Below are 135017 nucleotides of genomic sequence, written 5' to 3' on the forward strand. Positions count from 1 at the left end.
TTTAGGGGGCGTGATCAGATCACGCTTGATTGACAGCTCCCTTTTAGCTGAAGTAGCTACCATTTCATTTGGTAAACAGCTTTTATCCAAAGCACTTTACAATTTTGTTCCTCACATTTGACCCATTCACTCACAGATTCACACACCGACGGCGGAGGCGACCATGCGAGGTGCCAACCTGCTCATCGGGAGCAATCAGGGGTTAAGTGTCTGTTTCACTGCCACAATACAGAAGGTTAACCCTTTCACTGCCACACGACAAAGGGTTAACCCTTTCACTGCCACACTACAGAAGGTTAACCCTTTGCATCATTTTACTATCTATTCTATTATTTACTCTGTCTATTGCTTTTTATTACAGGTTCAAAACTGTCGGGTATTGAACTGTGTGTGTATCGAGCAGAAGAGACTGTCATGAGCAGGAGACTACTGTCTGATACGGCTGGCCTTAAAATGTGCATTTGTGGTGTCAGGCAACAGGAGACTGTCATGAGCAGGGGAGCCTGTCAGCTTTAATACTGTCTGATATGGCTTGCCTTAAAATGTGCATTGTGGTGTCAGGCAGAAGAGAAGACTGTCATGTTTTGAACTATGGATACCGAACAAAGGTTTGGGACGGCTTTGAACTGTTGAAACAGTAATTCAGAACAGTTTTACCATTGTACGACTTTGAACTGTTGAACAGTAATCCAGAACTATTTTATTGCACTGTAAAATATATATATCTTTTAATCTATTCTACAATTTTATTGCACTGCACTATTTTACTCAGTCTATTTCATCTTGAATCAAACCATAAACTAGGTGGCCTGTTGGGATGTTAGATCCTAATGTGAAAAACTGTGATTTTATATGTCTGCACTTTATGCCTGTCTTTTTTCTGTTGTGAAGCACTTTGAGCTGCAGTTTCTGTATGAAAGGTGCCGTACAAATAAAGTTTATTATTATTATTATTATTATTATTATTATTATTATTATTATTATTATTATTATTATTATTATTATTATTATTATTATTATTATTATTATTATTATTATTTATTTTTATTATTATTATTATTATTATTATTATTATTATTATTATTATTATTATTATTATTATTATTATTATTATTATTATTATTATTATTATTATTATTATTATTATTATTATTATTATTATTATTATTATTATTATTACTACTTTTAGTATGATAGTAAAGGGTTAACCTTCTGTAGTGTGGCAGTGAAAGGGTTAAGGTACATGTGTTTTGCTATAAACGACCACATTCAACGTCAAACGTAGTTCAATCTGAATCCGTGTTCTGCACGACGTGCGGGGGGCACTCAGCGGGGTCCCTGAGGTGTATAAGGAAGGACACGACCCCGCCCCCCTCCACGGGCCCGCCTCCATCCACGGCCCCGCCTCCCTCCACGGCCCCGCCTCCCTCCACGGGATCCCCGCCTCCCTCCGCGGGGTCCGCGCCTCGGGCAGAGGGACAGTTCAGCAGCGACGTGTCCGGTGTCGAGCCCCGCAGAAGCCCCGGCACGGGGGGGGAGCCGCCGGGCAGAGCTCTCGTCGGCGTGGCGGAGGACCTGTTGCGCACCGTGCCGATGGAGAAGGGCTCCACCCTGGACTCCCACACGGTCAGTCACTGTCCACAGCACGCCAGCTTCAGCTCCGACCTCCAGGACCGCAGCTTCTTCATCAGCTCGGACCTCACCTGCAACACAGAGGTTCAACATGTGGAAGATTCCTTTCATGGCCTTTTGTTAACACCTACCTCCCCCCACCCTGAACCCTAACACCTACCTACCCCACCCTGAACCCTAACACCTACCTCCCCCACCCTGAACCCTAACACCTACCTACCCCACCCTGAACCCTAACACCTACCTCCCCCACCCTGAACCCTAACACCTACCTCCCCCACCCTGAACCCTAACACCTACCTCCCCCACCCTGAACCCTAACACCTTCCCTCCTGCCTGAACCCTAACACCTTCCCCCCTCCTGTCTGAACCCTAACACCTTCCCCCCTCCTGAACCCTAACACCTTCCCCCCTCCTGAACCCTAACACCCCCCCTCCTGCATGAACCCTAACACCTTCCCTCCTGCCTGAACTCTAACACCTTCCCCCCTCCTGCCTGAACCCTAACACCTCCCCCCTCCTGAACCCTAACACCCCCCCTCCTGCATGAACCCTAACACCCCCCATCCTGCATGAACCCTAACACCTTCCCTCCTGCCTGAACTCTAACACCTTCCCCCCTCCTGCCTGAACCCTAACACATTCCCCCCTCCTGAACCCTAACACATTCCCCCCTCCTGAACCCTAACACCCCCCCTCCTGCATGAACCCTAACACCTCCCCCCTCCTGCCTGAACCCTAACACCTTCCCCCCTCCTGAACCCTAACACCCCCCCTCCTGCCTGAACCCTAACACCTCCCCCCCTCCTGAACCCTAACACCTTCCCCCTCCTGAACCCTAACACCCCCCCTCCTTCCTGAACCCTAACACCTTCCCCCCTCCTGAACCCTAACACCTTCCCCCCTCCTAAACCCTAACACCTTCCCCCCTCCTGAACCCTAACACCTTCCCCCCTCCTGCATGAACCCTAACACCTCCCCCCCTGAACCATAACACCATCCCCCCTCCTAAACCCTAACACCTTCCCCCCTCCTGCCTGTGCCCCTCACCCTCTTGTCTTCACCCACCTACCTGGACATTTTGTTAAACCATCATATTGAACTTTAGACATCATCTCCTGATCATTATACTTTCAGACAGCAATTCAATATTCCTTTTTTAATATCAATGAAGAAATCAGGGATTTTCATCATTCATCATTACACTCACTCACTCACTCACTCACTCACTCACTCACTCACTCACTCACTCACTCACTCACTCACTCACTCACTCACTCACTCACTCACTCACGTTAGCCAATTGACCTACTCACTGTGGTTCCAAGACAAGGCACTCTGTGGAAGTAAGACCAGTTCTGTTAACGAGCCATCAGCTGCATAAGCAAGCTAGCGCTGTCGCAGTGAAGCCTCACCAACGATTCCAGGTGTCAAGTCAACTACTAATGAGTCGGTCGCAGTCAACCAGCACCTGCTAACAGGTCTGACCTTTTAGCTCAGCTGGTTAATGCGACCGTCTGTGGATCCTGCTATGGTCCCAGGTTCAAATCCACTCGGTTACACAAAGCATCAAGGTGGTCAGAGTTACTGTGATGCAGGCCTGATGTAAATGTCAGTATGGCTTTGTATTTATATTATATTCAAGATTGAAGATTCAATCGTTTATTACCATTTCAATGACACATTGATTGTACTTTGTCTTGGTGAGTGCACAGGTAAACAACAATCATACACATAACAGTACAGTATAACACTCTTCAACATAATCAGTCTGGTGCATTTAAGAGTCTGAAATGTATGTTTCATCATGTTGAAGAGGTCCCATGGGGATGTGGTTGATCTGGGCATCATACAGTGCCTGAACAGATGGTGAGGAGTTAAGGGCCTCTGTTAAAGTTATGTGATGTATACGATTGCATGTAACTGTCTAACTGTTTCCACAAGAGGGCGCTATAGGCGGAGCTATTGACGCTGGCGCCAGGTAAGAGGGTATTTAAGGGAATGTTCCCTCCCTCTCTGTCTCTTCCCATCTACCTCTCACAGAGAGAAGGTCTAATGCTCAATGTGATAATAAACCACGCCGATTAAAGGCTGAAGTGAGAGGACCTTGTCGTCATAACCAAGTTATTGTCGCCCCGTAAGTGACTCTGTCAACAGGTTATGGGCCCAGATCACGCAGGGGCGAAATAATAAGGGTAGCAAGTTTAGCTAAAGTATAGGCTAGTTCAGCACTGGGAGCACCGCGTGGCTAAAGCTAAGCTAACGGGAGCTAAAGCTACGCCTACCATCAAAAGAGGATGGCGACCAAAGGGAAGAGCAAATGGCCCTCGTTCAACGGAAGAGCAGAGGACTATGAGCTCTGGGAAGAGCGATTGTTGTGCTGCATGACAGCGATCTTGACGGCCCCCACGGGACCACTAACGGCGGAAGCACGAGCCCTGGACACCAAGCAAAATGCCGACGCATACTGTGAGTTAGCACCACTGCTAGACGACACAAGCTTGGGGCTGATATTCCGCGACACTAAGGACAAAGGCCGAGAGAGCCTGAAAGTGTTGAGAGATATATCGGACGGGGAAGACCCAGAATCGTATCCCTCTACATAACACTAACCGCGCTGAAGAAGGCGCACACCGAGACTGTGACCGAATACGTCATCAGAGCTGAGCAGATCATTACGGCGCTTAAGAGTGCAGGAGAAGCACCAAGTGATGGACTAATGATGGCGATGGTTATGAGAGGACTACCGGAGCTGTACAAAACGTTCACACTACTGGTGACACACGGTTCAGCGGACATGTCGCTGGGAGAGTTCAAGGCCAAGTTGCGGAACTTTGAGGCCTCAGAAGACACACACCCAGTCGCCGCGGAGGCGGGAGAGAGGGTGCTGAAGGCCCGGGCGACACCGAGAGAGAAGACCAGGCCCACGACGGAGCTGGCGTGTTGGCGATGCAGAGAAAAAGGGCATCGGAAAGATAACTGCACAAAGACTGTTTGGTGTAGCTTCTGCAAATCCACGGGGGGCACACAGACAAAGTGTCTAGAAAGAAACGCGACCAGAGCGCACGGTACGCGCATGGACAAGATGGCGGCTGTGGACAAGATGGCGACGACGGTGGACGTGAGACGAGTCGAGACGACGCCCGGAGAGTAGCGGGACGAGAGGACTTCATCTTCGGGGCGCAGACAGCGTACGTCACCCAGCCAACGCAGCAGCAGCAGGCCCAAAGGAAGGGACTGATCATGGACACAGGTGTGTCGTCCCACGTCATCAATGACAGGAATCGATTCAAGAACTTTGACAACACCTTCGAGCCGGAGAGACACAGCATGGAGCTGGCAGACGGGAAGCGCACTTACGGGTTGGCGCAAGGGAGAGGAGACGCACAGGTATGCCTCATAGACAGTGAGGGGCGCCGGTGTACAGTGACGTTAAAGAACGCTCTCTACATACTGTACCCTCGTTCCCACAAGAACTATTCTCTGTAAAATCTGCTACTGCGAACGGTGCCAGTGTTCTTCAATGAAGGTAAAGATGTTCTTGTAGAGCCTGACGGTACACGATTTAACATAGAGGTGTACAAGAGAATGTATTATCTACGGACAGAGTGTAATGACAACGACAAGAGTAATAATAATGATATGTGTAATGTGACTGTCAGTCACGATATTCAGACATGGCATGAGATCATGGGTCATTGTAATTACGAGGATTTACTGAAACTGCAAGCAGTGACAGAAGGCATGCACATTAAAGGTGAAAAGCGTAGACCTGACAAAGAATGTGAAGTGTGCATAAAGGGGAAGTTCACTCAATCGAGAAACAGAAGTCCCACAGAAAAAGTAAAGGTACCACTTGCGCTAGTTAACACAGATCTAGCCGGTCCAGTAAGCAACGAGTCCATAGGTGGCTTTAGGTATGTACAGTCTTTTACAGATGTGTGTACAGGGGCAGTGTTTGTTTACTTTCTCAAAGCAAAGAGTGACACACTCCAGGCCACGGAGAAATTCCTGGCAGACGTAGCCCCTTATGGCAACATAAGATGCTTGAGGTCCGACAACGGAACCGAGTTCACAAATAGAGAGTTCCAATCACTGTTGAGAAGGAACAAGATAAGACACGAGACGTCATGTCCGTACTCCCCACACCAGAACGGGGTGGCAGAGAGGGAAGGACCTACTCTTTTCGAAATGGCTAGGGTAACTTACCTAAGAGTCTATGGCATTATGCGGTACAAGAAGCCGCTTACACCAGAAACAGGTGTTTTAATAAGCACAAGGGCACCACCCCGTATACAGCACTGACAGGAAAGAAATGTAATCTAGCTAGATTGCACGAATTTGGATCAGTGTGTTATGCTTACCAGCAGGACAGAGGAAAGCATGAGTCCAGATGTGAAAAAGGACTCTTTTTGGGCACGACAAAGGAAGCCCCGCTTTCCTAGTCTATTATCCCGGTAAAGGGAAAGTGCAAAAACACAGGCTAGTCAAATTTGTCACAAAGACAACATGTGAGAACGAGACTCAGACAGAGGAGCCAGAGCTGGACTCCAGAGAAAGGTGTGAAGAAACAGAGACACCTCAGCCTAGTGTACTTAGCACAGTCGTGCAGACAGACAGTCAGCAACCCCCAGAGGACGATGACGAGGAGCACCCGAGGGTGACGTCAAGTGCCCCATGCAGTGGGAGGTATCCCTCACGGGAACACAAATCCCCAAACTATCTGAAAGACTATGCCCAGAGAGAAAGTGACGAGGATGACAGTACACTTACCAGCATTGATTACTGCTACAGAGTAGTGAGTGGAGTACCTCAGTCCTTTAAAGAGCCCATAGTGTCCCCTGAATCAAGTAAATGGGAGAGAGCAATGGATGAGGAGATGAGGTCCCTAGAGGACAACCACACCTTTACTCTAACCAAGTTACCAGAGGGCAGACAGACAGTGGGAGGGAAATGGGTGTACGCAATCAAGGAGGGTATTGAAGGCCACGACAAGTACAAAGCCAGGTTTGTAGCTAAAGGTTACAGTCAGAGGGAGGGGATAGACTACGGTGAAACATTCTCCCCCACAGCCAATCTGACCAGTGTAAGGGTAGTGATGCAGAAAGCAGCTGAGGACAGTTTGATTTGACACCAGATGGATGTGAAGACAGCCTACCTGCATGCACCCATAGATAGGGAGATATAAATGGAACAACCTGAAGGTTACGAGAAGAAAGGAGAGAAGCTAGTGTGTAAGCTAGAGAAATCCATTTACAGCCTGAAAGTCTGGGCGAAATTGGAACGAGATGCTTCATACATGTCTCATTGAAGATCACTTCCTACAGAACCCAGTAGACCCCTGTGTTTACTCAAGGGAGTCAAAAGAGTCAGGAAAAGTGATAATTGTCATTTGGGTGGATGATTTGATCATCGCAGCGGACAACACTAGAAACCTAGAGCAGGTGAAAGGTATGCTCTCCACCAGATTCAAAATGAAAGACCTTGGCAGGTTAAAACATTTTCTAGGCATGGACTTCGAACAGTCTGCCAGTTGTGTAAAAATATCCCAGAAGAGATATGTGGAAAAGATCCTGAAACGACTACCAAGAGGATGCTCAGAAATTGACAGATGTAAAAATGTACAGAGAAGCTGTAGGTAGCCTCATTTATTTGACAACATGTACTCGCCCTGACCTATGTTTTGTAGTGAGTAAATTGTCACAGCATTTTGCTGATCGCACAGAGGAGCACTGGATTACAGCAAAACATGTTTTTCGTTATCTCAAAGGTACAGCAGATAAACAGCTTTGTTTCAGAAAGAGCAGCGAGGGCTTAGGGCTTAAAGCCTACAGTGATGCAGATTGTGCGGCAGACACCACAGACAGAAGAAGTACCACAGGGTATTGTGTGAGTTTGAACACAGACAGCTCACTGGTTTTGTGGAAAACAAAGAAGCAGCCCACAGTGGCACCGAATACATGGCTCTAGCTATGACAATACAGGAATGTATTTATCTAGAACAACTGCTCGAAGGAATGGATACCTATGTATATAAGAAAACTGTTGTTTATGAAGACAACCAGGGAACCATTGCCATTGCGAGAAACCCTGTGTGCCGACAGAGGTGTAAACATGTGGATATAAAATATCATTTCATCAGATCTGTCATCAGGGAAGAAAGGATGACACTTGTTTATTGTCCTACAGACGACATGGTTGCAGACGCTATGACGAAGCCTGTTTCCAAACTGAAATTGAGAAGATTTGCAGAGGTCATGTTTGGTGTGTAAATATTGCCTGTTATGTAGTATTGACTGCCATATCCTTACCCATGCACCGCTTGTTGTAAATGTTCTGGAGAGTGGGAAGCCCCCCTCCAATTGTGCGTTCGGCTGAACGGGCCACTCTCCGTACGGTCTTGTGCGGTGCTATTCCCAAACCAGGAGGGGATATTGCCAGTCAGGATGCTCTCTATTGTGCATGAGTAGAAGTTCTTAAGGATCTTCTGACTGACTTGGAACTTCCTTAGGCGCCTGAGGAAGTAGAGGCGTTGCTGTGCCTTCTTCACAACACTGTCAATGTGTGTGGTCCATGTCAAGTCCTCGGATATGTGGACTCCGAGGTACTTGAAACTGTTCACTCTCTCAACCGGTGCCCCGTCGATGCTGAGGGGGCTGTAGTCCCTGATCCCCGACCTCCTGAAGTCCACAATCATCTCTTTTGTTTTGCTGACGTTCAGGGAGAGGCAGTTCTCCTGACACCACTGCGACAGATTCTCTACCTCTTCCAGGTAGGCCCTCTCGTCGTTGGCAGAGATCAGGCCCACCACTACTGTGTCATCAGCAAATTTGATGATTGTGTTGTTGTTCCGCTGTGCCACACAGTCATGTGTGTACAGGGAGTAGAGGAGGGAACTCAGAACACAGCCCTGGGGGGCCTCTATGTTGAGCGTGATGGATGAGGAGGTGCAGTTGCCTGCTCTTACCACCTGGGGTCTACCCGTCAGGAAGTCCAAGACCCACTGGCAGAGGTCATAGTTCAAGCCCAGGTCCCTGAGCTTGGCTATGAGTTTGGAGGGGACTATGGTATTGAATGCTGAGCTGTAGTCGATGAATAGCATTCTCACATAGTTCCCCTGCCTCTTGTCCAGGTGTGATGCTGCTGTGTGCAGCACATGGGCTATGGCGTCCTCCGTGGACCTGTTGGGGCGATATGCAAATTGCAGGGGGTCCAGGTTGATGGGGAGGGAGCAACAAATGTAGCCCTTCACTAGCTTCTCAAAGCACTTCATGGCTATGGAGGTGAGAGCTACAGGGCGGTAGTCGTTGAGGCAAGCGGGCGTAGATTTTTTGGGTACAGGGATAATGGTGGACTTCTTCAGACAGGTGGGGATGACAGCCTGTTCTAATGAGTTAATGGGAGGAGGGGGGGGGGGCCTTGACTTGCAATGGATGAAATAGTGTATAGTGCAGCAATGCAAGTTCACAGTTCACAGTTATTGTTGTAATGTGGAAGTGGGAGTTATGTCACCGGGGGTTGGGGACGGGGGGTGCGGGGACGGGGTGGGATGCGGGGGGGGCAAGTTGGTGTTGATCGTTGAGCAGCCTGACAGCCCGTGGATAGAGGCTGTTGGTCAGTCTGCTAGTTCCGGACTGGATGGATCTATACCTTCGACCAGAGGGCAGCAGTTGAAAAAGATGGTGTGCTGCAGTGCTGGGTGGTACTGGTCTTGTAAGATGTTATTTACACGGCGTAGGCAGCGGGAGGTGAAGACTGTGGAGATATCTGGGAGGCTAGCTCCAGTGATCCTCCTTGCAGCCTTGACCACTCTGTGGAAGGCCTACTTCTCTGCCCTGGTGCAGCTAGAAAACCACACCAGTAGTCCGTACGTGAGTACACTCTCTACTGCGCAGTGGTAGAAGTTGGCCATCAGTCCCTGTGGGAGTTTAGCCCATTTAAGCTTCCTCAGATAGAAAAGGCGCTGCTGTGCTTTCCCCACAGCAGAGGCAATGCTGATCCCCCAGGACAGGTCATCAGACATCGTCACGCCCAGAAACTAAAATTTTGAAACCCTCTCCACCTCCTCATTTCCAATGAGGAGTGGAGAGTGGCTGAGGTCACCAGTCCTGCGGAAATCGATGATCATCTCCTTGGTCTTCGTGGGGTTGAGAGCAAGGTTATGACCATCGCACCACTCCACTAGTTGCTCAACCTCCCTCCTGTATGAGGTCTCATCATTTCCTCTGATGAGGCCAAGCACTGTTGTGTCGTCTGCAAATTTGACTATGAGGTTAGATGGAGAGGAGGAACAACGGTCGTGTGTGAAAAGTGTATAGAGAAGTGGGCTGAGTACACACCCCTGAGGGGGCCGGGGACGCGGCCGGGGATGCCGTCCGGTCCTGCTGCCTTCCTGATATTCACTTTCTTAAAGGTCCTCCTCACCTCATGTTCTGTTATCCTGAACACTGAATCTCCATCAGCAGCGCCCCCCCCTCCATTTCAGTGGTTTGTAGGCTGGTGTTGTTATTCACAGCCTCAAACCTCGCATAGAAGGTATTGAGATCATTTGCCAAGGAGATGTCACTGTTCAGTTTGAGGGAGGTGCCTTTGTAATCGGTCATCGTTCTGAGGCCCTGCCACATACCTCTAGAGTCAGCCTGTTCAAACTGAAGTTCAACTTTATCCCTATAACGCCGTTTTGCCTCTATTACTGCTCTCCTGACGTTGTATCTCGCCACCTTGTGGTCATTCATGTTGCCTGTCACAAGCCTGGCGTTGTAGGCTGAGGTGCGCACTTTCAGAGCCTCACGGACGGATTTATCTACCCAGGGCTTTTGATTTGGGTAAGCTCTAATTGTGGTAGAGGGGATTGTTTCTTCTAATAATAATAATAATAATAATGGATTGGATTTATATAGCGCTCTTCGTGACACCCCAGAGACCCCAGAGCGCTTACAGAGTCCATTATTCGTTCATACACAGTCATACCGGTGGTGGTAAACTACAATTGCAGCCAGAGCTGCCCTGAGGCAGACTCACGGAAGCGTGGCGAATAATCAACGCCTACGGCCCCTCCGACCACCACCAACATTCATTCACATGCATACACATTCATACGAGGCAAGTAGGTTAAGTGTCTTGCCCAAGGACACAACGGCAGTGGGATGGACATGGGCTTGAGCGGGATTCGAACCACCAACCCTTCGATCATTGGACGACCCGCTCTACCCCTGAGCCACGCCGCCCCACTACCAGAGTACAGACAAAGTCAAGCACCGTTTCAGTGTATTCGTTAATATTGGCTGTGTTATCACGGAACTACTAACTACTACTACTAGTACTACTACTACTACTAGTACTACTACTGCTACTACTACTAGTACTGCTACTGCTACTTGTTTCAAAGAAACAAGAGGAATTCATATCAAATTATATAGGATATAATGTGCTTTGTCTCAAGTGCCATGCTTTCTCCAAAAATCCTGCTAAACTGAAAATCTCCTCCACAAAAAAACAACTCAACATACAACTCTCAGACTGCCACAACAAATCCGTATTTACAAATTGAACTTTCTCAACTAAAACCCTCCTTAAGTCGGTGTACAAGGGGCAGAGAAAAACTAAATTAAATTCATCCTACACCACTCCCAGATCACAGAGAACACACAACCGCTCCTCCTCAGGTGTACCTTGGAATCTACCCACTTCCACAGCCAATGGCAAGGTGCCAGACCTCAACTGGGCACACAGAGACCTCCGTCTTCTCTTTAAGTTTAACATTACATAAGGTTCAGTAAAATACAAATTTTTTATTTCAACATAAGTTTAGGTTTTTTCCATATCTCCACCTTCCACTTATCCTGATGGATTGTTGATCATTTTGGTTTAATTATATTAACCTTACACTGCAGATTATTCATAAAGATCATACTTAAATCAGCAGAAGAAAAAATCATGGATATCTCTCTTGACCAGGGATGACCGTGTGTGTGCTCTGATCTTTTTAGTCACCCTATCATCTGGCAGCTGGACCAGACGACCCTGAATACAAAGATTGGCTTGCTTAATTTCTTGCGCAAGGTCATTAACATAAAGGCCGAACAAAGCGGGAGAAAGCACGTAACAGAGGATACGTAACAGAGCCCCATCTGCAGCTGAATGATGTTAGGACCGGCTCAGCAAATGTCGAGTGTTTCTCCTGATTGTGAATCTGGTGAGTGGGTTATCAGTCTACTATGGGATGGAACATGAAACGAAAGAACAAACCTCTTTATTAGAGTAGCAGTAGAGCACAGCCACAAGGAACCCCTGCAGAGAGACACAGACAGAGGAAAAGGACACATTATTATTATTATTATTATTATTGGTTAATAATAATAATAATAATAAACTTTATTTGTATAGCACCTTCCATACAAAAATGTCAGCCCAAAGTGCTTCCCAGCAGTAATGTAGACATAAATAGACATAAAATAGACATAGGCATAAAATGAGCATAAATATAGACAGCAAAATACATAAACTAAGCTTGACATGCTTCCCAGGTAGGAGACTTTTTTTTTTTATTTATTTTTTTTTATTGATCTTTTTTCCCCCTCCATTTTCCTCCGATTTTCTCCCATCCCAATGTTAGTTGTATGCCAATTCCCAGTCCCTTCCTGGTCGCTGCGCACTTACCCCCCACAGTCAGATCATCTGGGAGAGTGGAGGCTACCACGTGCTTCCTCCGACACACGTCCAGCCAATCACCGCTTCTTTTCACCCGGCAGCGCGGATTCTCATCGAGAGGGCGTAGCGTGTGGGAGGACCACACTATCCCCCTCAAGTCCTATCCACGCTTAGCAGGCGCCCCGACCGAACTGTAGGAGTCGCTGTTTACAACGACCCGGACCCACCCCGCCAGCTTCTCCCACCCTCTAATACAGCCAATTGTATTAGTGCAGAAGGCCAGCCAAGCTGGGACATTTTTCTTTCTTAAAGGTGCTGTAAGTGATATGTCTTTGTTTAAATGAGCTCTACATTCTGACAGCCAGTAACATGGGTCTCCAAGTCCCTGCGCTCTGCAGTAAACACAAAATATCTTTCACACGAAATTATTTCCTGGTATCCCTTCCCACTTTATCCAATCAGGAGAGAGAGCCCTAGATATTTTTACTCACAGCACCTTTAATTACCAACATGTGGCTGGTGTTCGTTCACATGATGTCACCACAACTACTGTAGTCAGGCTCACCTGGAACGAGTTGAGGAAGAGTGTGAAGAAGACCTTGACGTAGCGCAGAATGCCGGTGGTTTGCTCGTCGGTGGCAAAGATGAATATGACTTCATGGATCCCAAACAGAGGGATGAGGGTCAGGGTTGCCTTGGCCAGTCTTACCAGGACACAGGGAACAGGGATCTGTCACTCTCCACAACCCATTCTGACACTCTCCACAACCCATTCTGACACTCTACACAACCCATTCTGACACTACAACACATTCTGACACTCTACACAACCCATTCTGACACTCTACACAACCCATTCTGACACTCTACACAACCCATTCTGACACTCTCCACAACCCATTCTGACACTACAACACATTCTGACACTCTACACAACCCATTCTGACACTCTACACAACACATTCTGACACTCTACACAACACATTCTGAAGACATTCTGACACTCTCCACAACCCATTCTGACACTCTACACAACACATTCTGAACACATTCTGACACTCTCCACAACACATTCTGACACTCTACACAACACATTCTGACACTCTACACAACACATTCTGACACTAATAATAATAATAATAATAATAATAATAATAATAATAATAATAATAATAATTCTTCTTCTTCTTCTTCTTCTTCTTCTTCTTCTTCTTCTTCTTCTTCTTCTTCTTCTTCTTCTTCTTCTTCTTCTTCTTCTTCTTCTTCTTCTTCTTCTTCTTCTTCTTCTTCTTCTTCTTCTTCTTCTTCTTCTTCTTCTTCTTCTTCTTCTTCTTCTTCTTCTTCTTCTTCTTCTTCTTCTTATTATTATTATTATTATTATTATTCTGACTCTCCACAGGGTGGGTAATCTAGTGGTGGGAGCAGTGAGTGGGTGGGTGTCTTGGTCTAGTGGTGAGAGCTGTGTTTGTATCAGGGTGGGTGTCTTAATCTAGAGGTGAGAGCTGTGTTTGTATCAGGGTGGGTGTCTTAATCTAGTGGTCAGAGCTGTGTTTGTATCCGGGTGAGTCTCTTAGTCTAGTGGTAAGAGCTGTGTTTGTATCAGTGTGATAGTCTTAGTCTAGTGGTGAGAGCTGTGTTTGTATCAGTGTGAGTGTCTTAGTCTAGTGGTGAGAGCTGTGTTTGTATCAGGGTGGGTGAGTGTCTTAGTCTAGTGGTGAGAGCTGTGTTTGTATCAGCATGGGTGTCTTAGTCTAGTGGTGAGAGCTGTGTTTGTATCAGCATGGGTGTCTTAGTCTAGTGGTGAGAGCTGTGTTTGTATCAGCATGGGTGTCTTAGTCTAGTGGTGAGAGCTGTGTTTGTATCAGTGTGAGTGTCTTAGTCTAGTGGTGAGAGCTGTGTTTGTATCAGGGTGGGTGAGTGTCTTAGTCTAGTGGTGAGAGCTGTGTGTGTATCAGGGTGGGTGTCTTGGTCTAGTAGTGATAGCTGTGTGTGTATCAGGGTGGGTGTCTTAGTCTAGTGGTGAGAGTTGTGTTTGTATCAGGGTGGGTGTCCTAATCTAGTGGTGAGAGCTGTGTTTGTATCAGGGTGAGTGTCTTAGTCTAGTGGTGAGAGCTGTGTTTGTATCAGGGTTGGTGTCCTAATCTAGTGGTGAGAGCTGTGTTTGTATCAGGGTGGATGTCTTAGTATAGTGGTGAGAGCTGTGTTTGTATCAGAGTGGGTGAGTGTCTTAGTCTTATTAAAACATTACAATTTTACTTTTTATTTATTTCTATTTCTATTTAATTTCTATATGTTTTGGGCCCTTGATGTTGTGGGTTTGGTAGTCGCGGTCTCTGGCTGGTGTATCGGGGAGGCCATCATCTCGGTGGCTCGGCTTGGGTAGGGTGGGGGGGTCTCGTATGTTGTGGAATCACTGCACGTGGGGTGGGGCTTTTTGGGCCCTCGGTTGCTGTGGTTTTGATGGTCTTGGCTCTGGGCCGTGGGGGCCCCAGGTTTGGGGTCTCAGTGAGACGTGGCGCTCTGGTTCCCTGGGATGCTGGACTTGGGGTTCTCATGGGCCGGGGGCCGTGGCTGTCGGGCTGGGGCAGGTGGGGACTTGAGGGGCTCCGCTTTATGTGTGGTGGGCCTGTGATCTATGGGGGTCCTGTTTTTTGGGTTGGATAGTGGGGGTAGGTGGACGCTCCTATGGTGTTCTGGTCTGCTGAGCTTCACCTGAGTTTCTTTCCCTTGTTTTTCCTTCTCCTTTATATATTTAATTTATATTGCAACTAATTGATTTAATTTAATTGTCTTGTCATTATCATTATTGTTATTATTATAGTTGTTACTGTCCTGTGATGTCTTGTTTCATGTAAAATAAAGAAATATTTGATCACAAAAAAAATAAAAACATATTGTAAATGTTATAAGATTTATTCTTCTTCCTGCTCCTTTTGTCCATGGAATGTTATTTATGATTGTGTAATGAAGAAACTCTGAGTGTATGATTCCATGTGGCAAATAAAACTCTGAATCTGAATCTGAAATCTGAATGTACCTTTTTTCCTGTGGTTGATTAGTACTTTATTTACATTTTCTGATCTTGCCATATCCATATCCCCCTTTCCTGTCATACAATCCATTATCTTTTCTGAGGAGGAATTAAGCAAATAATCTAATAAATCATCATTGACTTCACTTTTCACTGTCGAAAACCTACCGGAGTTTGTAATCGGGGTAAGCGTTTTGGTTGTTGCTGGCTCGTAATTTGGAAAGAATCATCTTCAAGATCTTTAGGAAAATCATCAAGTTGATCTGTTGGTAAGATAATAAATCAAACAACATTTGCATTTTGTGCGTTAAAGTGTACTTTTTTATCCACAGTATGATGCGTTCAAAGTATGCAAATGTAGATTTGTACACATTGTACAAATGTGTAAAAATCAAACAAAATCAACGCGGCTCTCCTCACCAGCGAGGCGAAGAAGATGGGGAAGCGGATGATCCACCAGTAGAGCATGTTCTCATTGATCGCCCAGCACCTGGGAACATGTATTGATGTTATTGGTCTACCTCTGGTCCACAGCCGGATCAATAGGGCACATACCAGGGATGTGCACAGACATTTGGAGGGGCTATAGGGTCTAGGGAGGTGTAGTGGTTACGTCACACGTCATTGTTGTTTCCCGCGTGGTCCACCCCACTTGAAACTGCAATGTATTCTCACTGCAAATGTACCTCGCGGAAAAAAATCTAATCTACGAATTCCAATCTGGCTTCAGAACATCCCACTCCACTGACACATGCCTTCTCTATTTGAACGACCACATCAAACAAGAGGTGGACGCGGGCAAATACTGCGGCATGGTCATGCTGGACCTACAAAAGGCCTTCGACACTGTCAATCACACCATTCTGATTGACAAGCTAAAAGCAATTGGTTTTGATAGTCTATCAGTGAGCTGGATGCAATCCTACCTGGAAGGGAGAGAACAGATGGTGGAGGTAAACGGTACCCTATCCCCCCCCTCCCAGTGAGCTGTGGTGTTCCACAAGGAAGCATACTAGGACCACTACTGTTCCTAATTTATGCAAATGAAATGTCGTCAGCTTGTGACTGCAACTTGTTCCTGTTTGCGGACGACTCAGCCCTGCTGGTCTCTGACAAGAACAAGTTACAGGTTGAAAAAACCCTCAGCTCGGAACTAGGCAAAATCTGCATATGGCTCGCCGATAACAAACTATCATTACACATGGGCAAAACAGAGTCCATTCTCTTCGGTTCAAATAACAAACTCAGCAAGACCGACGGCTTCTCAGTTACAGTGGGTGACAATATTGTCACAAGGAAAGATGAAATTACCTACCTGGGTTCCATCCTAGAGGCTAATCTTTCCTGTGACAAAATGGCATCCAATGTAATAAAAAAAGTCAACAAACGAACTCGATTCTTGTACCGGATCTCCTCTCTGGTAAAGAAGAATACACTGAAGACTCTGGCAGGAGCACTCATTCAAGGGTACTATGCTTGCACCTCATGGTACCAAAGCACCTCAAAGGCACTAAAAATCAAATTACAAACATCTCAAAACAAACTAGTCAGACTACTGCTTGACCTGACTCCTAGAACCCACCTCACCCCTGCCCACTTTGACAACCTAGGATGGCTTAGAGTAGACGACAGAGTACAGCAACTTGCAATGGGCCTGGTCTACAAGATACACTACACGACCAAGGTACCCATGTACATGTCAAAATACTTCCCAAAGGTCAGTGAATACCACGATCACAACACCAAAGGGAGCTCCACAAATCATGTTAAACCCAGATTTGGCTCAAACAAGGGACTAAACACGTTTCGCAATTATGCCACATCAATGTGGAACGCCCTACCCAAAGCTGTAAAGGAATGTGAATCACTACCCACTTTCAAAAACACTCTCAAAGAACACCTACGGGAGACTGCAATTCGAAACTGGCCCCTACAAATGTCCTAACCCAGTTGTACAGTAAATGACCAAGTATGGCTTTGTCAGTATTCCAATGTACAGTGTACAGTGTCCTCCACCCACCCCCTACCCAACCCCACCCCACCTACCCAACCTCCTCCAATGTACAGTTTCTACGTCAAATGTATATACACTCTTTTCTGGACACTTTTTGTACCACAAACAGTACTGTATTTGCAAATCTGGTATGTCATAAATGTATAGATGTAGCAGTACTGTCTATCTGTATGTCGTGTGTCATATATGTTATGATGAATTGAAAATGGGGGACCCTGATGTAAACAAGACGAAAGTCTTTCTCTGGTCTGCATCCCCTTAACAATTGTATGTATTGAGCTGTACTGTACCCATTCTGCAATCTGTTAATAACGTTTTCAATCAATCAATCAAAAACTCAATGGACACATTTCTAAATCGTCTCGTTTAAAACAAATAAAGCATGAACATTGGCATGGTGTACCTTTCTTTTAATCCACTTTTTCTCCTTATTTTCTATTTTTCTCCCATCCAAATTTAGCTGTTTTCCAATTCTCCCCTCCCCTGTCTTGAACGTTGCTCGCATATGCCCCCCACAGGTCGGTCGTAGGGAGGATAGAAGCCTTGCATCACGTGTCCCCTCCGGTACACGAGGAGGCAGCCTGTCACATCTTTTCACCTGCCAGTGCGGACTCTCATTTGGCGAGGTGTAACGTGTGGGAGGCTCACACTACCCCGCTATTTCCTGTCTCTGCTGTGCAGGCGTCCCCCAACCGACCTGTAGGAGTCGCTGTCCACAACGTCCAGATTACCACCCAACGACTTCCACCCACTGACTCTGCCAATTGAGCCAGTATGACGGCCGGCCCAAGCCGGAGGCAACGCCGACAGCCGGATTTGAACCCGGTGTCTCTTGCGTTGGTGACGAGCGTAATGTCCGCTGCGCCACCCATCCGCCGACACATGGTGTACCTTTCTGTGCGTATTCATCCACAATCTATAGCTCAACATGAAAGAAATCGCAATTCATCGTAAAAGTAGCAAAATAGCAACGTTTATGTTTTCGTTCACTGAGAAATTACACAATGGCCGTGACGTGTATTAGGCGACAGCACTGAACGACAGGCATTCTACTGGTAAGTGTAGTTATTTTTTAACTAATTAAACAACCTTTTAACTAACTTTATCTCAACCAAAAATGCTTAAACAATAATGTTAGTGATAGAAGGGAACAAATTATGTGCAAAAATGGAAAGCTTGCCAATGTTCATGAGGCAGAATTATTACAACAGTGCCCCCAAAAGTCAGAAAATAAAACTACAGACATCACAAAACAAGCTAATCAGGGTAATACTAAGGCCCCGTTTAGACGGAAAACGCTAGCAGGTGAATCCGCAAAAATATTTTTTTGGATGTGCCTTTAGTTTATACGGAAACGGCGTTTTTACGGGGTGAAACCGCAAAAAAGTGAGACTACCTTCCAGGGTGGAATTCCTAGAAACGATAAGCCTTTGCGCTCTCATCTAAACTGTCAAACCGCATAAAACGATGACGAAAGGGTTGTCAAGGCTCTCGTCGCGTGTACTGCTTACATCACAGGTATGCGTCAGTAGCCTAGAAGCGTAAACAAAGCATGTCTGATTCTATCCATGGCGATCACCTGAAGGCTACATTGGCAGTACTTTTAAATACACAAGAATCTGTCCCGCGGCGTGACTGGACCCACTGTCTGTGAGTGACTCTGCTTTGGTCCAATCACATTCCCCACCCACAGTCTGCGAATCAGAGGCAGAGTAGGGCGGGTCTTCACAGCACGTCATGTGACATATGCGCCAATCGTGTGACAGCGGGGCTCAGTCGTCTGGAGTCGTTACAGCCTCGTCTGCACGGAGAATTCCATCCAAAACGATAGTCTAAACGCAAAATTAAAAGTGAAACCGTAAGACGACTTTTGCGGTTTCTGTTCAGACTCTCTCCGTCTAAACGTAGCCTAAGGCTACCTGCCCGAACCCACCTTGACCCAGCTCACTTTGAGATCATGAGATGGCTTAAGGTGGAAGACAGAGTAAACCAGATAGGGATGTGCCTAGTTCACAGAATAGTGCACGGGGTAGTGCCAGTATACTTTAACAACTACTTCAACCGAATCAGAGACACCCATGCATACCAAACTAGGCGCAGCTCAACTGACTTTGTGCCAGTCAGATTCAGGAGCTGTATGGGGAAGGAGTCATTTCTGTATTCAGCAGCTATCTATTGGAACAGTCTGCCCAGTGACCTGAAAATCGTAGACAATGCCGTTAGATTCAAGTCCAGCCTGAAGACATGGCTCAAAAGGGACTATACTTGACCTAGACACTTAGTGTAACGGATCCCCGTATATTGAGTGGCTTATAAACGTACTGATGGTCGAATCACTGTTTTATTTATCCTTTTACACAGTGGCGGCCGGTGGGTTTCGCCACTAGGGGGCGCTATACCAAACATATACCAAACATGTACAGTACAGTACCACGCAACACTCATTGCCAGACGTGAGCGATTCGACTCACGCTCACGGCAATGAATCGGCTCTTATGAACGAGTCGCTCAGCTGTTACTACAACAACACACAACCAGTCAAATAAAGTATAGTCTAGACTCTAATTCACAACTTGAAACACAATATATAAATAGAAAAGTTAGAAACAAAACTCGCCCGTCTACAAACACAGGCAGATCTCTCCCTCTCTCCTTCTCTCTCTCACACACAGCGCGACGTGGAATCGATTCGTTACACAATCAGACCTATTATATACCAAGAATAACTTCAGTATGAGTACAGGGCTGTACACATATTTTGCATATTGTTAAACGAGCCAAGGCTAGCTATTAAACTATCGATATGAATCGAAAATCTGGGACCCTGATGTAAACAAGACAAACGTCTTTCTCTGGTCTGCATCCCCTTAACAATTGTGTGTATTGAGCCGTACTGTATTGTACCCATTCTGCAATCTGTTAATAAAGTTCTCATTCATTCATTCATTCATTCAAACATAGACGATATTGAACAAGCCATAATCCACGTATTTTCAATCCGAGAGAGCTGCAGTAGTTAAATCAATGAGCCATCGAGATAGTCAGTGTGGTAAGTAACGTTATTATTGCATCCAAGATTGATACAGATACAGAGAGAGAGAGAGAGAGAGAGAGAGAGAGAGAGAGACTCACTGTTTAGTTGAACGTCCAGGGCCAAGTTAGCAGTTAGCCAAGTGTTAGCTCAGCTGAGCTCGTTGCCACAACACTCAACAAGTACACCTTTGTCCATTTCCGCTCGAACAGACTGCAAAACTACCTGGCGTTCTATCGCCATGCTCTAAGACAAACTCTAACCTTAACCAACTTTGAAAGAGTGCCTAAGCTTAAGAACTTGCAGTCACGGCACGGCAAACAGCTGCATGCATCTCACAACAACACAACTATCTCAACCAAGCTAGAAGCTAGAAATTGGATTCGGCCAATCAGATATCGTCTCTGTGAAATTCTGCCATGGAAAGAAATACTGGCGTCGGCCAATCAGAGAGCGTCTCCGCGAAATGCGGCTATGGAAAATCCTTCACGGAAGTTCACGCTGCTGGCTAGACCGCTTCAAATCGCGCTCGGATTCCAACATAATAGTCATATTTCAACGCACAACGCCGTATGCACTGATTGGCTGTGACGGAGACAGCGATCAAACTGTGACGCGCACGCAGAGCGCTATCGCGTATTGCCCCCGAGAAATACGAAAAAATAAAAAAAATAAAAAAAACGTGATGTCACTTCCTGCTCTGGAAAACGGTGTTTTCTTAATTTAGATAATAACGTTATATTGTGCATTGGAAATACAAACATACTTAAAATGAGTAAATATTATTAATTTTAAACATGTTTATATTATTTATAGGGCTATAAAACACAAAAACGAAAAAGTTTTATTCTCTTCTTCTCTGATTTAACAGCAGCTGGCCAGCAGGTGGGTCGGCGCCCTAGCGCCCCTAGTGGTAGAGCCGCCACTGCTTTTACATCATATTACATTTCCTTTTAAAACAATAACATTCTCACCGTAAGAGATATGGCCTCATACGGGTCCATTAAAACTTGTTGCCTATTCCTTCTCTCGCAATGCACTGTCAAACTGTCAACAAAAGCCAGTGACAGCGACCAGAAAACACTGCCTCGCGACATGGATTTACATAAATTAAAGTCACACACACAGGCTTCTATCAATTCTAATAACAAAAAAGTCCTGGATATTCATATTATATATAAATGTAAATATTCCTTTTTTTTATCCACTTTTTCTCCATTTTCTATATTTTCTCCCATCCCAATTTTGTATCATCCAATTCAACCCTCCCCTGTCACGAATGCTGTTTCTTGCCTCCCACAAGCCGGCTGCAATGTGGACTAAGTCATACATAGCACAAGTCCCCTCCGGTACTTGAGGTAACAGCAGTCGCATCTTTTCACCTGCGCAGCTCGATCTCTCAGTGGCGAGGAGTAACGCGTGGGAGGCTCACGCTGCCCCCGACACTTCCTGATTCTACTGCGCAGGCGCACCAACCGACCTGTAGGAGTCGCTGTCCACAACGCCCGATCCCCACCCATCAGTTTCCCACCCCCTAATACGGCCAATGTGTATTAGTACGGACGACCAGCTAAACTGAAAGCAATGTGGAGCACTGGGCTCGAACAGGCGAGCCCAGCGTCTCCAGTATTCGTGGCGAGCGCCTTGCCCACTACGCCACGTAGCCGCCCAAATGTAAATATTCCTAAACACAAATATTACACAGGTAATTACTCAAAAAATAATAAACCATTCTTGGGGTTATTTACACTCCCACCAAATTAAAATGTTTTTCTTTTTCTTTTCTTTTTACTAAAAGTAAACCTTCAAAACATATAATTCAATTCAAAACAATATCACATGTCATCAATGCATAGTGCTTAAACAGCTTCTAGCAATAAAACCAATTTCTGGACAGGCCGCTCCACTATGGAGGGCCTGCCGTTGCGCTCTCCTTTGTGGTTCAGTCCCTTATCTCCAAGCAAGATCTTGACCCGTCTCACAAGTCCATCCTTGCCCTGAATGACTTCTGAGATGCTCCCAAGCCTCCATTGGCTTCTTGGCAAGATGTCATCTTTGTCCATGACTACATCACCGACTTGCAGGTTCCTTTTAGTGTTATGCCAGCACTGTCTTGTCATGATGCTGTGGAGGTACTCCGTTTTCCATCTACTCCAAAATTGTTCTGTCAAGTATTGAACCTGACGCCATCTCTTTCGTCCATACAGATCCTCTCTTTCGAATTTGCCAGGTGGAGGCAAGGCTGCAGTGGATTTCATTGTGATCAGGTGGTTGGGAGTAAGTGGCTCTAAACTATTTGGGCTGTTTAGAGTATCGACCGTGAGTGGATGGCTGTTCACAATAGCCATGGTCTCATAAAAGAAGGTGCGCAATGACGCATCACTGAGCCTGCCAGGGGCGAGCAGCAGAGTGGCACTGAGGATGCTTCTCACAGTTCGTATTTGCCGTTCCCACACGCCTCCTGCATGGCTGGCATGAGGTGCATTTGTTACAAAGTCACACTGCTTTTCTGTGAGAAATGTGTTCAGTCTGTCTGTGTCCAACTCTTTCAAAGCAGCATTCAGTTCGTTTTTTTCACCCATGAAATTTGTACCTTGGTCGCATTTAATTTAACAGCACCTCTTAATGCAATGAAGCATCTCAGTCCATTAATGAAAGTGTCTGTGGACAAGTCTTCCAGCATCTCAATGTGAATGGCTCTAGAGCAGAAGCAGGTGAAGAGCAACCCATACCTTTTCTCTTGTTTTCTTCCTTGCTTTGTCAAAAAGGGGCCAAAACAGTCCATCCCACAGTATGTGAACGGTGCCGTGGGTTCTGTTCGTTCAACAGGCAAGTCACTCATCCGTTGGCCTTCAACTGGCCTTCTCAGCCTTCGACACATCACACAGTGACGGATGTAGGTTGCGACAGCTCTGCTCAGTCCACAGATCCAATAGCCACTGGACCTAATTTCATTGATGGTGAAGCCTTTACCCTGATGTTTCACTCTTTCATGATGATGGGCGATGATCAGATTCGTCATGTGATATCTCTGAGGAATGACAGTTGGGTGTTTGAATGTGCTCTGGAAAGATGAACGGCTGAGCCTGCCTCCGACCTTAAGCACACCCTCTGTGTCCAGGAAAGGGTCTACGTGGTGCAGCTTGCTGTGTCTTGGTAGCCGATGTCCTTTGCTTAGTAGCTTTATCTCATCTCCGTATGCTTGGCTTTGTATGTCCTTGATGATGAGTCTCTCTGAACTTTGTCTTTCATCAACTGTTGAGAGATCACATGATTTGACTTTTCTTGCACGCCGCAGGAGACGCGCTACTGCCTTGATGGCCTGAGACCAGGATGAAAACTTGTTCAGTCGGTCTACAAGGCTGACATGTTCTGAGCTCTTTGTCTGAAAGGTCTGAGCCTTTTTGACTTCTGGGTCACCGACGGGTAGTTCTGACGGCACCTCGGTTGGCATTTCTATCTCCTTTTTCCATAGAAAGCTAAGGCCAGTGAACCAATCAGAAGAGAGCAGCTCCTCTACTGTTTTCCCCCTGGATGCATAGTCTGCTGGGTTTTCATCAGTAGGTACGTGAAACCACTGCTTGGGGTCTGAGTCATGACGGATTTTCTGCACCCTGTTTGCCACAAAGGTGTGAAAGCGGCGAGCTTCATTATTAATGTAGCCTAACACAACCTTTGAATCCATCCAAAAGAACTCTTCTACATTACAGTATCTTAATTATTCTTTGAGCATATTGCTCACGGTGACTGAGACAACTGCTGCGGTAAGTTCTAACCTGGGTATTGTTGTGACCTTCAGCGGCGAGACGCGCGCTTTCCCCATAAGAAGAGCACAGTGAATGTTTCCTCTTTCATTCTTCAGTCTCATGTAAGTGCATTGGCCATAGCCTGTGGTGCTGGCATCTGAGAAATGATGTAGTTGTGTTTTGATCACCTTTCCAAAGCCAGCTGGCTGGTAGCAGCGAGCTACGTGTATCCTTTCCATCTTAGCAAGGTCATCTTTCCATTTCTCCCACCGTGGCTTCAGTTGCTCTGGAATCGGGTCATCCCATCCTGTTCCTTGATGGCACATTTCCTGGAGAATCTTCTTTCCATTGAGGATGTAGGGAGCTATGAAGCCCAGCGGGTCGTATATGGAGGCGACAGATGACAGGATGCCACGCCGTGTCGCTGGCTGGTTCTTTGATGTGACTTTAAAGGTGAAACAGTCACTCTCGACATTCCAGTTTATTCCAAATGCTCTTTCTAGGGCTGTGTCATTGAATGTGAGATTCTTTACCTTAATGTCTGTGGCGAGTTCTGTTGAGGGAATGCTCTGGAGAACAGCACAGTTGTTCGACACAAATTTGTGGAGGCGTAAACCTCTCTCTGCACACAGCTCACGTGCCTCTTTTGCCATTTGAATGGCCTTTTCAACAGACTCAACACTGGCAACACCGTCGTCTACATAAAAGTCTCTGGTAATGAACTGAGACCCTAATGGGTGTGTGTGACTGTGTTCTTTGGCGAGCTGCTTCAATCCGTAGTTTGCACACCCTGGTGAAGATACAGCTCCAAAAAGATGGACCTTCATCCTGTATTCTTGAGGTGGGGTGCTTAGGTTGCCGTTCTCCCACCAAAGGAAGCGTAGGTAGTCACGGTCCCTCTCTGAGACGTGAAACTGATGAAACATCTTTTCTATGTCATACATCAGTGCAATGCCATGCTGACGGAAACGAATCAGTACACCTGTGAGATTGTTGATCATGTCTGGGCCTGGGAGAAGGTGTTCATTTAGGCTACTTCCCTTGTACTTTGCCGAGCAGTCGAACACTACTCTCAGCTGCTCAGGCTTTTTGGGGTGATATACACCATGGTGAGGTATGTACCATTTTTCTCCATTGGTGCCTTCAGTACGTACCTCCTCTACGTCACCTCTGTCGATGATGTCCTTCATGTAGTTGGTGTAGTCCTTCTTGTAACTTTCATTTCCATCGAACTTCCTTTTCAGGTGACTGAGCCTCACAGCAGCAAGTTGCTTGTTATCTGGTAAGCATGGCCTCTCTCTGAAGGGGAGTGGCATCTCGTAATGTCCATGTTCGTTTATCTTTATGTTTTCCTTCAATTTGTCTAGAAAGATCAAATCCTCCTGAGAGACCATTTTGTCGTTTCCCTGAGTGTCTCTGAAATCCGTTTCAAGGATTCTGATTGCATCCATTGGAGTCACTGCAGGCATCTCCTTCACGGTTACTCTGTGACAGTGACCGGTTGACAGTTGTGGAGAGTGTGGTGTTGAACAGCCAACGATACTCCACCCTAAGTCTGTGAGAATGGCAAAGGGTTCATCATCTGTTCCTGTTATGACCCGCCTGGGTACAAGACTTCTTGGACAATTGTAGCCTATCAGTAGCCCCACTTCACAACTGAGGAGAGGCAGTATTTGGTCTGCGATCGCTGTGAGGTGGTGCCATCTTTTGGCCGTTCCGTGTGTTGGTATGTGTTCTCTATTTACAGGTATGCAGTCTTTGGTGTAAGCAGGAGGCAGATTGATGTGCTCAATGGAGTTGAATCCTCTCACACGCAGGCCAGATGTCTGCTCACTTTTAAAGACCATATTTTCACCCATCATGGTAGTGAGTTTCAGTTTGACTGGGCAAGTAGTCAGCTGTAGTTATTTACATAGATCTTGCTCGATGAATGTTGTGTCGCTTTGTGTATCTAACAGAGCGTACACAAGTTTTTCTGTGGATGGATTCTCATCTTTAGACACCCACACCGGCACGATCATGGAGCTGTTTTCTGACTGACCTTGGCTGGTAACTTTGAGGGACAGAGCAGGTGTTGGTTCCATTTCACTGCGTCGTGATGAATTCTCCCTTTTTGCTCTTTCATTGTAGCTGTCATTGTGAAGACAGGTGGGATGTCGTCCTTTGCATGAGTCACATGTGTGGCGATGCCGGCACTCCTTAGCGCTGTGACCAGGCTTAAGACATCCATAACACAGTCTTTTCTCTTTGATGTACGTCCTTCTGTGTTCCAGTTGCATTTTCATGAAGTCTGGACATTTGCAAAGCTGGTGACTGATATCCTGACATAGTATGCAAGGGGCCCTGATCCTTTCTTTTGTTGTTGTCTGTTGATTATTTTCCACCACTGTTTGTGTGTTGAAAGCGCTAGCTTTGTTTCCTTTGCTTACCCTTGTGTTCAGTCTGTCTTGATTGGATTCAGCTGAATGGAGAGCAAAGAAGGAGGTGATTGGTTTGCAGGCAGTTTCAGCCTCCATAGACATGAACTTGGCGAAGTCTTTAAAGCTGGGAAAATCCTTTCCCTCCCTGAGATGTGCTGTCACCTGCCGGTTCCAACTTGAGGCCATCCACTCTGGCAGCTTCCGTATTAACTTTTGATTTTCCTCACAGTCGTTTAGGATATTTAAACCCTTTACATGGGGCATGGCCTGCACACAGGCGTTTAAGTAATCTGAGAAGGTCCTCAGCCCTTCCGCATCCTTATGCTGTATTTTTGGCCAGGTGGATAGCTTTTCTCTAAAGGCCCTTTGAATGATGAAAGGTTGGCCGTACCTCTGGTTGAGCTTGCTCCAAGCGTCACTGTACGCTTCGCTGTTGCTGCGGAAAAGTTTCCCTTCTAGGCATTTGTTAGCTGCGCCACCTACATATCTCTTGAGGTAGTGCAGCTTGTCGGCAGGGGAAATGTTTTTACCATCTATGAGAGACATAAATGAAGACTTCCATTCAACAAAGTCAATTGGATTGCCATTAAACACGGTAGGCTCCGGCATTGGAAGTCTGTTAATAGCAATGCTGTCCTGGATAGCCCGTGCTAGGCAAATTACATCAACAGGAGGAGATGGAGGGGCAGCTATGCGAGGGTGCATTGTTGCAGGGGGGTTGGAGCTGAATGGCAGAGAGACATGGGCAGACCGAACATCAGACTCCTCTTTCACTTCTCTGTCGTAAACTTCAAATCTTGCTTGGGCAGCCTTTAAGTCTTTTTCAACTTGTAATCTTTCCAATTCGGCCTTGTGTTCATCCAATTCCTTCTTGTGTTCTTCCTCTAAAGCTCTGATTTTTTCCTTTTGTCTCTTTTCCTCCAATAGCATCTTATATTCAGCCTCCTTTGCAGCTAACTCTGCCGCTGCTTCTGCTCGCTTGACTGTAACATTTGAGTGCATGGAATAATGACTGCCAGACAGTTCTGAAGCAGAGGAACTAAAAATGGACCGGGCATAGTGAGGCTTACTTAGCTCACGCAAGCGCTGTCCTTCATGTTCTGCATCGTATTCTCCATTTACACCAGTCAGTCTCTGTAAAGTGTCACAGCCAACTAAGTGACACTGGGTATGACATCCTGATCTTATATATGATTATGGGGAATGTCTGTAGATTCTTCCTGGACAATGGAATAGAAACACGTTATGTGTAAACACATTTTAAGTGCCACAAGTCAACGAGTGACACTTTGTATAAAATTCTTATGTTTATTATATATGATTGGAGCTATGTATATGACCTGTATACTCTTTATACACTTATAAAACTATGTTACAGTTAATGTGCAGTCGGAGTGAAGAGCAGGCCTGAGCTGAGAGCAAGTCGGCACAGTTTAACCCTGTCCTGTCTGCATAAAATAAAACCAGTATGTGCATATATATGTGTACACTGTATACTATATATATGTGCTGTATTATACATGTATGTGTATACACATACATGTACTATGTACATGTACTATCTACTATGTACTGTGTACTATGTACTCATGCTGGAGATGTGAGTTGCTTTCACTTCAATACTGTTTGGTCTGTACAGATGCATCTGTCTCCCTCCCTCCTCTCCGGCCGGCAGACGCATTAAACTGGTTAACCCTTTGTGGGGTCTGAGTGAGATGGGGAGAGAGGGGACTTTCCACAGCAGAGAACAAAGGGAGTCTGTTCCAGCGAAAACGTTACAATTACTTTCGAGTTACGGCCTAGTGGAGTAAAATGGGAGGAGAGCCAGTCCCCACGAGCCGTGCATTGACTGGCTGGTGAAATGACATCACGGTGACAGCGCTGTATTTGGACCAATAAGCAGAAGAGATCGGGGGCCCTTTATAAGGGCCAACTGGCGAGATCACAAGGAGATTTTTACACTGAGCTGGAGAGAGAGGAAGATGTTGCTTAGAGACTTTTTTGAGAGATGAGAAGAATGGTGCTTGACACTGGGCACAAGCCGTGCATGATGAGATGTTCTGTTTTCTGCTTATTTTAAACTGAATTGGGTGCTTTCCACTTCAGTCTCTTCTTGTAACTAGCTTTTTCTAATTAAAATTACCTCTTTATAAATATGATTTGTATCCTTTCTTCTGACCAGACGACCGGGTAAGCATGAAATGTGTTTTGCCTTGTAACTTCACCCTATTGCGTTTTGATTAATGATAAAAACTTTAGAAGTGGGGCTTTATCCATATGGAGGCCTAAAGAGAAAAATGTCAACCACGCGGTCCCGTGTTGCATTTTTGATTAATGATAAAAACTTTAGAAATGTGGCTTTATCCCTACGGAGTAAAAGGAGACATATGATTATGCATTAAGGCAAAATAGGATAAGTGGCTTTATCCCTAGCTCAGGCCTAAAGAGAGAACTATATATCAAGTAATGCCATATAGTGATAATACGTGTACTGTATCATGGGATTATCAAGTAAAGCCATACAGTGATAATATGTGTAAGTGGCTTTATCCCTAGCTATAATGGTATTTTCAAGTAAAGCCATACAGTGATAATACGTGTACTGTATAATGGGATTATCAAGTAAAGCCATATAGTGATAATACGTGTACTGTATAATGGGATTATCAAGTAAAGCCATATAGTGATAATACGTGTACTGTATCATGGGATTATCAAGTAAAGCCATACAGTGATAATATGTGTAAGTGGCTTTATCCCTAGCTATAATGGTATTTTCAAGTAAAGCCATACAGTGATAATACGTGTACTGTATAATGGGATTATCAAGTAAAGCCATATAGTGATAATACGTGTACTGTATCATGGGATTATCAAGTAAAGCCATACAGTGATAATACGTGTAACGGATAAAGGAAATGGACCTCATCTGAATAAAGAGAGTCCTTCCCAGTGCAAATAAAATAAAAGATTCCGCAACTTCAGTCACTCGACCTAAGGTCGATGACTGACGGGGGTCGGAGCGGTGCATTCGCTATCTCTTGTCGGTCAGTGGTAACAACAACATTTTGTAGACTCGTTTGGTTCTGCATGTCAACCACCTCGCAGGACGCTGTTTGATGTCAAGATGAGCAGACCAATGAGTTATGAAGTTATCGATCTGACCTAAGACCTAGCGTGGGCATTCAACAGTCTCTCATTCAGTATTTTGACAATGTCACTCGTTACTGCTGCACAAGCATCAACTTTGCGCCTTAGCTCAGTGTCAGGCGTGCCGTGGACTCTCAGTTCATCATATAATTTCATGATGTCAAATTTCCTTTTTTCCAAATTGTCTGCAAGGTGTGCTAATTGATTATCTGTTTTGTCAGATTTTAGGTCTTGCCGTGTTTCACGTGCTTGGGCTTTCCACTGTTCATAAAGACTCAAAAGTCTCTTTTTCCGTTTGTTCTGTTCATCTTCACGGTAAACTAGCATTTTTTCCGTTGGGATTCGCACTCTTTCTGACAGCCTAACTAAATCTGCATAATTATCTTCCTCATCATCAGCAAGATTTGTTTTGTTTTGCAATGTCCCTTTTTTTTCTTGTCTGACAGCTTGTTCTGTTTCTGTTTCCTTGTCGCGCAAAATAGCACCAGATCCATCCATTGTTTTGTTTTGCAATGTCCCTTTTTTTTCTTGTCTGACAGCTTGTTCTGTTTCTGTTTCCTTGTCGCGCAAAAAAGCACCAGATCCATCCATTCCTTGACTTTTTCCGTTGCTCCCTTTATCACAACCGCTTCAACTCAACGCTGCTCAGATCCCTTTTGTCCGTAAAAGTAGTCCTGTCCATCCATAAAAGTGTTCCTTTAGATCCGTAATGTACTTTTATTCATGGAAGTCGTCCTTTTCGTTGTAATCTCCGTTAAAGAGTAGACGGTTAGTTGTAATCTCCGTTAGAGAGCAGACAGTTGATTGCCGGTTGGAGAGGTGAATCTCTTACTGTAACGGATCCCCGTATATTGAGTGGCTTATAAACGTACTGATGGTCGAATCACTGTTTTATTTATCCTTTTACATCGTATTACATTTCCTTTTAAAACAATAACATTCTCACCGTAAGAGATATGGCCTCATACGGGTCCATTAAAACTTGTTGCCTATTCCTTCTCTCGCAATGCACTGTCAAACTGTCAACAAAAGCCAGTGACAGCGACCGGAAAACACTGCCTCGCGACATGGATTTACATAAATTAAAGTCACACACACAGGCTTCTATCAATTCTAATAACAAAAAAGTCCTGGATATTCATATTATATATAAATGTAAATATTCCTAAACACAAATATTACACAGGTAATTACTCAAAAAATAATAAACCATTCTTGGGGTTATTTACACTTAGCTTAAGGCACCCTTGCATGTTGTATGAGTCTGTTATGTATATAAATGTTAAATGGTATATGTGATGTGTTGTGATGTCACGTTTTGTATGATGCATGTATTAAAGGGGAACTCCACTTTTTTTGGAAATTAGCTTATTTAACATCTTCCCTGGAGTTAGACAAGAAGATGCATACCTTTTTTGTCTCTGTGCGTGCATTTTAGCTTTGGGAATAGACGCTCCATTAGCATAGCTTAGCTTCATCACTGGAAGTGAGGCAGGACAGTAGCCTTACAGTGCCTTACAGTGTATTGCAAGGTCTGACATTGACCAAACTTGATATGCATGACCTTGGTGGGCTCTAGGTCAACTCCTGAAAAGGGGGTCAATGTCAGACCTTGCAATCAAAAGTTAGGGGGCGCACTGAAATTATGGCAAGGGTTATTAGCCCCCTAACTTTTGATTGCAAAGTCTGACATTGACCCCCTTTTCAGGAGTTGACCTAGAGCCCACCAAGGTCATGCATATCAAGTTTGGTCAATGTCAGACCTTGCAATACACTGTAAGGCACTGTAAGGCTACTGTCCTGCCTCACTTCCAGTGATGAAGCTAAGCTATGCTAACGGAGCGTCTATTCCCAAAGCTAAAATGCACGCACAGAGACAAAAAAGGTATGCATCTTCTTGTCTAACTCCAGGGAAGATGTTAAATAAGCTAATTTCCAAAAAAAGTGGAGTTCCCCTTTAAGCATCACACTCCCCCACCCCCCTACAAGGACCACAATGGAAATAAGCTCTGAGATTTTTTGTGTTTCATCCTTGGCAGTATATCCTGACTGTGCTCTTCTGTCACATGTTTATTTTTTATATTGTCAAATAAAGTCATTCATTCATTCATACAATAGCCGATAATACATTATCCCAATGATAAATCCCTATACGGGTGGACCGTGCAGGAAACTAAAGTGATGTCAGACTACACCTCCCTATTGCTCTAACCTGGAAAAAGGGCACCCCCCCTTATATATAAAAGTATATACGAATAAAATATTTTCGCCACTCAAAAGGGCACTTTAACGTGACATTTTTCAACTGTGGGGGGGGGGGGGGGGGGGGGGGCACATGGTCAAGTTTAGACCGTTGGAACGGCACCAATGGGGCACGTGCTCTCGTTTCGCCACTCAAAATGGCACTTTAGCGTGACATTTTTCAACCGTGGGGGCCACCAGGGGGCACGGCAGTCTCACTGCGCCTTCTTGCCCCTCCCTGTATTTGCAGCAGAGCTGCTTGTTAATCTTGTATGTAAAAAAAAAAGTTGAGAAGGGCAACTCAGCCAATCAGAGTAAACAGGCTGTTGCTTGGGCAACAATAGACCGTACCTGTGCACATCCCTGATCCATACAGTAATTGAGGTGGCATATTGTGGCCACACACACTCACTCACTCTCTGTTTTCTTTCAAGAGCTTCGCCACTATCCACGGAATGACAAACAGAAGTGGGGTTCCTGAAGAGAAGAAATGTTGGAAAAATTAACAACATAAACCAAGGAAACTATAAAAGAAGGAAGGGTTATCACGTCACTGTGTAGCGTGTGGACGCACATTGGTGCCAAGTGTGGGAACTTTCACAGTTCGGTCGACGTTGAGTTGGACGGGATCAACCGTCTCCTCGTTTATGACCCGTCATTTAAACAGATGTCAGAATCATAAGCAATTTGTTGAATTGTTAACTAGCTAACGTTTGATATATCGGTTGATGTATATTTCCTCAGATAGCTGGTATATTTAGAATTTCAATACAGGCTTCAATAGAACTGACACCTACGTCTGACACCAAGCGGAGCATAGAACGCTGGTATTCTTCCTTCTTTTATAGTTTCCTTGACGTAAACAAAAACATTGAAAAGAAAAGAAAAAAGACAAAGGAAAAAATCAAAAGAAAAGACACAAACATGCAGCCTTTCTGCAGGACATCCAGCCTGTCCTTCAAGTCCTCCCCAAATGGTTAAAGTAACATTTAAATGAGGGGAAAATACATATTTGTTCCCCTCTTTGAGAAACTTTAGTTCAAGACGGTTGGTAAAGCGCTTTTGAAGTTGCTGAAGTGACAAAGGGTGAGAGACGCTCTCAATATTATCATTTGATTATTTTATCTTACCCTTGGTATTATTTTACAGAATGCACCCCAGCCAAGGTGGTATCATGACAGACAGAACTTACCCCAGCCAAGGAGGTATCATGACAGACAGAACTTACCCCAGACAAGGAGGTATCATGACAGACAGAACTTACCCCAGACAAGGAGGTATCATGACAGACAGAACGTACCCCAGCCAAGGAGGTATCATGACAGACAGAACTTACCCCAGCCAAGGAGGTATCATGACAGACAGAACTTACCCCAGACAAGGAGGTATCATGACAGACAGAACGTACCCCAGACAAGGTGGTATCATGACAGACAGAACTTACCCCAGCCAAGGCAAATGTAAGGCAGGTATTTTCTGTCCTCAATGAAGACAGAGGCAATGAGCACTAAGTAGAGGTATATGGCCTCTCCAAAGAACCAGTAGTGATTGGCCAGAACACAGTACTGCATCACCACCTGCGCTATCCTGCAGCCAATAGCAGCCTTGGAGGGAGGGATATGAAGAGCCACTTATTACAAAAAGCTGGTCCATCAAATACATAATATTCTACAAAAAGAACACCTTGGGCCCCTTATACTAGTTTGGTTCTGAGGAAAATCTGTAATTCCCATATATTCCCCCATGCCCCCACGATCTAACCACGGAGCATTTCTTTTTTTTTTATCTACTTTTTTCTCCCATTTTCAATTTTTTTTCTCCCATCCCAATTTCGTATCGTCCAATTCTACCCTCCCCTGTCTCGAACGCTGTTAGGCCACGCCTCCCACAAGCCGGCTGCAATGTGGACGAAGCCTTACATCACGTGTCCCCTCCGGTACTCGAGGAAGCAGCCGTCGCATCTTTTCACCTGCACAGCGCGATCTCTCAGCGTCGGGGGTCTGCGTGGGAGGGACACGCCGCCCCCGTCGCTTCCTGATTCTGCTGCGCAGGCGCACCAACCGACCTGTAGGAGTCGCTGTCCACAACGTCCGATCCACACCCACCAGCTTTCCCACCCCGTATGAACAACCAGCCAAACTGATAGCAATGCGGAGAGCTGGGCTCGAACCACGGAGCATTTCAAGGTGTTACAAGGTTTTCCGGTTGTAAAAAAAAAAAGTTAAATTGGCTAAATGTCGAAATGTCCAATGGGATTACACCAGGAGTTGACCTCTGAACCCGGGGGCCCACCTGGTGACTGAGCAGCTCGTTCAGGTCAGCCTGCCTGACGATCTCCCGGCCCCAGTGTTGCTCCAGCAGGGTGTCCTTGGCGATGACGGACACCGCGCGCAGGATGAAGGACACGAAGAGGTTAGCGTGGATGTAGTTCCTGGTGCAATGCAGTTTCCTGTGGAGAAAATTTTAAAAGGATTAACCCTTTCACTACCACACGACAGAAGGGTTAACCCTTTCACTGCGACAATACAGAGGGTTAACCCGTTCACTGCCACACTACTAAAGGGGTTAACCCTTTCCCTGCGACAATACAGAAGGTTAACCCGTTCACTACCACACTATAGAAGGTTAACCCTTTCACTACCTCACTACAGTCTTAAGTTTAAGTTTATTTATAAATTTTTTACCCAGGGACAGTGCACATTAATCAACATCTTCAGTTTCCACATCAATGTAAATGTGCCAGAATTAGCTAAAGAGCTAGTTTTCATCTGTAGTCCCTGCCTACCATGCATGTCTTTATATGGTGTGGGAGGAAACCGGAGTACCCGGAGGAAACCCACGTGAACACAGGGAGAACATGCAAACTCCACACAGAAAGGCCCCCTGCTGGGGTTCAAACCCAGGACCTTCTTGCTGTGAGGCAGCAGTGCTAACGTAAGGTTATCCTATAACCCTAGTTATATGAATACTGGCTGAGCGTCTCGCTCTGCCTACTGAGATATCATAATCTCCAGCACCTACTGTGCCCGTGGAAACTAAACACATGCACCCACCTGCACGTGACCACGCCACTCCCGTGCGTGCCTCTACAATAGGCAGGAAGTGGTCACGCTTACACCCTTCCAAGTTCGAATTCCATTATACGCGGAAAACATCCAAGGGACCTCAGGGCGCTGAAGAGCGAGACGCTCAGCCAGTATTCATATAACTAGGGTTATTGGATAACCTTACGTTATATCTCATACTGGCAATCAGGTCTCGCTCTGCCTACTGAGATAAAGGGCAGAGCGGACGCGTGGCCACGTCAAATGCACCCCCTGAGGGCCCGTAAGCCTGATGGCGGGATGCAGGAGAGGTCCCGGACCTCAGGACTGCCTGGGAGACAGAACCCCCAGTCATGTCCATGAGGTAAAACCTAACGAAAGGACTCTGGGAGGACCAGGATGCCGTAGCGCAGATGTCCTCTACCGAGGCCCCCCCCCAACAGGGCAGCAGAGGCCGCCACACCACGAGTGGAGTGCGCCCTGACGCCCCCGGGGGGAACCCGTCCAGCCAACGTGTAGCAAAGGGCAATGCCCTCGCACAACCAATACGAGGGCCACCATAACAAACAAACAGTTGATCGGAAGCCCTGAGATCCCGCGTGCGACTAAGGTAAAACCTTCAGTGCACGGACAGGACACGACAGGCGAAGGCTCGCCTCCAACTCACTAGCGTGAGGAGGAGGGCGAAATGCCTGAAGCATAACATCCCTGGAGCGATAAGAGCTCCGGATATTCTTTGGCACGAAGGCCGGATCAGAACACAGAGTCGCTTGCTATCGGCCCGAATAGACAGGTACTCTGACCGCACCGAGAGAGCACACGGCTCACCCACGCATTTAGCGTAGGTGATGACCAAAAGGAACGCGGTCGTAAGACAGACGATCCAATGGCGCCTGCTCAAGACGCTCAAACGGGGCCCCCAACAGCCTTTCCAGAACAGTTGGAGGTCCCGACTCGGAGACAGAGAACGTTCCACAGGCTTGAGACGCCGTGCGCCAAGCAGGAAACGTCCCACGAGAGGGTGGCAGAACAGTGTTCTGCCCTCAAAGCCCACATGACAAGAAGATATAGCTGCGGCATATACCTTCACTGTTGAGGCCGACCGCCCATCCAGGATAGACTGGAGAAGGACAGAACCGAGTCCAGGGGGCATGACACCGGGTCCAGGCCCCCAACCTCACACCACTCTCGAACCATACGCCACTTCCCTGCGTAAGCCGCGGTAGTGGACGGAGCGCGCGCGTTCCGGATGGCGTTAACCACAGAAGAGTTAAGACGCATCCCCACCAGATTCACCCTTTCAGCAGCCAAGCCATTAGGGGCTGCCCCAGAACAGGAGGCAGAACAGAGTTCTGCGTGCCTGAGAGAGGGCCCGCGGTGACCACGGAACAGGCCACGGCGGGGCCACCAAGAGCTGAATCAGGGCCGGGAACCACACAGCCGTGCCCCGGTCCGGCGCGACCAGGATCAAAGTCCGTGAGGGAGGCGTCAGTGAAGACTGTGACGTGTGACAGCCTGCTGCCCATGGGGACCCCGCTGGTGAGGGCCCCAGGCCCCCCCCAGAGGGCGAGGTCCCCCAGTACTGACATGGGAACCTTCAGCTGCTTCCACTTGACTCTCACAGGGTCTATTTTCACACTGAAAAACCCACCTCTGTATCCTCCTCATGAAGAGGAGGCCAAGAGGGACCACAGCTTGAGCAGATGCCATAATACCGTGCAGGTGTATCACGGTCAGCGCCAGGACGGAACCTCCCGAGCGCGCCGAGAATATCCTCTCGCCGCCGCTCTGAGAGGGATGCCCACATAGACCTTGAGCTTAGAAATAAGCCCAAGTACTCCACCCGTTGACTGGGAAGAGGAGTACTCTTCTTCCAGTCTACAGCAAAACCAAGGCTGGTGAGGAATTCCACCACCTGCCTGGTATGAGACCTGGCGATCTTCTCTGACCGGCTGAGGACCAGAACGTCGTCCAAGGTAGAATCAAATTCGTATCCCCTGACGACGCAGAGGCCCCAGCGCGGTCTCCACAGACTTGGTGAAGATGCGAGGAGCCAGAGAGTAGCCGAACGGCAGCCTCTGGTACTTGTACGCTAAGCCTGGTACTTGATGATGGCGCCGCCCCGTTCGGCTGCCTCTCTGTTAGCTCCGTCGAGACTGTGTTTACTTTTGTTAATATTTATAGTTTTTAGAGTTTTGTGCGTACCAACTGTTGGTGCATTTAATGTATATGACCGTCAGTCACTCATAGACATTGGATTACGGGAAACTTACCAACTGGATTACTCGCTGGATCAACTTTCCGAACCACATCAATGGCCGGAAGAAATCCTCCGGAGACTAGGACCAGATCCTTTGTTCCCAGAGCCCAGGAAAAGACGTCGAGGAAAAAGGGCTGGGATCCGAAACAGGCTGAGATCCAGACGACACCGTACACCACTTCCCAGTATATTGCTAGCCAATGTACAATCAATAGACAATAAACTGGATGACATCCGAGCAAGGATTCAATATCAAAGAGACGTTAGGGACTGCAATGTCCTTTGCTTCACCGAAACATGGCTAACACCGGAGGTTCCAGATCACGCGATTCAACCAGCGGATCACTTCTTTATCCATAGGAAGGATCGGACACAATCAGAGTCCGGTAAACAACGTGGTGGAGGTATTGCCTTCATGTTTAACAAAAATTGGAGTGATCCAACGAATGTGAAGGAATTATCCAACCACTGCTCCCCAGAACTGGAATATATAACCATCAAGTGTCGTCCTTTCTTCCTCCCGAGGGAGTTAACGGCGATCGTCCTGGTCGGAGTGTATATTCCACCGCAAGCCAACAACAACGCCGCGCTCTCCAGACTCCACGATGAGGTAAATAGTATACAAGCGACGAACGTTAACGCCGCCATTTTAGTACTGGGAGATTTCAATAGCGCCAATCTGAGAAAGGTATTGCCTGATTTCTACCAGCATGTGACTTGCAACACCAGAGGCGGTAACATCCTAGATCACTGTTACACGCAATTTAAAGGTGGCTACAAGGCTCATTCTGATAGTGGCTTTGGCAAGTCAGATCACGCATCCATTTTCCTTACACCAAAGTACAGACAAAGAATTAAAAGTACTCCCGTAGTCTCGCGAGAGGTGCAGAAATGGGATGTGACGTCAGAGGATACGATCCGGTCAGTGTTTCACAACACAGACTGGATTGTATTCCGCGACACAGATAACATTAATGCCTACACGGAGACAGTGCTGGACTATGTCTGTACTAGGGTGAAAGAAACAATCCCCACTACCAAAATGAAAGTTTACCCAAATCAAAAACCCTGGGTAGACAAATCCGTCCGTGAAGCTCTGAGAGAGCGCACCAAAGCATACAATGACGGCCTAGTGGCAGGCAACATGAATGACCACAAGGTGGCGCAACACAACGTAAGGAGGACAGTGTCAGAGGCCAAACGGCGCTACAGGGATAAAATTGAACTCCAGTTTGAACAAGCTGACTCTAGAGCTATGTGGCAGGGGCTCAAAACGATGACAGACTACAAAGGCGCCTCCCTCAAACTGAACAGTGACATCTCCTTAGCAAACGACCTCAATACCTTCTATGCGAGGTTTGATGCTGGTAATAACAACACCAGCTCACAAGCCTCGGCAATGGGGGGGGGGGGGTCGGCTGCTGATGGAGGCGCAGTGTTCAGGGTAACAGAGCATGAGGTGAGGCGGACCTTTAAAAAAGTGAATATCAGGAAGGCAGCAGGTCCGGACGGCATCCCCGGCCGCGTCCTAAAAGTCTGTGCCGACCAACTGGCCCCAGTATTCACTGACATATTTAACCTGTCCTTAGAACAGGCTGTCATCCCCACCTGCCTGAAGAAGTCCACTATTATCCCTGTACCCAAAAAATCCAAGCCTGCTTGCCTCAACGACTACCGCCCTGTAGCTCTCACCTCCATAGCCATGAAGTGCTTTGAGAAGCTAGTAAAGGGCTACATCTGCTCCTCCCTCCCCATCAACATGGACCCCCTGCAATTTGCATACCGCCCCAACAGGTCCACGGAGGACGCCATATCCCATGTGCTGCACACAGCAGCATCACACCTGGACAAGAGGCAGGGGAACTATGTGAGAATGCTATTCATCGACTACAGCTCGGCATTCAATACCATAGTCCCCTCCATACTCATAGCCAAGCTCAGGGACCTGGGCTTGGGCTATGACCTCTGCCAGTGGGTCTTGGACTTCCTGACTGGCAGACCCCAGGTGGTGAGAGCAGGCAACTGCACCTCCTCATCCATCACCCTCAACATAGGGGCCCCCCAGGGCTGTGTTCTGAGTCCCCTCCTCTACTCCCTGTACACACACGACTGTGTGGCTCAGCGGAGTAGCAATACAATCGTCAAATTTGCTGACGACACAGTGGTGGTGGGCCTGATCTCTGCCAACGACGAGAGGGCCTACCTGGAAGAGGTCAAGGTCCTGGCGGGATGGTGCCAGGAAAACAGCCTCTCCCTGAACGTCAGCAAAACAAAGGAGATGATTGTGGACTTCAGGAGGTCGGGGGTCAAGGACTACAGCCCCCTCAGCATCGACGGGGCACCGGTTGAGAGAGTCAACAGCTTCAAGTACCTCGGAGCCCACATATCCGAGGACTTGACATGGACCATACACATTAACAGTGTGGTGAAGAAGGCACGACAACGCCTCTACTTCCTCAGGCGCCTAAGGAAGTTCCAAGTCAGCCAGAAGATCCTTAAGAACTTCTACTCATGTACAATAGAGAGCATCTTGACCGGCAACATCACCTCCTGGTTTGGGAATAGCACTGCAAAAGACCAAAGCAGACTACAAAGAGTGACACGTTCAGCCGAACGCACAATTGGAGGGGGGCTCCCCACCCTCCAGAACATTTACTACAAGCGTTGCAAGGGGAAGGCTAAGAGAATTATTAAGGACTCGAGCCACCCGAACAACTGCCTCTTTGAACTGCTGCCGTCAGGCAAGCGATACAGGAGTCTCAAGGCGAGCACAGAAAGACTCAGAAGTAGCTTCTATCCCCAGGCCATCAGGCTGCTAAACGAACAATGAATGAACACTACACAACAACAACCACCAAACACACATAGCACACACATCCACACGCACACACTCACTTTAAACAAACACACTGTAGCACCCACTACACACACTTTATAGCACACACCCACTTTAAACAAACACACTGTAGCACCCACTCCCCACACTTTATATTTATGGATGAAGGATTGCACTACAACTCGTACACCTTACTGTAAATTGTACCTAAAATTGTACCTCATCCCATTTCTGCTTTGCACTAGATAGTACTGTACATTAGTACACTGCATAGTATTGTGTATTGTATATTATATGGTAACTCAGAACATTGTACATATGTCTATACCGAACAACTGTGACCTCATTTTCTTCTTCTAAATTCATGCTATATTATGTTATTATGTTATTTGATACTATCTTGTCTAGCACAGTCTCTGGAGCGTAACAGTAAGAAGCATTTTGTATGAAAGTATTCTGTACTTCTGTATGACAACTATTAAAGAACTTGAACTTGAACTTGAGCCCTGAAACAGGAAGCGTAGGTATGTCCTAGGAGGGAAGATCGGGATGTGAATACGCATCCTTCAGGTCTATGGAGGTGAACCAGTCTCCCACCTGACAGCGCTTAACAGGTGGGTGATGGTCAACATTCTGAACCTTCCATGGGACAGGTCCAGTATGGGTCTGACACCCCCCCCCCCCCCGCCCCCCCGATTTCTCGAGCACCAGAGAATATCGGGAGTGAACGCCGCTCATCGCGTCCTCCCATGGGACCACGACGATGGCCTGCTTCGCCGCCAGAGAACGAATCTCCTCGGCCAGGGCTGTCACTGCTGCAGACTCTGACAATAGAGTCTGTACCAAACCCAAAAACGGAGGGCGGGGTGTGCAAACTGTAACACAAGCGCCGCCCTCAGCGCTCTCTCCATCCACACCGACATATGGCACTACCGTAGCCATATGTGGTAAAAATTCCAAAGCGTCCCCGCCGCCAACTGCCGCTGGTCCGCTAGGAATCGTAGATAGGTAGCCCGGTCCCTCCCCCTGTGTGTTGTCAACCCTGGTTTTGCCAACCGCGCGAGCAGGGTGTCTCGTGGAGCCGGGATATTGCACCCTGACTCTAACAACAAGGCAATCGCACCCAAGGGGGGACCCCGACAGAAGGGGTGGTCTGATACGGGGGGAGCGGCCATCACCCCTGGTGACATAGGCTCCCCCGCTGAGCATCTTCCCGGCTTAGCTTGCTCTGCAGCTGGCCATGCATGGTGTCTGGTCCCCACGCTGCCCGATTGGGTGAGTCCCTACACACCGTAGCCCTGTAGTGATATTACTACCACCCAAATTACACGTGCCTGACTGACCACCGCGGGATCGGAAGTCCAGACGGGGGAGGCACTAACGTAATACCCGGCCTGGCGAGGGCGGGGTTGGGAGAACCCACGCTGCGACCTCCTGGGCCTAGGATTCCCCCTCTGACAACATTATTTAGACACAGGGAACCCTGCTCCGTCGACAGATACAACACCAGGCTCACCAAACACAGACGCAGGACGTGTGGCATGGGAGCCTCCTGACAGCACAGCATTCTCATTGACAGACCCAGGCCTAGCTAGCAACTGGGTGTCAGCCCCTGTCTCCATGAGAAGCGATATGTGGGGCCGCTTGCGCTTCACTGGAAGAACGCGGCCCGCAGCCAAAGGGGACAAATCAGAGCCTTGAGTCCCGTAGTGTAGCGGGGGGGATTAACCGGAGAGCGTGCTAGACACAGCTAGATGGCAACGGTTTTTCAGGGCGTGCCCATCTAATATAGCCGATCCCTCGGCCGCAGAGGCTGTCGGCCTTGTGACCACTTGTTCTCTTTGTGTCCAGGTCATCTCAGGCGGGGGACACATGGCCGCTGGCAGGGGGCCTCGCCGCAGCCGCTGGCGAGGCCGTGCTCTCACCTCTGGCTGCGTGGTGTGGGGCGGCGTGGAGCCCAGATCAAATACCGCCCGCGCCTCCGTGGACAGACCAAGGTCCACCCGCAGAGAGGGGAGCCCTGAGGAGGAGACCCCTCCCCTCCTCAAGGGGAGATTGCTCCAACCAAAGATGCCTGTGAACAACCGTTGACAGCATCCTAGCCCTCCCTGCGGTTATAGCTTGCGGCTGGGTCAAAAGCTGAATAACCTCAAAACCTTGCGCGATGGTTGACGTCGGCTGGCCCTAAGGCCCCACCACCCGACACCATTTTTGACAGAAAAGCAGCCAATTGAGCAATGTTGTTAGTTGCTGCTAAACTCTGTACTGCGGCGGTATAAGCTTCATCAGCCCACTCAGCCACCTGCCGGGCCGACTCGCCTCTTGGCGTCGGCCGGGCGGGATACCGTTCCACCATGTCAGGGCAAAGGACCGATGCCACCTGCTTCACTAAGCATGGAACACCAGTGGCGGCTGCTGACCAAAGTTTATTACTAGTGAAGCACTGCTCCACTAGTAGTCATGCAATAACCTCCACTGCGGCAAACCTGTGCACCCGTGTAAGGGATAAATGAATGAATGAACGAAAACTTTATTAACATATTGCAGAATGGGCTAGCCCATTACACACAATTGTTAAGGGGATGCAGACCAGAGAAAACATTTGTCCTGTCTACATCAGGGTCCCCCATTTTCAATTCATAGATGCACAAATGCACACCTGTCCTGAGCCCTGTCGTCAGCCCATCCACCCATGAAAAGGGTAAATAAGCCTCAGCTAAACCCCCAACATTAGACACCGATTGACCGTCAGCAATGAAATGGTTAAGAGGAGGGAAGAGTGAAGACAGCCCCGGCGGGGTACATGGGAACGGCGCCCCAAACATTGTAGCATTAGCATCAGCTGCGCGCTAGGATACTTGGAAAAACATTCAACAATGAGTCATGATGACCACGTTTATCCAAACACCCAGCCCCCCGCGCCAACACATCCCCCGGTCGTCTCACGAGACAACGAGCAGTATCTAATATGCCAGTACCAACGCCTGTCGGCGTAGGTCCTACCTGAGCACGGCGTGGCTCGACTGCCAAGCGCCGCGCGTAGCCCATCGGTCCACTGTCAAGCGACGAGGAAAACACAGGATAGGACCGCCGTTCTGTTTGGACGTGCCGAGAAGGTTCCGGGGGCTGGCGCACTTCTGGCGAAAGCCCAACATTGCGTAACTTACGCTTCATAACAAAGTTCCACCTGGTTGAAGTGCATATGAGCTGCTTCCCCGGATGGAAAATAATGAGGAAGGGTGTAAGCGTGACCACTTCCTGCCTATTGTAGAGGCACACACAGGAGTGGCGTGGTCACGTGCAGGTGGGTGCATGTGTTTAGTTTCCACGGGCACAGTAGGTGCTGGAGATTATGATATCTCAGTAGGCAGAGCGAGACGCGATTGCCAGTATGAGATATAACCACTCTGCCACCGTGCCAGAAAGACGGTTAAAGGAAAACTCCAACATTTTGGGAAATTAGCTTATTTAACATCTTCCCTGGAGTTAGACAAGAAGATACATACCTTTTTTGTCTCTGTGCGTGCATTTAGCTTTGGGAACAGTCGCTCCGTTAGCGTAGCTTAGCTTAGGTTAGTTGTAACGTTAGTTTAGGTTCGTGTTAACGTTAGATAATGTACAAAATAAACGTTTTCCGCTGCTATAAACGTTGCACTTTTATTTTGAAAACCCCAGAAAGGAAGTCATTATATATGCTTTACCATCCTGATCTGTGTTAGCTCCGGTTAGCTCAGAGCGTCCGGTATAACAATACCAGCCATTGGATTACTGTTTTCTAAATTGGGGAGGCTTTTAATCGTCAAGGTAAGAGGATTTTAAGTCATGGTATCCATAAACCTCAATCGGTTCGGATCCTTTGAATGAATGAGAATGTCAACAATCACGACGACACGTTGAAATCACTCGCTGCGCTCAGAGAGGAGTGGTTAAGCAAAAAATAGTTCCGAGTATATTTGCTTATAAAACGTAATTGTCTAATTCAATTATTTTTTATTTCTCCATGTGGTGAATACACAGGTCACAACATGTTTACATGAACGTTTTGGAGTTGTATTTGGAGTGTATTTCGTGACTGTATACAGTGTAAGGGAACGTCAGGCTCCGGATCTCCCCCACTTCCAGTGATGACGCTCCGGATCTCCCCCACTTCCAGTGATGAAGCTAAGCTACGCTAACGGAGCGACTGTTCCCAAAGCTAAATGCACGCACAGAGACAAAAAAGGTATGTATCTTCTTGTCTAACTCCAGGGAAGATGTTAAATAAGCTAATTTCCCAAAATGTTGGAGTTTTCCTTTAACCTTTCACTACCACACTACAGAAGGTTAACCTTTCACTACCACACACTACAGAAGATCAACCCTTTCACTACCACACTACAGAAGGTTAACCCTTTCACTACCACACTACAGAAGGTTAACCTTTCACTACTACACACTACAGAATGTTAACCCTTTCACTACCACACTTTAACCTTTCACTACCACACTACAGAAGGTTAACCCTTTCACTACCACACTACAGAAGGTTAACCTTTCACTACCACACACTACAGAAGGTTAACCTTTCACTACCACACTACATACGGTTAACCCTTTCACTACCACACTACAGAAGGTTAACGCGTTCATTACCACACTACATAAGGTTAACCCTTTCACTACAGAAGGTTAACCCTTTCACTACCACACTACAGAATGTTAACCTTTCACTACCACACTACAAAAGGTTAACCCTTTCACTACCACACTACAGACGGTTAACCCTTTCACTACCATACTACAGAAGGTTAACCTTTGCACTACCACACTACAAAGGGTTAATGACGGTCTTGTGGTTTACCTGATGCTCAGCAGGATGATGAGGGCCATGATGAGCGAGAGGAGGGACAGGGAGTAGCCCACGGTGTAGAGCATCCTGAAGCTCACCATCACCTGTTTGTGCCACAGCTGCAAACACAGGTCCACACACAAGTCAACAAAGACATGTCCCCCTCAATATTGAGAAGAGGTACATTTGTCCCGCTCAAAAATATAGCTAATATTTTTTTGATCTACTTTTTTCTCCCCATTTTTCTATTTTTCTCCCATCCCAATTTCGTATTATCCAATTCTTCCCTCCCCTGTCTCGAACGTTGCTAGACCATGCCTCCCACTGGTCGGCTGCAATGTGGACGAAGCCTTGCATAACGTGTCCCCTCCGGTACACGAGGAGGCAGCCTGTCGCATCTTTTCACCGCAGCAGCTCGAACTCTCAGTGGCGAGGAGTAACGCGTGGGAGGCTCACGCTGCCCCCGCTACTTCCTGCTTCCGCCGTACCGGCGTCACCAAACCGACCTGTAGGAGTCGCTGTCCACAACGTCCAATCCCCACCCACCAGCTTTCCCACCCTCTAACACTTGCCAATTGTGTTAGTATGAATGACCGGCCAGCCGGTAGCAACGCTGAGAGCTGGGCTCGAACCCAGCGTCTCCTGCGTTAGAGGCGAGCGCCTTGCCCACTGCGCCAATCAGCCGCCCTGTCCCCCTCAATATTGAGAAGAGGTACATTTGTCCCGCTCAAAAAATATAGCTAATATGAAAGACAACCCCCTCCACAAAATAGGTAAAATATAAGTAATTTTTTTTTATATACCCTTCTTACCTGTAGCTATATATTAACCCTCAACCTTGCAGACGTGCCTCTCATAAAAGTACACCAGAATGCAGGAAATGAAGTGTTTGACACTCAAGATTTCCTGGGGGAGGACCTCCAGACCCCACACTCCTCCTCCTCCTCCACCACCACCACCACCTACACCTCCTCCTCACACACCTCCTGAGACACCACCTCCTCCTCCTCCTCACACACCTCCTGAGACACCACCTCCTCCTTCTCCACCTGCTCCACCTCACACACCTCCTTCTCCTCCTCACACACCTCCTCAGACACCACCTCCTCCTCCTCCTCCTCCTCCTCCTCACATACCTCCTCAGACACCACCTCACACACCTCCTCCTCCTCACACACCTCCTCAGACACCACCTCCTTCTCATCCTCACACTGGGACATGTCCCTCCACACCAGTCCGTCCTTCACCCGCACCCAGTGCCCGTCAACGCCACACTTCCTACGGACAACACCCTGAGACACTGGACAAGGAACACACACACACACACACACACACACACACACACACACACACACACACACACACACACACACACACACACACTGAATTGATCAGATTGAAAATTTGGCAAATAACACGTCTGTCGTCAAGTCGGGAATAATCTTAACTACACACTAATCTTAACTACCCACCTCCATATAGTCTACCAATATATTATAGAATAGAATAGAATAGAAGTACTTTATTGATCCCGAGGGAAATTCAGCACTACAGATCGCTCACAATAAACATTTAGGTAGTAAAAAATCACACCTCACAATTAAGAATAAAAATACAGTCAGGGATATACATTCTAAAATATACAGCCAGAAATATACAGTAATATACAGTATAATGTACAGAATATACAGATATAGTGCTAATCACATGTATGTACAAAGTTGAAATATAATATGTACAGTGATATAGGTATAAAATAAATACATTATGGTAGTAAGTCATACTGGCCAGCAGCATAACTGCTACAGTATCTACAGATATGTAAAAGGATTCTGTGCAGGTAAGTACAGTCAGGTGTGGATATATATATATAAATATACGGTGAGAATAAATACATATATATGGTATATACAGCATTATTGTACATGCTATCATACATAGTTATGGGTTATATGCAGGTGTATAAGTAAGTATATAGAATGATTATATGCAGGTATATTCAGTATATATATAAATATATGTGGTAAATATAAAAATATAAATATGCACTATTGTACATGCTAGCATACAGAGTACATGGGTAGTACGAGGTGGGTAGTTACGATTATTTTGATTACTATGATTACAGTGTAGGGCAGATGTAGACAGTGAAAGCAGTAGGTAGCTATAATTGAGTATAGGCAACTTTTTAATGTGGTGTATGTGTGTATGAGTTCAGAGTTGTACAGTATGGGTAACAGAGCCTAGGGTGTAGGCAATGGAGTCAAGAGTTCATAGTTTATGTGGTATGGCCGGTGTGCAGGGTGAGGGTGGAGGAGGTGAGATTTTCTATCCTAACAAACTGGGGTCTGTTTGTTAGGAAGTTTATGTTTATTAAAGGATCCCCATTAGAGACACATGAAAGAGCCTCTAGTCTTCCTTGGGTCCGTATCCAGTCTAGTATCCAGTTGCAGACAGAGGGGTTGATGCCAAGGTCCTTGGTTTCCACAAGGTCCCCAAGTTTGGAGATGAGTTTGGAGGTGATGATGATGATGTTGAATGCTGAGCTGAAGTCGATGAACAGTATTCTCACACGGGTGTTGCTCCCATCCAGGTGGGAGAGGGCGGAGTGTAGCGTAGAGGAGATGGCGTCCTCCTGGCGCTCCTGTTCTCACCGTAGGCAAATTGGAGACTGTCCAGTAGGGCTGTCCCCGACTAAGGATTTGGATGGTCGACTATGATTGGCCAAAATGTGCCCTTAGTCGACTATTGGCAGACAAAAATAAAAAAAATTTAAAAAAAAAGTATATATATTTTTTTTTTATTATTATTATTATTATTATTTTTTTTGTATCATTCCATTTGGGCTGTGGGGGGTGCTTAATGTCTGAAGGAGTCGACTGAAGGCTTCTTCAAAAGCCTCTGCAAAAGCATGCAATTGGTCCACTGATGGATACATCTTGATATTTGTCTAGTCTAGTGTGTTCATTAGATGGGTGAAATCCTCTTTCAGTGCCTCTGTGCCTGTTTTCGTAGGCAGTTAGCCTCTGTTATGCATGCCATTAGCGTTAGCCACGCTTCTAGGCCTCTTTTCTTTGGAAAGAATGATAAAAAAAAAAAAAATTATAAATATTTTGTTTTTTGTTTTTTAATATTCGACTAAGAGGTTGGCCAGTCGACTACGGCTCCTTTCGACCGATTAGTCGACGCAACTAATCGACTAATAGGGGTCAGCCCTACTGTCCAGTGAGGGTGAGAGGCCAGATTTGAGGTGAGCCAGGACCAGCCTCTCGAAGCCCTTCATGATAATGGGGGGGGGGGGGGTGAGTGCAACGGGGCATAAGTCATTACGGCTCGTGGCAGAGGAGCGTTTTGGCACTGGCACGATGGAGGTGGTTTTTTAAAGCACTCTGGGATAACTGCCTGCGCTTGGGTTGAAGATGTCAGTTAAGACATGTACCGTAACTCAAGATGTTGAGGTGTAACTCTGTGTGATAACAATAATGATGTATACTGTATACCGTATATATATATATATATATATATATATATATATATATATATATATATATATATATATATATATATATATATATATTTATATTTTAATATTTACCGCGTGTATATATTTATGTCCATATTTGTCTGAATATACCTGCATATAATCCTTCTATATACTTACTTATACACCTGCATATAACCCATAACTCTGTATTATAGCATGTACAAAAATTCTGTATATACCATATATATACATGTATTCTCACTGTAACTGAGGGGTACAATTCCCTGACTGTATTGTTAGATATGATATTTAATACCACTACCTCATGTACTTTAACTTCTGGCCACCCAGTACAAGATATAAGTATGATGAACACTTTCCCACCTGATGAAACGAATCCACACAAATGTACCAAATCGAAGATTTAATACAGCAAAAGGTGTATACAACGATCACTTAATTACATTTATGATTTGAAATATGAAATATGCACTTTTATGGCAAATGAGTATTCGTAGGTAAATCAACATTGAATGTCCAATCTCTGGTTACGCAGGGAGTAAGTATACAACCTGGAATAGTTAGGAAAACGATAGCGATGGTACTTAAATGATTATAGCTGGATACACTAAGGGGGGGGGGGGGGTCCCGCTGGTTGTAAGACAGTAGGAGGGGGGGGGTAGAGAAGCCGCTGGCGGTATCCCATCTGGCCGACGGTGTCTTGGGAGAATCCAAAGTCTTGGACACGGTGCCCACAGAACCTCGGACCGCAGACGAATACAGCTGGACCCTCTGTGGACGGTAGCTGCCGGTCCACAACGGAGAGACGTGAGGCGACCTCACTGGTGTCGAGCGCCGTCTCACCTGGAGTCCTCTCCGGGGGGTAGTTCCAACACTCCGCAGTGTTGGCCTTTATCCATGGAATAATCAAAGCACACAAAGCATAATCCAAGCCGTGGAAGGCTCGCCGTCGTCCGAGTAGAGTAATCCAATATACAGGTCCAGTCGCTCTTGGCCCGGAGCTCCTCGGATGCAATCACCACTAGGGGTCTGACCAGCCTGGTTAAGCGTCCAGATAACGTCAGGAACGATGGGGGTACTGATAACTTTAGAACTCTAACCGAACGATGCACCATACATAAATAGACTATTATTAGCTTAATAGAATACGTCCAACTCGACGGTATAGTGCCAAACTATGACTATTCAACTATTAATCTACACGATATCTCAATGCCTATTCTGGGCCAAGTAGGCCTTACTACACCACACGTGCGTCGTGGGGAGGCTTCGCGTCTGTCACTCTGTTGGAGGGTAAAGAACTGGACTAAAAAGAAAGTTCTACTTTACTTGCGCCATATATATATGCGCTATGAACAAATAGTACCATTCGTATTTCGCCCGACATATTCCTGCGCGGACCCGGGGCTTGCCACAACATGTTAGGCGGCACGATTGAACTTGGACCTAGGGGTATGGCAACCTGGCGCCAGGTTCTCGTCCAATGGTAGAATGAAACTATTATGGGCTGTTTAGTAGACTAAAGGGATATTCAATGCATATTGTACAAGGAATATACAGGGGATATCAAACGATATACAAATACAATTAAATATATATATATAAATAAATATACATATTCGGTTTAATCTGATCCTTCACAACACTCACCATATATAATAATAATAATACTAATAACTTTGTTTTATATAGCGCCTTTCAGAAGACCCAAGGCCGCTTTACATAGGGGGGGGGGGGGAATAATAATAAAAGTAACAAACATAGTGGACAGACACAACATACAAAGTGAGAAATTAGGGGTTAAAGGCCAAGTTGAAGAGGTGGGGTTTGAGGAGTTTTTTGTATATATCTATCCCACATATGTCTGTACTTACCTGCACATAATCCTTTTACATATCTGTAGATACTATATCTATATCTGTACATATCCCTTACCTATGCTCTTACTAGTTGCGCTGCTGGCCAGTACGACTTACTACCATAGTTTCTTTATGTAGCCGGTGTGATCTTACTCTGCCTTGTGTTTTTCGATTCAACCCCTGTTAAGGGATCGCCCTGACTCTGAGTGGGAGTTGAGCCCCGGTCTCCTGCACTGCGGGCGACGTCGCAGACCACTGTACCATGAGGTGAATTCACTTCTTGCTACTGGGTCTGGATGCCTCTGGGGAGTGAGTTTACTTGCAGTACCGCTTAACGTCCACAGCCACTTCACATACTGTCCCTCGTGACTGTGGATAGACTGCGGTACCTCCGTTACATTTATACCTGTATCACTGTACATATAAATACTACAACTCTGTACATACATCTGATTAGCACTATTACTCAGTAGTACTAATGTATATATGTTATACCCAGTTTAATCACCTGCACATTGTATATTACTATTGCACTTTACTGTTACACTCTAGTTGGTATGCCAGACTTATTTTTGTTGTACTGTACTTGTGCTGTTGAATCTAAAGTGTTGACAACGTGATTTGGAATTTCAGAGCGTCGATCTGACAAAAACTAAAATAACAAAGCTATAGGTTGAGAACGAAGAGTCACCTTTGCTGAACCAGGGCAGGTAGCTGGGGCAGGAGATGTTGACCGTGGTCCCAGGCAAGGCATCGGGCCAGCAAGCATATCTGTCAAACGTCCTGTTGCAGAACAAGGCTTCAAGAGAAGGACACGTAGAGATATGTAGAGACATGTAGAGCAGGGGTTCCCAACCTTTTTTGCCTCAGGAGCCCAATTTTACATTTACATTTAAAAAAATTGCATATATATATATTTGTTTTGTAAGGTTTTAAATTAGTACACTTATAGAGTAGTGGAAAAGGGGTAGGATTAAATAAGTGTATACTTCTTCCTACTCATTTTCGTAACATGTAAATTGAGTTATGTTTTGCTTTGGTATATTTTTTGTTTTCATTTAATTTCTTGAGATCAATGATTTGTTTTAATTTTATATTGTTTGTATTTATTTACATGTTCGAAATAAAGATTCCAATCAATCAATTATGATTTTTTTTTAATTTACATTTCTTTGCTAATGGAAACTTAAAAAAAGGGTTTGAAGAGTTTATTCATAGACCCATAGACTCATCCCTCCCTGGACACACCACACATCGTCAGTCCTTCATGCCAGTAGTCATCAGGCGCCACAACCGTGGGCAAGGACTGACCTGGCCAACAGCAACTAACGGCTGGAGAACTAACGGCTGGAGAACTAACGTCTGGAGAACTCGAGAACTGTTTGACTAATAAACCTGCACGGACTCTGGCGCAGTGTGATATTATTATCGATAGAGTATATATATACTGTATGTCTCACCTGTCCCTCGATTTATAAAAAGAAATGATAAAAATAATTTATCTTGTTATTTACTCTGATTGATTTTTACTTTGTTTTCTCTATATTTTTATCGTAATTCCTATCACCCTGCCTGTACCTCCCCTCCCGCTTCACTGTGCGGCTATGACACTTGCATTTAATCAAGGGGATTAATACATTTTGTCATTTAGCTGAACGCTTTTATCCAAAGCGACTTACAAGTTGTGAACAACAAGTCAGCAGGAAGGGTAACTCTGGCAGCTAAGGGTCAGTAACATTGTTCATCAAACAGTGTTGAACTTGAATGCTACAGACTTGAGTGCATAGTAGTTTAGACATACTAGTAGGTAGTAATATAGGCCCGCCGCACAGTAGATTACTTAGTAGCCAACTGCATAATAGTAAAAGACTATGGTTAGTATTTTTTCTTTTCATTTTGTGTGCTTTTAGACGATGGCGGGAAATCGGGCGGGTTTCAGCTGTCCTGACTGGTGGGAAGTTCGTTCAACCATTGGTTTAAAAAAAAGAAAAAAAAAGGCACATTCGACTTATGACAATTTCAAGATGTGTCATTTTGATGATGGAACATTTTGATAACACTAGTTGGGTCAAGAACCTCAATTCCGTGACCATTCTCTGGCTAAGATGTTTTGATGATTGATTTGACTTCTATGGACCTTTTATAAAAGATTTAGCCCCTGTGTCGGAATTGATCCAATTACACCAATGACTGGACATTTTCTTGACTATTGTGAGTTCTGGTAAAGGCTCATATTCTGTTGTGAGTTCTTACCTAGAGATAAAGGCTCATATTCAGTCATTTTGAAACACTCCTCTTTGTACTGCAGCCATTTCGAGTAGGTCTCTTCTAGGATTTTGCCATTGGCCATCTCAAGCTGTCAGGGTATGTTTGAAATAAAACTTTAGAATGATGATACTTTAACCGCTATAGTCAAATATTTTAAATCAACATATTAAAACAAATACATAGGTTTATTTGACAAGAAAAAAAAAGAAAAGGACTTGAGTTACACCACTTAGCAAGTTAATTCAGTAAAATTGTTATTTTTAAGATTTAAACACATCTTGATTCTATTTCAGAAAATGCATAAAAAGCTGAAAATATTTAGATCACAACTCTATTTTCCCACTTTACTAAAATGTAGTCCATCGGATGAGATCAATTTCAGGTTAATATTGGAAATACAATGTTAATAAAGATCGTCTCCATGCTGTTATGCCCTAAATATTGTAGATTTTGTGTAAACAAGGCCAAAAGTGGAAGACGAATGTGAAGACTAATTCGTCCACATAGACAAAAATTAACACATTTTCCTATACAATTTGAAATACAGTGAAATATGTTTTGTTAAGGTTCAAACAAAGTACTATTACAGTACATCTTCTCTGTTGGCACAACATTCAAACCTAAACTACTAATCATCATCATGATCATCATCACCAAAGAGATCATCAAAGTCTATCTCTCCAATCTCCATCTCTTCCTCCTCCTCATCACACTTGTACTCTCCATCCTCCTCATCCACGTTACGTTTTGCATAATCTGCCTCCTTATTAAGAGCTTCTTGCTCTTCTGACTCCGCTTTCTGGGCCAGTACCTCAACAAGAGAAGGCGGGAGGAAGGGTCCAACCGTCCAGACAGGCTCTAACACCCCCTCATCCATCATCTTCTCCCAGCCCATATCCTGATCATAGGGTTTGGGCCTCTCAAATATTGGCTGGTCTGCTCTTTTGTAGCAGGCAACTCTGAAGTTGACTCGCTGTACATGAGACAGACCTTGGGAGGAGGCAGGCGTTCAAGGTCTACTTTGGATTTTGCATCCAGGGACTTTATCAAGACCCACAATTTTCCCACACAACATCAACTGACTTCATCCGACCATGGCCATACATAATGCAAGTGAAGGACTCCATCTCCTGTTGGAGCTCATCTGTCACCAGCCACAATGCACCAAGCTGACTGAAAGCCTTCTGGAACCTAGGGTTCTTCTGCAACGTCTTCAAGGGATTCACCTTTCCCTTGCCTTTGAAGGCGCTGGTACAGTCTTCCCCAGAAAAGACATAGTATCCCAGCAGAGTGCTGCAGTGCTCAGTCAGGGCCCAGAGACTCAGCCAGTTCAGACACATTTATGAGCTTGCGATGCATGCCAGTGCCGTGGTCAAACAGCAGACCAGCTCCACGATGCAGCCCTCACCCTCCATGCTCTGATTAAAAAGGCATTCAAAGAGTCAAAGGAGCTGTCATGGCCCCCGACTGCACAGGAGTTGAACACTGTGAAGATGGAGGAGCTGCTCCCAGATGATCTTGTAAGGTTTCCGAACTTGGTGCTGACAGGGACACAAAACATTATTTGGTGTCTGTCTGACAGTTCATCAAGTTTATCTTGGAATAATGATGGATAAGATAGAGTAATGTTATTTGAAGAAGCTCTTGGTACACAAACTCCTGTATCCAATAATAATAATAATAATAATAAATGTAAAAATATCTGATAGACGTCTCATAACTTCCTTGTGGGTGGTGACAACTTTTCTGAGCCAATGGGCGCTTTGCGCAGACGAGAGCAAGTCATTTCCCATCATGCATGGCGTCGAGCAGTCAGGTGAGAGGTACTGCGCCCTAGCCCTGAAGACTGCGCGTGCCTTGCTCCTGTGAGATTTCGCGGCTCGCCTAGTCAGATTTCCAGAGCAAGTCGGGCGACATTCTAACCGCCATGCAACGCGCTTGGCAAGGCGGTAGATAAAACTGCGCAGGCCTAGCCAATCTAAAACAAGCCTAATGCTGATGGCAACGCAGTTACCACCGCATTTCACCCCCCGCAAGCTTTGTGAATAGCAAACTGTGTTTCAGAGCTATTTGCACAGGCATAGCGTCAGAAAAAGCTGCGCAATCCCTTTGTGAATTTGTCCCTTATTTATACCTCAATAAATACACCAGACATTGGGTTTTTCTCTACACTCCGCGTTCTACTGTTTTCTGGGTCTCTGGTCTGGCACCATAACACCATTACTCAGTAGTACTCATTTATATATCTTATACCCAGTTTAATCACCTGTACATTGCACCTCTTGGAACCAAGTATGGTTTCATCAATATTCCAATGTACAGTTTTGCTTGTACAGTTGTACAGTTCTTTTGGTTGTACAGTATACATTTTAATTGAATCTTTCAGAAGCTTTGTAGGTGCTGCTGTCTACCCTGGTGGTACCTGCTTCACCCCTCTCTCACGTGGCCCTCTCTACCCTGGTGGTACCTGGTGTTTCACCCCTCTCTCACTGTGGCCCTCTCTACCCTGGTGGTACCTGGTGTTTCACCCCTCTCTCACGTGGCCCTCTCTACCTAGTGTTTCACCTCTCTCTCTCACCGTGGCCCTCTCTACCCTGGTGGTACTTGTGTTTCACCCCTCTCTCACGTGGCCCTCTCTACCCTGGTGGTACTTGTGTTTCACCCCTCTCTCACTGTGGCCCTCTCTACCCTGGTGGTACCTGGTGTTTCACCCCTCTCTCACCGTGGCCCTCTCTACCCTGGTGGTACCTGGTGTTTCACCCCTCTCTCACTGTGGCCCTCTCTACCCTGGTGGTACTTGTGTTTCACCCCTCTCTCACTGTGGCCCTCTCTACCCTGGTGGTACCTGGTGTTTCACCCCTCTCTCACCGTGGCCCTCTCTACCCTGGTGGTACCTGGTGTTTCACCCCTCTCTCACCGTGGCCCTCTCTACCCTGGTGGTACCTGGTGTTTCACCCCTCTCTCACCGTGGCCCTCTCTACCCTGGTGGTACCTGGTGTTTCACCCCTCTCTCACGTGGCCCTCTCTACCCTGATGGTACCTGGTGTTTCACCCCTCTCTCACCGTGGCCCTCTCTACCTGATGGTACCTGGTGTTTCACCCCTCTCTCACGTGGCCCTCTCTACCCTGATGGTACCTGGTGTTTCACCCCTCTCTCACGTGGCCCTCTCTACCCTGGTGGTACCCGGCTCACCGTGGTCAGCATGTGAAGCAGCAGGCAGAGCAGCGTCACAGTGGCGTCTCCTGACCTGCTCATCGCCGCTCAGACGCACTTCTGCAGCTCTGCTGGAAGGAGACAAACAAGAGACTCAGAGAGCAGGGAGATAGAGACAAACAAGAGACTCTGAGAGCAGGGAGATAGAGACAAACAAGAGACTCTGAGAGCAGGGAGATAGAGACAAACAAGAGACTCTGAGAGCAGGGAGATAGAGACAAACAAGAGACTCTGAGAGCAAAGATATAGAGACAAACAAGAGACTCTGAGAGCAGGGAGATAGAGACAAACAAGAGACTCAGAGAGCAGGGAGATAGAGACAAACAAGATACTCTGAGAGCAGGGAGATAGCATGAAACTCTGCACACCGTTACGTTCTCCCAGTGAAACTCCTCGCTGTCGGGGGGAAAAAAGCGGCTGGCGACTCCACATGTATCGCATGACCGACAGTAGGGCAGCATGTGATAGTCTACATCAGTGGTCAGCAATAGGTGGCCCGCAGGTCGAAATAGGCCCCCCAGCAATAATATCTGGCACGTCAGATTATTTTGAGATGAAGATTTATTTTATATATATATCAGACCGACTATAGGCTAGGCTATATAATGTCCAAACAGAGAAACTACCACCACCTAAAGAATGCTTATTATACTTTGTTTTATCCTTGTTGAGAGTAAATAACAGGTATAGGCAGTAAGGTGCAAAGTAGCGCTTGCTCAACATGAAATAAATTAAGTCGGTGGACAGCGCCTGGTGCTGAAATAGCAAACAAGCAGTGTGGTATGAAATAAAAACAACAGTTCAGTAAGTCATTCAAACGTTATCTTTACTTATATATGACTGTGATGGCACCACACATGTGAACAGTAACAATGCAATTAAACTGACGCCAAATCGGAGCAAAAAAAGCTGAATCCGCTTCAAGAAGATGCACTACATTAGGTATACACAGTATAAGAATTACAACGTGACATTCATTAACTAAATAAAAAATACAATTTGGCTTAACACGCAACGGCCCATATATGGGCCCTCTTGAGGACAATTTGCCCGGACTGGCGGCTCGGGTGTGCATATTTTTTAATACATATAGAATTAAAGCCCTATTTGTTGCCTGTCGATTGCCGTTTCAGGTGACAGAATCCATTCAGCGGGTTATCCATTTCTCGAGTTACATGCCGATATGTGAGGCGTGCGCCAAAGTCTTTAGCAGAGTTTTTATTTTTTCGAATACCACTCCCGACTCCTGACGCTCTAGCTCCGTCAATCATTTGGCGATCTCGAGGATTATTGGACAGGGTTGTAACCAATGAGTGTGGCTTTCCAATGATACCACACATGGGGATGAGCGAATCAGGGATCTAGGTGAAAAGTCACAAGCGAAAAAACAGGCAGTAAAACATTTGCAGAATGCATTGGAGTCTATGAGAAAATGGAAACCTTTATATACCACCACCACTACCACTACTACTAACACTACCACTACCGCTATTACTACTACCACCACCACCACCACCACCACTACCACTACTACTACCACCACCGCTATTACTACCATCACCATCACCACTACCACTATCACCACTACTACTACTACCACCACTACCACCACCACCACCACCACTACTACTACTACCACCAATTACATGTGATGACTATTGACTACATTTCATTGCCTAAAAAGTGCTTTACTCTAAAGACACTCACACACACTGTCATGTACAATGGTCTGATGACCATATAGAATATAGCTGGAGCGGGCTGTACATGAAAACCAGCCCGTCCAGTAGGTGCTTTAAGCACAGGTCCCGGCAGGCAAGAAACAATACAAAGCGTTTTTCAAAAGGTAAATGATATTTATTATAATAATGGGGATTGAAACCCACAGCAACACAAGTAGGGGAAAAGGTATGGGGAGAACAAACAAGGTAAGTATCAAATGGACAAACAGACAACACTAGGAATCAAATGATGAGGCCAATAATATAGATGTGCTCCCCCATGAATGTGTCAATTTACACAGAGGCCAAACTATATATATATCTCTATATGCTACCTGGTAGCAACGCTAGCACAGACACCTACCAGGTAGCAGTGTGAACAGAATGAACACACAGTCCCATATAATTATGGAGACAAGGCCAATATAATATAACAGGGAAAAATAAAGCACAGTTCCACCACAGTGGCAACCACAGGCAACCTCCAACACCGTGATCACCGGCTAGTGACACAATGAGGCGCCCAGATGTGTGTCATCTTCCAGGTTAATAACCACTCGTCTCAGACTGACTGCCCGCAGGTGAAATCAGCCCAATCAGTGACACGAGTGGCATCTGGGAAGGGGAGAAAGAAAAAAGGTTTTTTAGAAGATGGCACACATCACATAACAAAAATAACACATTACATATACTAACCTGATGTTTACATGGTGTTAAAAATATGGCAATAATGATAATGAACAACCCACGTACGTGACACACATGTAACCGGTTCCTATCTGAACATGCCATGAGTGGGAGTCGAACCCCGGTCTCCCGCACCGCGGGCGACATCACAGACCCTCTGTACCAAGAGGTGAATTCACTTCTAAGCACTCAGTCTGGATGCCTCTGGGGAGTGAGTTTTACTTCCTGGTACCGCTACCGCGCCACAGTCACTTCACAACGACCGAAGTTCTTCGTGACTGGGCTTCGCGGTACCATCCGTTACACACACACACACACACACACACACACACACACACACACACACACACACACACACACACACACACACACACACACACACACACACACACACACACACACACACACACACACACACACAATGTAGGGAACAAATGCACACAGGAATGCAGGCATACACACACAAGTGCACAAATGCACATCAAGAACTCTAACAATTACATGAGAGTACATTGACATTTCATTGACTAAAACCATTCCCTAGTGCTTTACCCTAAAGACACACACACACACACACACACACACACACACACACACACACACACACACACACACACACACACACACACACACACACACACACACACACACACACACACACACACACACACACACACACACACACACACACACACACACAACCAATTACAAAAATGTACAGAAACATAATTACATTCAACATGACATGTAGCAGCATGAACCAATTGTGCTGATTAGCTATTTAATTGCAAGCAAGTTACATGTGTTATAAAACGCCACTTAGCCGTCGTGAAAAAATGATGGATAAAAATGAATGCCGCATCCTATGTAATGATTCAAACATCTTCAATAAGAGCACTTAGCCCGTGGATTCTCTGAGGTCGATACTATACTAGATATACTAGGTCTCCTTACCCGTTAGAGATGTAAATTAACTGGTCTTTAGGAATAGTCTTCTATAATTGCAACAATCATAAACAGCTCCTGAAGTGGAGACACAGTGAGATACTGTAGGATTTTACACTTACTGTAGGATTTTACACTTACTGTATGATTTTACACTTACTTACTGTAGGATTTTACACTTACTGTATGATTTTACACTTACACTTACTGTAGGCTGTTTCTGTATTGACCACCCAGGACAGTATGACAGTAGTCAGGATACAATAAAACAAACAATAACTTCATTGCACCATTTAAATTGAACCATCCATCTTATATCAAATCTTTAGGAGCAAACTGCATTCATTATTAACTAACACTGGTAATTATTATGCTTCAACAAGGGAATGTGTACTCTAAAATAATAATAATAATAATAATAATAATAATAATAATAATAATAATAATAATAATAATAATAATAATAATAATAATAATAATAATAATAATAATAATTATAATAATAATAATAATAATAATAATAATAATAATAATAATAATAATAATAATAAATTACTGGTTGTAGTTACTTTTCAGAATCAATGCTAGGTTTTGTATCAGGTTTTTATTATCAATTACTAACGTCCTCGTATGAAACCCTCCAACTAGACTCTGTCTGGAGGAGGGATATTCCAGACCTGGAAAGTGACTTTGATTGGCAAGAAGCATGGGCAAATGTCCGTCTTACATCAAGGAACCCGGACCATCAACAAATCAATCTTAACTATATTCACAGGACATACTTGACTCCTATAAGACTGAACAGAATGGGTCTTAAACAAGACTCAAAATGCTCCCAATGTACAAATGGAGACGAAGGGACATTTATGCACATGTATTGGGACTGCCCACCAGTTAAGGCATTCTGGAAAGATGTGACCCATCAATTATCAAAACTCGTATCTTGGAATATACCAGTACACCCCTCTGTATTACTATTGAATGATGTTTTTGAGTTTGCAGTAAATCCACAGCTAAAGAGATTGGTTTTATCGGGTATCACAGTAGCTAAAAAACTGATCGCATCACGCTGGTTTCAACCAGAAAAAATGTGCCGGAAGGTTTGGTTTCTTACATATCTCGATGTGATTTATCAAGAAATATCTACAGCAAGAATTCTGGGTCTCAACGAATCCAAAATGTCAATGTGGTTAGAAGTGGTGGAGAGAATAAAAGCTAGCATATAATGGTAGTGTCTGGTTAGGAGTGAGGGATAATGGAGGTACTATCCAAGGAGGGGTCCGGGAGGGGGGGTTCGAGCTGGAGCATATGTGTGTAGGGTTTTAGAAAATAGGTATTAGGGGTATATCCTGTATAAGGCATTGGTATAATTGGTAATTTCGTTGGATATATACTGTATACGGTAAAATATTATTATAGACTTTTTTGTTTGTTTTCTGTTTCTGTACTTGCATGTCATTTTAGCCACCTTGATTGTTAGTTTCATTATGCATTGTGTGTTGAGTACTGACTTTTAATAATTTTTGTTTTGCAATAATAATAATAAAAAAAAAAAAATCAATGCTACTGTATGTTTATTTGGATAGAGGAAGTATTCTATTGACCAAACACAACAAACAAACAGACAAACAAACAAACAAAAAGCGATACCATTGTCTTCTCAAGCGAGAATTACATATTATGTTTGATTGATTGATTGATTGATTGATTGAAAATTGTATTAACAGATTGCAGAATGGGTACACTATAGTACGGCTCAATACACACAATTGTTAAGGGGATGCAGACCTGAGAAAGACTTTCGTCTCCTTTACATCAGGGTCCCCCATTTTCAATTCATCATCATGTTCTATATTGATTAACACAGTTGGATCCCATATGACAATAATAGCCTGAGTAATAATGTCGCTGAGTGTCGTTAAGTTTTCAAATGACCTAATTTCACATTTGAATGCCAGGAGGACCTATATGTACAAATAGCAAAAGACCTTCACTATAGTTTGCTGCCACACCAAAGCCTTTTTTGTGTGAAGTACATCGATATATAAGAAAAGTCCAAACTTACTTGTAATAAATTCCACCTGTAGCAGCGAGCAGCGGAACAGTACAGCTGTGAGCACATGTGTAGTGGATCAGCTGCTACTGTATTCCGTATCCTCTCCTCTTGTGACAGCGGCGCGCAGTACAGTAGTGGCTTTCAGTCGGTGTGCCGTGAAGCAAGATCAAATGCTCTGCCGTGGAATTTTAGAACAACTTTTATTATTTGGATTCACGCAAGTCAATTAAATTCTAAATGACATACATTTCAAATCAGCTATATTAATATATATGTTTGCCAGCACTCGAAATTCAAATTGGTTAATTGGACTGACTGGAGATCAGCCCTCAGCCCCAGTGCGTCTGCAGCCTGCAGCCTGCAGGGAAAAGTTATGTTCGCTAACTTCACTGATGATGAGAAACAACTGATGCCAACAAGTTGAAGATGCTTTTGAATCCCTTCCACAGATGACGTTAGCAGTGCAGCAGATTCGGGTAATCGCCCCTCTCATTCACGCAATCACTCACTGACGTCAATGAGACAGGTACAGTTGACCGCTGCGGTCAAGCCAGTCGTCTTTCTCTTTTGCGTGGTCAAACCCAGAGTGCGCGATTAGTTCCAGGTTTACGGTCATGCAATAAAACAACCCTGGGAAGCTGTTAACCGAAGTGACTTTTCGAATACAGTCTCACAAGTTGATCTTACAGAAATACTTTAATTATTCCCGGTAATACATCGAATCAATAGGACGTTTCGTATGTGCAGTATTATTGAACATCGAAATCAATAGGACGTTTCGTAATCGTATGTGCAGTATTATATATTCGACCACTAAAGCTAAAAAAAAAATCCCACGAGGAACACTTCCGGTGAGGATTTCAAAATAAAGGATGGCATGTGGTTCATTTCTATTATTTGTGATTGAGGAACAGGGTAATTAATTTATGAGAATATTGTTAGGACTTATTGCTTCATAAACTTGTTGCACAAATACTATGAACTACTTTTACTGTGTACTTTTTGAGAATGGCCAAATTCCCTCCAGAGAAGAAGAAGGAGCATTTGATGTTGGATAAAAACCATTTCTTCCATGGTGTAATGTAATAAAAAAAGTCAACCAACAAACTCGATTCTTGTACCGGATCTCCTCTCTGGTAAACAAGAATACCCTGAAGACTCTAGCAGGAGCACTCATGTATGTTGTGCATGTCATAAATGTCTATATGAATTGAAAATGGGGGACCCTGATGGAAACAAGACAAACGTCTTTCTCAGGTCTGCATCCCCTTAACAATTGTATGTATTGAGCCGTACTGTATTGTACCCATTCTGCAATCTGTTAAATAAAGTTTTCATTCATTCATTCATTCATTCATTCAAGGGTACTACGACTATGCTTGCACTTCATGGTACCAAAGCACCTCAAAAAACAAATTACAAACAAAACAAGCTAGTCAGACTACTGCTTGACCTGACTCCTAGAACCCACCTCACCCCTGCCCACTTTGACAACCTAGGATGGCTTAGAGTAGACAACAGAGTACAGCAACTTGCAATGGGCCTGGTCTACAAGATACACTACGCGACCAAGGTACCCATGTACATGTCAAAATACTTCCCAAAGGTCAGTGAATACCACGATCACAACACCAGAGGGAGCTCCACAAATCATGTTAAACCCAGATTCGGCTCAAACAAGGGACTAAACACGTTTCGCAATTATGCCACATCAATGTGGAACGCCCTACCCAAAGCTGTAAAGGAATGTGAATCACTACCCACTTTCAAAAACACTCTCAAAAAACACCTACGGGAGACTGCAATTCGAAACTGGCCCCTACAAATGTCCTAACCCAGTTGTACAGTAAATTACCAATATGGCTTTGTCAGTATTCCAATGCAATGTACAGTGTACAGTGTCCCCCCCCCCCTACCCAACCCCCCCCCCCCCCCCCCACACCTCCAATGTACAGCCCCCACCCATCCACCCAACCTCCTCCAATGTACAGTTTCTACATCAAATGTATATACACTCTTTTTCCGGACACTTTTGTATCACAAACAGTACTGTATTTGCAAATATGATATGTCATAAATGTATAGATGTAGCAGTACTGTCTATCTGTATGTCATGTATGTCATATATGTTATGATGAATTGAAAATGGGGGACCTTGATGTAAACAAGACGAAAGTCTTTCTCTGGTCTGCATCCCCTTAACAATTGTATGCATTGAGCTGTACTGTACTGTACCCATTGTGCAATCTGTTAATAAACTTTTCAATCAATCAATCAATTCAATCAATTCAATCAATCAATCAACTTGTGTGACTGTATTCGAAAGTCACTTCGGTTAATTACAACAGCTTCCCAGGGTTGTTTTATTGCATTACCGTAAACCTGTAACTAATCGCGCACTCGAAAAACAGGAGCGGCTGGTTTGACCACGCAAAAGTGAAAGACGGCTGGCTTGACCGCAGTAGGTGACCTGATATTATAGACAATTGATTGATTGATTGATTGATTGATTGATTGATTGATTGAACATTATTTTTTAACAGATTGCAGAATGGGTACAATACAGTACAGCTCAATACACTGTGGGGTGGGGGCGGGGAAACTGTACATTGGAATATCGACGAAACCTTACTTGGTCCCAAGAAGAGGGTCTCGTGTATTATTTGGTTAGGACATTTACTGTACATTGGAGGGGATTGGGTTAGGACATTTACAGGGGCCAGTTTCGAATTGCAGTCTCCCGTAGGTGCTCTTTGAGAGTGATTTTGAAAGTGGGTAGTGATTCAGCTAGTAAAACTGAGAGTTCAATTCTACCCTAAAGCCCTGGAAGATTAGGGCCCCCTGCATCTGATTGCCCAGTATATTCTGTAACGACAGAGCTTTACATGTCATGCATGCTATACATTCTCTCTCTCCCCCCTCTCTCTCCCCCCCCCCCCAAATGACATCAGAGTGGTGATATAAATACTGTACAATATCTGCACTTCTTAATCAGTCTATTAAGTCTATTCCACAAAGGAGTGCATGCTTGTGCTGTTCTTGACATGGCACTGTTCTGTTCTCTCTATTAAATCTCTGATTGCATCAACAAGGCATAGTTTTCTTACTTACTGTACCTTGATATCATCCACAGATCATACACGGCTTATTATTATTATTATTATTATTATTATTATTATTATTATTATTATTATTATTATTATTATTATTATTATTATTATTATTATTATTATTATTATTATTATTATTATTATTATTATTATTATTATTGTATTGTGATATAATTATCCTTGCTGATCTTAGTGATGTCATTGTTGCCTGTCAGATTTATTTATTTGTCAGTGTGCCACATAGGGGAAATATGTCTACATTTACATTTACATTTTGTCATTTAGCTGAACGCTTTTATTCAAAGCAACTTGTTTTGGATAAGTTGTGTACAACAAGTCAGCAGGAAGGGTACAACTTTGGCTGCTAAGGGTCAGTAAGATTGTTCATCAAACAGTGTCGAACTTGAGTGCTACAGAATTGCGTGTATATTAGCATAGTAGGTAGTAGTATATTAGCATAATAGGTAGTACTAGTAATATTAGCATAGTAGGTAGTAGTATAGACATATTGGCATAGTAGGCAGTAATATAGACATATTTGCATAGTAGGTAGTAGTATTGTGAGGTTTTGTCCGCTCCCCACCCACTCGCTCCGTTCCTTTAAGGTATTTTGTTAATTAATTGCATTCCGTGCCTCACGCTTCTTCCCTGTAAGATGCCGTGTTGATTGGTGCTCTCCCCACCACACGCTTCTGGAGCAATGATCAATTTTATCCCGCAGCTGTCACAGCTTATCATTTAGCGCCCCGTGGCTTTAAATACCCTGATCTCCCTAATATCGATGTTGGATCGTTTTGAATATTCCCTGCATCTGCCTTTCTTTCCCGTCGCTGTCTGTTGCTCCCCAGGACTCTCGTGAAGTATCCCTGTTGGAGAACCTGATTCCCCGTACGAAGCTACGCCTCGTTTATCTGCCCGCTTTACGCGTTGCGCTCTGGTGAGTTTTTGGAAACAGTCTTTTTTGGATCAATCGTTTTTGTGTGTTTGTGAAACACCGAAGAGATCCCGTTTTTGTTATACTGTTCTCACCTATTTTTTGTTGTTGGATTTACACGTTGGATTACCGTATTGTTTTTTCTCTGGACACTGCTAACTGTGTGTATCACACCGAAGATCAAGTCACTTGGATATATTGTTTGGATCAGTCACCTCTCTGTTTCTATTGTGCGCTGAGCTAACTGGGATTTCTCTCTCTCTCTCCGCTTCCACCCTGAGTGTATGCTGGGGGGATCTGCAGAGCGGCTCAGACGTCACAGGCAAATTCCTCACCATCACCTTCTGGGAGAATCTGCAGAGCCGCAAACATTCTTCACATGCCAGATTCCCCGTTTGTTCTGTTCTCCACCTAATTCAATCTTGTGACTCTGTGAATAAACACGCCCTTGTTTTTGGCTAACTCTGAAACAACTCTCTCTGTGCCGTTGCGCTTGGGGTCGGTTACAAACCCTAACAAGTATAGACATATTGGCATAGTAGGCAGTAATATAGACATATTTGCATAGTAGGTAGTAGTATAGACATATTAGCATAGTAGGTAGTAGTATAGACATAGTATAGACATATTAGCATAGTAGGTAGTAGTAGACATATTAGCATATAACATTTACATTTAGTAATTTAGCTGACACTTTTATCCAAAGCGACTTAAAAGTTCTGTACGACAAGTCATCTGGAAGGGCACAACTCTATCAGCTGAGTAACAATGTTCATCAAAGTGTTGAGTGCTACAGGTTAGTATATTAGGACAAGTGCATGACAGTAAGGTTAGTTAGGGTTAGATTATTATTATAATATATATATTTTTTTTTCAGATAATGGTTGAAGAAGTGCGTCTTTAGTCGACGGCGAAAGATTGGACGGGTTTCGGCTGTCCTAACTGTGGTGGGAAGTTCGTTCCACCATTGTGGGGCAGGGACTGAGAATAGGCGGCTTCTCCTTGATGACCCTCCCGGAGCTCGGATAGGAGTGGGTCTGAGACGGCCAGAAGATGCAGAGCGTAGGGGTCTTGAGGTTGTGTAGTTAGAGACCATTGACCGGAGGTAGGCGGGAGCGGTTCCCTTTGCCGCACGGTATGCCAGGTTGAGGGCGTTGAAGTGGATTCATGTGGCAATGGGGAGCCAGTGCAGGTCCCTAAGAAGTGGGGTGACATCCATGGGCTGACTTCGGTAGGTTTGAGATCAGGCGGGCCGCTGCATTCTGAATGAGTTGAAGAGGCTTGGTTGCAGTGGTCGGAAGGCCAGCAAGCAGTGTGTTGCAGTAGTCGAGGCGGGAGATGACTGTTGATTGGACGAGGAGTTGGGTGGCTTCTTCTGTCAGGAAGGGGCGGATCCTTCTGACGTTGCTCAGGAGGAATCTGCAGGTTCTGGTTGTCGCTGCGATGTGAGCGGAGAAGTTCAACTCGTCGTCGAGGACAACACCAAGGTTCTTGGCGGTCGGGGACGCGGTCACAGCTTCATTCTCGACTGTGATGGAAAGGTCGGTCAGGGGGGAGGATTTGGCTGGCAGGTGGAGCAATTCTGTTTTGCTTAGGTTCAGTTTGAGGTGGTTGGTCGTCATCCAGGCGGAGATGACAGTATGATGTCATAATCAAACATTCTAGAACATTTGTGTATCTATTCAACAATTCTCTCAGAAGATCTCATTGTGCATCTTGAAACAGTACTGAACAGTACTGAACAGATAGACTAAACAACATAAATTGAAGCCTGCATTTCTCAACCAAGGTGCCTTGCCTACCGTTTTGCTGTGTAAAGGTGAGTGTCCACAACGGCTAGCTAGCTGTTCTACTTGAATACTGAATGTTAATATTGAATCAGACAATATTGAATACTGAATGTTAATTCAGGTTGACAGTTGACATAATTTGACAGTTGACAGGGGGCTGGAAAGTTGATTTAATAAAAGAAAAAATACTCATTTAATCAGATTAATCACTTTATTCAAATCGAGGATTTGGTTTGAGGATATATATATATATATATATAAAAATAAAAAAAAAGAATTTATAAAATTATTATTTAATTAAAAACGAAGGTTCGAACGTCCGTTCGAAGAACCCTGACGAAGTTTGAATCCCAAAAACAGGCTTTGGGGACAGCCTTCCCAGGTAGCCAGCATAATCGGGCCGATTCCGGCTACTGGTCGGCACACTCGGCTCAGTCCCGGCACGGTACGCCAAAGATGAGCCGGATCTGGCCCGGTAATGGTTGCCGGGCCAGAACCGACTCCGGCTCGCCAAAGATAAACCAGCTCTGGCCCGGTAATGGTTGCCGGGCCAGAGCCGACTCCGGCTTGCCAAAGATAAACCAGCTCTGGCCCGGCAATGGTTGCCGGGCCAGAGCCGACTCCGGCTCGCCAAAGATTAGCCGGCTCTGGCCCGGTAATGGTTGATTATTATGATCATTATTATTATTGTATACGCATGGAAAAAAGAAATTTCCAGACTCTGACACGGCCAAAATGTTTAGTAGCCTTATATTTGGTTCATGGTGCCTCAAAATGTTTTTGGTTTGATTTATGTATATATAATGAATGTCATGTATAATGGTACAAATCCAAAACTGCATAGTGCACTTTAAAAATAATTAGATTAGTATCTTTGTGAGGTTACCGATTTATTATTTACATTGAAAAGATACAGAGATGGCGGCTAGGTGGTGCAGTGGGCAAGGCACTCACCACCAATGCTGGAGACGCTGGGTTCGAGCCCAGCTCTCCACATTGTTTTCAGTTTGGCTGGTCGTCCGTACTAATACCGTCCGTACTAATACAATTGGCAGGGTGGGAAAACTGATGGGTGGGGATCGGACGTTGTGGACAGCGACTCCTACAGGTCGGTTGGTGCGCCTGCGCAGTAGAATCAGGAAGCGATGGGGGCGGCGTCCCTCCAAAGCGCAGACCCCTGACGCTGAAAGATTGCGCTGCGCAGGTGAAAAGATGCGACTGCTGCTACCTCGAGTACCGGAGGGGACTCGTGCAATGTATGGCTTAGTCCACATTACAGCCGGCTTGTGGGAGGCATGAAACAGCGTTCGAGATAGGGGAGGGTAGAATTGGATGATATGAAATTGGGATGGGAGAAAAATAGAAAATGGGAGAAAAAGTGGATAAAAAAAAAAAAAAAAAGATACAGAGATCATTTGTTAAAGCTGGATTTTCTACAGAAGAGGTATTATTTAGAACATTATTTCATATCTTTTTGTTATTTATTGTTGTCCAGTAAGACTTGAACGCTATTTTGTCACAGGTACATTTTTAAGTTATTCTTGTGCCATTGAGATTTGTCAGAGAGATTGTAGGCATAAAATAATAATAATAATAAATCAAATTTCTATAGCGCCTTTCAAATAGTTATAGAAATTAGACTGATATATTTCTTCGTTCATGCGTGTGCTCACCAGTCACCACACGCGATACATGTGTCACACCTGTTGATGTATCCTCATGAAGCTAACGTTAGCTGCACTCATAGCAGCGTGTTGATGTAGCCTCATAAAGCTAATGTTAGCTGCACTCATAGCAGCGTGTTGATGTAGCCTCATAAAGCTAACGTTAGCTGCACTCATAGCAGCCTGTTGATGTAGCCTCATAAAGCTAACGTTAGCTGCACTCATAGCAGCCCGTTGATGTAGCCTCATAAAGCTAACGTTAGCTGCACTCATAGCAGCGTGTTGATGTAGCCTCATAAAGCTAACGTTAGCTGCACTCATAGCAGCCTGTTGATGTAGCCTCATAAAGCTAACGTTAGCTGCACTCATAGCAGCCTGTTGATGTAGCCTCAATCAAAACCGTGGTCTGTGCGGAGAAGCAAGGAAGAGCAGGGTTGCCAGATCGGATTAACAATATCCGAACCGCCCAGTGTTATCAAAGGTACGCCACATGGGGGCAGACTCTCAAATCTGGCAACACTGATTAACAGCTGCGTTGCATTGTGGGAGATTTTTTTGAATTTAATTAACCTGTACGTGCAATTTCCTGCAATATAGAGCCTTCAATCTTGACCAATAAAGCTGCTCTTTTCACTATAAAACTCAGTTAACCATAACGTAGTTATGGTTAGATTTATATATTGGGGGGGGATATATCATATTTTTCATATGATCAAAAAGTGGTGGAGCAAGAGCATACCTTTGCTCCCCCAAGTTCAATAGTGGGAGAGCAGAGATGCTCCAAATGCTCTTATGGCCAGGCGTCTATGATTCACTGATACAAAGTAAAATAGTGCAGTGCAATAAAATAGTTAGTAAAATAGAATAAAATAATGCAATAGTGCATTGCAATAAAATAGTTATCATCGTATTTTTTCAGGAGGCCGGTAAGGAGTGCATTACAGTAGTCGAGTTGGATTGAAATAAAGGCATGGATCTGGTTTTCAGCGTCCTTTTGATTTATAAATGGCCGTACTTTAGCTATGTTTCTAAGGTGGAAGAATTAAGTTTTTGTCAACTTGTTTATTGTGATTAAAAGCTTAGGTCTGAGTCTACCATGACACCAAGACTTAACTCACTCAAATACAGTTAACAGCTGGATAGACCACAGATGAAAATTTGCTTCTGCTAAATCTGGTGCAAACATATTTTCATGTAACAATGATGAATTGTCAAAAAAAAAATAATAAAAAAGAAAAAAAAATTTTTTATTTTTTTTTTATTTTATTTTATTTAAAAAAAAATAGATTCAGGGCTTTTCAGAAAACATTCGGGGCTTTAGCCCAAGTAGCCACCCCCTAGCCCCGCCCCTGGTGCCCAACCTTTTTTGAACCAAGATCTACTTTTTAATTTGCCACCTAGCCGAGAGCTAAATTTGACCTATACTCTCGGCTGGTATTAGTAGTAATAGTATTAGTAATACCCATTCAATAAGCACATGACAGAAAATATTAATATTTTCTGCCATGTGCATATTGAATGGGTATATAATATAATATTTTTTTTTGAACAAATGTTTTTTATTTTCCCTTTTTTTACATGAAACAAGACAAACAATACAGTAACAGTAATAATCAACGATAAATCACAGGACAATAACAGAAATAATAATAACAATAATGACAGTCCAGTAATTAAATCAGAATGAAAGTAGACTAAAAGACATACAAATTATAAATACAATACATGGGCTCTTGCTCGCTCTCCCCCCCCCCCCCCCCCCCACACAGGACCCCCACTTGGGCTATACATCCACTACTTCATTCAACATCAGAAAATTCCAAATGTATATGCGTTCCTTTATCTTATCCACCACAGCTACCCAGACTGCTATGCTGGCTTCATTAACACCTAAAATTCGTGCAGTAGATATCTCTAGATAAATCACATCGAGATAGGTGAGAATCCATACCTTCCGGCACATTTTATCCGGTTGAATCCAGCGTATATATTATAATATGATATTTTATATATCATTGTAACGGTGTAGTGTAGGAATTACAAGAATGACAAGACTAACTTCTCACGTTGGGCATGCAGGCAGCGTGACCCATTTATTTCACACTCTGCATACACACTGACAACACACACACTCAATTCAATGGGCATGAGAAAACATATGTTTACATTGCCAAAGCAAAAGTGGAACAATACAATCAAAACAAAAAGGATATATGTACAATTAAAGGGGAATAGGAATGACGTGTAAACAGAGCTGTCACATTGCAACTGACAACACACAGTCAATTAAATTCAAAGAAAACATGTTTACATTGCCAAAGCAAAAGTGGAATACAATAAAAAAAAACAATTCCACAAAAAGGTCTGTCAACAGTCACTGATAGTTCTCCTTTATCTATTTTAGAATTAAATGTCAGTCATATATGTCATCCTCACTGTCTTGCTCTGAATTGTCAGCTGTATTTACAATGCAGTGCACTTTTCCATCAGTGGGTTTTCTTTAGCTTTTTTGACACACTTTTGCAAAGTGATTCTGTGATCCACATGATTTGCACTGTTTCCCAAATGCTGGGTAATGCTCAACCTGCATCCAGGTCACTCAGGTCTGGAGCCAAAACCTCCTTGCTAGAAGAAAGAAATTTCACCACCGTTGATTGATAGTAATTTATTCATTTCTTAGGATTTCTTCTGGACTGGTCTAATAAATGTTTTAAGGTTCTTAGATGGGGTGCCACGGGGAGCGGCGTACGGGCTCATATTAGGCAGGTCATGTATTATGCAGCATCTTAGGCCACTGCGCTGGATCTCCATGTCCTCGGCTACAGTCCACTTGTCGCTGCTCTGGTCGTAGCACTCCACGTTGGAGATCAACGTGGAGCCATTGAGGCCTCCGACCACGAAGAGCAGGCCGTCCAACACCCCGATGCCAAAGTAGCTGCGGGGGGTGAGCATGGCGGGCAGGGCGCGCCAGGAGTCAGTCAAGGGGCTGTAGGCCTCCGCGCTATGCAGGGCGTTTTCACCATCAAACCCTCCAACCTGAGGACAGGACACATGAGAGGAATGTTTTAGTATGTGGTTAAGGCAGGCAGGCAGGCAGACACTGTATTAATCCACTTAGGGAAATGAGGACATCACAGCAGCATTGCAAGTCAAATGATACATATCTATACAAATAGCTAGTATAAAGCATTTGTCTCCATGTGCACCTACCACATAGACTTGTCCTCCATATGCAGCGACTCCCACTCCTCTACGCCTGCTGCTCATGGGGGCGATCAGAGTCCACTGGTCAGTGTCTGGGCTGTAGCACTCAGCTGTGAGCAGACACTCCTCCCCGTTGAAGCCACCACAGATGTAAACCTGTAAATATAAGAAATAATATTCAAATTTAGTTGATATATTCCATTTAATTTCATTCTACTTTAATTGTCTGTTAATGTTGGACCCAGACACATTCCTACTCCCTTGTATGTGCAAGCTTACTTAAGTTGGCAATAAAGACATTTCTGATTTCTGATTCTGAATGATACCAATCGCTTAGTTTTTAATGTAAACATTCCTTCGGTTCATCTACCACATGTGTGTTCTTCAGTTCCACCCACCTTGCCGTGGAGGGCTGCAGCGCCGGCGCCTCTCCTGTGCTCCAGCATGGGTGAAATCACTGTCCACTGGTTGGTTTCAGGCTTGTAGCGCTCGGCGGTGTTCAGTTGCACGTGTCCGTCGAACCCTCCCATGGCGTAGATACAGCCGTCCAACACAACCACGCTGACGTTACAGCGGCGCGAGTGCATGGGAGCCGACTGCAGCCAGCTGCGGGTGACGGGGTTGAACCTGCGCACACTGCTCAAACACTCTACGCCGTCGAAGCCGCCGACACAGTAGACCAGACTGTGGAGATAGGCGGTGTCGTGGTGGCCCCGGGGACTCTCCGCCTCAACGCTCACGTCCATCCATCTACCGGCTTGGATATCGTAAGCCTCCATGGCATTGGTCGGGCTGTCACTCCAGCCTCCGATGGCCAATAGGACCTCCTGGGGCAGGCGTGGGCACGAGCCAGGGGGTTTCAGGGCACTGATGATGATGGGCCAGCAGTCGTAGCTGTCCCTAACCACAGGGTTCTTCAGGACGTTGTTCAGGAAGTAGTCAGGCCTCATCAAGCCCATGCGAACCTGGGAAGAGACAAGCAGACAGCGGGTACAACTTAGATAACGGTTGTAGACGGTTTCTGTTGCTAGGGAACAGTTTGGACCCAAATGTTTGGGAACCAAGTCAAGTCAAGTCAAGTCAGTTTTATTTGTATAGCACATTTCCAGGCAGCGGCAGCTGACACCAAAGTGCTTCACAAGCAAGTTGATAAAAACAAATTAGTGTGAGGCAAGGTATAAGATTAAAAGAAAGAAAAAAAAACATAGCAAAGCAATGAAAGCAACATAGGCGAGCTATAAGGATGTGGTGGTCTACCGTGTCAAAGGCGGCTGAGAGGTCAAGGAGTAATAGTAGGGATGAGTTTCCTGCATCAGCAGCTGTAATCAGGTCGTTTAAGACACGGAGGAGAGCCGTTTCAGTGCTGTGTCGTGGTTTAAAGCCAGATTGGAATTTGTCATGGATGTTGTTGTGTTCAAGGAATGATTGTAGCTGTATGTAGACTATGCGCTCCAGGATTTTTGATAAAAATGGTAGTTGTGAGATGGGTCTAAAATTGGCGAAGACAGAGGGATCGAGGTTGGGCTTCTTTATCCGGGGCTGGACCACAGCGTGCTTGAAGGCAGCCGGGACACATCCAGTGCTGAGGCAAGCGTTTAGTAGTGGTAGTAATGTGAGGAGGACAGGGTCAGGTACTTCCTTTAGAATGCGTGAGGGGAGTGCATCTGAGGGGCAATTTGTTGGTTGCAGGTGTTTAATGGCATCGGAAAGGGAGGAGAGGGAGACCGGGGCAAACTGGTCAAAAACAGCAGGCAGTGGGTGGGGGGGGGGGAGGAGGGGGGGTAGGGGGGACAAGGGGGGCAAGGGGGGCAAGGGGGAGAGAGATCTAAGGGCAGAGACTTTGCTGATGAACCTAGTGTTGTTTTAATGAAATGCACAGTAATACAATTAGTTACCTTGGCCAGCAGCAAAGGGATGTGTGTTTTACGCTCCTCACGGGAGTGGTAAATCCAACGGAGGACAGCCTCGAACACCATCTCCTCGTTCTTCACATTCAGATCATCCCTCTCGATGATGTCCACCAGTTGCTGCAGGGACAGCTCCACAAACTCCTGTGAGACTCGCAGCATCTCCTCAAAGTGGCACGCGATGAAGAGATAGGCCTTGCGCCTCAGGTCAGGGCAGCAGTAGATGTCCACGAACCTCCAGATGCCGACACAGTTTTCCAGAGACAGCTGGCCCTCTAGGAAGTCACAGCACGCTCCTACTATGCCAGTGACAAGAAGCTGGTCTGCAGCCACCAGAAGCTCTTCCAAGTTCTCTGCTGTCACTGGCACAAAGCGTGTGTAGGCATACTCTATGATGAGCTGCATCATACCCGGGGACACCCCAGGGATACTATAGACTGGTTTCTCTGAGTCGCTCCAGAGAGTGAAGAGGGTTCTGTGGGATGCAGAGTATAGAGATAACCAATGAGTAAACAGTAAGCAACATTATGTCCTGTGTACTAATATATTTTCACTGTAGAAGTATAGGGTCTTAGCACAGTAGAAGTATAGTAGACGTACAGTATAGTATCTTTTTACAGTAGAAGTAGAGTATAGTATATTTCTACAGTAGACATACAGTATAGTATCTTTTTACTAACCAGGCTAACCTAAACCAAGCTAAACTTACCTGAAATAAGCGCTGCAGCCACACAGTAAGTAAGTAAGTAAAGTTTATTTAAATAGCACTTTTCACAGGCGTTAAACTCAGTGCTGTTGACTTTAATAACCACATCACAGAACCTTCCCTCCAGACGCAGTTCATTAAGGATTGTACAGGACATGGCGCTTGTTTCCTTTTCCATGTGCTGATTTTTACATTGTATCTACAGTATATATTCAAGCTTATAGAATATAGAAGTAGCCAGACAGAAACTTCACTTGTCTTCTGAGATCTGAGATCTTCTGAGAGAATTGTTGAATAGATACACAAATGTTCTAGAATGTTTGATTATGACATTATACTGTGACATCACAAATGTTCTAGAATGTTTGATTATGACATCATACTGTGCCATCACAACGGAACATGTTTGAGTACCATTTGAATACTATAAATAATAATAATAATAATAATAATAATAATAATAATAATAATAATAATAATAATAATAATAATAATAACAACAACAACAACAACAACAACAACAACAACTAGACAATTCCGTGCTGGGGAATTATGAAAGTGTGGGTGATGCCTGTGCACCGCCGGCCAACGGGAGAGGGTCTATGAATTGTTGAATAGATACACAAATGTTCTAGAATGTTCTATTATGACATCATATTGTGACATCACAAATGTTCTAGAATGTTCTATTATGACATCATACTGTGACATCACAAATGTTCTAGAATGTTCTATTATGACATCATACTGTGACATCACAAATGTACTAGTATGTTCTATTATGACATCATACTGTGACATCACAAATGTTCTAGAATGTTCTATTATGACATCATACTGTGACATCAAAACTGTTCTAGAATGTTCTATTATGACATCATATTGTGACATCACAAATGTTCTAGAATGTTTTATTATGACATCATACTGTAACATCACAAATGTTCTAGAATGTTTTATTATGACATCATACTGTGACATCACAAATGTTCTAGAATCTAGAATGTCTATTATGACATCATACTGTGACATCACAAATGTTCTGCCATTCATTCCTTATGGACCAAAATGTCCAGTTTGAAGCCGATTAGTAGCCAAACGGTGCGGTGAAACTTTCCAAAAAGTGACAGCAACTTGCGTTGGAGCAAGCTGGTCGTTTTGATACCTTACACTTGTGTGTGGTGTGAAAGCTCTGGCAGGAGTTACTGGACATAAATCGGCAGAATAAATTATAAATAAATAGTATAGATTACAATAGTGTGGGTCACCCACACTAATAATAATACAACGTTTTTATTAAAGGATAAAAACTAAGGATTTGTATAGTCGACTTTGTTGACCAAAAACAAAAAAAGCATTCCATTGCAAAAAAATTACATGCAAAAATAAAACATTTTTAAAATATTTTTTTATCATTACAGTAGATAAGATAAACCTACCTGAAATAGTCGCTGCAGCCACACAGGACGTTCTTGTGGGCGTTAAACTCAGTGCTGTTGACTTTAATAACCACATCACAGAACCTTCCCTCCAGACGCAGTTCATTAAGGATTGACATTGTTTCCTTTTCCATCTGGTGATTTTAAAATTGTATCTACAGTATATATTCAAGCTTAAAGACAAGTAGCCGGAAACAACAAGTGATATCTTCACTTGACTTCTGAGATCTGAGAACTTCTTCTTCTTCTTCTTCTTTTTCTTTAGAATTTCCGGCAGTGTAGACGCATCGTGGTGTATTACTGCCCTGAGAGATTTGTTGAATATATACTGTACACAAATGTTCTAGAATGTTCTATTATGACATCATATGTGACATCACAAATGTTCTAGAATGTTCTATTATGACATCATACTGTGACATCACAAATGTTCTAGAATGTTCTATTATGACATCATACTGTGACATCACAAATGTTCTAGAATGTTCTATTATGACATCATATTGTGACATCACAAATGTTCTAGAATGTCTATTATGACATCATACTGTGACATCACAACGGAACATGTTTGAGGGCCATTTGAATAATATAAATAATATGTATGATAATATAATATAATGTAATGTTATATATTATAATATAATGTAATATAATAATAAAGTATAATATATTTAGCTCCCATTTGAAAAATATAGACATTATGTCTAAAAACATGACATTCTTTAGTAAGTCTTAAAATAAAATATGTTAATTCAAATGAAAATAAATGTAAAATAATAACGTTATTTATATAGCACCATTCATACAGATTGATTGCAGCTCAAAGTGCTTTACACAAAAAACTAAACAAAAGGATAAAAAAATTTAAGAAAATAAGTACAATCACATTAAAATGATAAAAACGGTAATAAAACAACTAGATAAGATAGTAAAAATAGCTAAATAAGACAAACTGAAACGGAGGGCTAGGGCCTCCACAGGGTGCGTTTGATAGAGCTGGCGGACACTATGGGGTTGTGACTCCAATTAAAGAATCACACAGAGGCGTGCTGCAGTTAATGTGGTTGTATTTGGGAATTTGCATGTGTGTGTGGTTGTCTACAAAGGAATACAATACAGTATACATTAGTAAACACAAAGGAATACAATACAGTATACATTAGTAAACACAGTAGTGACGTACATAAACATAATGTCATAAACATGTGGTCTATAGCTACAATAATATTCATTAGTAATATAGTGCAACTAGTAACTAAGACATTCACTTAACCAGAGTTATTATATATAACCTACATAGCCTATGCAGGGAATTACTCATGCAATGCATGTAAACAATATAGGTAGGCGGAGTGTAAACCAGGTGTAAAGATACATTCAATTCACTAGGGGTAATGAGTGAGTTATAGTTATATAGCCTAGGCTAGCTAACGTGCGGCTAAGCTAACCACGCAGCATATCACTAGCAGGCAGCCTAGGTTGGCTAACCTGTGGCTAAGCTAACGGCGCAGCATATCGAGAACAGAGAGAAACAACGTCAACAGGAATAGATCAATGTGAATATACTGTAAGTGTAGAGTAAGCTGAGTGAATGAATAGGCAGGAACTAAACATAAGTACTGTACTCACGTGTCATTTACGCACACGTTCCTCAAAGGAACAGATGTTACTACCACCATCAGGCAGCAACACGGAGACCAACTCGCCCACGTTAGAGGGAGAAACTCTTAAAGGGCCAGTAACCTTATCAGAAGACTAGAGTGCGACACTAGCTGGAGCACATCACGCTGAACGATTACACTGGCATAAATCAGTTACCCTTTCCTGTCAACAACAACATATTAAAGGGCTATTACAGAACAAAGTAGTCTTATTAACAGGGATTTCCTAGACAGCCGCACCCAAAAGTCTACTTAGACCTTTTGAACTAAACAGGAAAGTCTCAGGGGTCCTCTGTATCCGGGAGACTCGGGAGCTGCACCGACCGGGACACAGGGCGCAGGTATGTTCTGTCCTTCACCTGGACAGCTGCGGTGCGGGTGCGCCCGTCAGTTCCAGGGTACGTCTGAGTGACCTTCCCAACAGGCCAGAGTGCCCGAGGAAGCTGTGGGTCAACGATGAGGGCCACCTGGCCGAGTGACAGTTTCTTGCCATCCTTCCTCCACTTCTGCCTCTCCGGCGCGCTATCTTGGTGTGAAATGGCCCAAAACAGTCTACTCTGGTGGAATAGAATGGGGGCTTGTAGAGACGCAGGCGACAGGGCGGAAGGGCGGCCATTTTAGGCATGTCGGGCTTTGCTCGCCGCAGATGACGTTCTCGGCAGGTGTGCTGATGCTTGCGGATTGCTTCTCTTCCACGTAGAACCCAGAATCGAATCGAATACCCTCTCAGGCCCGGGGTGGAGAAGAGTTTGATCATAATCTTGGATGATCAGCTCTGTCAGGGGGTGATGTGGATCCAAGACGATTGGGTGAATGTCATCCATCTCCAAGTTCTCGGCCCTGTGCAGCCTACCGCCTACTCTGAGGAGACATGTAGCCTTGTCATACTCCGGAGATAGAGAGCCAAAACGACTGTCTGGGGGAAGAGGTCGGTCAGATTTGAGGGCCTTGATCTCCTCTGGGAATGAGTCCAGCTGGGCTCGTTTAAGGAGAACCTTCTCAGCGTTGAGGAAGTCGGCTGCTTCATAAGGCTGATCAGTGGTCTGGGCATCAGCCGCACCGCAAAGGGACCTGACTGTTGCTTGGACGAGATCTTTCCATGAAGAAAGGTCTTCAACGGCAGGGAGCGGAGGACTGGGAGAGGTCCTAGGTTGAGTTAGTCGAGTACTGGGTTGAGTACTAGGTTGAGTACTGGGTTGAGTACTAGGTTGAGTACTAGGTTGAGTACTGGGTTGAGTACTAGGTTGAGTACTAGGTTGAGTACTAGGCTGAGTACTAGGTTGGGTACTAGGTTGAGTACTAGGCTGAGTACTAGGTTGAGTACTAGGTTGAGTACTAGGTTGAGTACTAGGCTGAGTACTAGGTTGAGTACTAGGTTGAGTACTAGGTTGAGTACTAGTTTGAGTACTGGGTTGAGTACTAGGTTGAGTACTAGGTTGAGTACTAGGCTGAGTACTAGGTTGAGTACTAGGTTGGGTGCTAGGTTGAGTACTGGGTTGAGTACTAGGTTGAGTACTGGGTTGAGTACTAGGTTGGGTGCTAGGTTGAGTACTAGGCTGAGTACTAGGTTGAGTACTAGGTTGAGTACTAGGTTGAGTACTAGGCTGGGTGCTAGGTTGAGTACTAGGCTGAGTACTAGGTTGAGTACTGAGTTGAGTACTGGGTTGAGTACTGGGTTGAGTACTAGGTTGAGTACTAGGTTGAGTACTAGGTTGGGTACTGGGTTGAGTACTAGGTTGAGTACTAGGTTGAGTACTAGGCTGAGTACTAGGTTGAGTACTAGGTTGAGTACTAGGCTGAGTACTAGGTTGAGTACTAGGTTGAGTACTAGGCTGAGTACTAGGTTGAGTACTAGGTTGGGTACTGAGTTTAGTACTAGGTTGGGTACTGAGTTGAGTACTAGGTTGGGTACTGAGTTGAGTACTAGGTTGAGTACTGAGTTGAGTACTGAGTTGAGTACTGAGTTGAGTACTAGGTTGGGTACTGAGTTGAGTACTAGGTTGGGTACTGAGTTGAGTACTAGGTTGGGTACTGAGTTGAGTACTAGGTTGGGTACTGAGTTGAGTACTAGGTTGGGTACTGAGTTGAGTACTAGGTTGGGTACTGAGTTGAGTACTGGGTTGAGTACTGGGTTGAGTACTAGGCTGAGTACTAGGTTGAGTACTAGGTTGGGTACTGAGTTGAGTACTAGGTTGGGTACTGAGTTGAGTACTGGGTTGAGTACTGGGTTGAGTACTGAGTTGAGTACTGGGTTGAGTACTAGGTTGGGTACTGAGTTGAGTACTAGGTTGGGTACTGAGTTGAGTACTAGGTTGGGTACTGAGTTGAGTACTAGGTTAGGTACTGAGTTGAGTACTGGGTTGAGTACTAGGTTGGGTACTGAGTTGAGTACTAGGTTGGGTACTGAGTTGAGTACTGGGTTGAGTACTGGGTTGAGTACTGAGTTGAGTACTGGGTTGAGTACTAGGTTGGGTACTGAGTTGAGTACTGGGTTGAGTACTGGGTTGAGTACTAGGGATGGTCGCACCATAGGTAGGACTCTGGGTACTGTGTGTAGCTACAGAAGCTTCGTGTGAGATTGTAGGTTGCTCAATTGAACCAGGCATGTTGGGAGCTGGGTACCATGACACAGGGGGAGCAGCAGAGCGAGGCGTCGCCTGTGCTGGATGGTGTATCACTGGAGTGATGGCGGCTGGATTAGCCGGCGGGGGATGCACGTTCTGTGGTACGGTAGGAAGGGCTAGAGGCACAGGTGCCACTACGTGGTGCTGTTGTCCGGGTGGTGGATAGGTCGGCTCAGATGCTGCTGCACGCACAAGAGCCCTCATCTCTGACTCTTGAAGAAGTGAGGTGACCAGTTTGGCTACTTGAAGTTCCTTCTCCTTCTTCTTAAGCCGCCTCTGCCTGTCCAGGCGTTTAGCGATAGCTTCCCGTGCACCTTGTGCTTCCTGCTGTAGGCGTAGTAAGCGTTGGCGCTCCAGGTCGGCGTTGCGGTCTTCTTGTACCTGGCGCTGTAGCTCCTCAAGCTCCAGGTGGCGGATGTGCTCCTGAAGGATAGCTTCCTGGACTGGTGAGAGCATGTGGTCGGTGTACACTCCCAGATGAACGATGGGAGCCAACACCTGACCTTATGGTGGGTCTAGGAATTGACTGATCTGAGTACTGACTGATCCGAGTACTGACTGATCCGAGTACTGACTGATCCGAGTACTGACTGATCCGAGTACTGACTGATCCGAGTACTGACTGATCTGAGTACTGAGTTGAGGTTCATATCCCACTTAGAAGTGACGTAGGTGGCTTGGTAGGTGGCGCTCTCTCTGCGGGTGAGCGGTGGTCTCTGTGGTGTCCTGGTCTGCCATAGCGTCTTGAAGGAGCTCTCTCCGGCTCGAAGGACCATGAAACGGAGGGCTAGGGCCTCCACAGGGTGCGTTTGATAGAGCTGGTGGACACTATGGGGTTGTGACTCCGATTAAAGAATCACACAGAGGCGTGCTGCAGTTAATGTGGTTGTATTTGGGAATTTGCATGTGTGTGTGGTTGTCTACAAAGGAATACAATACAGTATACATTAGTAAACACAAAGGAATACAATACAGTATACATTAGAAAACACAGTAGTGACGTACATAAACATAATGTCATAAACATGTGGTCTATAGCTACAATAATATTCATTAGTAATATAGTGCAACTAGTAACTAAGACATTCACTTAACCAGAGTTATTATATATAACTTACATAGCCTATGCAGGGAATTACTCATGCAATGCATGTAAACAATATAGGTAGGCGGACTGTAAACCAGGTGTAAAGTTCAATTCACTAGGGGTAATGAGTGAGTTATAGTTATATAGCCTAGGCTAGCTAACGTGCGGCTAAGCTAACCACGCAGCATATCACTAGCAGGCAGCCTAGGCTGGCTAACCTGCGGCTAAGCTAACGGCGCAGCATATCGAGAACAGAGAGAAACAACGTCAACAGGAATAGATCAATGTGAATATACTGTAAGTGTAGAGTAAGCTGAGTGAATGAATAGGCAGGAACTAAACATAAGTACTGTACTCACGTGTCATTTACGCACACGTTCCTCAAAGGGACAGATGTTTCTACAGCCGCACCATCAGGCAGCAACACGGAGACCAACTCGCCCACGTTAGAGGGAGAAACTCTTAAAGGGCCAGTAACCTTATCAGAAGACTAGAGTGCGACACTAGCTGGAGCACATCACGCTGAACGATTACACTGGCATAAATCAGTTACCCTTTCCTGTCAACAACAACATATTAAAGGGCTATTACAGAACAAAGTAGTCTTATTAACAGGGCTTTCCTACACAAACAGTAAGACAATAACATGAGACAATAAAATAATTACAAATAAAATAATAATAAAGGGTGAAAAGAAAAATATTAAAATAATAAAATAGCTAAATTAGATAGTAAACAATACGAAAAACGAACAAATACAATTATAAAGAAACTACATAAAACAATGATAAAAATGATAATAAAATAGTTAAGTAAAAATAATAGAAATAAAGAAAAATAAGACAATAAAATAAAGATAATAATTATTTTATTCCTATTTATTATTATTATTATTATTAGGCTATTATTATTGTTGTTGTTTTTGTTGAGACCTTCTTGCTGTGAGGCAGCAGTGCTAACCACTGTACCACATGCCACCCAAAATACTTGGATGGTGTAGTGCAAGTGGTATGTTTGTGGCTACGGGAGATAATATGTTAATACTTGTGTGTAGACTTCATTTATGGCAAAACATCTTGGGTGGTAACCCAGGATAGGTTCGCTGAACATGAATACTATTTTTCAGTAACGCCCTGCTTCACACTCATATACAGTAGATACATTCACACCTGCATGGGCACTGCTCAGTCCAACCACAGTCTGAAATTGTTGGCCATTAGACAGTATCCTAATTTGGTCATGCCACACAACCACACACATGCAGGGCAGGCTATGTTGCAGACCATTCTCAGTATTTTTCATAGATCTTGAAAATAGGATCTAGGTGGTTTGACAGTTTTTGAAACATCTGTTGAAACATCAGATTCTGACATTAGTGAAAGATAAGAAATGCAGGAATAACTTGTTCTTGTTAACAGAAGGATCACTATTTAGAGCTTTTGCATGAACTCCACTGCAAGTAATTTCCACTTCAGCCATCCAGTAAGGTTATTATCACACACACACACACACACACACACACACACACACACACACACACACACACACACACACACACACACACACACACACACACACACACACACACACACACACACACACACACACACACACACACACACACACACACACACACACACACACACACACACAGGTTGGGTATGGACTCTGTGGGAGAAGACTGTTACAGGGGATTGATTGATTGATTGATTGATTGAAAACTTTATTAACAGATTGCAGAATGGGTACAGTACAGTACAGCTCAATACATACAATTGTTAAGGGGATGCAGACCAGAGAAAGACTTTCATCTTGTTTACATCAGGGTCCCCCATTTTCAATTCATCGTAACATATATGACATACATGACATACAGATAGACAGTACTGCTACATCTATATATTTATGACATACCATATTTGTAAATACAGTACTGTTTGTGATACAAAGAGAGCCCAGAAAAAAAAAGTATATACATTTGCCGTAGAAACTGTACATTGGATTGGGTAGGTGGGGGGGGGGGGGGGGGGACTGTACATTGGAGGTGGTTGGGTGGGGGGGGGGGGGGGGTTGGGTAGGAGTGGGGGGGGGGGGGGGGTTGGGTAGGAGGGGTGGGTGGGGGACACTGTACACTGTACAACTGTACAAACAAAACTGTACATTGGAATATTGACAAGACCATACTTGGTAATTTACTGTACATTGGAGGGGGTTGTGTTAGGACATTTACAGGGGCCAGTTTCGAATTGCAGTCTCCCGTAGGTGTTTTTTGAGAGTGTTTTTGAAAGTGGGTAGTGATTCACATTCCTTTACAGCTTTGGGTAGGGCGTTCCACATTGATGTGGCATAATTGCGAAACGTGTTTAGTCCCTTGTTTGAGCCGAATCTGGGTTTAACATGATTTGTGGAGCTCCCTCTGGTGTTGTGATCGTGGTATTCACTGACCTTTGGGTACATGGGTACCTTGGTCGTGTAGTGTATCTTGTAGACCAGGCCCATTGCAAGTTGCTGTACTCTGTCGTCTACTCTAAGCCATCCTAAGTTGTCAAAGTGGGCAGGGGTGAGGTGGGTTCTAGGAGTAAGGTCAAGCAGTAGTCTGACCAGTTTGTTTTGAGATGTTTGTAATTTTGTTTTTAGCGCCTTTGAGGTGCTTTGGTACCATGAGGTGCAAGCATAGTCGTAGTACCCTTGAATGAGTGCTCCTGCCAGAGTCTTCAGGGTATTCTTGTTTACCAGTGAGGAGATCCGGTACAAGAATCGAGTTTGTTGGTTGACTTTTTTTATTACCAGTGGTGCAGTGGCAAATTGACAGTAGGTCAAACGCTCCACGCGCGTGCGCGCGCATGCACAGTTTTTTTTGGCTGCTCTCGTCCTGCAGCTGGATACTATTGCCTCACAGCGCGGCTGTCAGCGCGCGGCCCAGAGAGCGCCGCTGGCTCTGCGGCTCTGCAGCTGCATGCTTCTCCGGGAGTCCGGTTGGATAATGCCATGTAAAAAGCGATTGCGCGTACTTCAGCCTCAGTGACCGAGGTATAACGCCGTTATACCGAGTTATACCAGCACTGCACCACTGTTTATTACATTGGATGCCATTTTGTCACAGGAAAGATTTGCCTCTAGGATGGAACCCAGGTAGGTAATATCTTCTTTCCTCGTGACAATATTGTCACCCACTGTAACTGAGAAGCCGTCGGTCTTGCTGAGTTTGTTATTTGAACCGAAGAGAATGGACTCTGTTTTGCCCATGTGTAATGATAGTTTGTTATCAGCGAGCCATATGCAGATTTTGCCTAGTTCTGAGCTGAGGGTTTTTTCAACCTGTAACTTGTTCTTGTCAGAGACCAGCAGGGCTGAGTCGTCCGCAAACAGGAACAAGTTGCAGTCACAAGCTGACGACATGTCATTTGCATAAATTAGGAACAGTAGCGGACCTAGTATGCTTCCTTGTGGAACACCACAGCTTACTGTGAGGGGGGGGATAGGGTACCGTTTACCTCCACCATCTGCTCTCTCCCCTCCAGGTAGGATTGCATCCAGCTCACTGATAGACTATCAAAACCAATTGCTTTTAGCTTGTCAATCAGAATGGTGTGATTGACAGTGTCGAAGGCCTTTTGTAGGTCCAGCATGACCATGCCGCAGTATTTGCCCGCGTCCACCTCTTGTTTGATGTGGTCGTTTAAATAGAGAAGGCATGTGTCAGTGGAGTGGGATGTTCTGAAGCCAGATTGGAATTCGTAGATTAGATTTTTTTCCGCAAGGTATTTTTCGACCTGTTCGTATACAATTTTTTCCATGACTTTCGAGATGGAGGTAAGGATAGAAACAGGGCGGTAGTTGCCTGGGTCTAATTTACTGCCTTTTTTGTGCAGAGGGGTCACTCTCGCGATTTTGAAGTCCTTGGGGACGTGTCCCTGTTTTATGGAGAGGTTTATTATGTGTGTGATGACTGGGGTGATGGCGGCTGCTGAGTCTCTGAGGAATTTGGAGGGGATGTTGTCATGGCCAGTGGCCTTGTTAGGTTGGAGGGCGCTCAGTTTTTTGAGTACCTCATCTGTTGTTACCATTTCCAGTTTGAAGTCGTCTTTGTGGACCCCTAGGTTCTTGTAGTATGCTACTATGTGTTCTACCCCATAATGCCCTGAGTGGGAGGGTAGTTTGTTTACCAGTGTTGTGGCTATGTTTGTGAAGAAACTATTTAAGTAATTGGCTACAATGGGAACAATGGGTTAACAATGGGTTTCTTATAACTTACCTGCATTTCATTGGCTGGTTGGGTTCAGAGAGGATATGTTAATGCTTTATACCAGAACAGTTGCTGAGAAGACATGCTGTTGCACTCCAGAACTCCAATAGAAAACAGCAAGTAAACAAATTTGAATTGTAACAATGATATTTTTTTTGTTAATAAATGTTTAAATATAATCTATTCATGGTGTCATTTTTAACTGGAAAAAGTAGCACGCATGTATGGGGGTAAGCTTTTACTTTACTTGATATTTGAGCTTCACTGCAGAATGATGTATATTGTGTACAATGTGCAGAGTTTGACACTCCAGGTAGGAGACAGCATGTAAACTTCTGGATTTTTCAATGAGGGACATGCCAATACTGCATTGGTAAAGGGAAGGGTCCTTAAATATATGTGGTTTTGTATTACTAATCAACCATTTCCTACTGTATTTCCGGTAATGTACGGTCATAGGCAGATAGTGGGGTAGCTCTGGCAGAATACTGGGTACACAGTAAATTCCGCAGAGTAAATTTTACTCAAACTTAGTTTGAGTAAAATTTACTCTGCGGAATTTACTGTGTAGTACCAGTATTGCATTGGCAAGTTCTGGTAGTTTATCTGGGCTGATTCCGGCCCAATGCTGGCAGTATCGGCTAGGCTTCGGGCAGCCGGAACTGGCCCAGTGTACTTGGGCCGATTCCGAGCAGTCAGTCATTCCGCATTCTGGGCAGATTCCGGCAACCGGACCTGGCCCAGTGTGTTTGTGCCGCATCTGGGCTGCTTCCGGCAACCGGACCTGGCCCAGTGTGTTTGGGCCGCATCTGGGCTGCTTCCGGCAACCGGACCTGGACCGCTTCCGGCAACCGGACCTGGCCCAGTGTACTTGGGCCGATTCCGGGCAGTCAGTCATTCCGCATTCTGGGCCGATTCCGGCAACCCCGGACCTGGATCGCTTCCGGCAACCGGACCTGGCCCAGTGTACTTGGGCCGGTTTCGGGCAGCCAGTCATTCCGCATTATGGGCCGATTCCGGCAACCGGACTTGGGCTGATTAAAATCTTCCAGCCTGCCGGATACGGGCCATTAATGGGCCAGAACTTTTTGGCCACCTGTGTTACCATACATATTATTTATATTATTCAAATGGTACTCAAACATGTTCCGTTGTGATGTCACAGTATGATGTCATAATAGCACATTCTAGAACATTTGTGATGTCACAGTATGATGTCATAATAGACGTTCTAGAATTGTTGAATATATAGACCACACATTTTTTATTTTTGTATTTTGTATTATATTCAACAATTCTCTCAAGATCTCATTCTGCATCTTGAGACAGGATAGATAGACTGTCTATCCTACAACACATAGACTGAAACCTGCATTTCTCAACCAAGGTGCCTTGCCTACCGTTTTGCTGTGGAAAGGTGAGTGTCCACAACGGCTAGCTAGCTACTTGAATACTGAATGTTAATATTGAATCAGACAATATTGAATACTGAATGTTAACACTATCAGTGCCGACCTTGTTTACCTTTTTACCCGGTTGAATGCCATCATCCACTTCAATGTTAGTGTTAAAAACGCATAACCTATGTTTTAAATTATGGCTATGTGTCTAATCTGCCCGTCGCTTATCAATGACTTGTTTGCAATCAACATTGTCGAAACGGATTGTTTTTTTAATCGGTTCATATCCTTTTTATAGCATTTCGAAAAGCTATCGTTCTCTCGAACATTTCCGGGAAGATAGAAAGATTCCGTCATAAACGGCATTTATTGGAATATTCTCGAATACACTAGACACGTTGTCATTTGTCGGCCTATTTATGAATCGTTTTCAAATAAACGCTAGATTATCGATAGTATATGTGTACTTATGCACGCTATAGAGGCGGGCTGAAAAATCTATTTTCTCGTTTCCTCAAGATCACACACACACACACACACACACACATACACACATAGGGACACGCTGTTATCTCAGTGAATACAGCTCCGATTACCCCAAGACTGGTAACATAGACTCCTTACCTTAGATCAGATGTTCTCCAAAAACATTATTCCAATTCCTGATCGCCATTCCAAATATCGATCGCGTTTATTGATTGATTATTGGCTGCTGTAAATATATATTCCAGGCTGCTTTCCGTCTCGCGATCAGATCCCTCATCATCAGATCCATCGCCAGCATAATGGAGCCAGTTGGCTCCACCTCTACAGATCCCACAGGGATCTCGCAGTCTAATCGACTGAACTGCAGTTACACAGGGATAGACGATAGGGGGCGGGTTTTTCCCATCTGAGCTCCTACAGGGGCTGCTGTACCAACGGGAGACTCGGTTGATGAAATATGAATTCAGATCGCTATTAAAAAATAAAAATGACATTTCTCATCATCGGCACCCAACGATATAACGAGATTAGTCGTCGGCGGCGCTCAAAGTGTTAATATCAGACCATATTGAATACTGAATGTTAATATCAGACCATATTGAATACTGAATGTTAATTCAGGTTGACAGTTGACATCATTTGACAGTTGACAGGGGGCTGGAAAGGGGACATGCATTATAAATGCCTTTTTTCTGTGTTTAGCATGGTTTTATAGTAATACAGGTTAGTATCAATGGGTCTGTGTCTCTAATTACCATATTGACTCATCAGTCTAGTCTCGAGTTCACAAGATCTTCCCTCACTCAACTAAACTGTTCTGATTTGACGGTTTCTGTGACGTCGACATAGCATTGATCTGCAGTAACGCCCCCTGTATGGTTTTTTTTTTTATCCACTTTTTCTCCCATTTTCTATATTTTCTCCCATCCCAATTTCGTATCATCCAATTCAACCCTCCCCTGTCAGGGACGCTGTTTCTTGCCTCCCACAAGCCGGCTGCAATGTGGACTAAGTCATACATAGCACAAGTCCCCTCCGGTACTTGAGGTAACAGCAGTTGCATCTTTTCACCTGCGCAGCTCGATCTCTCAGTGGCGAGGAGTAATGCGTGGGAGACTCACGCTGCCCCCGACACTTCCTGATTCTACTGCGCAGGCGCACCAACCGACCTGTAGGAGTCACTGTCCACAACAACGCCCGATCCCCCACCTTCAGTTTCCCTCCCCGTAATACGGCCAATGTGTATTACTGTGGACGACCAGCTAAACTGAAAACAAATGTGGAGCGCTGGGCTCGAACTGACGAGCCCAGCGTCTCCAGCATTTCGTGGCAAGTGCCTTGCCCACTACGCCATGTAGCCGCCACACGCCCCCTGTATGGTTGTAGTGCAGTGTAACCCGACACTTCCTCAAACGGGTTTTCACAAGCAGAGAACGAGCGAGAGGGAGAGAGAGAGAGATAGAGAGAGAGAGAGAGAGAGAGAGAGAGAGAGAGAGAGAGAGAGAGAGAGAGAGAGAGAGAGAGAGAGAGAGAGAGAGAGAGAGAGAGAGAGAGAGAGAGAGAGAGGGACGGCGGGAGGGACTGCAGAAGTGTGTGTAATGTGTGTGCGCCATCTCTCTCCCTCGTCGGGGACACACACAAATTTGACTGCGTGTGTGTCGGGGACATAGGCATAGTTAGCCCCTTTCGTGACTGCGATGCAAGCCAGGGGCTCTGCGTTGCTAATAAACATTTTAAATCATTTTTATAAACTGGTCAATACTGCTCAAAACGGCTGTATTTCCGGCGTTGGGTGCATGATGTGATGGCGCACCAGGCAGCCAAATACGTAAATACAGCCGTTTTGAACAGTGTTGACCAGTTTATAATTGTTTATTAGCAACGCCGAGCTTTCAAACCCTGCTGCGTGTGTGTGTGAAACCCTAATGGAACGCTGGGTACCTTTGAAATTTATATCTGATATATTTTTTACCCACTGCTAGCTTTTAAGCAGTGCTTGGTGGTGCAAATTAACCTGGCTACTACGGAGCCATAAGTGACGTATTCGAGCCCTTGGCTTGCATCGCAGTCACGAAAGGGGCTAAGGCATAGTGTAACCCGACACTTCCTCAAACCGGTTTGACAGGCAGAGAACTAGCGAGGAGAGGGAGGGAGAGAGAGGGAGAGAGATAGATAGAGACTAGAGAGAGATGGACGGCGGGAGGGACTGCAGAAGTGTGTGTAATGTGCAGGGGCAGACTGGGACACAAATTCAGCCCGGGACATTCAGACGCACCAGCCCATGCACCGGCCCCGAAACTGGCCCACACAACGGCCGTTATGAAACACTCGTCCAGTATTAAACAACCCAAGGCTGTGGCTAAGGAGTCAACATCAGGGAGACCAATCTACACCCCGCCCCTGGATGTGCACTCGTGCACAGTGCACACACACACACACACACAGTGCACACACACACACACACACACACACACACACACACACACACACCGTTACTTCCTGTCATTGGCATACGTTTTCTTTTTTTTAGCCTAGGGATTAACACATTCGGGACGGGCCACGTATTTATCCGTGTTTCGAATCCATGCGTCGTGGACAGAAGCACGGATAAATCCGTGGGAAGTTGTTATTGCTTTTATTCCATTTTAATAACCTATTCAAGGTCGGCGAGCGGCACTGCAGATTTTCCCTACTCTATGAATTCGACAAGGTGCAATACCGGCCAGATCCTCTTAGGGGCGCCATCGCGCCACTGCAGTGTGCCCTGTGGCTGAAGGGATCAGTTTCTTTTTTTTTCTTTCAACGGAGATTCCAGTAGCAGGATTCTGGATGTGCATCATGTAGCTTGGATTACGTTTCGAATCGCAGATTTCACCATGCAATAAGGGGATTTATCATCAGCCAATGGACATATCGATCTACCAGATGGCGATAGATAACGGGGAAATGCTCCGGGGGATCAGCCCGACCACGGTAAGATCCCCTTCACGTAAATTACAGCCCGATCGGACACCGTTCTGATAGCCATCCAGGCGATCGGCCTATTTGGCTAGTTAGACGAACACGGTTATTGGTAATCAATAATAATAAACGACATCCCCCGCCCCCCCCCCTCCCCTTTCATGCATACATGCTTTGGGACAGTCCCGAGTGTTATTTCTGTAGCATCTGTAAAACGGAAATGCCATTGGATATAACGTTAGCAGCTATTAGCCCTGTATCTCGGCTTCCAGGAAATATACTAGACCAAATCCGCTATAAAGCTTATATTCACGGCGCTATAAAATGAGAACCTATTGATGCATTTTTTTTTCTTTAAGCCATTTTGAAGGGACGGTTTATGGACTCAATTGACAATGAGAATGGACAGATAGCAACTATAAACTATAAAAAAGCTATATATATAAACTATATATAAAGCAGGGGTCAGCAACCTTTTTGACATGGAGTGCCTGTTTGAAATATAGTTGTAACTAGTGTGCCTCAACAATATTCCATGCATCGTAATTTTTTCCCCTCATAATCAGGTCTTTTTAATGATAATTTTTACATTATTACATCATTATTGTTATTGTTATTATTAACAATATTATTATGATGGTTGTATCAACCCTAAATCTGAGTTGGGGGGGGGGGGGGGGGGGATGCAATGCAGACAAACAGCTGCATACAGTGCGACCATTTCACTCACATTTGCCCATTCATTTTTGGACACATCACACACCAGCTGTCATAGCTCCACCTACAGGCCTAATGGAGAACACCAGGAGAACACCAGGATGTGAATGGAGGGTGAATGTGAGGTATATCGTGTAAATAAGTTTTGATTGATCGCAAGACTACACTGTAAAAAAATGTATAATAATAAGTTACCAGAACTTTAAAATATTGAGTTCAGTTACTGTGTATTAATGTTTTCAGTTTTCAATCAATAATAAGTTAACAGAAAAATAAGTACACAACCACATTATTTCAACCTAATAAAACTATGTTTATTGTCATTGTTTTAAGAACACAAGTTGACTTGGTAATACTCACATTTTGAGTAAAAAAATGGCTTTTAACATGTGCAATGTTCAATGAAATAGAAAAATAAATAATACATTTTTTTGATTAATCCCACTGGTCACAATGGTGACCGTAATAATGTTTTTGTTATAAGGCTCTGCAAATGTTACTGAATGATGTAGCAATGTATTTCCAGCTAAATTGAAATAATAAACAAATAAAGGGTCTCAATTAAATATGTGGTAGTAAAAATAACCTGTGGGAGGATTTCAACAAGATAAATGCGACAACAGTGCAAAATATTTCACTATAATATTTCAAAGCACATTTTTTTCTTTTTTTTTTTAATGCTGCCCCCTGTGCCTATGAAAATGCCCCTGCGTGCCTAGGGTTGCCTACCCCTGCTATAAAGTATAGATTTAGCTGTACAAAAAGCCACACGTTTGTTTACATTCCCCGGTCCTCTTGCCATTAATTAGACTAAGCCCAATGGCCCCGAATGTGTTAAGGATACATGAAGTATCCAAGTCTTGAACGTTGCTAGACTATGCCTCCCACTGGTCGGCTGTAGTGAGGATAGAAGCCTTGCATCACGTGTCCCCTCCGCGTCTATACTTTCTACAACGGAGCTCGGTTTCCGGGTTCCTCCGATTGGCCACGATGCCCACGTGACCTCCGCTAGCACGCCCCCTTCCTGCCGCGCGCCGCGCTCGCCAGCTTCGGCACGGGCACACTGCTGACAAATGAACACGGACGGACGGACGGGCGGTTGCCTCTTCACTTCCGCTCCCATGTTAACGGACGATAGTAGGCACACTGGCCGCGAGTGGGAGCGCGCCTCGCGAGCGGCTCCCGAGCAGAAAGCTATCTTTTCGCTTCAATCCTATTCGAGGCGGCGCGCCACGCGCAAACTCTAGTCTGTAGTCTGTAGAATGCTCTGTTGAATGTGCATTCCTCCCTGCGCGCCGCGCGCTTATATAGTCCCGGGGGAGGTGTGTGCCTGGCCAGGCGCGCGATCTCACGAGGGAGCCGCGCGTGAAATTCATTCGTCAGCAGTGTGCCCGTGCCGTCAAGCGCCAAGCTCCTGCCGCGCCGAGCTCTGTCATTGAAGTGGGTGGTGGCAGCATAACTCATAATTCATTGAGGAAGCTGGGAGCGCGGCGCGGCAGGAGCTTGGCGAGCGCGGCAGGAGCTTAGCGAGCGCAGGGCGGCGCGCGGCAGGAAGGGGGCGTGCTAGCGGAGGTCACGTGTGCGTCGTGGCCAATCGGAGGAACCCGGAAACCGAGCTCCGTTGTAGAAAGTATAGACGCGTCCCCTCCGGTACAAGAGGACTCGAGGAGGCAGCCTGTCGCATCTTTTCACCGCAGCAGCTCGAACTCGCAGTGGCGAGGAGTAACGCGTGGGAGGCTCACGCTGCCCCTGCTACTTCCTGTTTCCGTCGCACCGGCGTCACCCAACCGACCTGTAGGAGTCGCTGTCCACAACGTCCAATCCCCACCCACCGGCTTTCCCACCCTCTAACACTTGCCAATTGTGTTAGTATGAACGACCGGCCAAATCGGTAGCAACGGCGAGAGCTGGGCTCGAACCCAGCGTCTCCTGCGTTAGTGGCGAGCGCCTTTCCCACTGCGCCAATCAGCCGCCCCGACTGAAGGCTTCTTGTCCTCTGCAAAAGCATGCAATTGGTCCTGTTGTGAAGGATCAGATTAAACCGAATATATATATTTATTTATGGATATATGTTTAATAGTATTTGTATATCGTTTGATATCCCCTGTATATTCCTTGTACAATATGCACTGAATATCCCTTTAGTCTACTAAACAGCCCATAATAGTTTCATTCTACCATTGGACGAGAACCTGGCGCCAGCAGCCATGCCCCTTGGTTCAAGTTCAATCGTGCCGACCCACATGTCGTGGCAAGCCCGGTTCCGCGTAGGAATACGTCTGGCGAAATACGAATGGTACTATTTGTTCACAGCGCATATATATATGGCGCAAGTAAAGTAGAACTTTCTTTTAGTCCATTAGTTCTTTACCCTCCAACCTAGTAACAGACGCAAAGCCTCACCCACGACGCACGTGTGGTGCAGTAAGGCCTACTTGGCCTCAGAAGAGGCATTGAGACATCGTGTGGATTAATAGTTGAATTGTCATAGTTTGGCACTATACCGTCGAGTTGGACGTATTTCTATTAAGCTAATAATAGTCTATTATGTATGGTGCATCGTTCGGTTAGAGTTATAAAGTGAGCAGCCCCCCCATCGTTCCTGACGTTATCTGGATGCTTAACCAGGCTGGGCAGACCACGTGTGGTGCTTGCATCCGAGGAGCTCCGGGCCAGGACGAGTGGACCTGTACATTGGATTACTTTACCCGGACGACGGCGAGCCTTCCACGGCTTGGATTATCTACATGCTTTGGGTGCTTTGATTATTCCATGGATAACGGCCAACACTGCTGAGTGTTGGAACTACCCCCCGGAGAGGAGTCCAGGTGAGACGGCGCTCTACTCCAGTGAGGTCGCCTCACGTCTCTTCATCTGTGGACCGGCAGCTACCGTCCACCAGAGGGTCCAGCTGTATTCATCTGCGGACCGAGGTTCTGTGGGCATCGTGTTCAGGACTCTGAATTCTCCCAAGAAATCGTCGGCCAGATGGGATACCGCCAGCGGCTCTTCTAACCCCCCCCCTACTGTCTTACAACCAGCGGGACCCCCCCCCCCTTAGTGTATCCAGCTATAATCATTTAAGTACCATCGCTATAGTTCCCTAAAGAACCGGGTTGTATACTTACTCCCTGCGTAACCAGAGATTGGACATTCAATATTGATTTACCTACGAATACTCATTTGCCATACAAGTGCATTTCAAATCATAAATGTCATTAAGTGAACGTTGTATATACCCTTTGCTATATAAAATATTCGATTTATACATTTGTGTGGACTTCGTTTCATCAGGTGGGAAAGTGTTCATCATATCTATATCATGTACTGGATGGCCAGAAGTTAAAGTACAAGAGGTAGTGGTTTAATAATACCATACTTATCAATACAGTCAGGGAATTGTACCCCTCAGTTACAGGTCCACTGATGGATACATCTTGATATTTGTGTGTTCATTAGATGGGTGAAATCCTCTTTCAGTGCCTCTGTGCCTGTTTTCTTAGGCAGTTAGCCTCTGTGCGTGCCATTAGTGTTAGCCACGCTTCTATGCCTCTTTTCTTTTGGAAATAATGATAAAAAAATTGTAATAAATCAAATAAACAATTTTAATTAAAAAAAATGTGCATTCGACTAAGAGGTTGGCAGTCGACTACGGCTCCTTTCGATCGATTAGTCGACTATTCGACTAATAGGGTCAGCCTTAGACGACACAGAAGCAAATCTTCATTCAAACAGCAATGGCAGGCAGCTCGCACAGTAGAAGCAATCGTCCGTGTTATCTGATTTGGAGAGTATTCCTTCATTAAAAGGACAACAAAAAACGTTTCTGAAGGCTTATGTTGTCAGAGAATAGGCTACGGTGTGAGAGAATTAGGAGAATTAGGCTACGCTACGGTATGCTCCAAATGGCATTGAGTTTCTCTCGTTCAATGTCACGGATAGGCTAGGGGACACAAATTCAGCCTGAGACGTTCAGAGTCACTCCGGCCCGCGCGCCAGGGATGCAGTGGTGGGTGGACGGGGTACCACGCCGTCCTAGTAGTTCGCTGAGCAGAAGTATGCGCAATCGCACACGGATGTGCACGCGCGCGCACACAAAAATGCGTTCACAATCGTTTGTCACTGGACTCGTCGCGCCGTGCGCCAAGTACCCGGCGGCCGGCACAGTCTATCACCTAGACTTTGCATAATAATAGGATACCAATAGCATAACAACGAGAAGAGCCAAACCAAAATACAAGCCTGTACCAATTGGTGGGGGTTTGCTTGAGGCAGCTGTGTTCAAGGCAATATTTACAAAAACTAAACTAAAACTAGTAATTTCCTATACAAACATGTTTCCTACTATTTATTCTGCATAATAATAATCTGTTCTGTGCGCATGCGCGCGCACGTGCACGTGGTGTCCGGGCAGTTCCCATATTACGACTGCACCACTGCCGCGCGCACACACACTATTGTCACCTACAGTATGTGTGTCGTTGCGCTCTGGGTAGTGTATCTGTAGTAGAGCGCTACATCATCTGGACAGACTTTCTGTGCAAGCAAGCATGCGTACTATGGAATTTAATCCTGCCGGCGCCACTGCCGGCCCACACACTGGCCCACATACCGGCCCACAGACTGGCCGACACACCGGCCCACATTAGTGGCCCACACACGACTCACACACTGGCCCACACACCAGCCCACACACCGGCCCACACACCGACTCACACACTGGCCCACACACCGGCCCACAGACTGGCCGACACACCGGCCCACAGACTGGCCGACACACCGGCCAACATTAGTGGCCCACACACGACTCACACACTGGCCCACACACCAGCCCACACACTGGCCCACACACCGGCCCACATTAGTGGCCCACACACTGGCCCACACACTGTCCCACATTAGTGGCCCACACACCGACTCACACACTGGCCCACACACCGCCCCACACACCGGCCCACATTAGTGGCCCACACACCGACTCACACTGGCCCGCCGTACAGACCATGTAGCCTGGCTGGGAGAGATGACTGAAATCACTGCAAGAGCTAGTACGCTATCTTTCTGTGGCCATTTTCATTTTTACATCTAACTTTTTCAGCCCTACCCTACCAAAGTGGTCAGATCGGAGTGGACTAAATGGGCCAGTCGAACCCCCCCCCCATCAAAAATATATATATTTTTTTTTTGTTTGGACCAGCCCACTTTACTTCCGACCCATCGGGATTCGTCCCGAACGTCCCGATGGCCAGTCCGGGTCTGGCTATCATCAAACCATATCATTTCCTAAACCCTGGTCAGAGTTTACACAGGACCAATCGTTGCTACTCGCCAATTAACCACCACCGGCAAACACGTTTCTAGTATGTTTGTCTCCAGTAAGCCACCGTAGCACTGGATGCCATAGAGACGGGTGAAACAAATCAGAAAGAAGAAGCTGACAACAACAAGTAACGCTACGGCTAGGATCATGTTAGATTGAGTAAGGTAACGCACTATTTCAAAACAGCCGTTTCAACTTCGTAACATCATGCAACTCGGTGTTTGCGTTTTCATCGCTTTGCGAAGGCTCTCTCATCTTTAGCTAATGTTAGCTAAGGTACCGTTAGCGACCGTTCATTATAGCCACTGAGCTAGCGTTAGCTTGGTAATGTTAAACTTGCTAACCTCTAGCTTGCTATGTTGGCTACACATAATAACCCATCTTTTGAGTCTTGTTGTGACATGGTAGACAGTTTTGCTAATGTTAATTTATATCGCTTGCCTGTCAGCTTGTCACTAAATACCTGTATGTCCCTATGCCATAAATGTCATGTATGTTGTGTATGTCATAAATGTCACTATGAATTGAAAATGGGGGACCCTGATGTAAACAAGACGAAAGTCTTTCTCTGGTCTGCATCCCCTTAACAATTTTGTGTATTGAGCTGTACTGTATTGTACCCATTCTGCAATCTGTTAAATAAAGTTGTCATTCATTCATTCAGTATAGCCTACTACTTTAAGGAGCAACACACACGCACACGCACACACACACACACACACACACACACACACACACACACACACACACACACACACACACACACACACACACACACACACACACACACACACACACACAACACATCATATCACACAGGCTATGAGAAAATGTGATGCTCTTTCTATTCAGACCTCTAGAATCCAGTGCATGTCCAGAAGCGACATTGACTGACAGACCCCCACCCAAGACCCACCATGTCCTTCAGAGACTAGACCCCCACCCAAGACCCACCATGTCCTTCAGAGACTAGACCCCCACCCAAGACCCACCATGTCCTTCAGAGACTTGCGAAGTAAGTCGTTTTCACTGTCAGCCTTCAATGACTAATTCATTGTCTATTGACTCATTTATTACTGTACTGAAAATTAACCTTTGTTTCCTGAAAAACAAAGTGCTCTGTGTGTAATGTTAGCTAATAGCTATTGAAGAGATCAAGTCTGTGGTCGTAGTAAATAGTGCGACCGTGGCTCAGGAGGTAGAACGGTCGTCTGGTAATCTGAAGGTTCCCGGGTTCGATTCCCGCTCCTCCTGGGCAGTGTGGGCTCAGTTGCCCTTGAGCAAGACACTTAACCACTAACTGCTCCCGATGAGCAAGTCGGCACCTTGCATGGTTGCCCCCGCCATCGGTGTGTAAATGGGTGGTGAATGGATAATGGATAAAAGCACTATATAAAATGCACCATTTTACCATTTTAGTGCTCAATTCTGATTTATTACTCCGACACTGATGTCACAGTTTATGTTTAACTTTATACGTTGATGTGCAGTTGGAGGCCAGCTAATTTGTGAGCAGATGATAGTGGTGACGAGGAGGAGGTGAATGAGAGCCGTTTATTCTTTCAATATGCTTTCAATATGCTTTCAAACACAATACTTATAAGGTAAACAGTAACACCTCCCTGTCCCTCCATCATGTATCCACACAGTGACTCCTGCACCGAATTGTGATGAATGCCAATCAAGAGTGACGTAAAAGTCACATGAATTCTGATATGACTGTTCAGACCTGTATCTGATTTAGGACCACATTATGAAAGTGGCCCAAATCAGAATTGAAAAGATCCGATTTGATGAGATTTGTGCCGTTCACACACTGTCATGATCCGAGTCACATATGAGCGGATTGGGGCCACTTTTGCCTGAAGTGTGAACTTCTGTTCTTGTTCTGCCCCGGGCAGACTTCACAGAAATGATGCGGGCCTTGGGATACCCCCGTCTGATATCCATGGAGAACTTCAGGAACCCCAACTTCAGCCTCGTGGCAGAGATCCTGATATGGCTGGTGAAGCGGTAAGCTGTTTGGAACTGTGTGACAAGTCCAGTACATCTGGAGGTAATGCTGTTCATTCTGTGTGATAAGTCCAGTACATCTGGAGGTAATGCTGTTCATACTGTGTGATAAGTCCAGTACATCTGGAGGTAATGCTGTTCATTCTGTGTGATAATTTCAGTACATCTGGAGGTAATGCTGTTCATACTGTGTGATAAGTCCAGTACATCTGGAGGTAATGCTGTTCATTCTGTGTGATAAGTCCAGTACATCTGGAGGTAATGCTGTTCATACTGTGTGACAAGTGTCTAGTACATCTGGAGGTAATGCTGTTCATACTGTGTGATAAGTGTCCAGTACATCTGGAGGTAATGCTGTTCATACTGTGTGATAAGTCCAGTACATCTGGAGGTAATGCTGTTCATTCTGTGTGACAAGTCCAGTACATCTGGAGGTAATGCTGTTCATACTGTGTGACAAGTCCAGTACATCTGGAGGTAATGCTGTTCATTCTGTGTGACAAGTCCAGTACATCTGGAGGTAATGCTGTTCATACTGTGTGACAAGTCCAGTACATCTGGAGGTAATGCTGTTCATACTGTGTGATAAGTGTCCAGTACATCTGGAGGTAATGCTGTTCATACTGTGTGATAAGTCCAGTACATCTGGAGGTAATGCTGTTTGTAACTGAGGGGTACAATTCCCTGACTGTATTACTAGATATGATACTTACTACCACTACCTTTGTACTTAATATTCGGCCACCCAGTACTCGGCATAAATATATTATGATGAACACTGTCACGTAGATGAAACGGATCCAACACAAATGTACGAATTAGAAATAGGTCTTTATTTCTACACAGCGATGGTGTGTAGAGCAAGCACTTAATCAAATCAATCACATTTATGAATGGGAATTAGTATGCACTTTTATGGCAAGAGTATTCGTCGGTATATCAATAGAGAATGTCCAATCTCTGAAGGCGCAGGTGGTACATATACGACCTGGAATAGTTAAGGAATAACAGCAATGATACTTTAATGATTATAGACTGGATACACTAGGGGGGGGTTAATCCGGTCGCTTGTAAGCCGACAGGAGTAGGAAGGGGGGGGGGGGGGGGTAGAGTCCGGCTGCCTCATCCGGCCAAGGGTATCCCAGGTGAACCCACTGTAGTGCCGTTCAATGCGCCGGCGATCCTTGGACCACAGATGAAAGCAGGTGGACTCTTTGTGGGCCGGCGTCCTCCGGTCCACGGAGGAGAGACGTGAAGCGACCTCGTCTTGCAGAGCGTCTCCTCACCTTGCGTCCTCTCCAGGGGGGGGGGGGTTCCAACACACGGCAGTGTCGGGGGTCTTTATCCATGGAATAATCAACGTATACAAAGCATAATCCGTGCCTGGGAAGGCGGGCTGTCGTCGGTAGAATAATCCGGTATACAGGTCCACTCGCTCGTCGGCTCTGGGGCTCCTCGGGTGCAATCTCACATGGGGTCGATCATCCTGGATAAACAGCCAGTTCTCTGCCCGAAACGATGGGGTACTGACTACGGTAGTATTCTCACCGCACGAAGCACTATATATTAACAGACTATTATTAGCTTAATAGACTACGTCCAACTCGACGATATAGTGCCAAATATGACTATTCAAATATTAATATACACGATGTCTCAATACCGATGGTAGGCCGAACTTGGCCTTACTCCCACACGTGGCGTCGCGGGGAGGCTTTACGTCTGTCACTCTATTGGAGGGTAAGAAACTGGACTGAAAAAGAAGTCCTACTTTAGTAGCGCAGTATATATACGCACTATGAACAAATAGTCCCATTAGTGGTGCGGTAGCCAGATTCCTACGCGGAACTAGGACTTGTTCGTACATGTTGAGCGGTACGTTTGAACTGGGTCTGGGGGGTATGGCAGCCTGGCACCAAGGTCTCGACCAATAGTAGAATGGAGACTATTATGGGATGTTCAGTAGGCTAGAATGGATATTCAATGCATATTGTACAAGGAATATACAAGGGATATCAAGGAATATTAGAGAATATACAAATACAATTAAATATATATATATAATAAATATATATATTCGGTTTAATCTGGCCCTTCACAACACTGTTCATACTGTGTGATAAGTGTCCAGTACATCTGGAGGTAATGCTGTTCATGATCTGTCTCTCTCTCTCTCTCTCTCTCTCGCTCTCGCTCTCGCTCTCGCTCTCGCTCTCGCTCTCTCTCACATCTCTGTGTGTGTGTGTCTCTCTCTCTCTCTCTCTCTCTCTCTCTCTCTCTCTCTTTCTCTCTCTCCCTCTCTCCTCTCTGTATATGCAGATATGAGCCCCACATGGACATTCCAAGTGACGTGGACACAGAATCCGACAGAATATTCTTCGTCAAGGCCGTGGCCCAATTCATGGTCAGTCAAGTCAAACATACAGCCTATTGTACATTTTCAGTGTTTATCCAGAGGCTCAGGCCTGCTGTTAAGCAGTCCCTCTTACATTAGATTAGATTCAAATGTATTGTCATCATGCAGCACAAGTACAACGAAAATAATTTTGGCATCCAACCAGATTGCAAATGTAACAGTAAAGGGCAATAGTGTAATATACAATGTACAGGTGATTAAACTGGATATAAAATATATGAATTAGTACTACTGAGTATAGTGCAGAATCAGATGTATGTACAGAGTTGTAGTATTAATATGTACAGTGATACAGGTATAAAGACACTATGGTAGTAGTCATACCGGCCAGCAGCGTAACTAGTAAGGGATATGTAGAGATATAGATATACAGATATGTAAAAAGGATTATATGCAGGTTAGGGCTGGGCGATATGGCCAAAGATTATATCACGATATTATTTTTTCTTTTCTTTTTGAAACAACAGATGTATGTTTATTTTGCAGCAATTCTTTGTCGTTGCCGCCATCTTTAGTGTTACAGCCCCTCACACTCCAGTTCTCAGGCTGCAGCTGGTTTGAAAGCGAAAGTAAACAGGCTTCTCTGCTGGCTGTGGCTCTGGCTCCGGCTCCAGTGTAGTTGAATAGTTCTGGCTCTGCTAGTTTCTTTTCTATCTTTTGGCGCTTTTTTGCTGGACAAACCACCGCACATGTGCACCGTGACTCGCGACTGGAGACTAGCTCTGCTAGCACACATAGCCTACTGTGTACAGACGGTTTCAAACTGTATTTTAAATTAGAAAGCAAACAAAATAAATGGACAAGAGAAAAAGAAATCTCAATTTGGTCAGTATTGTCATTTGGACAGGCAAAGCCATTACTTTAAGTTGCAGGCAAGAAAGACAAGTCTGTCCACTGTCTCTGGTTTTAAAACTGGCCTGTTGCAGGTCACAAAGAAAAATATATATATATTTTTTTAATTGATATTTTTTTTAATTATCAATCGATATCGATTATTAAAATATATCGCGATCATTATCGTTTTATCACCCAGCCCTATTTGCAGGTATGTACAGACAAATGTATATATATATGTATATAAAATCAAATCAAATTTTTTTGTAAGGCCCGACAACACACGTTAATGTCCCCATGGGTTTGACACGTCTTCTTTAAACAAGTCAAGAAGAAACATCACAATAAATCAAGAACAAAACAAAAACACCATGAAGTCCAAAAAATGTAAAATAAATACAATAAATGAATGCAACACTCCCAGACATATACCCCACACGAAGGTACGGAAAAACTCACTAAAACCTAGCAATAGGAAAAAATGCACCACAGGCAATGTGGAGGAGAGAAACCTTAGAAGGGCCGTTCAAAGGGGCGGTCAGGTGGCGTAACGGAGATTGCGTTCGTCACCAACCCCGGAGATGCTGGATTCGCCTGTTCGAATCCAGCTCACAGCTCCGGGGTTGTCACCAGCTTGGCTGGCCGTTCACACTAATACAATTGGCAGTATTAGAGGGTGGGAGAAGCTGGCGGGGTGGGTCCGGGTCGTTGTAAACAGCGACTCCTACAGTTCGGTCGGGGCGCCTGCTAAGCGTGGATAGGATCTAAGGGCGGTAGTGTGATCCTTCCACACGTTACACGCTCTCAGTGAGAGTCCGCGCTGCCAGGTGAAAAGAAGCGGTTGATTGGCTAGACGTGTGTTGGAGGAAGCACGTGATAGCCTCCACTCTCCCAGACCGACTGTGGGGGGTAAGTGCGCAGCGACCAGGAAGGGGATTGGGAATTGGCATAACGACTAACATTGGGATGGGAGAAAATCGGAGGAAAAAGGAGGGGGAAAAAAGATCAAAAAAAGAAGAAAAAAAAGAAGGGCCGTTCAAGGGGGGATGTCTTAGATGTCTGTGTTAATAGTGTTGCAATAAAACAAGCGAGACAGTTGGTAAGCATGCACACATATGTAATGAAACACTGTGTATATAGAGGATTATATGCAGGTATATTCAGACAGATAAATAATATATATGTGGTAAATATAGATATATAAATGTTTTTATATGGTATACAGCACTATTGTACATGCTATCATGTTAGTGGGTAGTTATATGGGTAGACTATAGTATGAGGTAGGTAGTTATGATCACTATGATTATAGTGTAGGACAGTTGTAGACAGTGAAAGCAGTAGGTAGGTATACATCGAGTATAAGACAGTTGTAGACAGTGAAAGCAGTAGGTAGGTTTACATCGAGTATAACAATAATAATAATAATACACTTTATTTGTATAGCACCTTTCATACAGAAACTGCAGCTCAAAGTGCTTCACAACAGAAAAAAGACAGGCATAAAATGAGCACAAAGTGCAGACATATAAAATCACAGTTTTTACATTAGGATCTAACATCCCAACAGGCCACCTTGTTTATGGTTTGATTCAGTTTTAAATAGACAATAATAAAAAGAGTAAGATAAAATAGACAGTAAAATAGTGCAATAGTGCAGTGCAATACAATTGTAGAATATAGAATAGATTAAAAAATATATATATATTTTACAGTGCAATAAAATTGTTCTGGATTACTGTTCAACAGTTCAAAGTCGTCTTTACCTTCTCTGTTTGGTATCCACAGTTTAAAACTTGACAGTCTTCCCTCCTGTTTTATACCCACTTTGACCCTTGGAACCTCCCACCGAGGGCAAACCTCCCTCTCAGGGTGCAGTTCCCTCTCTCAGGGTGCAGTTCTAGGCCTGGGTCCTACACAGTTTTAAAGCCCGACAGTCTCTTGTTTGATACCCACACAGTTTAATACCTGACAGTTTTGAACCTGTAATAAAAAGCAATAGACAGTAAAATAATACAGTGCAATAGTAGAATAGAATAGATAGTAAAATTATGCAATAGAATGGACAGAGTAAAATAGTGCTACAGTACAAGAGGTAAGTTTTTAGCTTATTTCTGAAAATATTAAGAGATCTAGCTTCCCTAATGTTCATAGGTAGTGTGTTCCATAACTTTGGTGAATAGTTTGCAAAGGCTGCATCCCCGATTTTCTTTAGACTGTGGCTTGGAACCTTCAATAGACCAGTTGTAGATGATCGCAATGTTCTAGGAGGCACACAGTTGACTAGAGAATTTTCAACGTAGATTAGATTAGATTAGATTATTTAATGACCACCCAGCCAGGCTGGTGGAATTTGTTTTCAGTGCAGTTACAGCATTGTTCCAACCTAGAACATATACTTGCCTCCTTTTTTTTTATTTATTTTTATCTCTTATCTTATTTGTTTTTTCTTGTTGTTACTATACACAGATCTTTTATGTATTTTATTATATATATTTTTTCAATTTTATTACTTACTTTTATTTTTTTCCATCCTTTCCTTGTACAGTGTCCTTGAGTCTGAGAAAGGCGCTTCTCTCTTAAAATTCAATCTATTATTATTATTATTATTATATAACATCACTTACAATTAGGGATGCTCGATATTGGCTTTTTTACCGATACCGATATACCGGTATTGTCCAACTCTTAATTTCCGATACCGATATCAACCGATACCGATATATGCAGGGTTCCCCCCCCCCCCCCCCCCCCCCCCCCCCCCCCAAAAATGTAAAAAAAATAAAACGGTACAGATATTTTCCGATATCACATTTTAATGCCAATATCGGCCGATAATATCGGTAGGCCGATAATATCGGTAGGCCGATAATATCGGACATCCCTACTTACAATACATACTACATGCAGTTAAATACAAATTACAAAGACCACAATATCACAGTTTATGTCCATGTCCATAGCAACAGAGGTAGGGGGGGTTGCTACAGGGAGTTCAGTGTCCGTATGGCAGTGGGGAAGAAGCTGTTTTTAAAGCGGGATGTTTTGGTGGTCAGGGGTCTGTAGCATCTCCCGGAGGGCAGCAGCTGGAAGATGTGGTGTGCTGCTGGGTGAGTGGGGTCCTGTTCCATTTAGTGTTTTGTATATAAGGAGGAGGACCTTGAAATCATATAATAATGGACCAAGGCTGCGCTTAGATCTAATAGGACGAGAATTGAGACTTTGTTTTGCATCAGAGTTTATTCTGAGGTCACTAATTATTTTTGTAAGAGCAGTTTCAGTGCTATGGTGCGTTCTGAAGCCCGATTGAAATTCCTCCATGATGTTGTTTTCTTTGAGAAAGGAGTTTATTTGTATTGAGACCATTTTTGCATTTTTGCATTTTTTGCATATCTTGCTGTTGAATGGGAGGTTGGTTATTGGCCTATAGTTGGTTAAGACAGTTGTAGACGGTGAAAGCAGTAGGTAGGTTTACATCGAGTATAAGACAGTTGTAGACGGTGAAAGCAGTAGGTAGGTTTACATCGAGTATAAGACAGTTGTAGACGGTGAAAGCAGTAGGTAGGTTTACATCCAGTATAAGACAGTTGTAGACGGTGAAGGCAGAAGGTAGGTTTACATCCAGTATAAGACAGTTGTAGACGGTGAAAGCAGAAGGTAGGTTTAATAATAATAAATCAAATTTCTATAGCGCCTTTCAGGAAACCCAAGGTCGCTTCACAATCAAGAGGGCTAGGGAAAGGGGGCAATAGGGGGAAAAGGGGGGGGGGGGGTGAGGGCAGGTAAGGGATAATGAACCTAATCTAATCTAAACTAACTAATGGGGAAAAGCCTTGGTGAAAAGGTGTGTTTTGAGAGCAGTTTTGAAGGTGTCCAGGGTTGGGGCGTTGCGGATTTCAGGGGGGAGAGAGTTCCAGAGGGTAGGGGACGCCACGCTTAAGGCTCCGTCATCGAGTATAAGACAGTTGTAGACGGTGAAAGCAGAAGGTAGGTTAACATCGAGTATAGCTACACCGTTGAACTGTCCCCCTCCTGTCATTTCCTCCGGGCTGCAGGCCACCAAGGCTCACATAAAGCTGAACACCAAGCGGCTGTACCAGGCCGACGGCTACGCGGTCAAGGAGCTGCTGAAGATCACCTCGGTGCTGTACGGAGCCATGAAGACCAAGGAGCTGGCCTCCGGAGACAGAGCGGAGGAGGACAACAACAAGTTCAAATTCGACCTGGGCTCACGGGTGAGCGGGAACAGTGAACACCAACTCTGATGTAATTTAGAGTAGGGATGCACCGATATAAAATATATATATCGAATTTTTTTTTATATATAATAATAAATAAAATAAGAAATAACTTCAGTACATTTATATCTATGTGGTCATTTGTTACATTTAGTTTTTACTAAGTTAGGAAAGTAATGTTTTAAGTTGAGCCTGATGTTGCCTTGCCCTCGTGGCGCACCTATGCGGCTGTCCCGGGTTCGCCTCCCGCTCCCGGTGACATTTGTTGCATGTCTTCCCCGCCTCCTCTCCCGTTCATCCTCTCCTCATCTGTCGGTCATGTCTGACCATGAAAAGCAATAAATGCACAAAAAAAACGTATCTTTAAAAAAAAGAATGATCCCAGTCTCTTCCACACAGTGAGGCATACAGTTTATTAATTGAACGATCTGCACTCGGTATCGGCCGATACCCAAAGCCAGGTATTGGCTTCAGTATCGGAACTGAAAAAGTCTGATCGGTGCATCCCTAATTTAGAGAGAGGGGGGGGGGGGGGGGGGGGGACAGTGAATACCACTCTGATGTCATTTAGAGAGGGGGGGGGGGGGCAGTGAACACACTCTGATGTCATTTAGAGGGGGGGGGGGGGGGGTCATTTAGCTTTATTTTTATGGCTCCTTTCATACAAGAATTGCAGCTCAAAGTGCTTCACAGCAGCATAAAGACAGGCATACAAAATGAGGCTATAAAATTAGCATAAAATGTACAAAAAAGTGCAGACATAAAATAAGTATAAAATGGACAGCAGCAAAACGGATAAAGTCAAGGCACAGAACATCAAATCATACAGTTGTCTATATTTGTCTTCCACTGTGGCTTGTTTTTACGGACCTGTAATACGATCCATATCCCTCCTAGTTACACACAGTCCTCATATCCCTCATAGTTACACATACACACAGTCCTCCTGATATCCCTCATAGTTACACATACACACAGTCCTCATATCTCTCCTAGTTACACACACACAGTCCTCATACCCCTCCTAGTTACACATACACACAGTCCTCATACCCCTCCTAGTTACATACATACAGTCCTCATATCCCTCCTAGTTACACAAACACACAGTCCTCATATCCCTCCTAGTTACACACTGTCCTCATATCCCTCCTAGTTACACAAACACACAGTCCTCAGATCCCTCCTAGTTACACACACACAGTCCTCATATCCCTCCTAGTTACACAAACACACAGTCCTCATATCCCTCCTAGTTACACACAGTCCTCATATCCCTCCTAGTTACACACAGTCCTCATATCCCTCCTAGTTACACACAGTCCTCATATCCCTCCTAGTTACACACAGTCCTCATATCCCTCCTAGTTACACACAGTCCTCATATCCCTCCTAGTTACACACACACACACATTCCTCATATCCCTCCTAGTTACACATACACACAGTCCTCATATCCCTCCTAGTTACACAAACACACAGTCCTCATATCCCTCCTAGTTACACAAACACACAGTCCTCATATCCCTCCTAGTTACACACAGTCCTCATATCCCTCCTAGTTACACACAGTCCTCATATCCCTCCTAGTTACACACAGTCCTCATATCCCTCCTAGTTACACACAGTCCTCATATCCCTCCTAGTTACACACAGTCCTCATATCCCTCCTAGTTACACACAGTCCTCATATCCCTCCTAGTTACAGAAACACACAGTCCTCATATCCCTCCTAGTTACACAAACACACAGTCCTCATATCCCTCCTAGTTACACACAGTCCTCATATCCCTCCTAGTTACACACAGTCCTCATATCCCTCCTAGTTACACACAGTCCTCATATCCCTCCTAGTTACACACAGTCCTCATATCCCTCCTAGTTACACACAGTCCTCATATCCCTCCTAGTTACACACAGTCCTCATATCCCTCCTAGTTACACACAGTCCTCATATCCCTCCTAGTTACACACAGTCCTCATATCCCTCCTAGTTACACACAGTCCTCATATCCCTCCTAGTTACACAAACACACACAGTCCTCAAGTGTTACCGGAAGTGTTGCGGTGGTCTATTACAGTTTTTGGGTTTGGCCTAGTTGGTTGGTTCAGTGACCAATTGGGTTAGGTTTTAGGTTTTCACTAACCTCCTTGAGATACCAACCAGCCAATCTAAATTAAAGTCACCCATTATGAGCATTTGAGTATCGGGATACTTGGCGGCTCCATGTTTACCTCCTGTGTGTTCCAGGTCGCCGACCTAAAAGCTGCCCGTCAGCTGGCGTCAGAGATCACTTCTAAAGGAGCCTCCTTATACGATCTGCTGGGGAAGGAAGTGGACCTGAGGGTGAGGCCACGCACCCACACACACACTCATACACACACATACACACACATACACATACACACACGTACACACTCATACACACACTTACACACTCGTACACACACATACACACACGTACACACTCATACACACACATACACACACGTACACACTCATACACACACACACTCATACACACTCATACACACACACACTCATACACACACATACACACACATACACACATACACACTCGTACACACTTACACACTCGTACACACGTACACACACACACTGACACACGTACACACTAAATCCGGAGTATCAATTATTGCCTTCCGGCCAACATTTGGAGACCCCTGCAGCTAAAAACAATAGATACAAATTCTCATTTATACCTACATACCTATTCGTGCCATCAATGGAGGAGGCAGGAGAGGGCGGCTTTCAGGTGGGTGGGTGGGTGGGGGGATGGTTGTGGTTGCTTGTTTGACTGTTGTCATGATCTGATCCTGTGACCATGTACTGTACATGTCTGTCTGTGTTCTTCTTGTTATGTATGTTTGCTGTGTTTTTTTGGAGCTCCTGTTTATCTGCTGTAACATGAATTGCCCAGTTTGGGACATACTAATAAACTTGACCTTGACCTACACATGTGTACACACACATACACACTCTACACACACGTACACACTTACACACTCGTACACACACGTACACACTTACACACTCGTACACACACGTACACACTTACACACTCGTACACACACGTACACACTTACACACTCGTACACACTTACACACACGCACACACACGTACACACATACTCGCACGTACACACACACACACACACGTACGTACACGTTATATGTTCACAACTATTATAAACCACATGATCATAACTATTATAAACCACATGATCATAACTATTATAAACCACATGATCATAACTATTATAAACCACATGATCATAACTATTATAAACCACATGATCATTACTATTATAAACCACATGATCATTACTACTATCATTACCTCCACCCGTCGCTCTGATCACATCACCCCTGTCCTCCACGACCTCCACTGGCTTCCAATCAAATACAGGATACATTTTAAAATACTACTCATCACATTTAAAGCCCTCAACAACCTTGCCCCTCCCTACCTGTCCGGCCTCCTCCACCGTCACACGCCCACCCGTCGCCTTAGGTCTGCAGATGCCAACCTCCTAACACCTCCCACGACCAAGCTCCGGACCTGGGGCGACAGGGCCTTTGCTGCTGCTGCCCCCTCCCTCTGGAATGCCCTCCCCAGCCATATCCGTGATGCAAACACCCTGACATCTTTTAAATCAGCCCTCAAAACTCACCTTTTCAATCTTGCTTTTGACCTCTAATTCTGTCGGTTTTATTTTATTTTGTCATGTATTATCTTTGTTCTGTTTTGTTCTGTTTTTTTGTTTTGCCATAGTTTGTCTCTCCTGCCCATGTGAAGCGTCTTTGAGCACCTGGAAAAGCGCTATATAAAATAGATGTATTATTATTATTATTATTATTATTATTATTATTATTATTATTATTATTATTATTATTATTATTATTATTATTATTATTATTATTATTATTATTATTATTATTATTATTATTATTATTATTATTATTATTATTATTATTATTATTATTATTATTATTATTATTATTATAAACTACATGATCATAACTATATAAACCACATTCATAACAAGTTTCAAGTTCAAGTTTGTTTTTATTTGTCACATATCATGTACATTACAGTGAAATGCTTGGTTCTGTATGAGCCCCTGAGAATGTGCTTCATACAGTAAAAGAGGAATAACACTATACAATATACAAACTAAAGTACAATCTAAGTACAATGAAGTAAAAATGCAGACAATGAGGTACAAAAGCTTTTTTAAGGCTTTTATAACTATATAAACCACATAATCATGACTATTATAAATCACATGTTCATAACTATTTAAACCACATGATCATTACTATTATAAACCAAAAGCAATGACCACGATCGATGAACGTAGAATGACGTGTTGCTGTCTCTTTCTTTTCCATGCCCCCCCCCAAACAGGAAATGAGAACTGCGGCCATTGCACGACCTCTGGAGATCAATGAGACGGAGAAGGCCCTGAGGGCGGGCATCAAGGAGGTGCTGGTGTGTAATCTGGGGTACCAAGGAGGTGCTGTTGTGTATACTGGGGTATCAAGGAGGTGCTGGTGTGTATTCTGGGGTATCAAGGAGGTGCTGGTGTGTAATCTGGGGTACCAAGGAGGTGCTGTTGTGTATACTGGGGTATCAAGGAGGTGCTGGTGTGTATTCTGGGGTATCAAGGAGGTGCTGGTGTGTATTCTGGGGTATCAAGGAGGTGCTGGTGTGTATTCTGTATTCTGGGGTATCAAGGAGGTGCTGGTGTGTATTCTGGGGTATCAAGGAGGTGCTGGTGTGTAATCTGGGGTACCAAGGAGGTGCTGGTGTGTATTCTGGGGTACCAAGGAGGTGCTGGTGTGTATTCTGGGTAGGGCTGGACGATATGGCCAAAAATCATATCACAATATCGATAACGATATCATATCACTCGATATCTATAATTATCGATATTGTTATAAGTATTAAATATTTTTTTAATATATATATATTTTTTTTTAAACAACAGATGTATGTTTCTTTTGCAGCAATTATTTGTTGTTGCCGCCATCTTTAGTGTTACAGCCCCTCACACTTCTCAGGCTGCAGCTGGTTTGAAAGCGAAAGTAAACAGGCTTCTCTGCTGGCTGTGGCTCCAGGGGAGTTGAATAGTTCTGGCTCTGCTAGTTTCTTTTCTATCTTTTGGTGCTTTTTTGGTGGACAAACGTGCACCAAACGTGCACCGTGACTCGCGACTGGAGACTAGCTCTGCTAGCACACATAGCCTACTGTGTACATACGGTTTCAAACTGTATTTTACATTAGAAAGCAAACAAAATAAATGGACAAGAGAAAAAGAAATCTCAATTTGGTCAGTATTGTCATTTGGACAAGCAAAGCCATTACTTAATTAGCCATAATTAATTAACTTTAAGTTGCAGGCAAGAAAGACAAGTCTGTCCACTGTCTCTGGTTTTAAAACTGCCCTGTTGCAGGTCAAAAAAAAAAATATATATATATATATATATATATATATATTTTTTTTTAATTATCAATCAATATCGATTATTAAAATATATCGCGATAATTATTGTTATCGTTTTATCACCCAGCCCTAATTCTGGGGTACCGAGGAGGTGTTGGTGTGTATTCTGGGGTACCAAGGAGGCCTTGGCTGTTCTAATAAAGTGGAAAATGAAAAAGAGGGAGGGCTGCAGGCTCTGCACAATACTACTGGCTGTTATATATATTGACCTATTGACCTATCTAAGCCTTTTGATACTGTGGACCATGTCACATTGAAGACATAACAGTGTGTGCAGGCTGAAGGTATCACTTCTAGCTCCCTTATTGTATCCAAGGGTGTGCCCCAGGGATCGGTCCTGGGACCCCTCCTGTTTACTCTGCGGAAATGTTTCCAGCATAAACGTCCACTTGTACGCCGATGATACTGTGATATACTGCCCTGCGTCTCTCCACCCAACCGGACTCTCTCTTGTCAGCTACAACTTAATACTGTGTACAGCTTAAAACCTGTTTTGAATGCTGACGAAACGAAACTCGTGTTGTTTTACAAATGCGAAAAACAAAGCCACTGAGCTTTCCATCTATCACCACTTCTCAGGGCCGCTTAACCCTTTCACTGCCGCACTACCAAACGGTTAACCCTTTCACTGCGACAATACACAGAAGGTCACTGCCACACGACAGCAGGTTAATAACCATTTCACTGCCACACTAACAGAAGGTTAACCCTTTACTATCACACTATCGACGGTAACCGTCGGTAGTGTGATAGTAAAGGGTTAACCTTCTGTAGTGTGGCAGTGAAAGGGGATAAAGGTTAGATAAATTAAATTAAATTAAATAGGAGTTTGTGAGTTGTCACTCTCACCCCCTGTGTGTCTTGTGTCGTGGTTCAGGTGAGCGAGCAGAAGACTAAGGACATCTTGAACAACGTGGCGTCAGACGAGACCAGTCTGGAGGCCAAGATCCAGAAGAGGAGGCAGGAGCTGGAGAGGAACCAGAAGAGACTGCAGACGCTGCAGAGCGTCAGGTCAGAGGTCACACTCCCTGATGTTCTTTTTAAATGTATTTATTTTTTACTTTTCTATCTTTTTCTCCCATCCCAATTTAGTCGTTATGACAATTCCCTTCCTGGTCATTGCGCGCATTGCCCCACTGTCGGTCTGGGGAGGGTGTAGCCCAGTGGTTCTCAACTGGTCTAGCCTCGGGACCCAACATTTTCCTTAGTCATTAACACTTTCAGAGCCCTTGCTTAACCTTGATTTACCCGTTGAATGCCACCATCCACTTCAATGTTAGCGTTAAAAACGCCTAATCTATGTTTTAAATTATGGCTATGTGTCTAATCTGCCCGTCGCTTTATCAATGACTCGTTTGCAGTCAATATTGTTGAAGCGGATTGTTTTTTTATCGGTTCATTTTCATTTGATAGCATTTTGAAAAGCCCTCGTTTTCAAGGAAAATATAAAGATTCCATGATAAAAGACATCTACTGGAATACACAAAAACCTTGTCATTTTTCGGCCTATTTATGAATCGTTTTCAAATAAACGCTAGATTATCGATAGTATATGTGTACGTATGCACGCTAGAGATGCGAGCTGAAAAATCGATTCTCTTATTTCCTCATCAGCGATCGCGCACACACAGCCACATCACACATAGGGCAAACGCTGCGATCTCAGCGAATACAACTCTGATTATCCCAAGACTGGTAAAATAGATTCCTTACCTCAGATCAGATGTTCTCCAAAAAGATTTTTCCAATTCCTGATCGTTATTCCAAATATCGATCACGCTTATTGATTGATTATTGGCTGCTGTGATAGAATATATATTCCAGGCTGATTCCCGTCCCGTGATGACTTCCATGTTGATCAGACTTCTTGCCAGCACAAGGAGCCAGCTGGCTCCGCCTCTACATATCTACAGATCCCAGGTCAGTCTAAGCGACTGACCTGCAGTTACACAGGGATAGACGATAGGGGGCGCTTTTTTCCATTCAGAGCTCCTGTAGGGGCTGGTGTACCAACGGGAGACTCGGTTGATGAAATATGATTTCAGATCGCTAATAAAACAATAAAACAATATTTGTCGCCGTGGGCACTCTGTGGGGGGGCTAATAAAACGAGATATGTCGTCCGTGGCACTGAAAGGGTTAAGTCGCGACCCAAATATTTGAACCACTCTGATTTATTAAAAAATACATTTTGCAGTAATACACAATCTTTCATGCACTGTTTTTTTTTATCTACTTTTTTCTCCCCATTTTCTATTTTTCTCCCATCCCAATTTCGTATTATCTAATTCTTCCCTCCCCTGTCTCGAACGTTGCTAGACCATGCCTCCCACTGGTCGGCTGCAATGTGGACGAAGCCTTGCATCACGTGTCCCCTCCGTGTGTATATTTTCCCTAACGGAGTTGCACTTCCGCGTTCGGTTTGCGCGATCTGATTGGCCACTGACGTTTTTCTCAGCGCCAATCCCGTTACTCCAAACAAACTGGTTAAGCTTGGCGACTCTTTCGAAGTTGGTTAGGGTTAGTTGGTTAAGGTTAGGGTAACAGCCTGCTGGCGCGATTGTTAGGAGTAACGCGATTGGCGCTGAAAAAAACGTCAGTGGCCAATCAGATTGCGCAAACCGAACGCGGAAGTGCAACTCCGTTAGGGAAAATATACACGCGTCCCCTCCGGTACACGAGGAGGCAGCCGTCGCATCTTTTCACCTGTACAGCACGATCTCAGTGGCGAGGAGTAACGTGTGGGAGGCTCACGCTGCCCCCGATATTTCCTGATTCTGCTGTACAGGCGCACCAACCGACCTGTAGGAGTCGCTGTCCACAACGTCCGATCCCCACCCACCGGCTTTTCCACCCCCTAATACTGCCAATTGTATTAGTATGAACGACCAGCCAAGTCGGAAGCAACGCAGAGAGCTGGGCTCGAACCCAGCATCTCCTGCGTTAGTGGCGAGCGCCTTGCCCACTGCGCCACTTAGCCGCCCTCTTTCATGCACTGTTAAAAACATGAGATAAACACAAAAAAGGGCTAAAAACACAATGAAATAAAATAATAATAATAAATAATGCTTCTTAGCAGACTTCTTAACATAACAGACCTAAGTTTGGGGAACTAATGGGTTAACTGGGGATGCAACAAAAGTGCAACTAGGGCTAAAAACCCAATGAAATAAAATTCTAATAATAATAAATTATGCTTCTTAGCAGACTTCTAGCTTAACATCCCAGGGAACTAATGGGATAACTGGGGATATTGTTTGCTCCTGACAAGAGTCTCAAAGTCTGGGGTAGATAAAGCAACTCTGAGGTCATGCTCAATGTCCAATCTGTTCCTCTGCTTTGTCTTCAGCTGGACCAGAGCTGAGAAGCCACTTTCACAAAGATAGGTAGTGCAAAAAAAAATTTATAAAGAAAAATATATATATTTTTTTTTTAACTTTTTTTTCTTCTTCTTTTTTTTTTACACACACATCCGCGACCCACTCAAAATGGCCCCGCGACCCACTTTTGGGTCGCAACCCACCAGTTGAGAAACACTGGTGTAGACTACCACATGCTGCCCTACTGTCGGTCTTGAGGAGGGTGTAGACTACCACATGCTGCCCTACTGTCGGTCTGGGGAGGGTGTAGACTACCACATGCTGCCCTACTGTCGGTCTGGGGAGGGTGTAGACTACCACATGCTGCCCTACTGTCGGTCTGGGGAGGGTGTAGACTACCACATGCTGCCCTACTGTTGGTCAGAATCAGAATGGTCTTTATTGCCAAGTAGTTTTCACATACAAGGAATTTGCTTTGGACGTTATCGGTGCGACATTAGCGGACAGATAATACAATAAAGAGGTGGAGTAAAATAAAATTAAATATGAGCTAAGTTAAGCACAATAGAATAATATAATTATGAAATAAATGATAGGCCAGGGCTGTATAACTTTAAATAAGAGGTTGAATAGATTTATACGGGATATAAACTAAATAAAATATAGCACAATAGAATATAGTACAATTATAAGTACAAATAAAATAGGAATAGGGGAGGGTGTAGACTATCACACGCCTCCTCCGATATATGCAGAGTCGCCCGCCTCTCCTTTTCACCTGACAGCGAGGAGTTTCACTGGGAGAACGTAACGCGTGTGGAGGTTCACGCTATTTCCCCCAGATCCCCTCCCTGCTGAACAGGCGCCTCGACCAACCAGTAGGAGTCTCTGTTTGCTAACTAACAAGTACTAACAAGAACTAACAAGTAACCCTTGTAACATTGTGAGGATAACGTCCCACTATGCCATGGTAACGTCCCACCATGCCATGGTAAGGAGACCAACCATATCCTCTAGAACAGGATGGTGTGCAAACTTCACGTTTTGACGTCCTAGACTTTTAGTTGCATCATGTTTTTCTTTCTTGGTTTTCTACAAGTACTTTACAAACAAAAGAAAAACTAAAAAGTGACGAATGTAATGCTGCTCACAGCTCGTGAAATTGCCTGAGATTCAATACTTGGCAACAGAAATGGAACGCTACAACTGTGAACATAAAAAAGATACTAGATTTATATTTCTCTCTTTCGTGAATATAAATGGTAAATTGACTGCATTTATATAACGGCTTTTATCCAAAGCACTTTACAATTTAGTTCCTCACATTCATCGATTCACTCGCACATTCACACACCGACGGCGGAGGCGACCTTGGGGTCTTGGGGGCGACAGTTAATTAGTTTGATTCTTGCTCCTCCCGGGCAGCATCTCGAAGTATCCTTGAGCAAGACACTTAACCTCGCACCTTGCATGGTCGCCTCCGCCGTCGGTGTGTGAATGTGAGGAACAAATTGCAAAGCACTTTAACTTGTTTTTTTCTTTTTCAGTATCTCAACATATTGCCTCATGTTGTCCACCACGAAGCAGTTTACCCCTTCAGGGATAATAAATATCTGATCTCTTCCCCGTCTCTCCCAGGCCGGCCTTCATGGACGAGTACGAGAAGATCGAGGAGGACCTCCAGAAGCAGTACGAGACCTACGTGGAGAATTTCCGGAACCTCAGCTTCCTGGAGGCTCAGCTGGAAGAGTACCACCGCTTAGAGCAGGAGCGGTTTGAGGTACATCTGGGAGTTGTTGTTGTCTTGTACGTCTGGGAGTTGTTGTTGTTGTTGTTGTTGTTGTTGTATTGTGCGTCTGGTAGTTGTTGTTGTTGTCTTGTACGTCTGGGAGTTGTTGTTGTCTTGTACGTCTGGTAGTTGTTGTTGTTGTCTTGTACGTCTGGTAGTTGTTGGTATTGTCTTGTACGTCTGGGAGTTGTTGTTGTTGTTGTCTTGTATGTCTGGTAGTTGTTGGTATTGTCTTGTACGTCTGGTAGTTGATGGTATTGTCTTGTACGTCTGGTAGTTGTTGGTATTGTCTTGTACGTCTGGTAGTTGTTGTTGTCTGGTACAGATGTAGTGTTTAGGACTCTCCACTAGTTAACGTTATAACTAGTACCTAATGTTAGCCTAGCCTGACGTTAGCCTGGCACTAGCCTGTTAGCCTACCTGTTAACTGTTATTGTTTATCATTGAGATCAAACTTCAGCCACCTTCTCTTCTCTTTGTCGTCGGGAGGAAAGCGGTAATAAGATACCGTTTTGTTGACATCGTTCCTATTATTGCAACACGGAACACAGCACTGCACCATTTTAATGCCTTTTGATATCCCGTCTCGAAGCAGCAGGACACGGAAATCACTGGCGGCAAAATAATGACGTACCCGCTAGCCATCCCTATAGCTCTCCTACTTTGGAATGTAAATACAAGCAGCAGCCAATGTTTTTCATTTAAATGCAAAGAGGCTGCTAAATATTTTCCAGCTTGCTTGAAACTCATCCGCTCTCTTAACACATTCCCTGCCACGCAATTTGAGCATCTTATACCACTCTCTGCCAGCACTGTAAGCCTATGGAGATGTTCACCTTCTTTGCAGGGCTATAACATTTTAAATTGTATTGCTAAATTGACATTACTATGGCCCATTCAACATCGATTATCTATCGTTCAGGATGTAGGAACGTTTTACTTTTTCATTCATAGATTCATACGAAAATACCGTCTAGAATATAAATATATTTTTATCGTTTTCTGCAGTAATTCCTAGAACGTGAGATATAGGCATAAACGCATATATAGATTATCAAAGGTCGTTTGTTGGCGATACACGCTATATGAAAATTTTCAACTGTACATGATCCTAAACGTTATGACTGATCATGCGCGGATGAACGGGGGGGGGGGGTCGTTTATAATTCCGTGATCATCAGTAAATGCTTTATGTAGTATGGGTGATATATTGATCAGAGCAGTTTGCATGGATAATAATAAACAAACGCTCTGAAAGTACCATTCGACGATGAGACTGGAGGAAAAAGATCCCACTTATTTGACGGCGATCTCCTAAATCCATTTCCGGTTTGTATAATCATAATTAAACGGCCAAAAAAACGTATCGATTATTGCGTTATGGCAGCGATCGCTACACACGGACGTGTGTATACAGTCCCGCAACAATATGCGAGTGCCGGACGCATTTCCCAGACGCACAAGATCGACTCGTCCATTTCCGGTTTGGCAACTCGCCGATCATCCACCAGGCGGCAGTATTGAAGTGTTGCAGAGTTGTGCAGGCTCCAACTGCATCAGACCAGGCTCCGTGAGGGAATTATGAATAACATGGCGAAAAAATGAAATATGATCTCAATAACGCCGTACGCTGTGGATTGGCAGAATTCGCATGAACTTGAAACATGTCGTAAGCCGTTTCCGGCGTGGGATGTGTTAACACTTTCAGTGCCACGGACGACATATCTCGTTTTATTAGGCCCCCCACTGAGTGCCCACGACGACAAATATCGTTTTATTTGTTTATTAGCGATCTGATTTCATATTTCATCAACCGAGTCTCCTGTTGGTACAGCAGCTCCTCCAGCAGCTCAGAATGGAAAAAAGCGCCCCCTATCGTCTATCCCTGTGTAACTGCAGGTCAGTCGCTTAGACTGACCTGGGATCAGTCGATATGTAGAGGCGGAGCCAGCTGGCTCCTTGAGCTGGCAAGCTGTCTGCTCAACATGGAAGTCATCGCGGGACGGGAATCAGCCTGGAATATATATTCACAGTAGCCAATACTCAATCAATAAGCGTGATCGATATTTGGAATGGCGATCAGGAATTGGAATGATCTTTTTGGAGAACATCTGATCTGAGGTACGGAATCTATTTTGCCAGTCTTGGGATAATCAGAGTTGTATTCGCTGAGATCTCAGTGTTTGCCCTATGTGTGTGTGTTTGTGCGCGATCGCTGATGAGGAAATCAGAGAATCGATTTTTCAGCTCGCATCTCTAGCGTGCATACGTACCATATACTATCGATAATCTAGCGTTTATTTGAAAACCATTCATAAATAGGCCGAAAAATTACAACGTTTTTGTGTATTCTAGAATATTCCAGTAAACGTCTTTTATCATGGAATCTTTATATTTTCCTTGAAAACGAGGGCTTTTCAAAATGCTATCAAACTAAAATGAACCGATAAAAAAACAATCCGCTTCGACAATGTTGACTGGAAAACGAGTCATTGATAAGCGACGGGCAGATTAGACACATAGCCATAATTTAAAACATAGATTAGGCGTTTTTAACACTAACATTGAAGTGGATGGTGGGCATTCAACCGGTAAATCAAGGTTAAGCAAGGGCTCTGAAAGTGTTAAAGTGGAGTCCCTGTCAACAGACATGCTAGCATCATATTTCTCAAGGATGTTACTAAATGTTGTGTTGCCAAAAACCATGGACGTCTTTCATTTCAAGAGGCTTAAACCACATCTCGGTGCGGGCGTCATTCGTTTGAAGCCAGCCGACCTCCTGCAGCCACTTTTCCGAGAACACGCGCTTCTTTTGGAACATCATTTTATGTTATTCAGCAGCAGGCTATTATTTAACATTTTTAAGAATTTTTATAAACTGGTCAACACAGCTTTAGCTGCCTGATGCGCCTGCGCTGTGATGGCGCATCAGGCACCCAAAGCCGGAAATAAAGCTGTGTTTAAAATGTTTATTAGCAACGCCGAGCTTTCAAACCCTAGCGTTTGTCGGTCCGAAACCCTCGTGCAACTGTGAGTACCTTTGACATTTCTCTGCGATACTTGTACGAGAAGCGTTTTGATAGAGAAAAGCGAGACGCATAATTGTAGGAATTTTACATGGTGGGATAAGGGACTGTGTATTCACTCGGTGCATCACAGTCACGAAAGGGGCTGTACGCGTGGTAGTCACGGGGGTGATGTGCTTGGCTGATATCCCCTCCTGTTTCTATGCGTCTCTCCAGGAGACGGAGAACACTCTGAGGCTGATGCAGCACAAGCTGCGCGAAGAGGAGAAGCGGCTGATGAGGAACGGCGGTGAGACACGAACACGAACACACACACACACACACACACACACACACACACACACACACACACACACACACACACACTAACACAGAGACACACACACACACACACACTCACACAGAGACACACACACAGACACACACACACACACTCACAGAGACACACTCGCACAGAGACACACACACACAGAGACACACACACACACGTACACACACACACACACACACACACACAGAGACACACACACACACACACACACACACAGAGACACACACACACACATACACACACACAGAGACAGTCACACAGAGACACACACACAGAGACTCGCACACATACTGTACTCACACAGAGACACACACACAGAGAGACACACACACAGAGAGACACACACACAGAGAGACACACACAGAGAGACACACACACACACACACACACACACACACACACACACACACACACACACACACACACACACACACACACACACACACACACACAGACTCACCACTCGATAAGTGGTCTCAGCCTCAGTAAACTGTGCTACTTTGTAAACAACTTTGATCACAGAGAACGAGACACGTCGTCCAGAGTAATTCCCCAGAACATACTTTAAAAAGTGACGACGGCGACAACAGGTGTTCAGCTCTGAAGACACTCATGCAGCTGCTTCCTGCTCCAGCCGCCATAACACACACACACACGCATACATGTGCACATACACACACACACACACACACACACACACACACACACTAGGGCTGAGCCCAAACGTTCGAACGTTCGGACCTTCGTTCGCTACGTTGGCGTTCGAATTCTAAATCAACATTCGAATTTCTTATTTTTCAATTTAATGTTTTTTTTTTATATATTTCTTTTTTATGTCATTGGTTTAAACCAATGGGGTTTTTCTTCACAGTTGCAGATAAAGATTAGGCTACACTAATATTATACTATTATAGTATATGACTCGTCATACAAATTTAAATAAAACATTTATCATAAATGTATTGTAGCCTATCTGCATCCGCTTGGCACTCGGCGCTCCATCAAGACGTCACCATCACTTTCGTACCAACCGCTGTGCCCTTATTGGATTATTTATGTTGATGATACTGATGAGTTATATTCATTAAAGAAAGTTGATTTAATTTTAAAAAAATTACTAATTTAATCAGATTAATTACTTTATTCAAATTGAGGATTTAGTTTGAGGATATTTAATATAAATATTATTTCTTTAAATATATATATATTTTGGGGCGCCCCAGTGGCGAACCACATAGCGCGCTCAGCCGCGACACGGCCGACCCGGGTTCGACTCCCGAACCCGTCGTTATTTGCCGAATGTCTTCCCCCCCACTCTGTCTCCCATTCCTCCTCTGTCTCTCTCTACTGGACTGCCCAGTAGAATAAATAAAGCGATAAAACGCCAAAAAAATATATAAAAAAAAAATATATATATATATATAATTTATATATATATTTTTTTTAAATAAAAAAAACGAAGGTTCGAAAAACCCTGACGAAGTTCGAAGCCCAAAAACGGGCTTCGGGGACAGCTCTAACACACACACACGCACACACACACACACACACACACACACACACACACACACACACACACACACACACACACACTACTTCCAACGCAGCAACACTCATCATCTACACCAGGGCTATTCAACTAAATTGTTCAGGGGCCACATTGTCAGAAACCCAAGGGGCCAGGGGCCGGACTGCCACGGCGCCTCCCCGTGCTATGAATATATGTACACTTGACACAACACGCAACCACATTTTCACAACTTTGATTTAAAGGGGAACTATTTTACTATTTCTTTCACTATTTGGGCACTTTTACACAATTCCTGTGGGTTTATGGAACACCTCTGTAATTTTTTTTTTTTTTTAATTCATTGTTTTGTATTTCTAATCAAGTACTCAAAAACACGTTTTGAGCCTGGGCTCCAACCACTGTGGGAACTGTGTGGAAACTCAGCTGATTATCATGCAGCAGTGTCTCTCTGACATCACAAATCAGCACATTTTCAGATGACTCAGTTCAGTGAGGGTGAATATTGTGAGAAGAGAATTGGAAGAATGCGCCAATATGAGAATTAGAGACATAGATCATATTAATATAAGTCCACATAGCTAGGAAACAATGCTAAACACTGAAAAAGGCCATTTATAAGATCCCCTTTAACTACATTGCAAAAGTAGTATACTTTTCAAAAAAAGTGCTTCATTTATGTGCAACAACTGCAACATCTCCTCTTCAACATTTCAATATAAAAATAAAATAAAAAACAAACAAGTGCATGATGTGCATATGAACATTCTAACATCAACACTTGAACAAAAAAACACATTTATAGTGCAGCTGAGCTTATGAAAAAGTGCTTCATGTCTGTGCAACAACAGCAAATCACAGCATCTTATTAGCACTTATTGTCGACTCTTAACTCTCAAACATCAGGGGGGTGGGGGGCAGACAGACCTAGCCTACATACACACATCTAATGAGAGCGATTGCACTTCTTTGACTGGGCAATGGCAGAGAAAGAGGGTTCATAGGAAGTGAGGGCTACCCGCAAACAGTGATGCAAATGCTCATTTGTCAAGGAGGAATGGTTGCTTGTTTTAATGGCATTCATGTGAGAGAAACTGGATTCACAGGTGTATGTTGAGCCAAACATTGTTAGCACAGATATTGCCAGCGTTTTTATTTTGGGGAATGTCTTGACATGAATACACTTTATCCAAAATGTTGTGGTGGATTCATTCTCAAGTGCCTGCTTCAGAGCAGATGATGCTTGCATGTCAATTATTTCAAGTTGCAGGAGACCTTCATCAATGTGAAGTGATGCAAGGAACTCTTGTCCTTTTGTGGAAATAGCAGCTACATTGGCAAATGGGTTGCTCACAAAATGCATCAATTATCTGGACATGTCAAATTCATCAAATCAACTTGCAAAGTTTTCCCTCAATTTATCAATGAAATCTGTCATTAATTGAGTGACTTTTGGCTCAATTGTGCGTGTTAACGTTGACATGGGAAAAAAAGGTAAAAAAAAAAAAAAAAAAAATATTTAAAAAAAATAAAAATTTTTAATTTTTTTTATTATCATGTAATCTTTGGCGGGCCGGTCAGAATCAGCGGGCCGCCAGTTGAATAGCCCTGATCTACACACTGCGTGTTTACATTCCACCTCCAATCCTACCTCTCTCCCAATGACCTGGAGACGGTCATCCATGCTTTTATATCGTCTAGGCTGCTGGACTATTGTAATGCCCTGTATGCTGCTGCACGTCTCTTGACCGGCACAAAGAGGCGTGAACACATCAGACCAGTACTGGCTTCCCTGCACTGGCTCCCTGTTCGTTTCAGAATTGATTTCAAATTTGCTATGTTTGTGTTCAAGTCCTTAAATGGTCCTGCCCCTCAGTATCTAGCAGAACTCCTCCATCTTTGTACCCCTGCTAGAGCACTGAGGTCAGCAAATAAATTACTGTTAGATGTCCCGAGGTCTAGACTAAAGGCGATCAAGCTTTTGAGGTGGCTGCCCCTAAATTATGGAACAGTCTTCCACTGCAAATGAGGTCTGCCCAGCCCCGACAGGGTTTACATTCTACCTCCAACACAGCGTGTCCCTCTTCCTCCGCAGTGAAAGACGAGGACTCCGACATGGACATCCTGGAGGACGAGGGCTCGGACAGTGACATGGAAGAACGCAGGCCCCTTAAACCATGGCCCGCCCGAAACGGCCAGATGACAGGTACACTGAGCGTATTCTGACCCAATAAAAGCCCATTCACACAGGGGGGAGCGTGCTGGGGGGGGGGAACTTAGATTACATTTGATTAGATTCGATTAAATTGTATTGTCATCATACGGCACAAGTGCAGTACAACAAAGAGAGGTTTGGCATCCAACCAGAGTGCAAATGTAACAGTAAAGTGCAACAGTAATATACAATGTACAGGTGGTTAAACTGGGTATAGAATATATAAATGAGTACTAACGAGTAATAGTGCTAATCAGATGTATGTACAGAGTTGTAGTATTAATTAGGGCTGTCAGTTTATCGCGTTAATTCGATTAATTAATTACACAGCAAATTATCGCGTTATGAAAATTAACTCAAAATTAATTTAAAAAAAGAATTAATTAAGAAAATAAATCTCATTCATTCCATAAGAACGTAGAATACACATTTACTGATTTCTTTTTAAATATGGTCCATTTGCATGTTCTTGGTATCTGATTCTAGGGACATCTATGGATCTCAGGGAATGTATTCCCAGTGTCAGAAATACTGTGTCTGTTACTAGGCTTGAGTAAATTGTAATGAACCAAATGAGAATATCCAAAAAAAAAATGTTTATCTTTGACTGTGAATAACACCATGCTAAAATTGACCAGACCTGAAAAATCGAAGCAAATTAATAAATGGAAGATGATTAAACAGAAGGTTTTGTAGATACAGTACTGAATTCTGCCATCCGGACACATGCCATTTGAAATATGATTATAGAATATAGAATATCAGGCCTAAAATGGTTATGTGATTAAAATGCGATTAATTAGATGAATTAATTACAAATCCTGTAATTAATTAGATCGAAAGGAGCCGTAGTCGACTGCCAACCTCTTAGTTGAATGCAAAAAATTTATAAATAAAGATTATACATATTTATTTATAAATTTTTTCATCATTCTTTCCAAAAGCAAAGAGGCCTAGAAGCATGGCTAACGCTAATGGCGCACATACCAGCGAGGCTAACTGCCTAAGAAAACGGGCACAGAGGCACTGAAAGAGGATTTCACACACTAGACAAAATAATATCAAGATGTATCCATCAGTGGGCCAATTGCATGCTTTTGCAGAGGACAAGAAGCCTTCACTCGACTTCCTCAGACATTAAGCACCCCCCCACAGCCAAAATATAATATATATATATGTATATATATATATATATGATATTTTTTTCCGACTATCTGCAAATTCCGGCCAATCAAAGCCGAATATACAAATATATATATATATATATATATATATATATATATATATATATATATATATATATATACGGTAAGAATAAATATACATATATATATATATATGGTATATACAGCATTATTGTACATACAAGGATTATATGAATGTTTTCATGCTCGACCCCCGTGAATGTCTCAGTTTCGGGGGAAGAAAAGAACAATTATTATCGGACTTGCCCTTGATCTAACTTGAGCCCAACCCCCCCCCCCATCTCCCCCACCCCCGACAGGAAGGGGCGGAGCTAGTTTCATGGGCACCATGCAGGGCATCGACAGTGAAGAGGTGAGTACTGCCACTCTGCCAGGCGCCATGACAACAGCCTCTTAATATAACTGCTGGCTCTCTGTGTCACCAAGTACCACAGCTAACATCACAGGTCAGCGGTAATGAGAAACTTGACAGGACATGAAAATTATAGACCCTGGACATGAACACAGTGGGCTTTCACACCGGCAGGGCTCCGATTCAAGCTCCGGCTCCGTTCTGGATGAATGAATTGCCCAGTACAACCACAGTCTGAGGCCATGTCCAGACTAAGACGATTTTGGTCATTTTCGGTTTCGTTTCGGTTTAAGGTTTCCGTAAAAACGAAAACGTCTCAAGATAATAAGCGTGCCACAAGCTAACTAAACTTAGAAACAGGCAGTCAGGAGTCTCTAACTAACCTTAGAAACAGGCAGTCAGGAGTGTCTCTAACATTAGAAACAGGCAGTCAGGAGTCTCTAACCTTAGAAACAGGCAGTCAGGAGTGTCTCTAACATTAGAAACAGGCAGTCAGGAGTCTCTAACTAACCTTAGAAACAGGCAGCCAGGAGTCTCTAACTAACCTTATAAACAGGCAGTCAGGAGTCTAACTAACTAACCTTAGAAACAGGCAGTCAGGAGTCTCTCTAACTAACCTTAGAAACAGGCAGTCAGGAGTCTCTCTAACTAACCTTAGAAACAGGCAGTCAGGAGTCTCTCTAACTAACCTTAGAAACAGGCAGTCAGGAGTCTCTCTAACTAACCTTAGAAACAGGCAGCCAGGAGTCTAACTAACCTTAGAAACAGGCAGTCAGGAGTCTCTCTAACGAACATTAGAAACAGGCAGTCAGGAGTCTAACTAACTAACCTTAGAAACAGGCAGCCAGGAGTCTAACTAACCTTAGAAACAGGCAGTCAGGAGTCTCTCTAACTAACCTTAGAAACAGGCAGTCAGGAGTCTCTCTAACTAACATTAGAAACAGGCAGTCAGGAGTCTCTCTAACGAACATTAGAAACAGGCAGCCAGGAGTCTCTAACCTTAGAAACAGGCAGTCAGGAGTCTCTAACCTTAGAAACAGGCAGTCAGGAGTCTCTAACTAACATTAGAAACAGGCAGTCAGGAGTCTCTAACTAACCTTAGAAACAGGCAGTCAGGAGTCTCTCTAACTAACCTTAGAAACAGGCAGTATATATTTTTTAAAGTATCTTTTATAACTAAAAACAAGTTGAAAAAGGTTTTTCAAACGTTTTAAATTCCACAGCGTCTGCAGCCTGGTTTATTCACAGTTTCCATGGAAACCATGATGAACACAGCACATGGAACTATAGTCTGTTTACTTCTCTGATAACTACATCACTGGATGACTCATAACTGTTGAGACGAGGATAATTTGTGGCTGTTAGTGATTCTTTTCATTTCAAACCTTTATTTATACAGGTACAAATCTCATTGAGACACAGTCTCATTTACAAGAGCGACCTGATCCACCAAACAAATACAAATACAAGACAAGTAACTCAACTAAAAATCTAAGAGAGGCTAAAATCTAGATAAATTAAATTAAGAACAAGAACAGGCCCCCATGGATGCCCTCTCAATATTGCGTATAAGAAGTTTAAAACCCCCAATAGGAATTGGGTTCGGGAGCCTCGGTTCCTTTAGCAATAAGTTCCACGTAGATGGGGCAGAATAGGAAAAGGCTGTTTTTCCGAGTTCTGTGCGGGCAAATGGTACAGAGAGAGTTAAAAGATCCTGTGACCGCAGGCCAAAACTACTCTGTTCCTGCACCATGAGGGACGACGGGTAAGAGGGGAACAGACCAAGGAGAGATTTATAGATGAAGCTGTACCAGTGGAGAGTCCTACGCAAGTGTAGAGACGTCCAACCTAGAAGTGAGTAGAGCAGTGGTCACCAACCTTTTTAAGCCCAATATCACCTTTTTTTTTTTTTTTTTTTTTTTTGTGAAGGCACGATCTACCTATTGAAGCGTTGAGAGAAAAAGACAGCCAAGATTGTACTTTAAACTAAATGACTTTTATTTGCCTGTATTCTAATTACATGCAATGCTTTGGTCTAACATTAAAACGTCAAAGTAGAACTGTAATATGTACTTTCTCAGTCAGTGCTAACTAAGTGCAGTCATCTTATGCAGCATCACCTTTCACATCAAAACAAAGGTACAACTGGAATGTGGACTTTCTCATATTATTAACATTGCCAAACATATTTACAATTAGCATTTTATAAAGTAGAACTGTAATATCGCTGCTGGCGGAACAAAACCTTGTAACTCTATTTTTTTATTATTTTCTTTATCAACTCAGTAGATCATCCTCCATGTGTGTGTGGTTTTACAAAGTCTACACAATGGGAAAGCATTAAACCAATCATCTGTCTAAACCTCGTAACTCTATTCGCCCTCAAATCTGTGTTTTTTTTTTTTTATCTGCTGAAAAGTTGGGTTTTTGGAGTTACGAGGTTTTGTTCCGCCAGTAGCGATATATAATTTCTCAGTCAGTGCTAAGTGCAGTCATCTTAGGGCCCGGGTCCACCTGCCTCATATTTATGACCGCACGCGTCTTTTTTCAATGTATCCCAATGGGGAGAGAGCGCATGCGCCGCCTATAGGAAATGCGCTGCAGTCGGCTTCTTTTTTTCAGCTTTTTTGTGCGGCCGAAAGTTGAAACTTTCTGAACTTTCAGAGCGATGCGCTGAGCTCATTTTCAGACAACCAATCACAGCCATTCATATCTACCACTCTGTTTGTAACCTGACACCGGAGCTGCCTGCCTGTCTTGGCTGTCTCCCACAAGAGACGGGCCATTGAGATTCGCGACAAAACACAAATACACTAATAATAATAACTACACGAATACACTACTAAAAAGCTAATAAAAAGCAAAGGGCGAACTGTGGTGTCAGGCAATAACTATATATATAATTAATATACAATAAAGTGTATTAAAATATGCTATAATATGTGCAAAACCGCGGCAGGAAAAAAACGATAAAAAGATGGCTGTAGATTTCTTTCTGTCATCTACAAGATGCGCTTCATGCCAGCACTACCGGCGCACTGCCAGCGTTTTTGTGAGATAGGTGGACGCGGGCCCTTATGCAGCATCACTTTTCACATCAAAACAAAAGTAGACCTGTAATGTGGACGCTCATATTATTAACATTATAAAATGCTAATTGTAAATATGTTTGTCAAAGTAGAACTGTACTTTCTCAGTCAGTGCTAAGTGCAGTCATCTTATGCAGCATCACTTTTCACGTCAAAACAAAAGTAGAACTGTAATGTTATTAATAATAATAATTATAATAATATAATTATAATAATAAATTATAATAATAATAATAATAATATTATTAAAAAAAAATTACCCAGGGAAAGATCTACAGGGAAAGTCTCAAAGATCGACGGGTTGGTGACCACTGGAGTAGAGGGTACACAATAATAATAATAATAATAATAATAATAATAATAATAATAATAATAATAATAATAATAATAATAATAATAATAACTTTATTAATGATGTGTGAGGGGCTTACAACCAGTGATGAATCTCAACGCCCCATGGTAGACTGCGTTTTAAGTGAAGAGTGTGTAGATGTACAGAACATCACCGTAATATCTAAACAGTACATCCAGTTCAAAGTCAAACTGTCCTGGTCACATTTTCACACAAAGCTGGTGACGTACAGGCATAGAGACAGCTCCGCGTAAGAGTGTGTAATTATAATAATTACAATAAACCTTCTTTGTACAGCACCTTTCATACAAGAATTGCAGCTCAAAGTGCTTCACAGCAGGGATGTATCAAATAGACATAAAATGGGCAGATAATTGACAGAAGTGTTGAGGGATGAAGACATTTTTCTTGACAGGTCAGTTTGCAATTCTTGTATGAAAGGTGCTGTACAAAGAGAGTTTATTGTAATATTATAATTACACACTCTTACGCGGAGCTGTCTCTATGCCTGTACATCACCAGCTGCTGCCAACAGCTTTGCCCAAGAGTGTGAAAATGTGGACCAAATGTGGACATCCGTGACCAGGACAGTTTGACTTTGAACTGGATGTTCTGTACATCTGCACACTCTTCACTTGTTAGACAGCGTCTACCATGGGGCGTTGAGATTCATCACTGGTTGTAAGCCCCTCACACATCATTGTACCCTCTACTCACTTCTAGGTTGGACGTCTCTACACTTGCGTAGGACTCTCCACTGGTACAGCTTCATCTATAAATCTCTCCTCGGTCTGTTCCCCTCTTACCCGTCGTCCCTCATGGTGCAGGAACAGCGTAGTTTTGGCCTGCGGTCACAGGATCTTTTAACTCTCTCTGTACCATTTGCCCGCACAGAACTCGGAAAAACAGCCTTTTCCTATTCTGCCCCATCTACGTGGAACTTATTGCAAAAGGAACTGAGGCTCCCGAACCTAATTCCCATTGGGGGTTTTAAAACTTCTTATACGCAATATTGAGAGGGCATCCATGGGGGCCTGTTCTTGTTCTTGCTCTTAATTTAGTTTATCTAGATTTTTGCCTCACTTAGATTTTTAGTTGAGTTACTTGTCTTGTATTTGACTGGAACTTGTTTTATGTATTGTTGGTTTTTGTTTGGTGGATCAGGTCGCTCTTGTAAATGAGACTGTGTCTCAATGAGATTTTTACCTGTATAAATAAAGGTTTGAAATGAAAAGAATCACTAACAGCCACAAATGATGCTCATCTCAGTTATGAGTCATCCAGTGATGTAGTTATCAGAGAAGTAAACTGACTATAGTTCCATGTGCTGTGTTTATCATGGTTTCCATGGAAACTGTGACTAAACCAGGCTGCAGACGCTGTGGAATTTAAAACTTTTGAAAATCCTTTCTCAACTTGTTTTTGGTTATAAAAGATAGCGCTCCTTTCCCCCTCGCTCAGCGCTGCTTTCCCCCTCGCACCTCACTCCTTACTCCTCTATACTCCTCACTCCTTAGTCCTTAGTCCTCGCTCCTTACTCCTTACTCCTCACTCCTCACTCCTCGATCCTTACTCCTCACTCCTTGCTCCTTACTCCTCACTCCTCGATCCTTACTCCTTACTCCTCACTCCTTGCTCCTTACTCCTCACTCCTTGCTCCTTACTCCTCACTCCTCGCTCCTTACTCCTCACTCCTCGATCCTTACTCCTCACTCCTTACTCCTTGCTCCTCCCTCCTCACTCCTTGCTCCTTACTCCTCACTCCTCGATCCTTACTCCTCACTCCTTACTCCTTGCTCCTCCCTCCTCACTCCTTGCTCCTTACTCCTCACTCCTCGATCCTTACTCCTCACTCCTTACTCCTTGCTCCTCCCTCCTCACTCCTTGCTCCTCACTCCTCACTCCTCGATCCTTACTCCTCACTCCTTGCTCCTTACTCCTCACTCCTCGATCCTTACTCCTCACTCCTTACTCCTTGCTCCTCACTCCTTACTCCTTGCTCCTCCCTCCTTACTCCTTGCTCCTTACTCCTCCCTTGCTCCTTACTCCTCACTCCTTGCTCCTTACTCCTCACTCCTTGCTCCTTACTCCTCACTCCTCGATCCTTACTCCTCACTCCTTACTCCTCACTCCTCACTCCTTACTCCTTGCTCCTTACTCCTTACTCCTTGCTCCTTCCTCCTTCCTCCTTACTCCTCCCTCACTCCTTGCTCCTTACTCCTCTACTTACTCTTTAAGCTCTCTCTCTCTCTCTCTCTCTCTCCTTCACATGCATTATTTTAAAAAGCCCAACATGGCTTCCTCCCGAAGCCCGCTCCCACGTGTCCATACGCCACGGAAAGGAAAGGTTTGTGCAGGAAGAGTGGGATGAAACGTGTCAGATCCCTGTGACCAGATCCCTGTAGCAGATCCCTGTCGGATCCCTGTGTCAGATCCCTGTAGCAGATCCCTGTGTCAGATCCCTGTAGCAGATCCCTGTGTCAGATCCCTGTAGCAGATCCCTGTGTCAGATCCCTGTAGCAGATCCCTGTGTCAGATCCCTGTAGCAGATCCCTGTAGCAGATCCCTGTGTCAGATCCCTGTAGCAGATCCCTGTGTCAGATCCCTGTGCTGTAGCAGATCCCTGTGTCAGATCCCTGTGTCAGATCCCTGTGCTGTAGCAGATCCCTGTGTCAGATCCCTGTGTCAGATCCCTGTAGCTTATGGTTCCAACATCCACCAGATTAACACATGGACTCCATTATGACATAAAGGCGGCTTAATTATGTACCGTAGGTATCTGACCGCTACAGAAGTTAGGTATCTGACCTACAGAAGTTAGGTATCTGACTTACAGAAGTTAGGTATCTGACCTACAGAAGTTAGGTATCTGACTTACAGAAGTTAGGTATCTGACTTACAGAAGTTAGGTATCTGACTTACAGAAGTTAGGTATCTGACCTACAGAAGTTAGGTATCTGACTTACAGAAGTTAGGTATCTGACTTACAGAAGTTGGGTATCTGACTTACAGAAGTTAGGTATCTGACTTACAGAAGTTGGGTATCTGACTTACAGAAGTTAGGTATCTGACTTACAGAAGTTAGGTATCTGACTTACAGAAGTTAGGTATCTGACTTACAGAAGTTAGGTATCTGACCTACAGAAGTTAGGTATCTGACTTACAGAAGTTAGGTATCTGACCTACAGAAGTTAGGTATCTGACTTACAGAAGTTAGGTATCTGACTTACAGAAGTTAGGTATCTGACTTACAGAAGTTAGGTATCTGACCTACAGAAGTTAGGTATCTGACTTACAGAAGTTAGGTATCTGACCACTACAGAAGTTAGGTATCTGACTTACAGAAGTTAGGTATCTGACCGCTACAGAAGTTAGGTATCTGACTTACAGAAGTTAGGTATCTGACCGCTACAGAAGTTAGGTATCTGACTTACAGAAGTTGGGTATCTGACCTACAGAAGTTGGGTATCTGACTTACAGAAGTTAGGTATCTGACCTACAGAAGTTAGGTATCTGACTTACAGAAGTTAGGTATCTGACCGCTACAGAAGTTAGGTATCTGACTTACAGAAGTTGGGTATCTGACCGCTACAGAAGTTAGGTATCTGACCTACAGAAGTTGGGTATCTGACTTACAGAAGTTGGGTATCTGACTTACAGAAGTTAGGTATCTGACTGCTATAGAAGTTAGGTATCTGACCGCTTTAGTATATTGTATATTTTCTATAGTGTTTGGTCTTTATTACAGAACCAAGCATTTCACTGTAATGTACATGTACCTTATATGTGACAAATAAAACTAAACTTGAACTAGTGCAAATTTGTAGGAATAAATAGATAGAAATATGGTGTTTAAAGTGAGTGAAGTGATGGTTTCGGGATCACGTGGGTTTTCCCTGCCGCTGACGATTGTTTGCGTCCAACTTTCCAGACGGAGGACAGCGAGATCGGCGTGGACGAGGACGACGAGGCCGAGGAGGAGGAGAACGAGGACCTGGACGCGGACAACGACAGCTTGGACGGACCCGCCAGGTCCAAGACCACCCGGCCCTCCAGGGGGGCCCTGAGGCCCCCACTGCTGGAGGAGAGCGATAATGACTTCTGAGCTCACGGTGTGAGCGCATTCAAGCGTGCACGGGGTGTGCAAACACACACACACATATTCTGCGTGTTCTGCAGTCATACTCTTTTATCTTACAGCTCATAAATATCAATGGTTCTCATAAATATTCACCACTCATTTACCAAGCTACACGACGACAACAATGCCTCACAACGAAATTATAGCCTTTTTGTGTGTATTTGCACTGTATACGATGTTTTGCCCAAATAAAAATACCAATTATTTTAATGTGTCCTTTTGTGTGTTTCGCTTGACATTAATATAACAAAGGCACTGGATGAAAACATGGCAAGGCTCTGATTGGGCTAGCACTGAAAGCGAGGTCTACCTCTTATAATACCTACTTATACAACGGCATGCAAATTTCTCGATTCTGATTGGCCATTTACATGTCTTTATTGGCAACAATCCACGGTCCTGGGCTCAGGACCCGCCCACAACCGAATCACATATCACTCCCCGGCTCACTCCGGGAGAAAACAAGATCGCGGACAACAAATGGATATGTTGATAGCACCATAACGACTAAATATGAAGCGATTCTGTCAAGGGGAATGTGTTAGTCCTTTAAACAATGTTGGATGATGTAATTGATGGGTCTTGAGTCAATCTAGAACAAAAGAAAAATCGCGGATTGATTGATTGATTAATTGATTGATTTAAATTTCTACTTCCTTCCCACTGACTGCAGCGTTCACTCTCACACTGTCCGACGCTGGCGTACCCACAAACACACACACACACATACACACACACACACACACACACACACACACACACACACACACACACACACACACACACACATACACACACACACACACACACACACACACACACACACTGTGACACACACACACACACACACACACACACGCACACACTGTGACACACACACACACACACACACTCCTGTCTGCAACAGCGGGGGAGTCAGACAGAGAGAAGCAGCGCTGTTTTAAGTGAGCATGGTCTATTGAATTGATTGATTGGTTGATTGCTAATTTTATTACTGTACCCCTGGTTTCCAACTGGTTAAGTTTAGGCTAAAAGAAATAAATAAATAAATAGGGCGAAGAAAACGTTTTTTTCCTATAGGGCAAAGAAAACGTTTTAATTTGTTTTACCTACTTTATATAGAAGCATCTAAGAATGAAGTTCTATGGAAAGTAGGTCTGCATTCCCTTAACAATTGTGTGTATTGAGCTGTACTGTATTGTACCCATTCTGCATCTGGTAATAAAATTTTCAATCAATCATTCCAATAATACACAGTTGGATGTGTTAGTTGGTTGGATGCACTTCAAGCTGCTTCCACATGAGGCAACTTCTCTCAATCATTCCAATAATACACAGTTGGATGTGTTAGTTTGGTTGGATGCACTTCAAGCTGCTTCCACATGGAGGCAACTTGTCTTTTTTGTAGTTGTGGGAACTACTTTTTCTGGCGGATGGTTTTTTCAATAAATCTTCGATTAATGTGTGTTTATTGTATAGAAATAAGGTTGGATGAATCTGGCAGTTGTATAAAAGCTTTACACCACTTGTAGTCGTGATTTGTGACCAATAAACCATGCCTAGGGGGGTCTAACGACCACCCCTAGGCATGGTTTATTGGTCACAAACCACTCCTGCGCGTGATGTAATGCTTAATTACACACCTGCATATGACCCATATAACTGTATGATAGCATGTACAATAGTGCTATATATACTATATTTATATATGTATTCTTACCGTATATATATATCCACATCTATATCCATACCTGCATATAATTTGTACATATCTGTAGATACTATCTATATATGTACATACCTTACCTATTCTTACTAGTTACACTGCTGGCCAGTATGACTTACTACCATAGTGTCTTTATACCTGTATCACTGTATATATTAATACTACAACTCTGTACATACATCCGATTAGCACTATTACTCAGTAGTACTAATTTATATATTTTATACCCAGTTTAATCACCTGTACATTGTATATTACTATTGCATTTTACTGCTACATTTGCACTCTGGTTGGATGTCAAACTTATTTTCGTCGTACTGTACTGTATGATGACGACACATTTTAATCTAATCTCATCTATATACGTGGTCATGAAACGATCCGTGTGGACTTACTGTAACTGCGGAGGTTGGAAACTTTCCATCTGTACTTTCCTTCCTCTTTTTGGATCTTTTTATTTGAAATCTTTATTTCAAACATGTAAATAAATACAAACAATATAAAATCAAAACA

General features: G+C 44.3%; 2 protein-coding genes across 4 annotated transcripts; one reads left to right on the plus strand and one right to left on the minus strand.

Moving 5' to 3' along the window:
- Positions 1–1631: 1631 nt before the first annotated feature.
- Positions 1632–72790, minus strand: LOC311235452 (glucagon receptor-like; the record flags this gene model as incomplete). Its single annotated transcript, XM_084322913.1, has 15 exons — positions 1632–1703; positions 11881–11922; positions 12848–12986; positions 15482–15576; positions 15734–15803; positions 32332–32392; positions 33360–33519; positions 34208–34364; positions 44896–45002; positions 46062–46183; positions 50939–51046; positions 52501–52603; positions 53924–54056; positions 55675–55800; positions 72393–72790. The coding sequence occupies 15 exons, from the start codon at positions 72788–72790 to the stop codon at positions 1632–1634; spliced, it is 1893 nt and encodes a 630-aa protein (XP_084179039.1).
- Positions 72791–96476: 23686 nt separating this feature from the next.
- Positions 96477–132988, plus strand: cluap1 (clusterin associated protein 1). 3 transcript variants are annotated; one of them, XM_084322738.1, is made up of 13 exons: positions 96477–96556; positions 97250–97412; positions 98299–98410; positions 100730–100814; positions 105716–105895; positions 108150–108245; positions 110332–110415; positions 112308–112441; positions 116389–116530; positions 119782–119854; positions 123520–123630; positions 125144–125196; positions 132569–132988. In XM_084322738.1, the coding sequence occupies exons 2-13, from the start codon at positions 97391–97393 to the stop codon at positions 132740–132742; spliced, it is 1266 nt and encodes a 421-aa protein (XP_084178864.1). In that variant the 5' UTR covers positions 96477–96556; positions 97250–97390; the 3' UTR covers positions 132743–132988. The 3 variants fall into 3 exon arrangements, with proteins under 3 accessions (XP_084178864.1, XP_084178863.1, XP_084178865.1); XM_084322737.1 differs by having other exon boundaries at positions 96478–96561; XM_084322739.1 differs by having other exon boundaries at positions 96478–96561; positions 110332–110409.
- Positions 132989–135017: the final 2029 nt, after the last annotated feature.

The sequence above is a fragment of the Notolepis coatsorum genome (assembly GCF_963971535.1).
Source record: "Notolepis coatsorum genome assembly, chromosome: 10".
Lineage (NCBI taxonomy): Eukaryota > Metazoa > Chordata > Actinopteri > Aulopiformes > Paralepididae > Notolepis > Notolepis coatsorum.

Excerpts from the sequence above, each read along its gene's own strand:
- cluap1 (XM_084322738.1), top strand. The coding sequence starts at position 97,391 with ATGTCCTTCAGAGACTTGCGAA. Across the intron at positions 98,411-100,729 it reads CTGATATGGCTGGTGAAGCG|ATATGAGCCCCACATGGACA; the intron begins GTAAGCTGTTTG and ends CTGTATATGCAG. Across the intron at positions 116,531-119,781 it reads TAGAGCAGGAGCGGTTTGAG|GAGACGGAGAACACTCTGAG; the intron begins GTACATCTGGGA and ends GCGTCTCTCCAG.